At 45.3% G+C, this 144,179-nt stretch overlaps 3 protein-coding genes and 1 pseudogene across 6 annotated transcripts; 2 read left to right on the top strand and 2 right to left on the bottom strand.

Annotated features, from left to right (window-relative positions):
• Positions 1 to 2,829: 2,829 nt before the first annotated feature.
• LOC136124750 (large ribosomal subunit protein eL37 pseudogene) lies at positions 2,830 to 3,178 on the top strand (annotated as a pseudogene). The gene has a single exon (XR_010655973.1). The product of XR_010655973.1 is annotated as a large ribosomal subunit protein eL37 pseudogene (transcript).
• A 40,364-nt stretch (positions 3,179 to 43,542) lies between these two features.
• Positions 43,543 to 70,950, top strand: TEX48 (testis expressed 48). The gene is given in 5 exon segments (XM_065879942.1): positions 43,543 to 43,620; positions 44,616 to 44,683; positions 66,917 to 67,032; positions 69,320 to 69,448; positions 70,847 to 70,950. Coding segments are annotated over 5 exon segments (495 nt in total).
• Positions 70,951 to 86,112: 15,162 nt separating this feature from the next.
• TMEM268 (transmembrane protein 268) lies at positions 86,113 to 109,858 on the bottom strand. 3 transcript variants are annotated; one of them, XM_065879337.1, is made up of 9 exons: positions 109,735 to 109,858; positions 106,306 to 106,492; positions 101,129 to 101,238; positions 98,231 to 98,338; positions 97,024 to 97,173; positions 92,326 to 92,436; positions 91,444 to 91,524; positions 90,039 to 90,224; positions 86,113 to 87,282 (listed from the first exon to the last, which is right to left on the bottom strand). In XM_065879337.1, exons 2-9 carry the CDS (start codon positions 106,412 to 106,414, stop codon positions 87,103 to 87,105), a joined length of 1,035 nt encoding a protein of 344 aa, XP_065735409.1. In that variant the 5' UTR covers positions 106,415 to 106,492; positions 109,735 to 109,858; the 3' UTR covers positions 86,113 to 87,102. The 3 variants fall into 3 exon arrangements, with proteins under 3 accessions (XP_065735409.1, XP_065735408.1, XP_065735407.1); XM_065879336.1 differs by lacking the exon at positions 109,735 to 109,858 and having other exon boundaries at positions 86,113 to 86,935; positions 87,064 to 87,282; positions 106,306 to 106,487; XM_065879335.1 differs by lacking the exon at positions 109,735 to 109,858 and having other exon boundaries at positions 87,103 to 87,282; positions 98,231 to 98,341; positions 106,306 to 106,414.
• Positions 109,859 to 117,584: 7,726 nt separating this feature from the next.
• ATP6V1G1 (ATPase H+ transporting V1 subunit G1) lies at positions 117,585 to 123,429 on the bottom strand. The gene is made up of 3 exons (XM_065879431.1): positions 123,348 to 123,429; positions 119,696 to 119,796; positions 117,585 to 117,758 (listed from the first exon to the last, which is right to left on the bottom strand). Exons 1-3 carry the CDS (start codon positions 123,427 to 123,429, stop codon positions 117,585 to 117,587), a joined length of 357 nt encoding a protein of 118 aa, XP_065735503.1.
• Positions 123,430 to 144,179: the final 20,750 nt, after the last annotated feature.

Below are 144,179 nucleotides of genomic sequence, written 5' to 3'. Positions count from 1 at the left end.
AGGTCAGAGCCAGGGCCAGATCCCAGACCCTAATGACCATCCAGAGCAGAGGTCATCCTCTCTGACATGAAACACAGAAACCCTCAGTGGTCAGTGTCCACATGACCTTGAACCCTCGGCACAGCTCAGCTATGCTGTCAGCAAGTAGTGCTTTAGCTGAACTCTGACCAAGATTGGGTAATTTCCCCACCCAGTTATGCTGTCAAAAAGTTTTACTTCTTTTTAAAACCTACCATGTCAATGTTTTGATTTCAATACAAACAAACCAAGCTCTAACTATGGCAACTTCTTAGAAACTTAGAAAATATTCTCAAGCATGACTGGATAATTCTAAGAGAAAAGAACCGCAGAATGTTTGACTTCTCCATGAACTAGAGAAACCCTTTTTTTCAGACACCAATCTCTCCCACAGGTGATTGTCTATGAAGATAGAAGAGTCCAGAGGAACTGAATGCAAATCACCTTCACATCAATGCAACTGCCAACCTGAGTTTGACTTATGTAAGACGCCACATTCTAATGGTGCCCAATTAGCCATCATAACAAATGCTAAAAGTGGGTCGTGTTGGGTCTTTGCAATGGAGAGAAAATTTCCCATTCAAGACAATTCTTAGAAGTCTTATTTTTAGCCTCTAAATCCCTTTGGAATCTGAACCGGCCACAGGGAAGACTTCATTCAAGGTAGGGCTCAAATAAGCCACCTGAGTTCTGTCCCCAGAGAGAGCAGGTGGGACTTTGAGTGAGTTACCCTCCCCCCAGCTCTCTCATGGGTAGCAGGGAGCCATCCAGTAGGTCCTGCCAGCCTTGCAGGGTTACTGAGAGGATCTAGTAGACTTCATACCAGATCACACATTTTAATCCCCCACTCAGGAAGAGCCTGACTATTCGTACCATGTCTAGACAGGATCCTGAAGCTTAGCCTGATTCAATCCTCTATTTATTATTTTTACTCAACAATAACAATATCTGGTATTGAGTGACTACAGTAACGCTATTCTAAGAGGTTCTCATGGCTTAACCCAACTTCCACGAAAACTCTGTACAGAAGGCACTATTAATTATCCCCATTTTCGAGATAGAAAAATTGAGGCTCACAGAGGTTAAGTAACTCATCCAAGATCAAACAGCTAATAAGTGAAAGAGTCAGAATTTGAAGCCAACTCCACCTGACTTTGTAGTCCATTCTCTTAAATCCAACCCCACTCGGAAGATTATCTTTACCATCCATTAGCTAAATCCTAGTAGGGAGTGGGACTTCAATCCAGAACTGAAGGTCAAAATCACAAAAGGTTCTGTTTCAGTCTGAGCCCAGTGTCCTCCCAAAGACACCTCTAAACTGAATTTTCATGCTCATTCTAAGCATTTTTGTCCTTCCTTCTAGCAATATAAGTATATATCTATAATAACAGCCAGATAGGAAGTGACACCACGTTGGGATCCCATTAGGTGTTTCCTCCTTCTGAAGGCAATATGAAATTTTTAAGAAGAATAAAGACTTTGGAGTCAGACAGGCCTGGATTTCAGACCCAACTCTGCCATCTCTGCTACCTGCTTGTCCTTGGAGATTTACAGCGGTCCCCCCTTATCCATGGCAGATACGTTCCAAGACCCCAGTGGATGCCTGAAACCACTGATAGTACTGAACCTTTTTTCTGTTCATGTCTTCCACCCACAAATTTAATGCCTTTTCCATCTTGACTAAGTACTTATCACACACTGTGGCCATAACTTCTGCAGTCTGAGGTGCTACAGCAAAACTAGCACAAATTTCTTTTTCCTTCCTCACAATTTCACAGGTAAGATTCTGTCTTACCATAGATCTTAGCAATTTCAGCATCTGATTTTTTTTTCTCTGTTAAGTCAGGAACTTTCTCCTTTTCACCTTTCGGAAGCACTTTACGGTTTCTCTTTGGCAGATCCAAACTGCCAGCATTACGCCTCTTGTGCTTTGAGCCATTATTAAGTAAAATAAAAGTTCCTTGAACACAAGCACTGTGATACCATGACAGTCAATCTCATAACCAAGAGGTGCTACTAACTGATTAACAGACGGGAATGAAAATGGCTGGACAAAGCGATGAGTCACATCCTGGGCAGATTCACATCCTGGGCAGGTCAAGGCAGACAGCTCGAGTTTTTATCACACTGAAGTCTAAAACTTATGAATTGTTTATTTCTGGAATTTTCCATTTAACATTTTTGGATCATGGTTGACCATGGGTAACTGAAACCGTTGAAAGCAAAACCACAGATAAAGTGGGGATTGCTGTATTCCCTCTGGGCCTCATTCTCATCTTGGAAAATGTGGATAATAATATCAACATTATACTGTTGTTACGAGAATTAGTTCAAACCCATCCATGAATACCTAGCAGTGTCTGGCAGGCACACAGTAAGCATACAAAACATAGTGGCAATTAGAAGACAATCAGCCTGCATTCAGAGACTTATTTTCTTCCTATGTCAACCCCAGTAGCAAGAGGTGATGGTGGGCATCTGGGTAGGAGGATGCACACCTGTGACCTGCAGCATCACGCAGTGAGATGTGCACTGGCTTTAGACTGATTCCCAGTTCTGCGACGTTAAACAGATTGCTTAATTTTGCTGAGACTCAGTTTTCTTCCCTACAAACAGAGGCAATAAATTCTCCTTATAGTTTATGTATCTTCATGATACTTACCATCCAGTCAGGAAACCAGGGTACAGACATAAAAATAAAAGGAAGATTAGAGCATCTCAAATTAAAAATGTGAAAAGTCCTTCAATGATGTAAGCTACTGAGTTAAATATTCTGAACTACCTTTATTTATTTTAAGAAATGAGGGTCTCGGCGGCAGAAGCGAGATGACGAAGGGAACGTCCTCGTTTGGAAAGCGTCGGAATAAGACGCACACGTTGTGCCGCCGCTGTGGCTCTAAGGCCTACCACCTTCAGAAGTCGACCTGTGGTAAATGTGGCTACCCTGCCAAGTGGAAGAGGAAGTATAACTGGAGTGCTAAAGCTAAAAGACGAAATACCACCGGGACTGGTCGAATGAGGCACCTAAAAATTGTATACCGCAGATTCAGGCATGGATTCCGTGAAGGAACAACACCCAAACCCAAGAGGGCAGCTGTTGCAGCATCCAGTTCATCTTAAGGATTTCAATTATTAGTCACGCAATAAATGTTCTGGTTTTGAAAAACTGAAAAAAAAAAAAAAAAAAAGAAATGAGATATTTATAAGAAATACTAATAATACAATAAAATATCAGCCCTCTGGATGTCCTAAAACTGGGGCATTATAGTTAAGATATTTAGATTGTTTCAGACAAAAGAAATCCATTTCTCTAATTTTAATCAAATCGAGTAGAATTATTTTCAAGCATATCTTACATTTCTACACATTCTTTAAACTTTTTTAATTGTAAAAGCATCAGAAATACACAAGAGCGATTCTTGCAATGTACAAAAAGAGGCGTGCACAAGAATGTTCAAAACAATATTGTTTATAACAGAAAACTGTAAAGAATTCAAATGTCTACCAACTGAGAATGATTAAATTTATAGAGCATCGATACAATAAAAAAAACTATATAGCAAGACAAAATGAAATTAAAGCTATAAGCAGCATGGATGAATCCTCAAAGCATAGTATTGAATGAAAAGAACCAACTCATGGAACAATGCACGTAAGCGTTATACCACTTTTATAAAATTCAAAGCAAGCAATCCTAAATTAGATAATGTTTAGGGATACATAGAGAAGTAGTGAAGACATATTTTTTTTAAAAAATTTTTTTTTATTTTATAGTAGTGATTACTGCTGAGAAATATGTGAAGGAATAGGATTAGGAAGCAATATATGGACCAATTCAAGTTTTGGAAAAGTTCCCTGCTGGGTGGTAGGGTCACCTATTTGAATATGATTTTTCTTAATTTACTATATTTAGAGCTCTAATTATAGATACACATATGTATAATACTATATATAACAATGTTACATAATAACACTTTTAAACCCCATGCTATTCAATATTGGGCCAGAAATCTGATTCCCTTGCTCCTGATCCTGTACTGTTAATGTCTTAGGAAATTTTTCTTATGTCTATTCTATGAGTAGACTGTACTTCTCAGTTACTTATTAAAAAAGATGTCCACTAAGGATCTGAGAGTAAGGCTGTAAACTTAATTACAGGAAGAAAGCAATCCACAAAGGCAACTCTGTATCCATCCCTCAAAGGTCAAGTGATAGAGGGTGGAGAATGGAATAGCACTGGATATCAGGGATGACATATCAATACTCAGAAGGAGGATATGAGTTAACACCTATTCCAGGGCTATCAGGACTAGTTTATTTCCACAGGCCACGACTGGACAGAACTGCATTCCCAAAGAGTTCAGTGCACTCTCCTGTGCTATAAGCAGGTCAAAGTCACTGAATTCGTTTGCCCAGGCTGCCATTAAAAAAAAAAAAAGTACTACAAAAGCATCATTGACTGGGTGCTTAAACAACATAAATTTATTTTCTTAAAATTCTGGAGCCTAAAAGTAAAAAAAAAGGTGTTGGCAGCATTGTTTCTTCTAAAGGCCTTTCTGCTTGGCTTGGAGATTGCTCTCTTCACCCTGTGTCTTTACATGGTCTTCCTCTGTATGTTTGTGTCCTAATCTCCTCTTTATAAGGAAACAAGTCCTATTGGATTAGGGTCCACTTCAATGACCTCAATTAACCTTAATTACCTCTTTAAATGTCCTATCTCCAAATACAGTCACATTCTGAAGTAGTGAGAATTAGGACTTCCATATATGAATTTGGCGGGCGGGGGGGGGGGACACAGTTCAGCTCATAACAGTCACCAGGGGTTCTTTGGAAAATGACGGGCTTGATTATATTTCAAATTAGCCCAGTGTTATCCAAGAAAACTTTGCATAATGATGGAAATGTTTTTCTCTCTGCACTATCCAAAAAGGTAGCCCTCTGTAGCTTGCTACTGAGCACTTGAAATGTGGCTAGTGTAACTGAGGAACTAAATATATTTTTTATTAATTTTAATCAATACTAATTTTAGTTTTACTTGTCACATGTGACTAGTGGCTACCATTTTGGACATCATCAGGATTAGACAGACCACGAGCACAGGGGAGGCATACACCTGACAGACTGGGAAAGATCAGAATATCAGATTAGAAGGACTTTTTAGAGAACCTTCAGGCAACCCACCCACTGCCCAGAGATCTGTACCCCAGAGAGAAAGAACATTTGGTCCAGGGTCCTAGAGAAGTATGAGAATCCTCATGGCAGATTTATCTGTTGTTCTTTCTTTCCTTCATTCAAATTCTTCTTTGACATCCTCAGAGAATTAGTTCCAGACACTTGTTCTATGTTCCCTTACCAATAACTAGCAGCCCTTATGTCATCCTGCAAAACACCATCTCCCTCTCATCTCAAGGCCTTCATACTTCCTACTCCTTCTGCTGGAGGCTTGTCCCCCAAGATCTTTGTTCAATGACCCTTCTTGCCAACCAGGCCTCAAATCAAGTGTCACCTTCCTTGATTGCCCTGTCCAGATTAGCAGCCCCCTCAATCCTGTTGCCCAGTTTTATTTCTATCATGATACTTTACTCTATATTATATCATCTTGTTTATTGATTTTTTTTTGTTTATTGCCCATTTCCTGCTCTCCACCCCTACTGTACTGTGAGCTTCATAAGAGCAAGAACCTTGTCTGTCTTGCTTGCTGCTTTTATCCCCAGTTCCTAGGGATAGATCCTCAATAAATAACCCATGAAGGATGGAAGATGGATGGATAGATGAATGTCTGTCCTCCTAAGGAGAAGGCCCCTGCCATGCTTTAAGTCTTATGAAGCAATAAAGACCTCCAATATCCATGCTCTCACCTTCCGCCCCCTAGAAAGCCAGCCAATAGGATGGCCTTGGGCCTCAGCCAACGGGATTGGGGAGACCATACTGCACCCAGGAAATCCAAGAAGCCATTCATAGGGTAACTGATTACTTGTATAGAGCCCTACTGCTTGCTCACCCTCACGGACTCATTCCAGCAAGACAGCACCATCATAAAAGTTCCCCTCCCTGGAGTGTAGAGGGGGTGACCATGAGTGGGTAAAAGTCACAAACCTGTATAGGGGGCCCAACCTGGCACCAGGCCCAAGAAGTATAAAACTGTTCCTGCCTGCTGATAAAATAATTCCACTGTGAGAGTGTTCCCAAGAAAATATTCCCAATATGAGGAGGGGTTGGTGAGGAGGGACACAACATACGATAATGTAGAGTTGAAAACATCTCAAACACACAGCAACAAGAGAACAGCCAAGCAGACCATGTGGTCCATTATACAGGTGCACAATCCCTTACTCCAAACCCTTACAGCTTGATATATTTTGGAAATCAAATATTTCAAATTTTAGAAAAGCTATACATTGCTTCTATTCTTTTTTCTTTTGAATTTTTGAATTTTATTTTATTTTTTTATATAGCAGGTTCTTATTAGTTATCCATTTTATACGTATTAGTGTATATCTGTCAATCCCAAGCTTCTACTCTATTGTATATCACACCCAGCAAAGTCTGGGGCAGCCCACACTCAAACACACTAACACTGCAGCAAAACAGATGCATAGTCACCCTGGGTGGGATAAATAAAGAATACAAAGAGCCTCAGATCAATTCAGGTGAAGTTAGGAAAAAGAATTTTCCCAGCAGAAGAGCTTCTGGTTTATGGAGCATCATAGATTTCAGAACTGCAGACAAGAGATAAGGACCTACTCTATTAACAAGAACACAACAGACTTTCAGGCTAGTCTGTTGAGACTATCAAGAGACAGGCCCACGTTATGTGGTGATACTGAAAAACTTATTTAGGAAAAGAAAAATAGATTAGTCAATAAAATGTGTTCCACCAACCTGTAAACTACGTGCTAACAAGGACTGGGAGAGGATGGGGGTCACAGGAAGGTCAGCCCATGAAGCTATAAGTACATGATTGAAAGGAAAAGCAAGGGCAGGGGCAGTGAGAGCAAGAGAGGGTAGGAAAGAGAAAACAGTGTCATCCAAACTGCGCCTTCTTCCTGACCTTCCTCCCTACTCAGGGCTCACCTAGCATGGAGAAGTGGCAACAAAGTAACAGGACCCTATACAGCAGAAGAGAAAGAGGTCCAGGGCACATCTATATGACATGCATTACAAATCACCTGCAAAGATTTTTAGTGGGACCCCTGCTGATCACCAAAGAAATGTTCTCACCAGGGCCCAAACTCATTGTCTGTGGCTCAATCCCTACTGCAGTGAAAACCCCAGGGACTCCATTCACAAGGTCAGAAGCCCTGTTGGGCAAATCACCTGCTATTTTTTCTGGTGCAGACAGAATGGGTAGAAACAAACGATGCTGAGAAAACTGCTCTGATCTGGAATTTGTAAAACAAGAGCATTCATCCTGGGTCAGCTTTTCAAAACATTGTTTCAAAATGCATGGTCTCCCATCTATTTCTCTTCAGCCTCTCTTTTTCTCAAGAAAGTGAAATTCCACAAGCTCTTTTATTTTTCCTGTTGTGATAAGAACACTTAGCATGAGATCTATCCTCTTAACAAAATTTTAAGTGTGCAATATGGTATTTTTAACTATGGGTACAATGCTGTACAGCAGATCTCTAGAATTTATTCATCTTGCGTAAGTGAACCGTATACCCAATGAACAGCTCATGTATTCCTTTCCCCAGCCCCGGCAACCTCCTTTCTACTCTACTTCAACGGTTGACTATTTTAGGTACTTCATATAAGTGGAATCATGCAATATGTAATCTTCTATGACTGGCTTATTTCACTTAGCATACAGTCCTCCAACCACGTTATCACATACGGCAGGATTTCTCTGTTTTTTAAGGTTTTATTCCATTGTGTGTATGCACCACATTTTCTTTATTCATTCATCGATGAACACAGAGGTTATTTCCTTATCTTGGTCATTGTGAATAAAGCTGCAATAAACATGAGAGTACAGATATTTCTTTGAGATCCTGATTTCAATTCCTTTGGATATATACCCAGAAGTGTAACTGGTAAATCATGTGATAGCTCTATTTTTAATTTTTTAAGGAACTTCCATACTGTTTTCTATAATGGTCGTACCGGTTTACATTCCCACCAACAGTGAACAAGAATTCCAACTTTTCCATATTCTTGCCAACACTTGTCCTTCGTTTTTTTGACAAGCACCATCCTAACAGGTATGAGGTGATATCTCATTGTGGTATTGATTTGCATTTCCCTGATAACTAGTGATGTTGAGCACCTTTTCATATACCCTTTGATCATTTGTATGTCTTCTTTGAAGAAATGTCTATTCTAGTCCTTTGCCCATTTTTAAATTGTGTGTCTTTTTGCTATTGAGTTACAGGAGTTCCTTACATATTCTGGATATTAACCCCTTGTCCGATATAGGCTTTGCAAATATTTTCTCCCATTACATGGGTTGCCTTTCCACTCTGTTCAGTGTTTCCTCTGAAGTGCAGAGGTTTTTTTGTTTGATGTAATCCCACTGTTTATTTTTGCTTTTGCTGCCTATGCTTTTAGTGTCACATTAAGGAAATCGTTGCCAAGACAAATGTCAAAAGATTTTCCCTTATTTGTTCCTTTTAGAAGTTTTACAGTTCCAGGTCTTACATTTAAGACTTTAATCCATTTTGAGTTGATTTTTGTTACACAAATAAATAAATGACATCCTGTGTTCAGGGATCAGAACACAACATTGTTCCTGTCCATTCTATCCAAAGCAATCTATATAAATTCAACACTATCCCCAGCAAAACCCCAATGGCATGTTTCACATTAAAAGAAAAAACGATCCTAAAATTCATATGGGACCCAAAAAACACTGTGAATAGCCAAAGCAATCTTGAGAAAGAAGAACAAAGCTGGAGGCATCATACTGCCTGATTTCAAAATATATTCCAAAGCTACAGTAATTAAAACAGTATGGTACTGGCACAAGCCCTTTTGTTAGAAATCATCCTGCTAACAGCCAGGAATTGAACAAGAAGGCTATTCCTGACAAGGAAGGGAACTTTGGAGCTTGAATAACACCATCCGGGTACTACTTTCTGCTGCATCGTCCCCCAGTGCTCCTTGGTAATCCATGAAGATGCTCCAAAGATCCCTAAGATTGAGACAAGAAGGTGCTGGGACTAACCTGCTGAAGAGGTCTGATCTTCAAATGCCTACTTGGACACAAAAGCAGAGAGGAATGACAGCCCTGTGGTTACACGCAGGAGCAATGGAGCCAGCAGGCCTGGATGCAAATTCTGGCTCCTCCTAAGAAGCTGTGTGATCTTTAGCAAGCTGCTTAGCCTATATGTGCCTTAGTTTCCCATAAGTTGAAGGGATAATGATAGCATCTACATTATAGAGTTGTATGAAGATTAAAGAAGAAAGTCCACCAACTGTGATAAGCACAGTGATCAGCACATAGTAAGGGTCTGAGAGAAGCTAGTTTTCACTGGCAATGTGCCAGTACCTGACGACTGACTGTGTGTTGCCATCTTAACTAACGCTTATGCCCAGTTCCTCCCAGCTGGGTCCTTTTCTTTGATTTCAAGTTTCTCAAACACAGGGAACATCTGCCATGTTACAACAACCCTCAGATTTGGGGATCCTTGGCCCAAACTGACACTCAAACAAGAGAAGTGACTGGCCCCAAATCACACAGTTTCTCAGGCAAGACAAGGATTTGAACCAGGTTTTCTGACTCCAATAAACAGTGTTGTTTTTTTTTTTAACATCTTTATTGGAGTATAATTGCTTTACAATGGTGTGTTACTTTCTGCTGTATAACAAAGTGAATCAGCTATACATATAACAGTGTTCTTTTCATAGAACAATTATCCCATTAAAAAATCTTTTTGGTGGAGAATCTATGTCCTTGGAAGGAAAGTTTTTTAGAAATACACAATAGATAGCTGAAGTCAAGATTGACAAGTGAGGTGGATCTGTGCGTAGACTACATAGAAATTTGACCTTGAAATAGAGAAACGGGTTTTGGGATCTTGGGCAAGACCTGTTGCTAAACTGGGCCTCAGTTTCCTCATCTGTTAAGTGGGTTTGTTGGACAACATGACCTTAAAGGGACCTTCAGGAAAGGTTTGAATAATGGAAACCCCAGTGGCATTATGCTTGTTGCTGGATATATGAGTTTAGCTAAGTTTTGTTTAAATTATAGTTAACTTTATTGTATAGGTGCTTCTGAAACAACAAAGACGATCACTTCATTTTACAGAGAAAAAGAATAGTACCCAGAGAGGTATTAAATCTCTTTGAGGAAAAACAACCTTTGACCATCTCCTGCCTCATCCCCGGAGATACTCTCTGAATTTGTTTGTTCGGAGACATAATCGGTAACATCTAAAATTAGCACCCAAGCTTCTTCCCTCTCCCACTTCATCATCTCTGAGAGGTTCCACAGATTGGAGAATTGCTTATAATGATGATGGAATAACTCATTTTAAAAATCGCAAACTGAGAAAACAAGTTTACTGCCTTATATTTGAATGGTTTGGGCCTGAAAGGAAGACTGTGTCTTCCACCAAACAAAGGGGAAAAAAGCAATTATCTGAGACGAAAACCCCCAGCCCACCACTGTGCCTTTAAAAGATGGAATTCATTGATCAGAGTCAAAGTTCCAGGTCTAGATGGAGAAAAATAAGGTCCCTGCATCATTAATTTCAATAGAATCTAAAATAATGGGATGCAGCCAGGCAAAAATACAGAGAAATCTAATGTTCCCTTTTCCCTAAGTCACCTGCTCTCAGAGTGCAACGGGGCAGAAGACACACTCACACTTAACAGCTGCCCAGAAACAGTTTTCAAAGCCTCTGGGCTTTCTTCTCTTTTTTTTTTTTTTCTTCTCTTTTGATTATGATATATTTCAAACATTCAAAAAAATTCAGAGAACCATACAATAAATACTCACATACTAACCCAGATTTCATAAAGTTTGACATTTTGCCATATACACTTCAGGCATTCTAAGGCAATAACATGTTACAGATAAAATTGAAACTTGCTTCCCTCCCATCCCCTTTCCTCCATCCCCAAGATAACCACTATCCTGATACTGGTATATACAGTTCCATGCAGATTTTTTTATACACACTACATATGTGTTGTTCTGTATGCTTTTTCTTATTATGATAAAACACTGAGAATAAAATTTACCATTTTAATCAAGAGTACAATCTAATGTCATTTAGCATACTCAGTGTTGTACAACCATCACCGCTATCCAATTCCACAATGTTTTCATCACCCCAGAAGGAACCCTGTGGCTTTTAAGCAATCACTTCCTCTTCTCCCCAGCCCCTAACAAACACTCATCTTATTTACATCTCTACAGATTTGCCTATGCTAGACATTCCCTACAGATGGAATCATACAATATATGGTCTTTTGAGTCTGACTTCTCTCACTTTGCATGATGTTTTCAAGGTTCATCTCTATTGTTCCATGTATCAGTACTTCATTCTTTTTATGGGCAAATAATATTCCATTTTGTGCATATGCCATAATTGTTTCTCCACTTATCTCTCGATGGGCATTTAGACTGCTTCTACTTTGTGGCTATTATGGATAATGGTGCTAAGAATATTCATATGCAAGTTTTTGTGTCAACAATTGTTTTCAATTCTCTTGGGTAGACGCCTAGGAGTGAAATTGCATATGGTAACTCTGTTTAACATTTTGAGGAATTGCCTGTTTCCAAAACTCTACGTGTTTGTATGTTGGTATCATCCTGCATCTACTTTCTTCACTCACCGTTACGTTTTGGAGAATCTTTGGCTGCGGTTCACTTATTTTAATGGTGGTATAGATGCCACTGCAGGAACAAACCACTGTTCCTTTGCCATTACCCTCCTGCTGGATATTTATGCTGTTCCTGGTTACCATAAATAACACTGCCACGAAGGGAGTTTCAAAGGTTTCAGTCTATAGATCCATTCTGTAGAGCAAGAGACTCTCACAGACCACTCATTGTATCTATTCTTAGTTGACAGCCCCCCAAATCTCCCAGAGTGACGCTTCTGGGATGTGGGTGGAGAATCAGCGTGAGCAAGCTGAAGGGATGCATCAGAACATGCCCCCCAAATAGCCTAAAGCTCTCAGACCAAGGGTGGTCAGTGTATTACTAGTCCCTGTTATTGGCTTCCCTCCCTGGAAGAGGATTACCCATCCCACTCATTGCTCTGTGGTCTGCAGTGCATCCTTGAAGGATAGTGGTACACTCCCCACCCCCCCGCCCCCGCCCCAGAAATGAGGCTTGGCCATGTCATTGGTGTGGCCTCGGGATGTGAGCAGTAATGATGTAAGTAACATAGAAGAGGGAGCTTTGGGAACCATTCCCCGCCTCTTCCTTCCACCACAGCAATGACACATCACAGATGAGGGCTGCTTCCTCAGCCTGGACCCCAAATGAAGAAAGCAACTTGCCCACAAGGACCTACAACATGAGCAAAACAAACGTTTATTGTTGCAAGCCTCTGAGATGTTGGTGCTCTTCGTCACTGCAGAATAACTCAGCAAAAGCTAATGCAAAGGGCCTTCTTTATTCTCATCATGACTGAATTGTCTGCAATTTTTATCTAAAGGTCCACCTACCTAATTTTTAAACCCTTTTAGGCATCATTCCAACTAAAATGCGTTTACCAGGTTTGGACCCCACCCATTACCCAACCCAGAGCCTGGGATTGAAAAACACAGGAAAAAAATAATAGCAAGTATTCATGAGAATCTGCTCTGGGCCAGGCACATTCTTGCAGGCAGCATATCATTTGTCCTTGTGTAGCCAAACAAGGTAAACCTTGCCATTATCCCCATTTAACTGATGAGGAAATGGATGCTTCAAGGTGTTAAGTAACTGTCCTCAGGTGACACCTGATCTAGCAGAGACAGCTGGGGGAACTGAACCCAAGGACTCTCACTCCTCTGGTCCTTTTGAGACACAGAGCCTGCTTCCATGAGCTCACTGACATGTGATGGAGAAAACATCCTCCTGTCACACCACAGCTGTTTGTTTGTGCCAGGGACTTGGTGAAGATAAACCAGGCAGACAGCCCCAGCTCCTACCCTGCGGGAGGTGACAACATAGGAAAACAAATTTTTAATACTAATTTCATTCCATGAATATGAAATATCCAAAATAGGTAAATCCATAGATACAGAAAACAGATCAGTGGTTGCCAGGGGCTGACGGTAGGGAGAATGTGGAGTGACTGCTTAAAGTGTGCGGAGTTTCCTTTTGAGATGATGAAAATGTCTGGAACTAGACAGCAGTGATGGTTGAGCAATATCGTGAACGTACTAAATGTCACTAATGGTAAATGTGATGTGTATTTCACCTCAATAAAAATAAAACTAACTGTACAAGTGTGTATCATTGCAGTAAGTGCTGTAGAGAAAGTGTTCAGGGAGCTATCCGGCCACAGGACAGGGAGGCTTGCCTTAGTCTGGGGATCAGGGATGCTTCTCAGAGGAACCCCCATTACGACCCCACAGTCACGAGTGCCTCAGTGGAGACTCGGCAGAGGTCAAGGCCCCGCAGAGCGTGCCCTCGTGAGTGCTGTGAACCTCCCTCACAGCAGTGACCACAATGCACAGTGATAGACCCATCAGATGGAGGCCTTGTTAATGACTCTTCTGCCCACTGGAAAGCAGGCTTATCCATTCATTCAGTCACCAGGTATATTTTGAGCACAGAGGCCATGCAGACACCGTGGTGAAAACAACGACAGAGTCCCTGCCTTTGGTGGGGCTTAGCACCAAGAGGGGAAGGGACGATGAGCAAGTCAATCCGTGTAAGCAGAGACGGTGATGGGGAATAAGCAAAGCAAACAAATGAGGCCACGAGAGAAAGAAGAGGGAGCCATTATGTATGTGGCAAAGGGCTGGAATCAGCTTCCCTGGGAACAAAGATGTGAAGGAATAGGAACCAGCTGTGCACAGAGCAGGGAGAAGAGGCTCCAGGCACAGAGAACAGCAGGGACAAACGTTTGGAGGCTGAAGAGTGTTTGACACATTAGGGTGGACAGGAGGCTACCGAGGATGGACCACAGGAGAGGAAGCACATCAGCATGGTGGGTGTCTGTCTTTTCCCTGCTGGGAACCGAGCATCTGGCACAGTGCCTAGCAGGCAGTGTGCTCATACTGGGAGGGATGGGGGTTGAGAAGCTGCTCCTGGGAACCATAAGATCTGGGTTCTAGTCCCAGCTCTCTGCCCACTTGCAGTATGACCTCAGGCAAATCCCTGCACCTCTTTGGACCTCAGTTTCGTCATCTGTAAAAGGGTGGGTGAGGGCCCCATGATCCAGCAGAGGTTGCCACCTCTCTGATTCTGCTTCTATGTTCACATGGCCTCTGCCAACAACCTATGCACAAGCCATGGTTTCCTGAAAAAGGGAGGATGGGAGCAGAGAGGAGAAACAGAAGCCCTCGCTACCCACTATGAAGTGAGCTCCCCAACCCCCCTCAGCCCCGTTCCTGCTGGAGGAGGTCAGTAAGCCAGCAAGGTGCATCCTCTGTCCCTCCCTGGGCCCCCAACCCTCCTCCTCGGCCAGACTCACAGACTCCAGAATTGGAAGAGGGGACTACAGGGGGAATGTGCACCTCCTTCCCTGCCGTTCCCAGGGAAGGAGGCGCATATTTTGCCAGACATCTTGCCTGATAGAAACTTCTTTCACTGAGTTGAAATCTGCTTCTTGGAGAGTCTACCCTCAGCCTTTATTCTACTCCAGAGAACCCTCCATTTCTCCAGAAGAAAGCACAGAACCTGGGATCACAAACTTGTATCTGCGACAGACCTTGGAACCTTGAACGACCTGTTTCTCCATGCCATGTAAAGTGAAGATGATGTTGTTATGATGAGGAGGAGGACTTTAGATAGTGCCTGTTGGAAGTTTACTGTATACCAGACAATGTTCTAAGCACTTTGCTTAGAAATAATTCACTTTATTATCAAAACCAACACCATACGATAGGTACTATTATCCCCCATTATACAGAGTAGGGGACTGAGGTTCAGAGATGCTAAGTAACCAGCCCAAGGTCACACATCAAGGATGTGATAAAAACTAGACAGAATAATAGTGTCTGTTTCTCCAAGTCATTGCTAGAACTAAATGAGGTTAACATAGCTAAACTTACCGAGCCCTCACTGTGCTAAGCGCTCGTGGTATGCAGAATAATGGCCCTTCAAAGATGTCCTTGATCCCTAGAACCTGTGCCTATATCATCTTACATGGCAAAAGGGACTTTGCAGATGTGTTTAAGGTAAGGACCTTGAGGTGGGAAAATTATCCTGGACTATCTGGGTCTAAACTGTATTATCAGTCTACTCACATGGGTCCCTGAAAGCCAAGAATATTTCCCAGCTGAAGTCAGAGGAAGATGTGACCACAGAATAGGTGATCAGTAAATGGAATCTCCCCTCCCCGCTTTCCTTATAACAATCTTTTGAGTTTCACCTTTAATGCTTTGTCATCTCCACTGGAAATCACTTCTTGGAAGCCTCACCAGCAGCCCAGGCCCACCCACAGAGACTCTAAAGTCATTGGTCTGGGGTGCAGCCAGAACACTGACATTTTATAAAACTGCCCAGATATTCTAACGGTCAGCCAAGTTTGCGAACCAAAGGTCTGCAGCGATATCATCCAAGACACACATTGTTGACTTTCATTCCAGTCCTGAATAGATGCACAGAAATCAGACACAGACAAAGACTTCCTCCAAATGCATTCATGAGCAAAAAGGCTTTGTGACAAGTCCTCTCTCTCTCCCTCTCTCTCTCCCTCTCTCTCTCTCTCTCTCTCTCTCTCTCTCTTTCCCCCAGCCTTAGACAGTACCTCTTGGAGTCAGCAATTCTCAATTATAAGTGTCAAATTACTGAAGCCATGTCCCTAGTAAGCAACAGGACCGTGCACTTCTACTGTCACAGCATCTTCCCTATGAGGCTCCTTACCCTTTCCTTCCACACCTGTTACCCCATTGCTGGCTCAAGGCACCCATGTTTCCATTTTACAGGCCAAAATACCTGGACTCAGAGTGACAAATGCTTTAGAAAAAAGCACAAGTGATGCTAGAAATCAGGTCTCAACTCCAAAGCCTGACTTGTTCAGTCCACTGATGTCTCTAGATCAAGCTCCTTACCTCTCTGAGCCTCAGTCTGTCTCAAACAGAAGCTGTTGGCAGTACCTCAAGGTTAGAAGAGAGCAAATGCACACCAAGAGCCTGCAGGTAAGTAGGACCAGCACTTGGCTTTGCTGCTCCACCCGAAGCCTAGCTCTACACGGAGGGGGCTCTTCCCCAGATGAAGCACGAGAGCAGCTCTGCAGAGCAACAAAAAGATGTGTATGGTTTTACTGCAGTTGGTTCCCAAACTTTAACGTGAGTCAGAATCCCCTGGAGGGCTCGTTAAAGCGCAGATTGCCGGGTCCACCCACAGGTTTTCTGATTCAACAGATCCAGGGCGGGGCCAGAGAATCTGCATTTCTGACAATTCCTGAGTGATGGGGCTGCTGGTTCTCTTCTAGGGACCACACTTTATTGAAGGCCCTTTGAGGACGTCAAGGAGGGAGTCTGACAGCTCCTCTCACAAAACTTCCTTAAACCCCTCCTTCAACATTTCTCCTCTCTGCCGAGTTTTCTCCTTTGTGAACCTGCTCAAATCTCTGCCCTTTCCCACTCATTCTCACTGTGCTCAAATCCTAGAACTTGAGAGTCACACTCTTTTCCCTTCCCCAGCCCCTCAAGTAGAGAAGCCTGGCCCTGGAGGCTTCCACCTTGCTCCTCTCCACACCCCAACAAGCAATGCCAACCAAGGGTGCTCCTTGCAAAACAGACGAGGGATAACCAGGGCCAGCAGTGTTACTTTCATCAGTTTTGTCCTCACATACAATATCACCTTTAAGTCAATTAAAATGTGTGACGCACATATTGTGTGTCAGACACTCACTGTGGATCCAATAGTGGACAGGAGGGCCCACTCCTGCCCTTGGTGAACTCACAGTACAATGGGGTAGGGGAAGGCGCAGGTAGAGACCACTACAAGGAAGGAGCAACTGCAATGTTGTGGCCATTTCTATGGTAGGATCTGTGGGAGCCCAGAAGCCAGGATCAAATCAGGGTGGGATTCTCAGGGGAGGTGATATTTAAGTTGACACCTGAAAGATGAGTAGGAGTTGATCAGACAAAGAGGCAGGAGGAGAAGTTTCCAAGCAAAGGGAGATACACGTACAAAGGCCTAGAAGCAAGAGAGAGGGATAGAATATTCAAGTTACCAAATCCACCCAAGAAGGAAGAGATGAGCCATCTGTGTGGAAGAGAAGAATGTGTGTGTGAAGAGCTTGATTTCCAAAGCCCCAGGGAGGATGATCTGCAGTCAGTGGACTGGGTTCTGTTCGGGGGACGATAATAAACCTACCAGGGTCAATGGCGTCAAGAAAAGGGAAGGACAAGGGGGACAGGTTGGCACAGACATCAAGACCACCCTCGATGGATATGTGCCCCCTCCTCACCCCACCAGGGACAGGGGCCAGTGGCGGCTTTAGACACACAGACCTGCCAGTCCTCCCAGCAGCCCCAGGAGGGGGCTCTGTGAGCAAAACCTTCTATGCTTCCTGGAAGAGGAGACTGAGGTACCAGGAGGTTACACAACCCGTCCTAGGTCACACCACATACAAGTGATGGAGGTGAGATGTGAATCTACGCAGGCTAGCCCAGGGCTGTGTTCTCGCAGCCACTGTGCCTTATTGGCTCAAGAGAAGAAAAACACAGGCACGCTTTCTCCCTCTCCTTGCTCCAATGCCAGCATTACCAGGAAACTTCTGAAAGCATGACCATGGGGAACAGAACACCCCTCCAAGCCCCCAGAGCAGTCCAGACCACATGGGGCCGTCTTCTCATTGGAACGGACCCCTTGGCATCGGGGCGGGTACCATATGCGCATCATTCTGTCTGAGTTGGCTGGTGTCACTCCGAGTTCTGAAGCCAGGCAAAACTAGGCTCACATTCTACTTCTAGTCCGTATGAGCTGCGTTCTCCTGGGCAAGTCAGGGAACCTTCTTCATGAGCTTCCACGTCCCCATGTGTAAAGTGAAGAGATACCACGCTCACCCCAGGGGGCTGCCGTGGAAAGGAAGCAAGACAGTGTGCATACAGCACCGGGCATGTGCCCAGCACAGAGCCAGAGCCCAGCCACGGGCAGCTGGGTGGTTTTCATTCTCAGTGGGCTGACCCAGGGGTGTCTGAATGCACAGAGCTGAGGGCCGCCAGTCCCCATCACGGAGACGTACCAGGATAACTGCCACTTTGTGGGCACCAGGCGGGTTGTCTTCCGTCTCTCAGGCAACCACATGAGGCCTATTCCCCTCTCACTCCTGCGTCCTTCAGGCTCCCCATTTCCCATAATGCCTGTGAGAACTTCATAAGATCAGTTGTATTAGTTTGCCAGGGCTGCCATAACAAAGTACCACAGACTGGGTTGGCTTAAACAACAGAAATGTGTTTCCTTACAGTTCCGGAGGCCACAAGTCCAAGATCAAGATTTGCTAAGTTGGTTTCTTCTGAGGCCTCTCTCCTTGGCTTGCAGATGGTGTTCTTCTCCTGTGTCTTCACGTGGTCTTCTCTCTGTGTATGTCTAAGTCATAATGTCCTCTTTTTACAAAAATACCAGTCATACTGAATTACAGTCCACCCTGATGACCTCATTTAAATTAATTATCTCTTTAAAGACCCTATTTTCAAATACAGTCATAGTCTGAGGTACTGGGGGTTAGGACTTTAACACATGAATTTCAGTGGGGGCACAATTCAGCCCAGAGCATCAGTTATATAATGCATCTGGGGCAGGCTTAGCAGACAGGAAGCACTCAGTAAGTGGTACCAAAGGTGAGGGTGATGATGGAGATAATGACTCTCTCCAGATCGGAAACTACTGCAACGTGATGACAAGCCATCAGTGGCCATCGGGAAGTCCCTTTAGGTCAGTGGGAAGGCCTGGATTTAGAAGGCCATGAACCTGATGAATTCACACATCCACTGACTTTGGAGTCAGAGCCATGTGGGTTTAGACCCTCACGGTAACACTCATCAGCTGGAGACTCTGAGCAAACCCACTTAGGTGAGCCTCAACTTCCCTCACATATCCAGGTAACAACTGCCGAGGACTTAGCAGTGAGAGGTGCCCAGTGCGTGCTCTTTCCTCCATCTGTGAGCAGGAAGACCAGGTTTCAAGTGGCAGTTGGGCCACCTACCAGTGATGACCTTAGGCAAGCCGCTCCCGGGGGGCTCAGACTCTGCAGCTCTTGCCTGCAAATGGCAATCCCAACTTCACGGGTTGTCATAAGGTAGGAATGAATCAAGGTATGTGAAAGCGCTTTGTCACCTGCAGAGCATCCTGTACAGGTGAACCGTCAGCCCCCTTTTAAGACGCAAATCTTCAAAGGTCTTCGTGAGAGGATGCTCACACCCACACACCCGATTCCAAGAAAAACACAAGAGGTGGGTACCGTGTGGTTTCATCCTTCATGACTCACAGAGGCCACTCCTGCCGGGTATTTAAATTCTGTGGCTAGAGGAGCTGTGCTTTTTGACTATTCAACTGAGTTTACTAACCACTCCCTAAGGCTGCAACCCACACCCACTCTTCTCTGGTCCACAGGGAGGGAGTGGAAGGCCAGCGTGACATGGAAATTTATTCCAAGGCTGTGAGATTCTTTCTGGGGGGCAGGTGCTAAACATGTAAACAGGGAAGTCAGGAGGGGGCATGAATTTTCTGGTCAGTAGGAGAGGAGAGGATTCCCATCCCCAACAGCAGGAGATTCAAGTAGAAAAGTCCAGGAGGTAGCAGGAGATGCTATGTGGGAGTGAGGAAAGAAATAATAAACGGAGATGTTACCTACGGTGAGGCTAGAATTGCAGATATGAGAGCCAAAGAATAGAAGAGAGAAAAGAAAAGAAGAAAGAGAGGGAACAGGAGAAAAGGAGGGGAAAGAGAGTGAGTAAAGGGCAAAGCTTCAAAGAATGCCAACATTTAGGATCTTAGGAAGAAAAGGAGCTAAAGGGTTAGACAAATGAAGCCATCAGAGGTAAGGAAAAGGGCAGATCCATGAAGGATTGGGAGGTGTCCTAGCGCAGAACAAAAGACCATAGACTGGGAATCTTAAACAACAGAATTTTTTTTCTCACAGTTCTAGAAGCTGGAAGTCTGAGATCAGGATGCCAACATGGCTGGGTTCTGCTGAGGACTCTCTCCTTGGCTTGCAGACAGCCACCTTCTAGCTGTGTCCCCACGTGGTACAGAAAGAGAGCTAGTTCTCTGTATTTCTTCTTATAGGGACACTAAGCCTATTGGATCAGGGCCCCACCCTTACGACTTCATTTAACCTTAAGTACTTCCCTAAAGGTCCTTTCCCCAAATACAGTCACACTGGGGGTTAGGGCTTCAACATGTGAATTTGAGGGGAGCTGGTATACCATTCAGTCCATAGTAAGAGGGCAGAGGGGACATGAAAGAGGGAAGACAGCAGCCCAGTTGGGGGACAGGGGGATCTCCTGGCCTCACACTGGGCCTAGAAAACACACTGCCCAGAGTTTCCATCTGGTAGCAAGAACCCTGTGTCCAGACCTGCCTCTGCCCCACTGGAGGTGGATTGGACAACCCCCTTCCCCTGTCTGGACTCAATTTCCCTATGTCTACAGCACTGGAGGGGATGCTATTCTCCAAGATCCCCTGGGTACTGTCAGGTTCTCAATGCAGAGGGTGGATGCCCCTGGGACTCAAAGAAGAGTCAGATATTTTTCAATAGGTCCATTCAAGGCAAAAAGAAGAGATGGGAGGTAACACAAAGTCAGAGGATTGAGACCTTCCCTTAAGAGCAAGGGATCCTGACTGAGCTGGCACAGAAGCAACACTAGAAGTTGCCTCCAGCAGGCTTTGTGTTTTAAGAAAAGACAAAGGGAGCTGCGTGTCCCTCACCCACCCAACTCCATCTCACTCTAAAACAAGAACTTGAGTAGTGTTTAACTTTAGATTAAATTTGAGAGCCATTATCTTAAAAGAGCTGACTCCCACTTCTTTGCCTGTTTAACTGGGGAAAGCTGTTTCACGATGTGACTCTGTGGGTCTCAGATTGTCCCTCATCCAGCAGGGTCTGTCTCGGAGCCCATGACTATAGGCCCAGGCCATGGAAGGGCTCCCAGCAATAAGAGAGACAGGGTAGGAAGAGCTGAAGTTGGGAGAAGCATGAAGGGCAGGAGGAGCCCAGAGTGTTATTTAATTGAGTCTGGGGGTTGGCAAGGGAGAGGTCTGGGAGGCTTCCTGGAGGAGGTGACTTCTGAGATGGGAACTAGAGGAGGAGTTCCACAGGTAAGGATATGGGGGAAAGAGCAGCATTCTAAGCAAAACCCTTGGAGTGAGATCAAATCAAATGCATTCCAACCAGGTTTAGGAAGCAAGATGGGACAGGCTGGTAGAGCCAGAACACGAAGATCCTAGAAGGCTGTGGTAAAGAGTAGGCTCCTTCCTGAGGGCAATGGAAAGCCAGTGAAGGATCTGAGCAGGAGAGTGACTTGATCCGACTTGGTTTGTTCATCCCTTTGTCTGTTTTGAGGAAGCAGAATTGAACCTTGGATAAAGAAAATATGCTCATGGTGTTCATCATCCACCTTGACAAGTGCCCTTCTTCTTTTTCTCCCTTTGATTTACTTTTTGTTGAGGCAGTGGAATTTTACAGTTCAGTTTCCCCAAGCCTTCAAGGCACACATAAAATGAGGTTACAACAGTTGTTTTATAGAACAGAATGAAGAGCAAAAATTACCTATCTCATTTTATAAAGCTATTATAACCCCGATGCTTAAACCTGATAGGGATGGTGCCATAAAATAAAATGTAAGACAAATTTAAATATGGCCACAGTATTTTTTAAATCTTATATAAAATGCTGTCAATTTGAATTCAGCAAGCAATGTGTAAAATACATCATGCTCAAGTATTACAAGAATATTCCTTCAGACAATCCGTTAATGCACTATACTTGTTATGGACTGACTTGTGTCCCCCTAAATTTATATGTTCAAGTCCTGACTCCTAGTATCTCAGAATGTGACTGTATTTAGAGATAGGGTCTTTAAAGAGATAATTCGGTTAAAATGAGGTCATTAGGGTGGGCCTTAATCCAACAGGACTGGTGTCTTTATTAAGAAGAGGAAATTTGGACACAGGTACAGAGGGAAGAGGCTGTGAAGACACAGGGAGAAGATGGCCATCTATAAGCCAAAAAGAGAGGCCTCAGGAGAAACTAACCCTACTGACACCTTGAACTTGGACTTCTGGCCTCCAGAGCTGTGAGAAAATAAATTCCTGTTGTTTAAGACACCCAAACAGTGGTATTTTGTTATGGCAGTGCTAGCAAACTAATACAATACCACAGAAAAAGAATAAAATAGAAAATCCATATAAACATATCAGTAAAGGTAATAAAAGCAGTTGCTAAAATTAACCCTTTTTAAAAAAAGTTTTTGAAAGGTAACATACCTAGAGAAAAGCATATAAATCATAAGTGTCAGTCAATGAATTTTTACCAACTAAATATACCTGTGTAATCAGCACCTGGACCAGGAAACAAGCATCCCAGAGTCTTCCTCACGTCCCCTTCAAGACCAATAGGCCTGGGACTTCCCTGGCAGTCCAGTGGTTAAGACTCTGTGCTTCCACTGCAGGGGACATGGGTTCGATCCCTGGTGGGGGAACTAAGATCTCACATGCCGTGCAGCGTGGCCAAAAAATAATAACAAATAAATAACTTAAAAAAAAAAAGACCAATAGGCCTGTTATGATCTGAACTGTCCTCTCCCCACCACAAATTCATATGTCTAAGCCTTATCCTCCAATGTTATTGTATTTGGAAATGGGACCTTGAAGAAGGTAATTAATGTTAAATAAGGTCATAAAGTGGGGCCCTAATCCCACAGAACCGGTGTCCTTGTAAGAAGAGGAAGAGACAGCAGGGAGGCATGCAGAAAGAGAAAAGGACATGTGAGGACACAGCCAGAGGCAGCCATGTGCAAGCCAAGGAAAGAGGCCTCAGGAGAAACAAACCTGCCAAACACCTTGATCTTAAACGTCCAGCCTCCAGACCTGTGGGAAAATAAACTTCTGTTGTTTAATCCACCCTGTCTGTGGTGTTTTATTATGGCAGCCTAAGCAGACTAATACAACACTTCTCTCCTGGTTTTATTCCTTTTTATTCCCAACACGAATGATATATATCAAACTCCTTAAAATAATTACCTACCAGGCCTTGAGGAGGAGGGTAACAAAAAGAATAGCGTCTGGCACACAGTATCATAGTACTGAGTTGAACAAAGCTAGACAGAGAACAAATTTAGGTAAATTTAAAACACAGATGTGCGTGTTCTGGTAAAATCTGTATGTGCGCTTGTTTTAATTTTATCTAAGTGGCACATGCAAAAACATCATTCAAAGCTGTGTGCCAGACACAGTTCTACTTTATTTCATTTAATTCTTACAATTGTTTAAAATCTATCCACGATGCCGTACATATATCCAGTCTTCGGATTCTGACTGATGCATCGTATTTTATCATGTGCCTATATCATATTTTATTCTTCTGTTTCCCCAGTGTACCCTAAGGACCTCCCAATCACCTTGCTACCAAAAGCAATGCTGTGATGAACATGTTTGAATATGTTTCCTTAGGGACCTATGTAGAAAGCCTTGGATGCTCATCAGATACTGGGGGGTCCATCGGTATGGATACACTATCTTGACTAAATTCTGCCTGATAACTCTCTAAAGTCACTACATCAGTCTACACCCCCACCAGTGGTGTGCACGTGTCTCTGCTTCCCCAGATCTCTGTGAATGCTTGGCATTATCCAATTTTCTCATTTTTGCCAGTCTAGTGAGTGTAAATGTTCACTGTTGTGTTAACTCGTACCTCCCATTATTAATGAGTTTGAGCAGCTCTTCATATATTCATGAGCCATCTTGGTTTCTATTGTTGTGGAGTGCTTATTTGTACACTTTGTCCAATTTTCCACTGGGTTTCCTTTTTCTTAACGAGTTATAGGACTTCTTGTATATTCCAGGTTTTAGATGTGGCATCTGCATGTGATATCTGTCTATAGGAGAGTTTCTCAACCCCAGCACTACCGATATTTTGTCCTGATAATCCTTCCCTGAGGGGCTGTCCTATGCATTGGAGCATGTTTAACAGCATCCCTGGCCTCTACCCACTAGATGCCAGTAGTGCCTCCAGGCCAGTTGTGACAACCAAAAGTGTCTCCAGATACTGCCAATGTCCTGGGATGGGGGGCCATATCACCCCCAGTTGAGAACCACTGGTCTACAGGTTATCCCTCCCACCGGGTTATGGTTATCTAATCCCATTGATTAGAAGTCCATAATTTTGATTAAAAATAAATTAATTTTGATAGTATACTTTGTCTTGGGGGTTTTCTTTGAGAAGACTTCCTCATGCCTAGGTTATAAAAATGTCCCCTACATTTTCTTCAATCAATCAGTTTTATTGCTTAAGCTTTGAGTTTTTACTTTATCTGGAGTCCACTTTTGTGTTCTGGGTAAAGTAGGAATCCAGTTCTCTTCTGATATATGTAATCGGCCAGCTTTCCAAAGCCATCTGCAAGTCAGTGGGACCTTTCCCATTGATCTATGGTGCCATGTTTATCATATATCAAGTTCCCATGTATGTGTGGTCTGTCTCTGAGCTCTCTGTCCTCTTCCATTGGTTTATTAACCTATCCTTCCATGAGAACCACACAATTCTTCTATTACCATGACTTTTTAATGTGTTTTAATATCTAGAAGATACGTCCCTCCTCTTTTTAAAAGTTGCCTCAGCTATTTGAAGACCTTTATACTTATCCATTTCAGAATAAGTTTGTTAAGTTTCTCAACATATCTATCTGGAATTCTGATTGCAATTGTATCAGATTTACAAATTAATTTGAAGATAGTGGACATGTGTACAATGTTATATTATTCCATCATGAATGGAGAATATCTCTCCATTTATTTAAAACTTCATTTTACATCCTTTAATTGAATTTAAATTTTTCTTCCATAGATGACTTGTTTATTCCTTGATAAAATAACTCCTAGGTATAGTTTTTGTAACTATGGTGAGTGGCATCATATTTTCTCTTACGTATTTTGTGGTTGGTGTTTGCTGGTGTGGAAACGTGCTATTGGTTTTTAGTAGTCGGTCTTGTGTTTGGCAATCTTGCTGAATCCTCTTATTAGTTTTAAAAGAGGGTTTGCTGATTCAGTTGGCTTTCTTTGTCGATGATCATAACTCGTGTGAATAATGGTAGCTTTACCTTTTCCCTTCAGTCTTCACACCTCTGTATTAGTTGGCTGGGGAAGCTACAACGAAGTGCCATAGACTAAATAGCTTAGGCAGCAGAAATTTATTTTCTCACCATTCTAGAGGCTAGAAGTCCAAAGTCAGGTGTCAGGAGGATTGGTTTCTTCTGAGGCTCTCTTCTTGGCTTGCACATGGCCATCTTCTCCCTGTCTTTACATGGTCTTTCCTCTGTACATGTCTGTGTCCCATTCTCCTCTTCTTACAAGGCCACCAGTCCTATTGGATTAGGGCCCACCCTAATGACCCTATTTTAACTTCATTATATTTTTAAAGACTCTATCTCCAAATACAGTCACAGTCTGAGGTTCTGCGGGTTAGGACTTTAACTTCTCATTTCTTACTGTTGGTATTGGCTGCAAGGATAACCCAAGGTGCCCCCATAGCTTTCTGTGTCACAGGTGAGTTGTGCCAGGCAGGCACTGGTGCCCTGAGGTAATGAGTGGGAGAGGGGAAAGAGCAGAAGTCACATCTGTCCCCTGGTGAGGCTCCCCATCCCCGTCTGCCTCTGGCTCATGTTCCCTCCACATGCCAAGTCAGGATGTCCTCCCCAGAGTTTTCCCACAGATTTCATGCCAGTTCTTCAGTGCCTCCATGCTTCACTCTCCTTCCATAATGTTCCCAGAGTTCAGGTTTTGGTGGCAGGGGGTAGGGCAGGAGGGCCAGCAGGAGTGGAGTGAACCATCCAGCCCGAAATCCCCATGGTCTGATTGGGCTTTAGAAAGGTCTCTCTGGCTTCAGTGTAGAAACTGAATTAGAAGTGGGCAATATTGGAGCTCAAGAAACTAGATAAGGGGCTACTGCAATAAATGAGCTGTTGACTCCTAGACAGAGGTAGCGGTGGTGGGAAAGGAGAAACAGATGGTGTTTACAGGAGTTGGTAATTCTTTACACGCTGGATAGAAAGCAAGAAAGAAGTCATGAAGGATTCCTAGGCTGCTGGCTTGGGCAACTGGGTGGATGGTGGTAGCTTTCACGGTATAGCACAAGACAGTTTGGGATTGGGGGAAGGACTCAATGAGATTGACATGCCAACAAGACATCCAAACTGAGATGTTTAACAGGCAGTTGGAGTTATAGAGCTGGCAGTCAGGAGAGAAATATGGACTGGATGACCTTGGAAGTCATCAGCCCATGAATGGTCATTGAAGCTGTTGGAGTAGATGAGCATAGGTGAACTTCCAGGGATGGTGTGAGGAGGGAGAAATATAGAGGGCCTGGGGCCTATCCCTGAGGATTACAACATTTAAGGTCTGGTCTGAAAAAGAAGAGACAGCAAGAGGCTGAGAAGAAGTTGTCAGTGAAATACACACTGTTGTCCCCTTGGCAGCCAAGGAAAGAGTGTGTGTTAAGAAACGTGGCCAGGTGAGAAATCAAGTCAGATGAGGCCTGAAAGGTGTCCCTGGATTTAGGGGCATGGAAGTCATCAGTGACCTCTGCCCTCAACAGAGGAGGTTGTCATTCTCACCATAGTGATAATAATAAATGGTCTCATTAACAATGATATCACCTTAGAACTATATGGCATTTTATATTTTTGCAAGCAGTTTATATTCTACAACCTTCTTTTGTTTTATGGAAACTGTGACCCATAATATAATTTGTGAAGGAACTAGGGAAGATTTTTCTGGAGAAGAAAAGACTTGGGGTGTGGACAGATGTTTTGAACATGCTGGGAGTCTTGAATTCACAAAAAGCTGTCAAGAGTCTGCTGTGGGGAAGCAGGACCCAACTCACATGTTTGCAAAGTCAGAACTGTTTAACAAAAGAATGCGCTGCTCCAAAGCTGAAAAGACCCCCACCCTCACCCCACCCATTCCAGCCTCTCAAGCCCTTTCAAGTCCATGGTCTCATTTTGCCCTCATAGCAATTCTCTGCAGAGAGGTGATTCTCCCTGTGTTTACACATGGGGAACCTGAGGTTCAGAGAGGTTAAGGAATATGAAAAAGATCACACAGCAAGAATGTGGATGGAATGGGGCCTAGGCCGGGTCCTCTCGTTCCAAGAGCAGTGTCCTGGCCATGCCAGAGTTAAGTAGCCTCTTAACAGGGAAGCCCAGGAAAGAGCTACTGCCTTTGGGAAGGAGGAGGGTATGTCGGGGGTAGGGGCCCCTACTAGAAGTGGTTGCTTCCAGCTAAGCAATCAATGACTATGATTGTCTGCATTACATGGGGTAATGCATTCTTGACAGAAGAGGAAACTAAAACACAGAGGCTAAGAGACCCATGCCGAAAAATGAAGACGTGCCTCCTGTTAATGCCAATACATGAAAGGCTGTGCTTCTAGAGGCCTCAGCAGGAGAATTCCAACCTCACAGCGTGGCTGTAGCCATGGTTACCGATCGTTTATCTAGATCAGTGTGCTCGGGGCTGGTGGGAGTCTTTGCCCCCACTGCCCTGCTGCAGGGACAGCCTTGGTGATGACTGGGTCCTTGCAGGGGACCAGCAGTGGCCCAAGCTCACACTCCAGGTCAGGGCTCTTTGGTTCATACTCACCTGCTCAGCTCTTCTCCTGGGGATGTTACCATATCAGGGAATAAGGATGCCAAGGACTACGAGAAACAAGTTTTGAGCAGTGACGCCATGTAACTATCACAGAAGCAAGGGCAGCCATGGACTGATTCAGCTCTTGAGCAGAACTCATCCCTTATGCCTAAGAAAATCCCTAAGATTCCTATCCATTTTGGGGGGTATCATAGAATCTCAAGGGGGTGATAGAGAACATTTTGTTAATCGGGGCAGGGAGAGCTCCTACGATTAATTTGAAAGAAATTATAAACAATCCAGGTATCCATCAACAAGAGAATGAACAAATAAATTATAGTATAGCCACACAGTGTAATACTATACGACAGCAAAAACTGGATGAACAAGGGTATTCACATGTAGCATGTCGGGTGAAGAAAGCACATTGCAGAAAAGCACGTGCACTATGACATAATTCAATGTAATTTAAAAGTCTGCAAAGCAATGCTACACATTGTTTAGGTATACATGCTGGTGCAATAAAAGTATAAGAGAAATGATTGGGACCGATAAAGACTTCATTCAAGGAATTGGTTACCATTTGGGTGAAGAGATGGTGGGGAACATGCAATAGGAAAGGGATACCCAGGAGTTTCTACACGATTGGAAATATTTGTTTCTTAGGATAGGTCGAGTACACCCGTCTTACAAGATTCTTTAGGCCTTTTCGCTCTTAAAATATATTGCCTAATAATTTTTTGTGGCTATGTTCACACTCAAAGCTGGTAACATAAACCATAGCATTCATATGCATTCATGAATCTGTCTCCCCTGCTGAGATGTGAGGACACACCCTCTTGAAGCCAGAACCACATGCCTAAGCTGCTCCCAAATTTTTGACCCACTAGGTTTGTGGGTAATTGTTACACACAAGCAGAAAACTATCACGAGGAATCACTGTGTATTCCTGAGCAAAGCAGGAACACTATGAAAGTGGTATTTTACCAGGCTATCTTGTGGCCTCCAAAGACCAAATAGCTAAATTTATTTTTGATCTGCAAACCCCCAGGTGGTTAGCACAAACCCGGAAGAGCCTGCAGCCCCAGAATTCGTGGGCGGAGCAGGCGGCATGTTAGTAATTTCAGTAGGGCCTCAGACCATTCTTAATCAACTCTGAACTTTTTCCAATCAAATCTACTTGCCTCAACAAAACACCCCCTGAGGACAAAAAGTAGACCTTCAGACTTCTCTGCAAACCTCCAGAGCTCAGCTAAGCATAGAGCAGGGGCAGCTGATTTATGATGCTTCAGAGGTGATGAGGAAAACCTCCCCAACCTGGCCGGGAGATGCTGTGCAGCCATAAGGGACAGAGTGGCAAAGAATGGAACCAGACCCCTACCCTTGCAGCTCTCCTTGCAGCCTGGTAAGACAATGTTCCAGGTTTCATGTCCTGTTTGCCATCCTAGACCCATTCCAGTTAGCACAGAGGTGAGGGTGGGATAGTGATGGGTGAAAAGATGCTCATGAAATAACCATAAAGGGAAAAGAAAAAGCATTTGGCAAAGAAAAGGGAGCCATCTTTTTCCCTGGGCTGCAGTTTCTAAAGCTGATCCAAAAAGAAATCTCTATTGTCAGGGTGGAAAAATGGGCTTTTCCCTAAAATGAGCTCTTAAAATTGTCCAAGAATTGAGCCCTCAGTGAGAGGGAGAGGGATGAGGTTGGCGACGGAAACAGATATGGTCACCTGGGTGGAAACTGTGTCATCATCCCAATGTGCTTGTGACAGTGAAGACTTTGTGCTGGATTAGAAGTAGTCGCCTCAAAGCTAAATTCCACTTCCCCATTTCTTGGAGGTGGACTAGAGAAGAATAATGGGCAAAGGTCATACTACAAGAAGAAAAAAGGATCTCCCTGCAAAAAACAGGGGAAAAAAAAAAAAGGTTTGAGAGAGTTGTTGTTGTTTGGGTATTTCTATAAAATTAAATGAAGTAGTTTAACATAGTTCAAAATTTGAAAAACAAAGGAGATAATTTTATACAGAACCCACAGGCCTCAGATTTGTCCCTTGGAAGCTTTCCAAGGATCTCTCTCACTTGCAGATGGAAAAGCTGTGGTCCAAAAAAGGGAAGGCGAGGAGCCACGGCCATACAAAGATTACTGGCCGAGCTTAGAGCAGGACCCAGGAACCCAGGAAGGGGGCGACACTCATGAAGTGCTTGCGCCTTCCCAGTTCAGATGGAGAATGAATGTGAGCGTGCAGAGCTGGGCATCTGTTAGCTATTACTGCCATTAATCCTCATGGGGACCGCCTGCCCAGGTCATGCAAGTTGCTAGTAAGGTAACAAGGACTAGAAGTCAGGAGCTCACTGACCCAGCCGAGCGCGTACACAGGAGCGGCACCTGGGTCTCTGGGCATTGCGTTTTCTCCTGCCTGGGCCCAGCATGGACTTCTCCAGCAGCTGGGCCTGGGGAAAAATGAGATTAGAAATATGGCAGGGAGTGCTACTTGAAAAAGAAGGGGTCCAGGACTGAATGAAAAGACAGACAAAGGCAGCAGGCGGAGCGTCTTAATTCCAGAGAGACCTAGGTGTAAATCCCAGCTCTGCCCCTTCCAGCTGTATGATCTCGGGTGAGTCATGGCACACCTCTCAGCCTCCATTTCCTCCTTTTTGAAACGGACGTCATACGCATGCAGCTTGCAGTGAGCTCAAGGTATCTAAGAGGGGCTTAATAAGTGTTATTAACCCCTGAATCCTGAGCTAGAAAAGAAAAAGGGAAGAGACACCCACATAGGCACACACTTCACCTGCCCAAACTGACAAGACTTGCTGCTGCTTTTAGATCACTCTCTTAGCTGCCTTCGTGCAGACCCATCTGGTGATCGAGGCCAGGATACACCTTCCATCTCCATCACCAAACCTGCGTTAAGGTCACTCACAAGATGCGCACCCTGGCTCTCCAGTGGGCCAGATAAAATACCAATGGGTTTTGGAACCAAGATACCCTATACCCTCCCTTCTGCCTCTTTTAAACCTTCCCTGGCTATGCCAATGATGGCGTAGAAGACAGCTGGCAAGAGCATGGTTCTGGAGTCAGGCAGAGATGCGTTCAAATCCTGCCTCTGCTTCTATTTGGCTGAGTAAACTTGAACAAATACCCACCTCTCTAAGTCTTGGTTTCCTCATTTGTAAAACTCCAACGATAATAAATACCTATTTTGCAGGGTTGTCATGAATTAATGTAATGAATTTAATGAGGAAATTAATTAATTAATGTAACAAATTTAATGAGGAAATTATTAAATTAATGTAATGGATTTAATAATAATATTTATTTAAAATAAAATATATAATATGTATAGTATAAAATATACTATTATATATAGTATATTATAGCATACTATAATATATATAGTATAACAATACATTATAATACATTATAATATAATATGATTAATGTGATGAATTTAATAAATTAATATAATGGATTTCATAATAAATAATAAATGATATTATTATAAATATTATAATAATATATATTATATGGTATAATAATATATTATACACATAGTATATTATAGTATACTATATATTGGTATAATAAACAATATAATATTATAGTATAATAATATAATAAATAAATAAATATAATGAATTTAATAAATTAATTTGATGAATTTAATGAGGAAAAGTAATTAAACCATGATCAGTCAATATTTGCAGTGGTTGGGTACACCCTGAAATCAGAGTAGGCTGCCCTCCCCAGAGGAGGTGGGTAGATGTGGTGAGTCCTAGAAATTCTACCTCTGCTGTGTAGTAGTTGTGTGAGTCTAGGTAAGTCACTTAACCTCCCTGAGCCTCTGCTTCCTCTTAAAGACAACAAACTTCATGCTTTCCAGACCTCAGAAAGTGTCTGTAAAATTCGACTAACATATTGGAAATAAAAGTGGTTAGAAAACTCTGTAGCATGACTCCATAAAAGGATAATAATTATTCAGATATGACTGGACATCTGTAATTCTAAAATGTTTCCATCCCATAATTATCTCGAACGCAAGCAGAAAAGGTGAGAATTAGCAGTGGGAGAGGTAAGATAAAAATCAAAGGATTCTGAAACCTCTTATGGCACAAACATCAAAATTTCATCTTAACTGGCTTTTCATGGCTATGATTATTTTATTTGGGGTTGAGATTTTTGGGTGTTTGTTTCCTGAGAACACTGTCTTTTTTCTTTCCTCTAAAGTTACTAAACAGTATAAATACGCCAGTTAAGAGCTTTAATAAGGACAATCACCCATGCGAATTTTCAGGAGCCAAAATAAAATTCTATGAGATGACAAAAAAATAGGCCAGTCTAAAGCAATACTAGCCATTCCCACGAATGAAATGAGGAATCCACAGAGCCACTTAAGTGTCAATTCCAGAAGTTGATGGTCTTTCCAGACCTTGAAAAATGGTTAGGAGCAAAAAAACTGCATCACCCAGACCTGGGACTGGATCCCAGTGCTGCAGCCTAAAATGCTCGTGACCCAGAGTCACCTCATCCATAAACAGGGATAATAATACGTGTCTCAGAGGGTTGTTTTGAGGTTTAAATGGATAAACTATGTAAAGAGCTTATCCAAGTGCCTGGCACAGTAAGTGTTCAACAAATGGTAGTTTTTAAAGAAAGCTCCCCTTGAACCTTTGGGGCCTTATTGTACTTTTCTGTTTGCAACTGATTTTCCATAAAATATCTGCTTTTGCCCTCTCAACAACCCAAGGAAGTCTGTAGATCAGGATTCATTAGCACCATCTTACTGTTGAGAAAACAGAGAGAAGTGAAGTGACTTGCTCGTGGTCACCCTGGAGACGAACGGAAGTGAAGACTGGGCTTCTTCGAAGCCCTGCACTAAAGGCCTGGTTTCCCAGACCTCAGAGTAAGAGGCTAAGGGTAGCAGTCCCCATACAAAGTCCTTACCAGGGGGGAATTCAAGACCTCAGTGCCTCCAGGGGGAGCAAATGTGACCCCGTTTCCCTACCCCAACTCCTCCACCTCCCACCTTGCCCCCCACACACACAGCCTGGTGCCAGAGCTGCCCAGCTGACCACAGTCGGAGCTGCTGACACCTGCCCCGGATGGGCACGCCTGGCTGTGGCTAGAAGGCCAGAACGTTCTGTTCTGCCCCACAGTTTCCAGTATCTGACGTACATGCCTGCTGCTCACCTGCTGAGGGAAATCTCTCTCCACGGACCACGTCAGCAGGTTTACCGTAAAGCCATCCTCCAGTAACTTCCAGCCTCAGTCCCTGATTAGTCATGCCCCCTCCCATTTTCCTTTTGATACAGAATGGAAAGACCCCAGAAATGAAGGAAACCACTGTTGAGCCTCACAAGGCCTTGGACTTAACACATCCTGAATCATCTAGTCTACCAGGATCCCAGACATCTAGACCCTGAGAGTTGGAAAAACACTCAGAGACCATCTAATCCAGGGTAGGGTGAACTTTTTCTGTAAAGGGCCAAGTTGTATATTTGTTACACTTAGTGGGTCACATCCAATCTCTGTTGCATATCCTTCTTTATTTTTTAAAAGCCTTTTTTTTTTTTTTGGCCACACCGTGCAGCATGTGGGATCTTAGTTCCCCAACCAGGGATTGAACCCGCGCCCACTGAACTGGAACCTCAGAGTCTTAACCACTGGACAGCCAGGGAAGTCCCTAAAAGCCATTTAAGAATGGAAAAACTATTCGTAGCTCAGGGGTTGTACACAAACAGACCTGTGGCAGAATTTGGCCTGAAGACCATGGTCCATGGGTCTCTAATTCATTTAACCCTCGCATTGCACAGAGTTTAAGTACATTTGTCTGAGGTCACTCAGCCATCAGGACTGTCCCTCATACTCAGATCTGACTCATGGGCCACTCTGCCTCCAGAATTAAGAATACTTTATTTTATTCTATTTCTTCAAAAATCTGGTTCTTAACCAAAACGCCTGATTGATTGTATTGTCAACATTCAATAGTGAAAATGCTATATATGAATGCAATAGAACAAAAATTGTTATTTAAAATCAAAACTAGCTGTGGTTGTTGGTGCCTTCCAAAGACAGATGAAATCATTTTCATCAGTGAAGGTACATCTATACAGTGGCCTCTATCTGACACAGCTGATAGGGACAGAGAAAGGAATAGACGGACATTCCAAGGCCTTTCCTTGTTTCTCTTGCCCTAGTGAAAAGGCAGGAGGCGGGGGGAGGGAGGATGAAGAAGACTGCCATGGCTTTGCAGCATCTTTGATTGTGCAAAGAGACACCCCTCCCCAGGCCACCTGGTCTGTAGTGTCAGCCTAAATTGCTCTACTTAGTAAAAGGAGGGGAATCAGGTGGCCTAAGAGGTGGGGCTCCTAATAATGGGAACACAGAGGGGAGAAACCGGATGGCAGAGCAACATGACAGTGTGACACAGACAGATTGGTAAGATCGGGAACTCCCAACGTTAGTGTTAAGTGATTTGCATTAATAAGATCTAAGGCCCCTTAAGTCCCTGGAACCTACCTCTACTAGAGTGTGACTTCTGTGGACATTTGTATTGCTGGGGGTTTTTTGTGCAAATTGAAGAAGAGGTGCTGGGGAAAGCGGGGTAGACCAGGTCAACACACACAGAGACAACCCAAGGACTTAGAACACACTGGGCAGAGAGAGGATCTCAGAGCAGACATGACCAGGAAAAGATAAGTCTCTCTCCATCACAGAACTGCCTGCCCAAAATCCTTCTCTCTTCTTCTTGCTATCAGAAACTTCCCTGGCAGCTAGGAGGGGCCCTGTGACATCATCAGTAAGACACTGATAGAAGTCTTGTAGGAATTCTACAAAAGCCTTCCCTTCTCAATAAAAAGGAACAAGCATGGTAGCACCATCATGTTCTACCTTTCTTCTTTCTCTGCTGTCTATTCCACACCTGAACAGCAGGAGACACCTTGCTGCTCTCCAACAGAACCTTCTGCACTGATGGAAGTGCTCTACACCTGTACTGGCCCAAAGCAGTGGCAACTAGCCACTTGAAATGTTTTTAATTTTTATTAATTTTAATTTACCTAAATTTAAATAGCCACATGTGGCAGAAGCTACTTATTGGACAGCTAGGACTAGAGAATCATAGAATCTCTGACCCTGACATTGAGCCATCCATCTCCAAACTCCTTGTTAATCAAGAGAAATCCCTAATTTGTAGGTTACTGTATATTGAGTTTTCTGGTACCTGCGGCCAGCTGCATTTTAACTGATACTCCCAGGGAGAGAGACTAGGAGAGCCCCAGGGTCCCCACTCCCTAGGAGATAACATTCAAGCTATCAACCCCATTTTATTTGCATCTCAAAGAACAGTAGTCAGCTAACATCAGGGCAGAGGAATATCCCAAGAATAAGGAAAGCGTGGAACAGAGTCCTCCCCTGCCTCACTCAGATCCTCTCTTTGACCAAAGACACAAATGTCGAAGACAGCCAAGGCTGCGGGGAGCTGGCAGCCTAGGATCAAAGTGAAGTGTAGACATAGAGGTCTGAGGACTGCCACGTCCTGACTTGGGTTCTTTCCCTGCCACACTCACCTTGAGTCACTTCCTCTCTCTGAAGTTCATGTCTCACATGTGTGAAGTGGGGGGATAATCAAACTCTTCCAGCCTAGCTCAAGGGGTTATTGTAGGGTTCAACTCAGAGTGGAGGAACATACATTTTGTCAATAGGAAAATGCTGGTGAGGAAATCCTGGAAAAGGTCATTCCTAGAAATACTGGAGGCCTCAGAAAATCCTGTCACCTGGTCTGAGAAGCAGAAGCACCTAATATCCTGGTCTGGTCGGCTATTCAGGCCCAGATTTCATCTCTACGTGGCAGAGAATTCCACCAGCCTTGCTAAGGACCAGATGCAGGGAGAGGAGTGGACTGGAAATCGGGAGCCCAATTCTCATAAACAAACATAAGGCAGGCACAAGGCATTGATCCCTCGAGTGGCCATCTCAGTTGGTACCTGACATGACTGCAGATAAGTACCCTCAGACATGCACAGCCTAATCTAATCCTCTCACTTCCCCATGGGAGGTATTTCTATCCCCCTAATCATGATGGGTCAAGTCTAAACACAGAAGTAGGTATTAGGTTAGCAAGGCTTCAAGCGTAGCTTTGAAGTAGGAAGCTGTGAAGAATGGGCCCCTTTCCAGGGACCAGAGTTTTGAGGGAAATAGTCTGAACCAGAAAAGCAGCCTCTAGGCTAGAAGTATAGACAAAGGGTTATATACCCCCACCTGCAACCCTTTACCCACCAACTACGCCAAACCGATTTATGTTGCAGTTACTATACACTGTTCAAGGAGAGTTTATTTGAAAGGATATAATCATGACCCTCACAGAAATATAAAATAAACACATATCAAGGATTTTATTTAGCTCGCTAATCAGTGAAGGAACTAGTAAGATGTCACAATTGGTTCAAAGAATCACATATACACAAACAACAAGAAATGTTGAAATGAACCTACAAATAGATGCACAAGTGGCTTATTCCACAGCGGGTGTGCTAAACCAGCTGTACTTGCATTGGAAAAAAAATCATGAACACAAACCATTTGCGCTGCTCTCAGTTATCTATGACTTACAGAGTTCTGAAATTGCTCAAAGGCAATGAAAGGCACAGCGGCCCAACAGAAACACCTAGTTTTCCACTGCAGACACGAGGAATCTTTTCAGTCCGCTTCACAGTCATTCACCATCTTCCCTGCCACATCTAGGTAGGTACCTCTGTCATCCTAACTACTAGATCCACAGCTGTCTGTGGGGTCACTCCTTGAAATGGATGCCAACATCCCAGGAAGTTATCCAGCCTGTTCTGGAGCTAAGGAGAACTGAGGGAAGTGGAATGGAATATATGGAATATAGGAATATAGGATTCTTGAGCTCAAGGAGGTCTAATGCTAATGACTGTGTTTTACAGAAGCAGAAACTGAAACTCAGAGAGAAAAGGGCTTTTCCTAAAGACACAGAACAGAACGGAATGACACCCTATCCTCCACAGCACACACTTGTTAAGGCAGAGGGGCTGAAAAAGGAGGTGCCACAGGGCTATTCATTCCCCCATGGAGGAGCTCTTTTCCTCCCTGAGTCACACCTGCAAAGCAGGAGCACCTCCCGCCCTGTGCTGTGGGTTGTGAGGTTTACCTAGGAAAAACTGCCTCACAGCAAGTGCTCCAGAGAAATCATTTTCCTTCACCGTCCTGAGTGACCCCATGACCCCAGGGCAGTCCCAGGGGTCATTCTGCTTTCATTCCCTCAGAGATGAGTCAGGAGCTCCTTTCTGGCCCAGACTCAATTAGACTGGAACAGCCTCAGGCCACAGCTGCACTTCCTGTGCCAAGTTGCCCCTTTTATAACAAATTTTGAGGAAAACACACCAAAAAAGAGGAGAATTCAAAAGTAATTAAGTCTAAAAGTTGCCCCCACAAGGAGGGGCTCTGGAGCAGGGCCCAGAAAGCGGATGGTAGAGACACAGCCAAGCAGCAGTGGGAAGAGGGGAGCCAGAGCCCCAGGGAACCGTGCCCTCAGCACGGGGAACCCGCAAACAGACACGCTGAGTTCGTTTCCCAGCAGGGCAAAGTCGGTGTGACCTTCAAACAGCCCACAGGGCAGGGCTCTGCGCGTCTTCTGGGTCCTGATATGACTGAGCATCCGTCACATAACTGTGTGGTGAGCAATCTGGCCTCAGTCCTCTGCCACACTCTCAATTTCAGGGCATCCCTAATTTCTCTCTGCAGAGAGATTCAGAAGAGGCCCCAGGCTAGAAAGTGGTGGGATTTTGTTTTGTTTTTCCAACATGCACACTCACACCAGCATGCAACGGGGCCTTTCACCTTCTCTGGGAGCAAAGGTTGCAAAAGCATCCAAGTCAGGGAGGAAGGGACCCTCAAAGCTTCTGGGACCCAGTCCTCTGCCTTCTACCAGGTCAACTGAAAAAGCCACTGCAGGGAGAATCCTGGCTCTTCCAGGACTGATCAAGAAGCCCTTGGATGAAAGCCCTTCCCATTTCTCTGACACTTTGGAGTTTACAGGTCACTTTCTTGTCCCAGTTATTGCAGAAAATTTGACCTCACACTACCAGATGAGAAAAATGGGATTCTGAAAGCCCAGATGAGATGACTGGGGCCATACAGCTGAGTCAGGACTAAAACCCACTACTTCCATCATAGATATCAATGAGCATTGGGGAAACTGAGGTCAGAGGAGGGAAAACAATTTGCCTAAAGTCACACAGGAGGTCACCCACAGGGCTGGGGGCAGAACCTTGTCCCTCATAGGTCAAAGCTCTTTTCATTCCACTGCCTTGCCTCTCTCCTTGGAGATCTCTCGGGACAGACACTATCTTTGGCACCATGGACATTTCCCTTTAGGAAAAGATGGCAAATCGTTTTCTTGTCAGGTGGGTGGATCGGCGATGGCTGCGTGGAGCTCACTGTTACAAGAACGATGGTTCGCGTGAACTCAGCAGCAGAGAGCACACTTGTTCATCAGCGTCTGTCACGAGTGCTGCAGGTAGACTGGTCACTCTCCATTTCCTATTTGTCTGGATTCTACTCTCACTCCCTTTCTCCTATGCTGTAGGCAGAAGATGAAGGTGACAGAAACAGTCATATCTAGAACCCTGAGAATGAAAATAAGACAAATGGACAAAAAACTCACGAGAGCTGCCATCTTTACAAGAATTCTGATCTTTTTTGGAAAAGCCAAAGTTCACAGGTTAAGTGTGGACTCAGCTGGGACGTGGTGCGGCCAGCCCAGGAGTACAATGACTAGAGATGCCGTGCGGTGGGAAACAGCTCACCTGAAAACCAATACCTCCCTGCTTATCGTTGTGATTTTCAATGTAGAGCTCGCATTTGAAACCACTGCTTGCTGTCTCATGTGATAGGCTCTGACGGGCAGTGTAACACGGGCTCTCGTTCTAATTCCATTTTAAGTACTCTGGGAGGTGAACGGCTGTCTCTCTGAGGTTCTCCCCAGTGCCTCCCACTAAGTGAATTAAACATATGCCTCTGTAGTAGGCTGAATTACTAGTCCCAGTTCTCTGCCCTGTCATTACTATTAGAACTACATATCCTTTTTGCTTTGTCACTTGTCATTCCCTCTGAGTAGAAGAAATAAAGTATATATCCAAGCCCATTAACACTGGACTCGGTCATAAGGCTTGTTTTAGCCAGTGGGACGTGGGTGGAAGTGACAAAGTGCCAGTTCTAACAACGGCCTTAAGAGGCACCACACGCTTCTGCTCACCTCTCCTGTACTCCTGCTATTTGCCATGTTAAAAGCTTCCCCCAAGCAGCTTCTGCCCCTTCAGTTCAGGTCCTAAAATGAAGACATGTGAGGCAGACCTGCACTGACCTCCATCCTAGAGCCAAGCCCTGCTGATCCAAGCTAAGCCCAACAGAGACACGTGAACTGACCAGCAAATCTGTGAGTAAGAAAAATACACGTTATCATAAGTCACCGATATGGGGGTGGGTAGGTGGGATTATTTGTTATGCAGTATTACCAAGCAAAAAACATTGACTAATACAGACACAGAGACTATTATTTAGGTTATTCCATCCAAAACATAATCTCTGAAGTCAATCAATATTTTCATATCATGTAATAACAGGCAAATGGACAAATATTTTTATTTATATAGATTTTAAACTGACACCATGGCATCCAGTTTGTACATTAGTCCCTTATGAATTTGGATAAGATATGTCTACTCCCAAGGCTAATCACTACTCAGGGATTCAGGGGTTCAATCCAGGGCCAAAAAGCAGAGATAAGAAGAAAGTACTAACATACAGAGAACAAAAAAATATACTGCAGAAGTCCACTCTGTAAGGTCGGATCTTAACAAACGGCACCGCGAAACAGAGGAAGGCTTTTAGTGAGCTTTATTAGGGAGCGCTCCTGGGCGAGGTTCACTGGTCTGAGAGAAAGAGGCCAGAGAAGTCGCACCCGGGCGAGGGCTGGGCAAGATTTTATAGGGGAAGAAGGGAAAGGGGTGTGGTGAATCTGGGAGGGCGCAGGGTATTCCTTATTTGGTGGTCTTTTCGGGTATCCTGGGGGACCGTTGGTCCCGCCCCTCGAAAGGTGGGAAGTCTGGGCTGGGTTCAAAGTCCCCAGGTCAGTTCCTGGAACTGGGTGGTCCGGAATGTCTCCAGGGCAGTTTCTGGAACTGGGTGGTCCGGAGAGTTTCGGTCTGATGCAACCTGTGAATCTGATTGTGCTCCCCTGCCTTGGGCCAGTTGGCCTTACATCCCGACATCTTTGGTGTAATGGGGCGGCGTTCTGATCTCTGGCTACTTCATGCTGAATGGGGGCGTCGAAAGGGGAGTCAGGCAACCAGAGGTCCGAGGCTTAGGGGAGACCAGTGGGGGGTTCTGTAGGAAGCAAGGTGTAAGGGCCAAGGAGCATTTGGTTTGTGGCCACCCGAGAGACTTCCTCCATGCGCCTGCGAAGGAACCTAAGAAAACAGGGAGCAAACGTGAGCAAGATACAGATGAGAATTACGGGGCCTAAGATTGGTGTTAGCCAGGTATAGAGGGTGGATCGCCACCAATCGGGAATTGGGGAGGCGGACTGTTGGTGTTTGCGTTGGAGTCCTTCTCTTAAGCGATGGAGGGCTTTTACATTGTCTTCGAGGAGTCCTGTTTCATTGATGTAATAGCAGCATTCCTCCTGTAGGAAGAGGCAGGTACCTCCTTTGTCGGCCGTCAGGAGATCCAGGGCTCATCGATTTTGGAGGGCAACTCGGGCTACTGAGGTGATCTGGTGCTGGAGAGAGGAGATGGAGCCAGCGGAGGCTTCAATGGCTAGCTGGAGTTTATGTTCTAAGTCGCGGGATGTTGAAACACTATGTGTTAGAGTCCCCCCCCCCCCCCCCCCGCCCCGCCGAGGCCTGCAGCGACCAGGGAGGAGGCGAGAGGGATGCCTGCGACCAGAGGAAGAAAGATAGCTCTTTTTCGTTAGGTAAAGGGCGGCATGATTAGCGAGGAAAATTCGGCTTGGCTGTACAGTGTGAGTTGTGGGACGAGAGTAACGGATACGTGGGAAGGGGGAGGAAGAACTGGTCTCTTTTGTGAGGGAACCATTGCACCACAAAAACATGCCTGGTGGTGCTTCAACTGATGTGTTTACCGTGAGGGATGAGTTGCAAAGAAACACAGTATCAGCTAGATTTGGGCGGCTGCCGTAACAGATGGTGAGATTTTTTGAATCAAGGAGACAGGAGGGAAGCCGGGTTCAGGCGAGGGGAGAGATCAAGAGAAATAGCTGGGTTTTCAATGAACAGCAGGTGGAACTCCTGGATGCGGGAGGGGTCCAGGAGGGAGAGAGACTTGTGGCCTAGGAGGTCGGCCAGCCAGTGGGAGGAATACACGGTTAGTGGGTGGGCCAGAGTCAGTTTGAGTGTTTGTTTGGTCCGAAGGCATGGTTGCCATCCCCGAATGGTTGGCTCTAGCTGTTTGGAGAGGTAAGCCACGGGGCAGTAGGAAGGCCCTACAGGCTGGGCAAGGAGTCCAGTGGCTATTCCAGCCCGTTCATCCACAAAAAGGTGAAAAGGTCGGTTTGGGTTCGGCAGAGAAAGGGGAGGAGAAGATATCAGAGCGTTACGAAGGGTGAGAAAGGCCTGTCGAACGGCGGAAGGAGAGGTGAGGGGTCCTTGAGGGGTTTCTTTAGCGGCTAGATATAAGGGTTTAGCGAGGAGAGCAAAGTTAGGGATCCAGTGTCGGGAAAATCCTATAAAGGCCCAAAAAGGAGAGAATTTGTTCCGCTGTTTCCGGAGGCTGGAGTTCACGGATAATCCGGGTACGGTCGGCTGTTAGACCTTTTGTGGTAGCGGTAAGGTGTAGCCCCAGGTAGGTTACAGAAGATACAGATAACTGAGCCTTGGCTGGGGAGACCCGATAACCGCGAGAGCCAAGGTAATTGAGGAGATCCGCAGTATGTTGTCTTGAGAGGCTGAGAGATGGGCTACAAAGGAGGAGGTCATCTACATATTGAAGGAGTGTGCTGGGGGTAAGGGAGCAGGAAGTGAGGTCCCGTGCCAGCGCCTGACCAAAGAGGTGAGGACTGTCGCGGAAGCCCTGGGGAAGAACTGTCCAGGTGAGCTGACTGGAAGTATGAGTATCCGGATCCGTCCAGGTAAAGGCGAAGAGGAAATAGGAGTCGGGATGTAGGGGGATAGTGAAAAAGGCATCTTTGAGATCCAGAACCGTAAAGTGCGTTGTGGATGGGGGGATTGGGAGAGCAAGGTGTATGGGTTTGGTACTACTGGGTGGAGAGGAATTATGGCCTTATTGATTATTCGGAGGTCCTGGACCAGGCGATAATCCCCAGAGGCCTTGCGGACAGGCAGGATGGGGGTGTTGCAGGGAGAGTCAGTGGGGATAAGGAGTCCCTGGTTTAGGAGTCTGGTGATAATAGGTTGTAGGCCCCTAAGGTGAGTCTCAGAGATGGGAAATTGGAGCCTTGATGGAAATTTGGAGGGGTCTTTTAGGCGTTTGAGAACGGGGGAATGTTGTGTTGCTATTATGGGCTTAGAAGTATCCCAGACTTGGAGATTGATTGGGTTCGGTGTGATTGGAAGAGGGGGATAGGAGGGGGAGTGTTCTAGAGACAGGCTGAGAAGAGGAAGCAGGAGTAGGGAGGAGGGGACCCTGGGGTCAAGTCTAACCAGCTGGAGGGAGGCCCCTAAGTGGAAAAGGACATCTCGGCCTAGCAAGGGAACTGGGCAGGATGGTATGACTAAGAAGGAATGAGTAAAAGGGAGTCCTTAGATATGACATGGGAGTGGACCGGTCTGGAGTGGGAAGGATGGTTTGCCATCAATACCCATGACCGAGATCTGGGAAGGAGAAACTGGCCCGGAATAGGTAGGCAGGACCTAATAGGTAGCCCCCGTGTCCACCAGAAATGAGATGGACTTACCCGCTACCGGTAGTGTTACCCTGGGCTCGGCAAGGGTGGTGGGGGGTCTTCGAGTCCAGGCGCCGTCAGTCATCAGCCAATCCCAGCAGCTCGAGTGGTAATGCCATTGGGTCGGCCTGCCCCCCCGCGTGGAGACGCTGAGGGAGGGCCAGTCACTCTTCCAGTGGCCCGTTAGCCGGCAGCTGGGCCAGGGCTTAGAAGGAGGTCGGGGATTGGGACATTGGCGAGCCCAGTGGCCTTCTTTTCCGCATTTGAAGCAGGCCCCCGGCGGGGTTGCCTTTTGCGGACCCTGTGGATGCTGTGATCCATGGGAGATGGCCGGCCTTAGGGTGGCTACAAGAGCTTGGGTTTGGAGGGCTACCTTCTGGTGCATCCGAGCCTGTCGGCTGGATTCTGCCAAATCCTCACGACCATTATAGACTTTAAAGGCCATTTTTACCAGATCTCGAATAGGGGTTTGAGGGCCGTCTTCTGCCCGTTTTAATTTCTTTCCGATGTCCAGGGCTGATTGGGTGATAAAATGGGTGGCTAGGACTGCTGCCCCTGCCGGGGTGTCGGGATCCAGCCGGGTGTAGAGAGTTAAGGCCTCTGTAAGGCGATTGAGAAAGATAGCTGGATTTTCGTTAGGTTCTTGGGTTATCTCTTTTAGTTTTTCAAAATTGACCACCCTATGAGTGGCAGCCTGCATGCCAGCCAGGAGGCACTGGATCATGAGGTCGCGTTTACGACGGCCATCTTGGCCATCCTGGTAAGTCCAGCCTGGATCGGTGCCAGGTACGTCAGTCGCTCCGACAGGCATGGAGTTGTCAGTAAGGTGAACCTGATCTGCATGGTTTCGGGCAGCAGTTTGAATTCTTTCCCTTTCGTCAGGGGTTAAGGTAGAGGACAGAACCACAAAGATATCGTGCCAGGTTAGATCGTAAGCTTGAGATAGGTAGCGAAATTCTTTGATGTAGTGGGAGGAGTCGGCAGAGAAGGAGCCTAATCGTTTTTCAATTTGAGGGAGGTCCTGGAGAGAGAGAAAGGGGCATGGACTCTGACCAGTCCTTCCGCTCCTGCTACCTCCCTCAGAGGGCAGAGGAGATTTGCATCTTGGGAGTCGTGAGAGCGTGTATGTGCACTGATTGGCGAAGCAAGGGGCGTGGGAGGAGAAACCGTTGAGGGAGGCGGGGGAGCGGTTGGAGGGGCCAGGGAGGGTTCGGGAGGAGGAGGGACCGCTTCAGTGTAGGGTGGAGGTTAGAGAGGAATTCTGAAGCGGGGAGTGGTAAAAGATTCGGGAGGGTCGGTTAGTGGGGAGGAATCCAAGGGGATTGAGGTTTTGGATGGAGGATTTGAGAGGTAAAACAATTGACGCAAAGGGAGGGGCGGGAGCGCAAATACCAGAAGGCCTGAACATTGGGGACCTCGGACCATTTGCCCGTCCTGCAGCAGTAATTATCTAGATCACGGAGGATGTTAAAGTCGAAAGTCCCTTCAGGATTGATTGTCTAGAGGATACTGTGGCCAGGCCACAGTGGTATAGAAAATAAGCCGTCGGCAACGGAGATCTTGGGAAAAACCGAGGGCTGTAAAATTGGCTAGGAGGCACCCCAGGGGCGTCTTAGGATCTGGTTTCGATTGTGAGGTTCCCATGACCCCCAGTCTGTCCCTGAGTGAATGGAGAGGGAGAGAGGCGTCCCTGGTCTCAAGTCTCCAATTCACAGCAGGTCAGAGAGTGGTCAGGCAATTGGAACGTCTCCACAGTTGCCCGAGGCCTGGGAAGAGGACGGAGGAATGTCTGACACGGCCGCGATTAAGGACAAGGGAGTCCGGTGGGCAGAGACTCTGGGAGTCGGAGGGAACAAGGGACGGGGACTTACCCCATTTTCTGCCGGATCGGGTGTATGAGCAGAGGTTCCCTGGTTGTCTCCTGGGGGAGGGGAGGAGCGGCCCGCACCGTAACCCGCGGGGCTTGGTACCCCTCCCGGATTTCGGCACCAAATGTAAGGTCGGATCTCAACAAACGGCACCGCGAAACAGAGGAAAGCTTCAAGTGAGCTTTATTAGGGAGCGCTCCTGGGCGAGGTTCACTGGTCCGAGAGAAAGGGGCCAGAGAAGCCGCACCCGGGCGAGCGTTGGGCAAGATTTTATAGGGGAAGAAGGGAAAGGGGTGTGGTGAATCTGGGAGGGCGCAGGGTATTCCTTATTTGGTGGTCTTTTCGGGTATCCTGGGGGGCCCTTGGTCCTGCCCCTCGAAAGGTGGGAAGTCTGGGCTGGGTTCAAAGTCCCCAGGTCAGTTCCTGGAACTGGGTGGTCCGGAATGTCTCCAGGGCAGTTTCTGGAACTGGGTGGTCCGGAGAGTTTCGGTCTGATGCAACCTGTGAATCTGATTGTGTTCCCCTGCCTCGGGCCAGTTGGCCTTACACACTCGTTGCCAAGATGTCATAAACAATGAACAGTTTGGGGAATTTTGTTTCCTTACTACCACCTCATGTCCCTGGGAGTATTTAAGAACAGAAGTTCTCAGATATCAAGCATAGGTCACATTGATAAAAGAGGTGAGGAAGAGTTCAAGCTTCTTCTTCAATAGCAGAGCCCTTTGTTTGAACACAATCTTACAGGTATCCACAATTTATGAAATTGTTAAGACTGGAGGTGCTCTTTTTAAAGCCTATGCAAGACGTCAGGGCCCTTTCTGTTCAGCTTTTCCTTAACCCCCCCGGGGTGGTCTTTACATGGCAATCAGTTTTGGCAGGGGGGAAAACTGAGGTCAGAGAAGGGAAAATGACTACAGACTCCAGTGAGAAAGCCATGGGACTTTAGGGTCTCTGAAGACTCACTCCAAACTCCAGAACCCTGGATGCCTTCCAGGCCAATAGTCTGGAGGTGGTTCTTTTCATCCTATTTGGAACAACACAAAATCTAAAGAAGCAGCTATGAATCTTGATACCAGAGGCACACCCAATCCTGGCCACTGTCAGCAAGGGAGATGGGGACTGTTGCTTCTCTCTAAAGAATTAAGACTCCAGCTGCAAGGTTTTGACTCAAGGAATCAGCAGATGAATCTCAAGATCACCTCCTGTATTAGAAGCCATCATTCTGCACACAGGCGTCATTGTCCACATGCATCAAAGCGGCAGGAACAGAAGCCCTTCTAAGATCTGTCTGACGTCTGACAGAGGGAGATTTGAGACACTCCCGGGAGCCCTTCCATCCCACAGCTCTCAGTGCCTCGCGCTGATGCTCTCAATCTCATGCCTATCCTGAATTCATAACGAAATCACAAACCATGCACCAGCAAAAAGAAGGCATCTTTTCTATATTTCAGTACAAGCCACGGAGGAAAGGGATAAAAAGGACTGAGACAGAATGAGACAGGCCCTGGCTCTAGTTAACAAACTTCTGGGGTTTAAGCTGAGTATGCTCGAGTAATAAGCAAATGAAATAGCTATTTCTCCACTTTCCTCGGGGGCAACATTATATGACATTGCTTGCTCTCTTCTGAAAGCAGATATAGAAATATGTTTTGAATTAGTGCATCTCGGAACTGGCAAGTCACTATTTAAAGGGACACAAGCTGTGTAGGATGGAAGAACAAGATCTCGTGCATCGTACAGGGAACCAGCACGAGGATCCAGTATTCCCTGTGGCCCTCTGAGACTCACACAGGCAAGTCTCTTTCCTCTTCCAGGCCACAGGATTCCCGGGAATTTAAAGGTGGGGAAAGATCAAAAAGAGGATCAGAAAGACCTGTCTCAGGCCTGCAGAATTCAATCCCTTGGAAGGTGGCCTACTTTGGTGCTCCTGACCTTGACTCTGAAAAGCCTGCAGGATCTGCAGTTGCCAAGGAATTGGATCTAATTTTCCTTTCATTTAAGCTGAGAAAGCAAACAAAGCATTTACTTTGTGTTGAAGATTCTGGAGAATTGCCAGGATCACTTTCATTTCTACAACAGAAGGAAAATGAAGAGAATTGTTCATCCTAACACCATCAGAACCAATTGAGGTTTTTTTTTCCCATCTTTGAGGGAAAACATGATTAGACTTACCAGTAAATCTCTTGCATCAACAATTATGAAATTTAGAATCATTGTTAATGTTCACATTAATAATGTTTAATTTTCATACTAGCCATCATTTTATGATATAAACATTTAAGCATTATTTTGAAAGCATTTGAAACAACAAATGAAAAAGAATCTTCAATATATATAACTGAAAACTAAGCTACCAAATTTATTAGCACTAGAGAATTTTCATCTTCTTAAAAAATACTATTTCCAGGGCTTCCCTGGTGGTGTAGTGGTTGAGAATCTGCCTGCTAATGCAGGGGACACGGGTTCGAGCCCTGGTCTGGGAGGACCCCACATGCCGCGGAGCAACTGGGCCCGTGAGCCACAACTACTGAGCCTGTGCGTCTGGAGCCTGTGCTCCGCAACAAGAGAGGCCGCGAAAGTGGGAGGCCCACGCACCGCGATGAAGAGTGGCCCCCGCTTGCCGCAACTAGAGAAAGCCCTCGCACAGAAACGAAGACCCAACACAGCCAAAATTAAAATAAATTAATTAATAAACTCCTACCCCCAACATCTAAAAAATAGTAATAATAATATTATTTCCAGGAGCTCAAACAACCATAAAGACTGGGAGAAAAATGTATTCTTTAAAACTTCTTTTTTCTTTTAAGCCTTTTCTCTTGCTGAGAAGTACTATAGTGCTCAGAAGTTGCCTAAGAGAAGCTTGTATATATGGTGTTTCTTCCTGACTTGACAGAGGCAGGACTGAAACTGAGGCCCCTTGCTTCCCAGTTCAGTTCTCAGGCCACGACACAACAGTCTTCATGTTATGAATTAGTTCTCTCTGAAAAGGCTTCTCATCTCCAAAATAGACTCTTCCCAACCACTCGGTAAAGCTTGCGAAGCCTTTCATAATTACTCACTCAGAAGCAAAGATTCCCCAGCACAGAAGCAAGTCACAACATAAATACCCCATAGCCTGGGTCTGTGCCAAAGCTGCAGACCCCATGTGCCATGGGCAGTCCCCGAGCCCAAAGCTGCTCACCCCAGAGAGCATTAGAGGCTTAGGAAACCACCCTCTAGTGCCTCTTTTCCCGTGTATTGGACACAGTGACTAGAACTTCCTACCCTTGTCTGCCTTTTTTTCTCTCCCTCTTTCCATCTATCCCTCCATCCATTCAGTCATCCATCTGTAGTAGACTGGATCCATTAAGGCCCCAGTTCTCATCCCGCCCTGTACCAATGCCTTTGCCATGTCACAGTTAAGTGACCTCCCACTCTTATCTCTGGGTCCAGCCATGGCACTTGCTTTGGCCAATGGGGGTGTTAGCAGATATGACACAAGCAGAGGCAAGAAAAATTACCTGCATGTTTCTACTCATCATTTGTGGCCTCTTCCATTGGCATAGGCTAGCTTGGTAGGATATAACAGGCATGTGAAGCAGAGTCAAGTCACCCCAGTTGCCCAAGCCATGGCCACACTAGATCATCCAGTAGCCAGCCAATCTCCCAGACGTGTGGTCAGGCCCAGCCAAGTTCAGCAGAGCTGCCTAGCTGACCAGCCCAGACACATGAGCGATAAATAGGCATTGTCATAAGCCACCAAGGTTTTGTGGTTATTTGTTACTCAGCGTTATTTTGGCAATAAATTACTGTCATAAGATCCAACAACATTTACCAGTGTCTTCTATATCCTATGCTGAGTTCTGAGCCACAAGGAAAATTTAGTCATGGTCCTACCTCCTAGGGATCCCAATCTGCTGAAAGAGACACACGAACATCTTTTTCTTTATCTATGAGGATATTACCTCACCATCCCCCCGCAGAACTCCCAAGACCTAATTTCTATCTTCTTAACAACAAGAAAACTTAACTGGAGGCAGAATGAGGTAGTGGAGTATCAGTAAAGATAAGATCCAGAAGCAAATGAAATTTTTAAAAAAATAATTCAATCACATAAAAAGGCCAGGGATGGGCATTTCAGAGCTGCTATCACGTTCTGTGAAGTCAGGCACCCAGGATTCTGCTATCTGGATGTTCCCCCATCCTCAACACATGGCTTCCACCTCATAATCCAAGACAGCTGCTCAAGCTCCAGCCTTCACTTCCATATTACAACCAGTAAGATGGAGGAAGGACCAAGTAATATTTCCAGAAGACGCATAGGATACTACCACTTATTTGTCATTGGCCAGAACTTAGTCTCTTGACTACCTCTACTGCAAAGAAGACTGGAAAATAAATCGTTTTCCAGAGAGTTATATGCTCAGCCACAAATTGGAGGTTCTATTAATAAGGGAGAAGTAGAAGATGGAAATTGGGAAACAACTAGTAGTTTCTGCTGCAAGTCCAAACAGGTTTTGGATCAAACAGACCTAGATCCACATCATAGCTCAACCAGGACCTCAACTTACAAACTTGGGAAAATTCTTTCCTTCTTCAGGCCTCAGTGTTCCTACCTATACAATGGGGGCAAAGGAGAGAGTTGGTCTGCATGGCCTCTTAATCTCCTTCTGGCTCTTCCCTTTCCAGAATCATAGAATGAAGATTCTGAGTGGGTTAGCCTTCCATCAGAGATATACCTATTTATGAACCCAGGTGACATCTCCTCTTTAGTCTGAAAGCATTTAGTGAATAAAAGGAAAAATGCCAAATATAAACCTGTGTTGGATAGAGATCTACCTGAGCTCTCTCATTGCTACTTTTTGAGTTGCATAGAAGTGGCTGTCTCGGGAGCCCAGGAGGTCCTAAGGTTGATCTTAGCTACAACCCTAGTAGTGGTCAGAGAACAAAGATCAATTTACACCGCTCAACTCCCGCTCCTGACCCAGTGCAAGGAAGCTATGCGATCCAAAAAGATCTGTGAAGGGAGCAGTCAGATATTCAAAATCCAGCCAGGCGACATTTATGTGACCCTGTTTGGAGCGGGAATAGAGAACAAACATATTTTAATTTACCACCATCAAATTATATAGCCCATATGTGCACTTTATAAAGAGGAAATAAACCTTTGCTCAGAGTCTAATTAAATTCTTCTACAAGTCTTATAAAACCTTACAATTCTGTGATGAAAGAAACTACTTACTCCCTTCTAGGTTAGGATAATATTACGAGGCTTTCAAATCTTAAGAGTAAAAGTCTCTTCCATCTGATAGACATAAGAATCTCTTCTTCCAAAATAAGCCTAGGCCTATGGCTTTGTCTTTATCTACTTTGGAATCATTGTCATTGGATTTGCAGTCAAAATTGTTCTACTTTTATAAATCAGACTCATTTAGTTTACAACTCAGAAATCCTCTTCCTTTAAAATTTAAATATCTCTCTACTTGGAAGAAAAAAATTCAAAATGGCACCAAAGCCCAGGGCCAGGCGGAACGCTCCATCTGCCATGAAATTCATGGCTGCCTGAATTTTGTATGAAATGTATGAGTAACAAGAAAACAGCAACATTAGGTATTGAGTGTTTCCTCTGTACCTATTACTTTGAGTTCAATGTCTCAACAAATCCTTAAAAATTCCTGAGAGTTAGGTGTTCTGACCCCATTTAGAGGCATGAACACTGAAGCTCAGAGAAACCACATAACATATACAAGGTCATATTTCATCCTAGGTAGTTTCTCCCAAACAAAGCCCTTAGTACACTGCCTGGCACAGAGTTTCCACTCATGTTACTATTGTGCTAACTCCCCATAAAATGACTCTTGCCTATATTTAGGCAAGGTGGCCCCAGGGATCCTCTAACCCACAGCATCTAGCTGACTTCCATGGGAGAAGTCCATAAGTTCTCCTGTAGAACTCCGGCATCCCTGCCAAAGTCAAAGGATTTGTGTTATTGTACTAGTTTTTGAGAATGTTGGATTTCACGTTTTAGGGCTTTTTAAAACAATCTTAAGAAATAATCTCTTCCGTATGCCTGGGGAGTTGGCAAATTGTCTTGAAATCAGTTATAAGGCTAAGTGGAGAATCACCACGAAAAGGGTGGGACTCCAAATTGGTAGTTTCCAATCTTTCTTTACAAAGAGCAACCTCTAATTTATCCAGTTGAAGAGATGACTGATGGAGTTCAGGTGGCTGGATGTTAGAAATGGAAGACTTTCTGTACGTTGCACATGGATGTATTATCAATTCTAATGGTGCATCTTTGCCCATCAGTAGACCAGAGAAAATATTGGAAGAACGTATGTGGATACACCAGTAGATAAATCCAAATCCACTGATTTGTAAACCATGAATCTCTCTTTCTCAACTCATCTGTTAAATGTTTTTCTCTGTAAGACTTTGTCCTTTGTCTTGTAACATACTTCTTCTCTATCCCCCTATAGCTTGACACTGTGTATGTTTTCCTATATCCCCTCTGTTTACTTCTTTCAAGCATCGAGGCAACAATAAATATAGATTCTTACTCAAATCCAATTAAAGTATATTTATGTACCCTCCTCCACATGTATATGGCACTCTGCTGGGATTTGTAATATAAAGAGACATAATAAACAATATTGCTGTTCAAAGGTCAGGGAAAAAAAGGTGAGGTGTCAAGCTTCCCCCTTTATCGTTCAGTCAAGTTACACTATCCCCCTCTGGGTCAGGTAATATGATGGTGCCTTGTGAGCACAAAAGCTTACCAAGAGAGCACAGAGAGGTGGGTGGCTATATAAAGACAGCCTGGTGAGACACTGGGGAAGGCAAAGATGTTCTTCCAAAATACACACATGGTGCAGTCCAACAAGCAATTTCATAGATGCCCGTTCTTCTTGCCCTGGGAGAGGTGGGAATTATGGGTCCCATTTTAGAGATAAGCAAATGGGACTCAAAGAAGGGAAGTGATTTGCCGTGAATGGGAAAGGCAGAAGTCTGAATCCACATAGGGTAAGTAATTTTTTAGACCATGGACCTAGCAGATGACTTGGTGTAAGGGGAAAACATCCTTGAATGAATAGGGAAAGACCACAGTTTAACTCTGGATTACATGCTACCCTACACTGCCCATGGCTCCTTCTTTTCTTTCCACTGTTTCAAAAGAGGAGGGAGAAAAAACAAAATTCAGCACCAAGAGGGAGTTCCTGAGAAAGAGCCTACACTGTAGCATTGTCCTGTGGGCTGTGCTCAGGTGAGAGGGACTTGTAAAGGGACATGCCTTGCCTCTTTGGAAGCCAAGCCATTTTAGTTGCTGCCCAAGAAGTCCCAGAATGAAGCCCTCTGGTTCTGCTCCACAGCAAATAGTGTCACTGTGAAGTTTCACTGTAATAAAGAGATGATTCAGTAATTACTCAGAGAAGCCACAGCATTTCAGAGATGTTCTCCTGGACCACAGCATGTACGGTGATGCGAGCTTCGTCTTCCTGCCGCAGCCTTTGCATTTAGTGTCAGATCTGAGTAATAAGTGACATATTAAATGACTGGTGACAATGTTTACCCTTCCTTCCTCCCCACCGCCATCACACTCAAAAGTCAGCCAACATGACAAGATTTCAATACCAAAACCTTCACCGAGAACAGTGAAACTTTGATTCTCTCTGTTTTCCCACAAGTCTCAAATAGATACTGGAAAGTTTCTTTTCTTTGTCTCCAGTGTAATCGAAAAATATGTTTTTATTTAGAAGCAATCCAAAAGTCAAGCCTATTTTTAGAATGTGAGATTTCAGAGGAGTATTTTTCCAAAAGGTTCTTAAGTATCAATTATGTAAGAGCCACAAAAGGGTTTTATTTGCTACCATCACCCTGGGGCTTTGAAGGGAGTCTAGGGGTTAAGATTCCTGGAAATTGAGAAGCCTACATTTTTTGAAAGAATAAACCCAATTTTCAGCTCAAAAAGTACGGGCAAGAGATGAGTTTACAACTAAAATGATGCCCTGGGACTTCCCTAGTGGCGCAGTGGTTAAGAATCTGCCTGGCAATGCAGGGGACACAGGTTCGAGCCCTGGTCCGGGAAGATCCCATATGCCACGGAGCAACTAAGCCCGTGTGCCACAACTACTGAGCCTGCGCTCTCAAGCCCGCGAGCCACAACTACTGAGCCCAACCGCCGGAACTACTGAATCCCGCACGCCTAGAGCCTGTGGTCCGCAACAAGAGAAGCCACCTCAATGAGAAGCCCGCACACCACAACTAAGAGTGGCCCCCACTCACTGCAACTAGAGAAAGCCTGCGCGCAGCAACTAAGACCCAACACAGCCAATAATAAATAAATAAAATGATGCCCTTCCACAAGCTGCTTAGAAGAGAAACATAAATCTCTCTTAATATTTATTATATAGGTCATAGACATGATGTTGTATATCCAATCAGTATTTCCTAAACTGCATTTATTCATATAACATTGTTGGATCTGCCTAGTATCTCTACTATTATTCCCTTAATATTTTTCTTTAAACCATCTCATTATTTTACACTAAAACAAATGTACCACAAATGGAAAAGGTCAACATAAAAAAACAGAATGAAAACAAAATAATGTGCTGAAATCCTGGTATGATGCTGTCACCTGCAAAGACTCTGAGCCTGCAGGGCTATTTTCTTTTTGTTATCAAGGGAGATTGTCGACTTTCTGGAGGCATTACAGAGTGGGTAACACCTAGCAGAGACTTCTCCCCTTATGTAATTGAAAAGACTCAAAAGGGAGTTGCTCTCTCATATGATTCAATGCTATATAGTGTCATGTCCATGTTTGACCTTAAATCATTGCACTTCCCACTGGGGGACTGCGTCCCACACTTTGGGAAAATATGAATGCCTGTGCCTAGCAAACGTCCCAAGGCCTCTAACTGTCTGTGAGTTGAATGGGGGTTGGCTGATCTAAGCAGGACTTAGCTTGACTGCTTGCCTGGAGTGACTCTGATCTATGTCTCTCATTCTTCTTCTGGGACTAATGGGCTAATGGGGACATAGTCTGTCAGGGCAGAGGCAGAAGAGCAAGAGCCGAAGTGGCAACATGCTAGGAATTCTAATCTCAAAACTCTAATACTGTCCCTTTTGCCCACAAACCATTGACCAAAGCAAGTCACTTAGTCAAATCCAAAATCAAACACAGGGAAATACACTCTGCTTATGATGATGCCATGGAGAACGTACGACCATTGGCCGGGGTAAAGAATTGGGGCCAACAGTGCCATCTACCACACTCATTTGACCTTTCTGGAAACCTTCATTTGACTCTCTCTTACAATATCAAATGCAACATTCTCAGAAGTAAATTTTAGTTCTTACATTTATGGTCAACTGATTCTTGACAACAGTGCCAAGATCAAGACAATTCAATGCGGAAAGAATAGTCTTTTAAACAAATGGTGCTGGGACCACTAGACATCCACATGCAAAACAATGAAGTTGGGACTCCTACTTTAATACTAACTCAAAATGGACCAAAAACCTACATGTAAGAGTTAAAACTATAAAATCTTAGAAGAAAATATGGTAGTAAATCTTCATGACCTTGGGTTAGGTGGTTGATTTGTTAGATATGACATCAAAAACACAAGCAACAAAAGAAAAAATGTTAAGTGAACTTCATCAAAATTAAAAACTTTTGTGCTTCAAAGGACACCAGCAAGAACGTGAAAAGACACATTGAGAATGCAAGAAAAACAGAATGCGAGAAATATTTGCAAACCATATATCTGATAACGGTCTAATATCCAGAATACATAAAGAACTCTTAAAATTCAACCATAAAAAGACAGTCCAATTTTTAAATGGGCAAAGGAGCTTAACAGACATTTCTCCAATCAAGGTATACAAATGGCCAATAAATACATGCAAAGATGCTCAATATCATTAGTCATTAGGAAAATACAGATCTAAACCACAATGAGATACTATTCACACTCACTAAGATGGTTAAAGTAAAAAAGACAGACAATAACAAGTGTTGTTGAGGATATAAAGCAAATGAAACCCTCATACATTGCTGAGGGTAGTGCCACCTTGGAAACAGTCCGGCAATTTCTGAAAAGTTAAAATTGAGCTACTATCTGACTCAGCAAATTCATTTCCAGGTATATATACCCAAGATAAAAGAAAACACATGTCCATAAGAAAACTGGGACACAAATATTCATAGCAGTATTTTTTGAGCCAAGAAGTGAAGAGAACCTAAATATCCATCAATAGATGAACAAAATGTGGTCTATCCATACAATGGAATATTATTTGGCAACACAAAGGAATGAAGAACTGATATATGGTACAACCTGGAGGCACCTTGAAAAAGTAAATCATATTGTATGATTTAATTTATATGAAATGTCCAGAAGAGGCAAATCCATAGAGACAGAAAGCAGATTAGTGGTTGCCAGGGGCTGGAAGGAAGGGGGAATGGAGAGTGACTGCTAATGGACATGGAGTTTCCTTTTGGGGTGATGCAAATATTCAGGAATTAAACAGTGTTGCACAATTCTATGAATATACTAAAAACTACTGACGTGTACACCTTAGAAGTATAAATTTTATGGCATATAAGTTATATTTCAATAAGCTATCATTTTAAAAACTGAATTTTCAAAACAATCCAGTTAGAAAGTGGGCAAAAGACATGAAGAGACGTTTCACCAAAGAGGATGTATGAGTGACTAATAAGCATGTAAAAAGATGTTCAGAGCTTCCCTGGTGGCGCAGTGGTTGAGAATCTGCCTGCAATGCAGGGGACACGGGTTCGAGCCCTGGTCTGGGAGGATCCCACATGCCGCGGAGCAACTAGGCCCGTGAGCCACAACTACTGAGCCTGCGCGTCTGGAGCCTGTGCTCCGCAACAAGCGAGGCTACAACAGTGAGAGGCCCGCGCACCGCGATGAAGAGTGGCCCCCGCTCACCGCAACTAGAGAAAGCCCTCGCACTGAAACAAAGACCCAACACAGCAAAAATAAATTAATTAATAAACTCCTACCCCCAACATCTTTAAAAAAAAAAAGATGTTCAACACTAGTAGCTATTAGGAAAATGCACATTAAAATCACAATGAGATACCAACACACACCTATTAGAATGACTAAAATAAAAAACAGTGAAAAAAACACTGGAGAAGAGGAGAGTTGCTGGTGGAAATCTAAAATGGCACAGTCCCTCTGGAAAATAACCTGGTCAACAGCACAGCCCATTCACAATTCCCGAGAAATAAAAATAGAATCTGGGTAATAAAATAAAGTCTAACCTTTTTTTTCTTTTTCTTTGTGTCCCGTCTAGCTTCACTTTCTCACAGGACACCATGGGCAGAGAAATCCACCCGGCACTTCAGACCAGAGTTCCTAGTGCGAAAGGGCTTCGCCCGACACTGCAACTCGGGTCCGTGCAGAAGCGCGGCACGACACTGCAATTCAAGATGGCTGCAGCAGGCCGCGGGCAGAGAGGCTGCACCCGGCACTGTGATCTGCAGCGTGAGTAGCGTAACTGCGCGAGACCCAGGAGAACTCCGGCCCCGCCCCCCGCTGAAGAGACCCCCCCCCCACTACAAAGCAGCCCCGCCCTGATGGCCTGGGGACGGGGAGCGGGAGCTGGCACCTCTGCGTTCTTTGATCAAAGAATAAAACTGGGGCTTCCCTGGTGGCGCAGTGGTTGGGAGTCCGCCGGCCGATGCTGGGGACGCGGGTTAGTGCCCCGGTCCGGGAGGATCCCTCATGCCGCGGAGCGGCTGGGCCCGTGAGCCATGGCCGCTGAGCCTGCGCGTCTGGAGCCTGTGCTCCACAGCGGGAGAGGCCGCAGCGGTGAGAGGCCCGCCTACCGCAAAAAAAAAAAAAAAAAGAATAAAACTTTCCTTTGCTTCTGAACCCAGGTCAGTCTAGTTATATTGGCGCGAGCGACACTAGGCAGGAAGACCCCTGTTGGGGACCAACTTGGAAGGGCTGGTAACAATTTGGCATTTTCTTTTAGAACTAAAAATGGGTTTACCATACAATCTAGAAATTGTACTCTTGGGCATTTACCCCACAGAAGTGAAAACTTATCTTCACCCAGAAACTAGTACATGAATGTTCAGAGTAGCTTTATTTATTTTTCCATAAATTTATTTATTTCATCTTTGGCTGCTTTGGGTCTTTGTTGCTGCGCACTGGTTTTTCTCTAGCTGCAGAGAGCGAGGGCTACTCTTCATTGGGGTGCACGGGCTTCTCACTGCGGTGGCTTCTCTTGTTGTGGAGCACGGGCTCTAGGCGCGCGGGGTTCAGTAGCTGTGGCTCGCGGGCTCTAGAGCACAGGTTCAGTAGTTGTGGTGCACGGGCTTAGCTGCTCCGTGGCATGTGGGATCTTCCCAGACCAGGGCTCAAACCTGTGTCCCCTGCATTGGCAGGCGGATTCTTAACTACTGTGCCACCAGGGAAGCCCGCAGAGTAGCTTTCTTTGTAATGGCCAAAAACTAGAAACCATTCAAATATCTTTCACTGGATGACTGGTTAAACAAACTGTGGTACATGCATACTGTGGATTATGAGTCAGCAATGAAAAGGAATAAACTATTGATACATGCTAGAACTTGGATTAATCTCAAGGAAATTATGCTGAGTGAAAAAAAAAACTCAAAATGAGGGGCTTCGGAGTGGCCCCACATGCCTCGGAGTGGCTGGGCCCGTGAGCCATGGCCGCTGAGCCTGCGTGTCCGGAGCCTGTGCTCCGCAATGGGAGAGGCCACAACAGTGAGAGGCCCGCGTACCTCAAAAAAAGAAAAAAAAACTCAAAAAGATACATTTTTTTGAGTTTTTTGAAAAAAAACTCAAAAAGATACAAAAAGATACATGTTTCCATTTGTGAACATTCATGAAATGCCATAATTATAGAAATGGGAAACAGATGAGTGGCTTCCAGGAGTTAGAGATGGTGGGGAAAGGGGGTGGTGTGGCTATAATGAAGTAGCACATAAGGAACTTTGTGGTGATGGTAGTTAAGTGTCTTGGTTATGGTGGCAGTTACATGAAGCCACGTGTGATAAAACTGCGTGCAGCTACACACATACACACATATGAGTACGTACGAAACTGGTGAATGGTCGAATGAGCTTAGTGGATTGCACCAATGTTAATTTTCCGGTTGTGATATCATTAGTGATACAAGACGCTAACATTGGGGGAGACTGGGTAAAGGATTCATAGAAACTCTGCACTTGAAGTTGAGACACAGATGTAGAGAACAAACATGGACACAAAGGGGAGAAAGCTGCGGGGGGCGGGGGTGTGTTTGTGTGATGAATTGGGCGATTGGGATTGACATGTATACACTGATGTGTATAAAACTGATGACTAATAAGAACCTGCTGTATAAAAATATTAAAAAAATTTAAAAAAACCACATTTCTTTGCAACTTCCTGTGAATTTGTAATTATTTCAAAATAAAGTTGTTTCAAAAAACAAAATACCTAAATTTATCCTTATCCAAAATGTACTCTTCCTGAATTCTCTAATTTCACATCCACAGGTATGAAAGCATCAGCCCAGACTCACCCTTCACTCTCAGTATCAAATAATAATAGTAACAGGCCACATTTATTGAATGCTTCTCTACCAGGTACTACAGTCAGCCCTCCACATCCGAGGGCTTCACATCCACAGATTCGACCAACCACAACAGAAAATACTCGGAGAAAAAAAAAATTCCAGAAAGTTCTAAAAAGCAAAATTTGAATTTGCACCTCTCCAGCAACTATTTACATGGCATTTACATTGTATTAGGTATTATAAGTAATCTAGAGATGATTTAAAGTATACAGGAGGATGTGCTTAGGTTACATGCAAATACTACACCATTTTATATAAACGACTTGAGCATCCTCAGATTTGGTATCCTTGGGGGTCCAATTCCCCCAGCAGATACTGAGGGACAACTATACACTTATGACATTCCATGGCTGGTCTAATGTATTCCTCACATCAACGCTATTATAATTCCCATTTTAAAGGTAAGGAAACTGAGGATTAGAGGGGTAAATGACCTTGGCCAACGTCATACAGCAAGTTACCACAGCAGGTTTCTCATGCAGGCAGCCCAACTCCAGAGCCCATACACTCTGGAATCACCAGATTCAAAATCCACCCACTTACCTTAGGCCAGTGCCTTAGTTCATTATTCTCTACCTGGACCAGGGATTAGTGCAGGAACCTGCTAACTAGACTCCTACCCCAGATCTAAGCTTGAATGGTAAACCACCCCAAACAGAAGACAATCTCCCAATTTCCCCACGCAAAGATTTCTTTTTAAGTATTTTGGCCAACCTGAATATATAAGTGTTTTGTGCTATAGGTGAAACGACCAAACATCTATTTACAAGGATTCAATACAGGATGTGTGTATACAATGGCATACTATATATTATAAAATATATTAATTTAGAAATACCGCTATCCTCATTCTCCCATCTTCTGAAACAATTTCATTCAAATGCTTCTCACATACCTCTAACATCAGTATCTTTACAATTTTCATCTAACACAGGTTTCCAGAGTATATTTTCATTTCTAAGTTATTTGAAAAATAGTCCTATTGAATCCATATATAATACTGTCCCTGAAAAGCTAAAAAATACATTTATACAGCATCAAGAAAAGTTAGGTTTTTAAAATTTGTTCTGTAGGTCAGTAGTTTTCAATGCTGGCTGCAAGTTAAAAATCATACTGTATTATAAACTTCAAAGTTGCTAAGAGGCTACATCTTAATTGTTCTCAACACAAAAAAGAAATAATTATGTGATGCAATAAAGGTGTTAGCTAACACTACTATTGCATAATAATCATACTGCAATATATAAATGTATCATACCAACACACTGTACATCTCAAACTTATACAACGTTATATGTCAATTATATCTCAATTTTTTAAAAGTGTGATGGGGGAAAATCATCTGGGGAGCTTTCCAAAACTACCAATGCCCAGAAATAGTGATTTTACTGACCTATAGAGTGGGCACTGAGCGTGGCTTTTCTTTTGTGGTACGCGGGCCTCACACAGTGTGGCTCTCCCGTCGCGGAGCACAGGCTCCGGACGCGCAGGCTCAGCGGCCATGGCTCACGGGCCCAGCTGCTCCGCGGCACGTGGGATCTTCCCGGACCGGGGCACGAACCCGTGTCCCCTGCATCGGCAGGCGGACTCTCAACCACTGCGCCACCAGGGAAGCCCAGAGTGTGGCATTTTTAAATGTTCCTCCCTAAGGGCAGCCTTTGCAGAGAATCACTGCTTGTGTGTGTAATTAGCCATCTCCACAATGTAACTTAGTAGTTCTCAGTCTTGATTACGTGTAAGAATCACCTGGAAAGCTTTGTCAAACTCCTGATGCCCAGGCTTCACCCACTGCTATCCCCAAGGATTCTAATTTATCTGGAGTGAGGCCTGAGGGTATTCCTATGTTTTAAAAAACATCTCAGATGAATCTCACTTGCAGCCAGAATTGAGAACCTTCAATATTACCACTTAGGAGTACTTCTTTACAACTGAGGTTTAAAAGACTGTTTTAACCACTATCGAATACTTAGTATGGCTTAGGTCACACAGATGAATTGCTCTGTAACCATGGTAACAGATAATCACCAGAACTTGTTTAAACACATTTCATCTGTTAATAAACTTTTATCTTGATGACATTCTCCTGAAAGTAACCACCTGAACCCCCAATCGACCCCTCCAACGGAACATCCAAAACTGTGCTGAAGTTTTGCTGGCTTCTGTTCCTTTTGTATCAGGTGACCTGTAGAAGCATCCAAAGATAGCACTGATTGAGAACATTTTAACCTAATTTGGCTTCCCCAAATAGAAATTGGTTGTCCTAAATAAAGGAACTGAGCGTTCCCCAAAGGTGAGAGATTTTGTCAGGACTCAATTTTCCAGAAAGACAGATTGGGAAGAGAATGCCACTTTATATTTGCACATATCATTAATAACAACCATTTCTTGAATGTTTACTATACCTAGGCACCGTGTTAAATGTTTACCTGACCTCATTTAATCCTAAAAATATCATTTAAAATTAAATAATTATTCCCACTTTTTAAAAATAAATTTATTTATTTTTAATTTCGGCTGCGTTGGGTCTTCGTTGCTGCGTGCAGGCTTTCTCTAGTTGCAGCGAGTGGGGGCTCCTCTTGTTGCGGAGCACAGGCTCTAGGCGCGCGTGGGCTTTAGTTGTGGCATGTGGGCTCAGTAGCTGTGGCTCATGGGCTGCAGAGCGCAGGCTCCATAGCTGTAGCGCCCGAGCTTAGCTGCTCCGCAGCATGTGGGATCTTCCCGGACCAGGGGTTGAACCCGTGTCCCCTGCATTGGCAGGTGGATTCTTAACCACTGTGCTACCAGGGAAGTCCCATTATTCCCACTTTAAAGAGGAAGAAACCAAGACATGACGTCTATTTGCCTAAGGTTACCACCCTGCTGGCTACAGAATGTGGACCAAGGTCTTCTGCATCCAGTGCTATACCGCCCCCTTCTGGCCCAGCCATCCTCAAGATGCTTCCACCAGAGGCACCAGGACTTCCATTCCAGTGCCCCAAAGGACAGCATGGCATTGTGGACAGAGGGAAGGACCACTAGAGAGAGGATCAGCAGACATCCTCCCTCCTCCCTGCATTTGCGGTCAGTCCAAACCCCTCTGCCCCCAACATTATGTGGTTCCCAGGCCCTGTGACATCACAGATAGTTCCATCTCTGCTCTGCCAGCTGCAGGTGAGTGAGGCTCAAAAGTTAGACCTGAGAGCAGGAGGGATATTGTTTCATACTTAAAGGGACAATGTCTCCATCACTCCTGGGCACCTTTTCACTTTGCTCCAGGAAGCAGACACCATCCCTCTTACCATGACCCCACTGTTTCTCTCTCTGGATCCCAGTCTCCCCACCTGTGCCGAATGACCCCTAAGGGCTCCTCCAGCTCTGGAAGTCTTCCTGTTTGACCTCATTGATCTTTCTTGCTCTGGTCGAAGTTCTGTGGGGTCACTGGAGACCTGAAGTTCACAGCCCACTGGGGGTGACCCAAGGGCCCTGTTCTTTGGCTCCTGCTTCCACCTAGAGGAGGGCGCTGGTAGTGCAAGAAACACCACACCCACCCTGCCCTAACCAAAATCGACTCCACATTTTCATCAGCATTAGCATTTACATTTATTGAGCCTTTACAATGTGCCAGACAGCTGTGCTAAGTACTTTCCATCATTATTTATGTGAGGATTATTTAATCCTCACAACCACATTCTAGGGTAGATACTATTATCATTCCCATTTTACAGATAAGAAAACAAAAGTCCAGGAAAGTTAAATTTCATAGCTAATAAATTGTAAATCCTTAGGAATTATACCCCAAAGAACGTGCTTGTAATTGCTACAGTGTTAAGATCCTTTCCATTTCTGAAAGGGTTCAAAAGTTCAAAACTCTTGGCTACCAACATTTAGAGGAGAAAGTGGTTCTACTCCCCTCTGTTTCTTGGGAAATTGCTGGGGAGTAAAGATATGAAAAGCATCAGTGCTAGATTCAGATAAACTTATATTTGAAAATATCTGCTGAGCTGCTATTACAGAATGATCTCCAAGATGCTGCGTACGTATAAGCTGCTTTAGCAGAAGAGACCTCCACTCAACGTGTGGAACAAAAACTGAATTTATTTCTCATTAAACAAGAGAGAACTATGCTCTGGTGACAAAGTCTCTGAACAAAGCTAGTGGCTAATATTTAAGGGGTTTGTGGAGGCACTGAGTTCGTGGACAGGTGGTATTTCAGAGGTGAGAGTGCTTAGGAGTGGTAGACCATAGGCCATGAAGTACTGTCTGTGGATGTTACTTTCAGCAGAATGGTCATCAAGAGAAAAGTTCATTAACAGAGTAAACGGGTTTAAACAGGTGCTGGTGATTATCTGTTACCATGGTTACAGAGCGATCAGTCTTCGCTTAGGAGTGTGGGAACTCCTTTTTTATTCTCAGTCTCCCCCTTTTGGCCCTCCCTCAAAGCCTCAGGAGAGACCCTCAGGGATTGTCAGGTCTTCACCACTGTTGTCCACTTTCCTTGAAGACACAGTTACAGTTTTCCACTTACAGAGATCTGATGTTCAGTTTGAGCATCAGCCAGCCTGATGTCTTCTTGTTTCTGTCTTTCAATCATCTGTGGAGCCAGAAGTTGAAACAGTTGCCGCATAAAAGTATTCCACTCTCTGGACAACAGCCAATGAATGACTGAGACAAACAATAATAATTAAAAGTACTTTTAAGAGAGTGTGGAAGGCAGTCTAGAATCATAACTATTTCTCAGGCATGACGGAAGAAGATAAATTTCAAATGATACACTGTGTCTACCTCAAATAGCTAGGTTGCCTTTTCTTTGGGCTTAGATATAGATTAACCTCACCTGTAGTATTAATCAAGGTACAGCATGAAGTGAAAGCAATGGTGCATAATCCCCTTGATTAGCCAAAATAAAATCCAAAGTTATTCTATTATCCATTATTACCTAAGAATTTTCAATTGGTCAGTTGTGCCCTAGGATGTGGGCTGTGTTGTGTACTATGTCAGTCAAGGTGAAGGAAAATGAGCCCTTTGTGTTGTCCACCTCCTTTGGAGGGCTCACTGTTCTCAGAAGTCTGGGATATTGATAACCCCATGAAGGATTTTTTTCCCTTCCAACACTGTGTAAGAAACATTGTCCACTGAGGGTGCCCGGGAGTTGCACATTTGGAAAGGCACACAGTCATCACAAAGAACAGTAGGTCTTAGTCCCAGTTGGCATTGAAGAGTCTGATTTCCCAGTAAGAAATAAACCATGTCAACAATCAAGCAGTATTACTGTCCACCTTTATCAATTTTCCTTGGGAGTTTAGAGGAAGAACAGGAGAGTGCTGAGTGCTAAGGTCTCCTTAGAGTGGTATCACTGGACAGATTTGGACAGTTGTCCTTTGGCCATTATGGAACATGAGTTCTTCCAATGGTCTTTCTGTTCAAAGTATATATATATATATATATATATACACACACACACACACACACACACACACACACACACGTCCTCATCCACAGGCTCCGTATTCTTTAAGAACAGAGGAACTTTTGGTCCAAGAGGGCTTAAAGTTATCTTGATTTCTAATTAATTTTTAGGACTATTTGAAAATAATCGGGAGATCAAAGTGGACATTTCTCATTCCAATTTATTGTGTCTAACTTCACTATTTCAGGTCTGAGTCCTCTGCAAGAAAAGAAGAAAAGGTTCCCTTAAGCTGTTGGTCTACCCCAGAACGTCCTGAAGTTTATTCAGTCTCCTACTGATTCATCTCGATTTTGTTTTCAATTCTGAATCTTCACCCAATCTACCCTTAAGAAAAAGATTTTACCTTTTGGAATAACTTTTGAAATAATTTTATGTGGTGCATTTTCTGTGTTTCTTAACTTCTCAAGCCCTTAATTTTTTGGAATTATGCATAGATGGGTTATTTAAATCTTCTGGTCTTTTCCATCCTGCTGCTTTTAAACATTTTGCTCCATTGTTGAAGGTTAACAATTAAGTTAACTAATTGATACAAATGTGGTAGTCTAGGGCAATAAGTAACAATAACAGAATCCTGAACTAGACAGCAACTTTCTGTTGTTACAAAATTTGAGATGATTTAAAATATTTCTCCTCAATTCAGCTCTCACCCAGGTTTTAAATTCAACCTCTCTGGATCCACCTTCTGGTACAGGAGTTTTAGGGGAATATTGTGCAATGTTTTGTTCTCTTTTCTAGAGAAATGCCCCATGAAGAAAGTTTATTTAGGTAGTTAGGGAAAGGAACAAGAGAAGTTTAAGTGGGTGGTAGAGATAAAGCTAGGTGGAGAGAGGGAGACATGCAATGCAAGTAGGTTTCAGGTTTGAGTAGTAGTAAGATTTTTTTTTCTTCTTTCTGGAGCGAGAGCATATCAATCAAAGAAGCCCTCTACTGACTGTTTGGTGTTTTTGTCTTCTCTCTCTTCTACCGCCCCTCTTAAATCTATTATTATTTTTTTTAATCTATTATTTTTGACACTGAAAGTTTGCCATAATGGCCATTGTAATTTTAAGTCATCTAGCAAAATTTTGCCATTAATTAAGATAAGCACATCAGAGTACATTCAGTGAAAGTATATATACAAAGCAAGAGTTTTTCCAGGGAAGAGGAAGCAACTTTAATGCAGCTGACACCATGACAAACAGGAAAGAATACACTACAGTTAGCCAAAACTTTGTACTATGCATGACATCTTGAATTCCTTGGCCAAGGAGAACCTAAAAGGCTTCATATGATCAATGTCCTAGAAATCACTAACTCCAAAATATAGGCTGAGAAAAGTGACTTTTCATTGCTTTACCAAGACAGACATGTGCTCATGAAGGTTTGGAGAGACCCAAGGCAAAATTTTAGCAATTTCCTTTTTACAAGCTGATCACCAATCTAACAGACCTCCAACCATTAGTTCCCAGGGCTGCCTGGTGGTGGAGGTAGGTCAGACTTATGTTTTCATTTCTTCCTTATGAAGCACTTCCTTCTACACTCAACATACATAAGGCAATCTAGAACAACACAAAAGCCCATGAAGCAAGAGTTTATATAAGTAGATGAAGACTGAAACTATAGCAAGCAGAAGAATCAGCGTATGAATGGCAAGGATATTTGCTAAATGGTGCATCTCCAAAACAAAAGATCTAATTGCCTTATATTAATTTCTATTTGCTTATAAATCCTAAGAAAATAGATTCATTAAAGAGAGCTCAGAGAAATATGTCACAGGTCAAATTATGATGAAAAACTCACTTGACAGCAGATCCAAAGGACTATTGGAGATTGAAGCTAAATGGGCCCAGAAAGTGCCCCTCTTGGTCCAAGGATCCCACACAATGGGGACATGGTATGTGTCTAGTCTGCTGGCTGTGTCTAGCCACAGTATATAAATTGTGCTATATTGAATAGCTTATGTGCAGGAAGTTAGAAATTTTGTATTAATTATTAAGAAGTCAAGGGTAAAAGAAACAGTAAGATCAGTTCGAAATCTACTGCCATAATTCAGGCAAGAGCTGATGGTGGCTTGGATGGTATGAGAGTAGAGAAAATGAAAGCAAATGCCCATGAGTGAGACAACTCACTCAGTGAGTTGGGTATTGTGAGAAGAATTTCCTACGAGGGGGTTTGCCACAGAAAGGGAAGGGAGAACAGGAAGCATTCAGAGATCTGGAAAAGGTGATACACAGTGAAAGGAGTTTGGGATGAAAACAAGGCCTTGTAATTCTGGACCACCCAAACTAGGAAGATCCTTGAAGACATCATCTAACCTAAGTTCCTCTTATTACTGATGAGAAGCCTGAGACACTGAGATAAGCATGGACTTACTCAAAGCCATACAGCAAGTTGGTGGCAGAACCAGGACCTACATCTATAAGACTGTGCTTCATCACCATGTTCTCATGGGACCTGGACCAGCTAGAATAGTTGGGAGCCAATGAGCTACATGAAGGGAAGGGAAAGGAAATACAATGACCACTGACTGGGCACTTTGTGTACCCATCACCACAGGGGTCACTTTTCGTATGTTTAAACCTTTACTTTTTGCAAAGTAGGCACTGCTTTTCCCATTTTCCACATGATAAAAGTGAGGCTCGAGAAGGTTAAGGAACCTACCCCTGGAAACGGGGTAGAAAACAGATCTGGTTAAAAGCCAAGCATGTTTACGCGGATTTCCGCATGGGCTGGGATTCTGCTGTAGTGGGATCCTACCTGGAGTGTGAGCACAGGTGAAGGACTGGCACTTTTCATGCATAGTCTTATGTTTATTTAGGAAACAGCCCTGCCCAGGGAACTGGGCTCAAATTCAAGATCGGTTGATTCAATAAGGCACCCCTGCAAGCAAAGCTGGAAGAATAGAGGCTTCAACTCCTTTCCATGGGTAAGAAAATTTTGTATAAAATAGGAATAGTGACCTTACGAGAGAGCAACCTAGGCTGAAGGGCTTGGGCCTGCTGGCCGTGGGGAGCTACAAGAGATCTGGGAGAGGGAAGTGTTATTATACCTTGGGAGAGGCTGACCCTGTAGGACCCCCATCACAGTAAATTTCCAACGGGGCATCTGGAATTCAGGCCCCAGAACCCAAGGCCCCATTCCTTTCTTTCATACAGCAGCCCCCACCGAAACCTGGCCTCGAAGATCTTCTGTATATGCTGCAAATGCTGTGAGGAAGCCAATGCCACAGATGACTCCAAGATCCCCAAACCCAAGAGCTTCAGCCATCAAAGCATGGTAGGCACCAGGCAAAAACACCCTGCCTGGCCTCTTGAGACCTCATTTTGCTCACCCCCTTTCCTGCTGAGATACCCTCAGATTTCCTTCAGCTTTTGATTGAATAATTCCAACCTAAAATGAGGTGAAGATTGGGTGGTTAAGTACCCAAATCAATAAACAATAGGGCTTCCCTGGTGGTGCAGTGGTTGAGAGTCCACCTGCCGATGCAGGGGACACAGGTTCGTGCCCCGGTCTGGGAAGATCCCACATGCCGCGAAGCGGCTGGGCCCGTGAGCCATGGCTGCTGAGCCTGCGCGTCCGGAGCCTGTGCTCCGCAACGGGAGAGGCCACAACAGTGAGAGGCCTGCGTACCTCTCAAAAAAAAAAAAAAAATTAATAAATAAACAATAGAGCTTAAAAATCTTGAAACTTAAAGTGTGATTCACGAAGCAGGAACATTGGCATCACCTGGGAGCTTGTTAAAGCTGCACTTTCAGACCCTACTCCAGTCCTACTGAGTCAGAACCTATGTTTTAACATGACCCACAGGGAAACCTGAACATACATCATAGTCTGAGAATCACTTGTCTAAAGACTATAAAGATAGCAGTTAAACTCTGCCTTTGGGGCTGGGGTTAGATCCAATCAGCTCTGCCACAGAATTGGGCAAGTCACTTACCCTTTCACTCTGAGCTTCAGTGTCCCTACCTGTAAAATGGGGATATCCATACTGTATTATTACTTTTCAGGATCACTGGGAGGATTAAATGAGGGAATATATAGAAGCACCAAGCACAGGGCTTGCACTAGGTAGGCATTCAACAAAGGTCAACAAATGGAAACTATGGTATATAGGTACTGGCCAGGATAGGATAGGCTCTGCTGCTAAAACAAATATGCCTTTAAATCTCAATCATTTAAATGAAACGAAAGTGTATTTCTTGCTCATGCAAAGTCTATTACACATCTATTTTCATCTTTAGTCAGAGCATCTGGAACACACAGTTTCCAAGGGCACCATGTATAACAGGAAAGAGAGAGAGAGAGAGAAGGCATCCTGACCTTCAGTTTGTAATTACATCCTTCTTGATGATCCAGGAAAAAAGGTCATAGTGGAGAAGACTGGGGGTCAAAATCAGCAATTTCAGACAGAGAAAAAAAAAAGCATTATTGTCAAGATCAGGCAAAGCTAGGACTGATAAACACGCAGTTGGGCGGTGAGTGGTGGGGTCAGGGAGGCTGGTCAGGCAGCTGGCACAGTCCTACTGAGAGACAGGACAGTTCAGTGGCAGGAAAAAAATTCTCATGGCATATTTTGCCAGCAATCCATAGCAGGGGCCTTTAAAATACTTCCCCTGAAAATAATTTCACGATAAAAACCAAGAAACTTAAAAATGTCAGTCCCTTTGTCCAAGATGATAATAATGATAATTACTGAGCCCCAATTACATGCAAGGCACTGTCGAGGCCCAAGGGACCCAGCTGTGATAGATAAGTCCCCTACTGTTTCAGAGCTTACACACTAGAAAAGTGATCTTATTTAATCTCTGTAATAACTCTAAGAAGTGGACCTGATTATCCAGAGTGGATATATCATTTTGCAGGTCTGAAAACACAGACAGAGAGAGGTGAAGCAATTTGTTCAAGGTATGCGGCTAGAAAAGGACAGTCGTTTATTACAGAATACAGCTTAGTCTGTTGACAAGATTGTATGTTATTCTTTTAAGAATCTAGGAGTATGTCAAAACAAAGCCTTCTATACAACAGTGGTCATCACAATGGTATTTACGGTAGTGAAATTTGAAAGCAGTCTAAACACCCAACAATAGAACATTGGTTAAATAAATCCTGAATTATCCATAAAATTCTTAAAATTTAGTGACGTGAGAAAAATGTTTGTGATACGTAAAAAGTGAAATGCATGCATAATATACAGGATGTGATGGACTATGTAGAAATGTACATATAGGCAAACCCTGGAGCTGTGATCATATCTGAGGGGAGGGGTGTTTGGGGCTTTTTTTCCTACTTCATATTCTTCAATATTTCCTAGCTTTTCTATAATGGGTATGCATTATATTTATAAACAGGAAAACAGTAAACTTTATATTTTAAAAAGAATACATATTTTGAATCCAGTGCCTGCTTATGAGGCAGAGAACTCCGAAGACTAGAGGACGCAGACTCAGGTACTCCCCACCCCACGATAATCACCACTGGTCCATGTGCCCTGCTCCAGTTGGCAAAACGCCTTCACCTCTGAGCCTCCCCACATGACCACGTGGAATTACCACTGCCAGGTCTGCAGAAGGATGAGCTTGATGGACAAAATCTCAAGCAAGATAATGAAGCGTCCCATGTGATTTGGGGAAACTCCCTGCTCCATCCAGAAAAGAGAACATCCTATTTCAGCAGCAGTGAGTTTGAGGGTGAGTTCCAAATTGGGGTCCTAACACTGACCAGGAACCTCTGGGGGAGGGGGCCTTGTCCTAATGATCAAACCCCAATTTGATATTGAGCTAAGTGGGGTGACAGGACTGCTCCCTTCAGGAAGCTGCAGTCACATTCTAGGACACACTGGACAGAGTCCAGGGGTCTAAGACCTGGCTGCAGAACCTTCTGAGCTGGGAATTACAGGAGGAACAGGAGGTCTGGGAAGAAAGAACACATATCCATACTTTCCTTCTAAGCCCTTGTGGCACTGTCTTATATGTGTATTGCATGTGATTGTTTGCTTCATGTCTGCTTCGGCCACCAGACGATAAGTTCCAGGAGGGCAGGGCCTACATCACTTTTGTTCCTCCAAACTCAACCAGGTACATGGCAAATAAACATGCCAGAAAATGCTTGTGGATTGAGCGTAGTCCAGTGGGGGGAGAAATGCCTCTGGTTCCTGGAGTGTAGCCACATCCAGAAAGAAGGAATGCAGCCCCATTGATGGGCACCCATACTGTACCCAGGTGATCTCACATAGCTCACAACCACCCTATTAGGCTGGCTGTTAAGAGGTAAGCGTCATCCAGCCCAGTCACCTCAGAATTCTCGTAACAGCTAAACCCTCCTGGCAAACAAAATTTCAAAGTCCAATTTCTATAAAAAATCTAAGGAGTCCTGCTCTACTTGAATTGGGGGTGAGGGTCTGGGAGCCCCCCTAGCTCCCCTCCCCCCCACAGGGCTCCATGGAGCATAGTTTAAAAATCCCCCTCTCGATGGACTTGAGGACACGGGGAGGGGGAAGGGTAAGCTGGGACTAAGTGAGAGAGTGGCATGGACATACATACACTACCAAACATAAAATAGATAGCTAGTGGGAAGCAGCCACATAGCACAGGGAGATCAGCTCGGTGCTTTGTGACCACCTAGAGGGATGGGATAGGGAGGGCGGGAGGGAGATGTAAGAGGGAGGAGATATGGGGATATATGTATAGCTGATTCACTTTGTTATACAGCAGAAACTAACACAACACTGTACAGCAATTATACTCCAATAAAGATGTTAAAAAAAAAATAAACCCACCTCTCACTGTGTAGAGAAGGCTTTGGCCCACAGTGGGAAGGGACTTTCCAAAGGCCCAGCAGAGAGTAATGTTAACGTCAGAACCATTATGGGCCCAATTCTTCTATTTTCCAGGCCACTGCACTTTGCAAGACACCCTGCTGTCATTGAATGCTCCAATGGGGTACCAATGCGTCCCAGGCCAGGATCCACGTGGCTCACACAGTATTCCAGAAACTGACAATGACCAGGGATGGCGGCGACCAGAACAGTCCACCCAGGCCCAGAGCAAAGCCTTCACTCAGTGTGATTTTTCCCTTTCTTCTTTCAGATGTGAATTCACATGTTTCCAAAAGAGGATTTCACAAGAGAAACCTAAGCCGCTACTCCCAGGATCACTGGCCGTAACAGCCATGCCTCACTGGGAAACCCTGAACATTCTAGACGGCAGCCCCCTCGCAGGTCTCGGAGGCTGCACAGCTGCTGGAGGGTCTCCGGCAGGAAGGGGGCGGTGAACAGGGGCCATGAAGACTGATTCGGAAACTCCCCAGAGGAGGAGAAGACGTCTGAGCTATCCCTGTGCCTCCAGCATGAGTCACTTCGGCTCCCGGAGAAGCCACTGCAGAGGAGCTGCCTCCAATTATAGTCTTTGCTGACGTCACAGGACTGTATCCCTCCTCTTTTCCCCTCCCTCTTACCGGTACATTCAGTTTATAGAGGAATTCATCCATGTTTCTTACATGCTTGTATGGCTTTATTTTTTACATCTAGATCCCTGCTCCATTTGGCATTTATTATTATATATATATTAGGTATGGATCTATATCTTTTTTCCAAATGGTTATATAGTCATTCCAGCACATTATTTAAAAGACCATCTTTGGCCCAGTCATTTGAGATGGCTCCTTTATCATCATGTATGAAAATTTCATATGCATTTTGGTTTCTTTCTGAAATTTCTATTTTATTCCACTGGTAAGTCTGTCCATCTGCCGATGTCACCTTGTCTTATTCCTGGATTTTTTAAAATTATAAATATTTGTTTCAATTTGTCTAGCTCCATTAAAAAATATTGATATTTTGGGGGAATTCCCTGGTGGCCCAGTGGTTAGGACTCTGTGCTTCCAAAGCAGGGGGCACAGGTTCACTCCTCATCAGGGAACTAAGATCCCGCATGTTGTGCGGTGTGGCCAAAAAAAAAAAAAGAAAAAAAATTGATATTTTCATTGTGACTGTGCTAAATTTTAAAATTAACTTAGGAAAAATTATAAATTAACATAGGAAGAACTGACGCCTCTATAATGTTGATTCCTCCCACCCACTTACAAATGGCTTTTCATTGTTCAAACCTACTTTTTCTGTCTTTCAGGGCTATTTTTAAATGTTCTACACAGGACTTTGCAAATTTTGCAAATTCATTCCTAAGTATTTTATCTTTTTGTTGCTATTGTAAGTGGGGTTTTCCTCTATCATTATTGCTATAACTAGTCATTGCTTGTGTATTTAATACTATTGAGTTCACTATGTTAATCTTATGTTTTGCTTCCCTTCTGAATTATGTTATTGTTTGAGCCAGGCTTGTCACTGATTCTCCATGGCTTATCAGGAATACTGTTATACCATCTGCAAGTAGAGACACTTTAGCTTCTTCCTTTTCTAATTCTTATGTCTCTGACTTATCTTGCCTAATTGCAATGGTTAATACCACCAGCACAAAGTTAAATACTGGAGAAAGTGGACATCTGTGCTTTGTTCCTAATTGTAAAGCAAATACCTCTAGTGTTTGCCTATTAAGTAAGAAGAAGCTCATTTTAGGACAAAAGTATAGAGGTAGAGATAGAAATATCATGTTAAGATAATATCCATCAATTTCCTTTTCTTTCTTCTATCATGTATGGAGAAAAATCATTTAATCTCTCTCCTCACATTGAATCAAATTTCTACTTCACAAATAAATTCCACCTGATCATGATGTATTATTTTTATAGTATGGAATTGGAGTCTGTTCACTAATACTTACTTGGTGTTCTGTACCAATATTGATAGATAATATTGCTCTGTAATTTTCTTTTGTGTATTCTTTCAGACTTAGTTATTAATATTACATACTTGCTTCATAAAAAGAAACTGAAAGCTTTCTATCATTGTATATGCTCTAGAGTCATTTATGTAGAATTGGAACTACCTGTAGTTTGAAAAATTATAGGATTTCCCTGTGAAACCATCTGGGCCTGTTTTCTTTTAGGAGGAGGGTTAGTTCCTTGATAAATTTATGTATTTCTTCTATAGAAATTTATAGTTATTTCACCTCTAATGCAGTCATCCTGAAAACTGTATTTTCCAAGAAAATTATCCACTTCATGTAGTTTTTCAAATGTATTTGCATAAAGATATATAATATACTCTCAAGATTTTAAAAATTTCTTTTGTTTCAATGATTACATTCCCTTTATCCTTTCTTTTTAAAACTTCTTTTATTAGAGTATAGTCGATTTACAATATTACATTAGTTTCAGGTGTACAAGAATCTTAAAAATTTGTGCTTTCTTGCTTTTTCCTGATTCGGTTATATAGTATTTCTATTTTGTTAATTTTTTTTTCAAAAAAAAGATTTTGGTTCACTAATTAGATTAATACTAATTACTTCAGTAATTTGTTTTTAATCCTTAGTACTTCCTTTTCTTGCACATTCTTTTGATTACTTTGTTGTTCTTTTTCTAGCTTTTTGAATTGGATATTTATTCCATTCTTTTATTTTCTTGATACAAGTGTTTAAGGACTGTTGTAGGCAGAATAATGGCCCCCCAAAAATGTCTTTGTCCCATTCCCTGGAACTTATAAATATGCTACCTTACATTGCAAGAGAGGATTAAGGATGTAGTCATACTTAAGGTTCTAGTCAGCTGACCTTGAAATGGAGAGATAATCTCAATTATCTTGGTGGGCCCCATCTCATCACATGGGGAGAATCTCTGCATCCCAGCTCTGGGGCTGGTTTCTGCCATGACAGTACAGAGGCCAAGACACAAGGAGGGGAAGTAGCAGCAGCAGGTAATACACCAGCATTGCCTCCCTAGTAGAGAAGGAACTACATTGGGACAACCCATTTTTAAAGCAATCTGAACCTTTAAAAAGTCCCAGTCTCTGATCCACCTCCCTTTGCCAGTTACTAGCTGTGTCACCTTAGCCAAGATACTTAATACACTCTGTCCCTCAGTTTCTTTGTCTGTAAAATGGGTACAGCAATGGTATCTACCTGTGGCAGAGCAAACTACTGGCCAGTACTTCACCCTTCTTAGCCATGTCTTCTTGGGTGGAGTGTACTCTCCTCCCCCTTGACTTTGGGCTTCATCATATGACTTGCTTTAACCAATGGAAACTTAGTTGATGGGACACCAGTGGAGGCTTAGAAATGTGTTTTCACAGTGGGGCTTGCTGTCTCATGCCTCTAGAACCCCCTTGAGAAGAACATACCCCAGCTAGCCTACTATTCCAAGGATAAGAGATACTTGAGGTGGAACTACCCCCGCCAGCCTGATGAGCATGGCAGACAGCACGGCATCATGGACAGAGGAAAGGACCATGGGAGAGAGGGTCAGTAAACCTCCTCCTTCCTCTCTACCTGTGGGGTCCATTCTATCCCCACATTCCCTGGTCCCCAGGCCCTGTGACATCACAGCCCCATCTCTGCTCTGCCAGCTGCAGGTAAGTGAGGCTCAAAAGTTAGACCTGAGACTAGGAGGGATTATTTTTTTTTTGTACTTAAAGGGACAATGTCTCCATCACTCCTGGGCACCTTTTCACGTTGCTCCAGGAAGCAGACACCATCCCTCTTACCATGACCCCACTGTTTCTCTGGGTCCCAGTCTCCCCACCTGTGCCGAATGACCCCTAAGGGCTCCTCCAGCTCTGGAAGTCTTCCTGTTTGACCTCATTGATCTTTCTTGCTCTGGTCGAAGTTCTGTGGGGTCACTGGAGACCTGAAGTTCACAGCCCACTGGGGGTGACCCAAGGGCCCTGTTCTTTGGCTCCTGCTTCCACCTAGAGGAGGGCGCTGGTAGTGCAAGAAACACCACACCCACCCTGCCCCAGCCAGCATCTCTCCTGCAATACGGGTGCGCCCGACATTGTGTTAAGCGCTTCACATCTTCATGTCACCCAAGTCCTCACAGTAATATTCTCGGGTAGATTTTACAGATAGGAAAACAAGTTCAAGGAGGTTAAATTGCTCTAAACTACACAGCAAGGTGCAACAAGAATTCACTCCCGAGTCCATCTAAGTAAAAAATGCGTAAGAGATGGCTTCGCGGAGGAAGTGACGCCTGAGTTGAGTCTTCAAGGCTGATGGGTGAAGGGAATGCGGAGAGAACATGGAGGTGGAAGGCACAGCTTGTGCAAAGGCACAGTGGTAGCACAATGAGGGCACGTTTGGGGCGCTGCCAGCAGCTCCTATGGCCAGAGTAGCGAGTGAAGCCGGGAGCAAATGAGGCTGGCAAAGTTGGTGGGGCCAGATCACAAGGTAGGTTTTGAGCAGCAGAATGGGAGCCGCTGAGGGTTGGAGGCAGAGGAGTGACTTGATGCGGTTTACACTGGAAGCAGATCTTCTGGCTGCAGGTGAACCAGGAAGGCCAGTGGGGAAGCTGTGGTTGTGGTGGTCCAGGACGGAGGGGCGTGGTGAGGGCAGTGGGATGCAAGGGGCAGGCGGTGGAGGAGTTACTCATGCTATGTGAATCACGAATCAAGGAGATATTCGATTCAAGAATCAAAATGCCTCAGTGAATAGTTGAATATGGAAAGAAGGGAAGTGGGGCAGCAGGAAGCAAAGGGGGTTCCCCATTTCCAGCCCCTAACACAAAGTGAAGAGTGGGACCTAACCCCAAAATAGGAAACATGAGAGGAGAAAAACTAGGTTTGCACTGAATAGGGTGAGGAAGGCAGGTAGCCCCACCAGCAAGCAGCCAGAAGCAAACCTATAAAAGCATCAGTCAGCTCGGCACGTGGACGAGACAAGCAGCGTCCTAGCAGTTGTGAGGTTCCGGGAGCAAAAATGATTCACCTCACCCCCTGCTGCTCCCTGGTGACAGCATCGCCTTGCACCCACGACCAAAGTTTAACCAAAGGTTCATTCAACCATTCCACAAATGTTTACTGCTCTACACCCCTGACGGGGGATCCAGCGGTGAATGACGAACACCCCCCTGCCTTCCTGCGATTGACTATTGGGAAGACAGGGCCATGCAGATAAATTCTAGGATATGTTAGAACGTGCCAAGGGCTACCTTTAAGCAGAGGCTTGAAGGAGGGAGGGAATGAGTCTTGTGGATCTCTAGGCAAGACCATTCCATGCCAAAGGTGGAGCTCATGCAAAGGCAGTCGTGTTAGAATACTGAGTGCAGCTAGAATGAAGTGAAGGGAGGGCGGGAGGAGAGCCCAGAGGAGGAGGGGGCAAAGGTAGCAGTGAGATTGCGAATTTTTCAGGGAAGTCCCAAAGGAGGGCTTCAGCTTTTATTCTGCCTAATATGGGAAGCCACTGGGAGACTCAGAGCAGAGGTGCGACATGATCCTGTAAGAGGGCTCTGCTGTGTTGACACTAATGGAGATCAGGCTGGAAGAAGCAGGGAGGCCATTGCAATAATCCAGGTGAGAGATGGTGGTGGCTGGGAGGGGTGGGAAGCCAGTGCCCACCGGTGAGGCCACGGAGTGAGGCCAGTGTGACATTAGTGAATACAGTCGCCGTGATGGAAATTCCCAGGGTGGGGCTTTGGCCACAGGGAAGGGGGAGTGAGAGCAGGAGATGGCCAGGGACCTGGAAGAGAGAAAGGACTCTGGGACTAAGACAAGGACTTACAACCTGTGTCATCAGAGCTGGAAGGATCCTTGGAGAGATCGTGCATCCCAACTGCCTCCTGTTACAGATGGGATCTTAGGCCCAGAGCTACAAAGCAAGTTAGTGGCAGAAGCAGGAGTTGAACCAGCAAGGCTGAGCTGCATTACCATGCTGCCATGGAACCAGGACCCAGTGGAAATAGATAAAAAGGAGGGAAAGGAACGAGCACTGAGCCAGCACTTGTATGCACCTGCCATCCCAGTGGTCACTGTGCATAGTGAATCGCTTATTCTTCTAAGGTGGGTACTACTGTTCCCATTTTGCAGGTAGGAAAGTGAGGCTCAAAGACGTTACAGAATCAGCCCAAGAGCACACACCCAGAAAGCAGAAGACAGATCTGACTCCTAAGCATGGGCTCGTCTGTGGGCACTGCCATGTGAGCTGGGCTTCCACTGCCACAGCACCTGGAAGAAAAGAGACTGGCTTTTTCTGGTCACAGTATTACGCTCATTTAGGAAACAGCCCCGTCCAGAGAACCGTATCAGACCCCAAGATCTGCTGATTCAACAAGGCGGCCCTGCGGTAAAGACTGGCAGAGTAGAGGTTCCAGTCCTTTCCATGGTTAAGAGAACTTTGGACAAAAGAGGACCTGGACCTGCCAGAGCTACAGAAGGTTTGGGAGAGAGGAGGGGTGTGATACCTTGGGAGAGGCTGGCCTAGAATGAGCCACTGGTTAAATAACAATGGGCCTCTGGGATTGGGGCTACAGACACCCCAGTGCCCTTTCCTCTTCCCACAGCCCACCAAAACATGGCGTCAAAGATCTTCTGTTGCTGCTACACCGGCGAGGGGGCTTCTGCCACTGTTGGCTCCTACAATCCAAGTACCTGCCAACAGCATTATCCACGGACCTTCAGTGCGTTCCACATGTGGGTGTGTGGTGGTTTGGCAAAAACACCTGAGTTATTTCTCTGGACCTCTGACTCCCCGGCCACCTTCTGCTCTGGGACACCTCAGATTTCCTTCAAGCCTTTTGGGGTGTGGAAAGGGAGTTTTTACCCAAACCTGTAACAGCACAGCCTAAAAACTATATTAGTTATTAGATATTAAAGATGACTGGCTTAGTCCTACATACCAGTTTGAGTTCAGCCTCAGCCACTTACTGTGCATGTCCCTGAACCTCTCTCTGAGCTTTAGCATCTTCTCTGCAAAATGGGGATCATGACAATACACTACTTACTTTTCAGGTTGTTGGGAGGATGAAATGAGGCAGCGTATATAAGTGCCTAGACTCTGGTCCTACCCAGGCACTCAACAGATGGTAACTGTGTATGTGTCAGCAGTCAGGACCAGCTAGGCTATGCTGAGGTAACAAGTAAATTCTAAGATCTCAATTCCTTAACCCACTTTGGGGTTATCTGTAAAGTATTTTTTTAAAGTCACTAATAATATGAGCCATCCCTGAGTGGAGTATGACCAAGACCATTTATTCACGTATAATTCAAAGCCTTTACCCAGGGTAAATATTTTCCTTCACTCTTTCAGATCTGAATGCAGATCCTCACAGAAATAGTATGCAAAAGAGACACCCACACCATCGCCCCGACATTTTGGCGTTGAAGGCATGTACTCTTGGGAGACCCTGAGCCCTCTAGACGGCAGCCCCCTCGCAGGTCTCCGAGGCTGCATGGCTGCTGGAGGGTCTCCAGCAGGAAGGGGACGGTGAACGGGGGCCATGAAGACTGATTTGGAAACTCCCCAGAGGAGGAGAAGATGTCTGAGCCATCCCTGTGCCTCCAGCAAGAGTCACTTCAGCTCCCGGAGAAGCCACTGCGGAGGAGCTGCCTCCAATCAAAGTCCTTAGTTGCATCTTAGGCCTGGGTCCCTCCTCTATTCCCCTCTCCCAGCCCTACTTCTGAGATTCCCTTGAATATAGAACAATTAGAATTAGGCATCTCTTATTAAGAAATGAGGTCTGATTCTAAAACACTTTCAGTCACTCCTTACCAACCTAATGAAGTACTTAGGAGAGGCTGGTCAGCAATGGGCAGCTATAAATGGATGCTGTAATAACTGTCTAGAGCTTGAGGGCACAATACTGCTCGCCTACTGTGGGACTCAATTTGATGCTCAGGGTCATAGTGGACAGTGGGGCAGGTAGTGCACAACTCTGCAACAAGCAGCCCTATAGTGATGCAATGCACAGCCCATGCAGTTGTAGAAAGCTGTCTATGCTAAAACGCAGAGCATGCAAACGTAACTTGCCAGACACCCCAAGTGGCTTCGACTTTAGCCAGGGAGCCAGGCACAGAAGCATATCACTTCACCTTATAGACAACTTGGGGATTTGGGGAAGCCTTCCTGGAAGAGATGGTGCTTGAGTTTTTTGAAAGTTGAAAGGGAATTAGCCAAGCAAAGAGGAGAGGGGAATGGTATTCCAGAAGGAGGGAACAGAATAAGCAAATTTGGAAAACAGAGACACAAGCTGGCAGGAGTATAAAGTAGCAAACTTCGATGCTTGGAAAGACGAAAGTGAAAACCTAAGCCAGGGTGTTGGGAGAGGTGAGGGGGACAGAGCTTTAAGACCCTCGCATCCAGAAGAAGAAAGTTGGACTCTATCCAGAAGGTAATCGGGAGCCAGGGAAGGTAATGTTTAGGCAACAAAGTGACATAGCCATATTTCTGGTTTTTGCAATATGAACATGGTGAGTTTGTTAAGACAACACATTAGCACTCCCTGTGTCTGCCCCCAGCACTGAAGAGGAGAATAAAGGAAGATGATGTCTTATACCACAATATTATAGATTGAGATTCATACCTACAATGGAAAGCCCATCCTGGCTGCAATTTGAAGGATGTACAATTTGAAGAAGTGTGAGCAATAACGATAACAGCAGTGTATAAATCTGGTATATTTCTCTTCTCAATGCTTTATAAATATCAATTCACTTAGCATAATAACCCAACAAGGATAGTACTGTTACTACTCTGGTTTTACAAATTAGGAAACTGAGACACAGAGAACTTAAACAAGTCTCTGAAGATTACACTAATAGTAAATGGCAGAGCTGAGACTTGAACCCAAGACACCTGATTCCAGAATTGATACTCTTAACCAACCAGTTATGCTGCCCTTCACAATGATGGTAGAATGACATTCAGTGATTGCTTTTGGCTCCAAATTGACAGTTCATTGCCTGTTCTTCAAAACTGGCGTTGGGCCCTTTAAATCTTTTTCCCTTGGCAGCTAGTGCAATGTTAGACTTCGTCAGTAGGGGGTGCTGGAGATACTGGAAGAGGAAGGGCCTTCCTTCTGTTCTGGGGAGCTCACTTAGCAGGGAGCAGCACATGTAGCTCCTTGGGTCCCTGGCTCTGGCAGTTCACGTGGCTTCTCCAGCACCCAGATCCTGCTGTATATGGTGGTCGGCAGCACTTAGCAGCCAGCAGCTTCTCCCGGTGACTTAGCCCCAACAAATGGGGTAGTGCCTCCATCTCTCTGTGATATCTTTCCCTAGCACCTTAGAGGGCAGATTTCTAGAACATTCTGTCAACATGGCATCTCAGCGACTTCTCTGCGTCCAATGGGCCACAGCCATGTCGTTCCCAAGGTCCATATCTCAGCTGGAGATGGGTGCGGGGGCTCTTCCTTGGGGCCTCTATCTCAGCCCTGTGGTGGTGGCTATGCCTTAGACCTGTTATTTCTATATTCTTTACAGGATCTTACTTCTTATTCACCAATCCATTATTTCAACCCCCTGTTAAAGTTAATAATTCTTTATATTAAACTTGTTATATTCGAATTACTGTGTGCTTTCTGTCTTCTGATTGGCCCCTAACTGATACAGACATCCAAAAAGAGGCTGCCTAGGCAATCAGGACAGTGATATAGGTATGAACTAGGTCAGCATCCCTAAGATGGAGACGAGAGCCCCAAGTTACAAAATATATCTCAGGTAAAGCTGGCCAATTCGAACTCGGAACCATACAGGGAAGAAGATTCTGCAAAATGAAGTTCTTCACATCTTTTGTAATGCAGAGAACTGCAAAGGGGGTGGTAGTGAGGCCAAGTTCACCACACACAGGAGACTGTTTCATCTTGCGCTATGTCAAGCTAAATGAGTCTATGGGACATCCAGGTGGCCACATCCAGAAGGAGGTTAGAAATATGTGGCAGGTAAAGTTAAAAGAACAATGGCTGAAAGGAAACAAGGGAATCTCCAGAAAACCCTATGTTCCTTATGTCTTGGAACTGTTTCCTGCAACAGATTCAGCAGGTGCTTTGCACATAAAAGATGCTCCTTAAATGTCACCTCCTGCATTTAGAAGCCACTTCACAGAAAGATGGGGGGAGGCTCACATCCTATGAACTTGTCAAAGGGCTCTTGGCCTCAGGGTGATATCTTTCTTTAGAGGATTTTCAAATAATAACAATAAAAATAATAATGGAAGCCACAGCTGGACCTTACCTCTGACTATGGCAAACTAGCTGGTATCAGACCAATCCTCCTACTGAGAGCAGTTTAAAAGGCTGTAGTTTCTTTTTCTTAAATCTGTCCAAATATGTCACAGAGCTACCAATGCAGTGAGGATTTGAGGGGCCAAGATCCTCAAGAGAAAGAAAGTGCAGAGAGATGAAATGGACATCAAGGTCTTCTGACCTCCTCAAGGCACTTGCCAACTCCTAAAAAGAGTCTAAAAGGCTGAAAAACTGGGCAGAGCTTTCAGTAGACTCACAGCTTAGAGGCTGAGGGCTCACCCTGGAGGAAGAGGATTGGCTGTTAAAAGTTTTTAAAAGTACGTTTCCAGTTAAAATCTCTGAAGAGCTAGAACCTGCAAATCAGTGCTAACCAGAAATATACTAAGTCTTACTAGGACTAAAACCCAGAGTCAAACTAACCCAACTTTACTTTTCTCAGAAGCAAAAGTAAATCCTTTCTGAAGGAATATCCAGAGTCTTGTACATCTCTTCAATGTTTCATTTTTTTAAAAGTGTCTAGCATTCAATAAAAAATTACCAGGAATACCGGAAGATAGGACCAACTGACCAAAAACGCAAAAGGAACATACTTACAGAAGAGCCAGATACTGGAGTCAGCAGATGTGGACTTTAAAATATTGAAGAAAACAGATGACAAGATGGATAATTTCATCTGAGAACTGTACACTATTTTTTAAAAATCAGTTAAAAATTACAGGACTGAAAAAAAAAATTACAGGACTGAATATTACAATAGCTTAAATTAAGAACTCAAGTCAAAGGATTAACAACTGAGTAAACATAACTGAGGGTAAGAGTAATGAAGTGGAAGATAAGTCAGTAAAAAATATTCAGACTGAATCATGAAGAACCAAAAGAATAGAAAACACAGAGAGTCTTAGAGATACAGTGACAAGGTCTTAACACACATATCCTTAGAGTCCCAGAAGGAGATGAGAAAAAAGAGGGCAGAAGCTATGATGAAAAATACTGTATCACAGATTCAAGATGTGCTACGAATCCCAAACAGGATAAATTATAAAAAAAGTTATACCTAGGCACATCAAAATACAATTACTGAAACACAAAGCAAAGAGAAAATTTTAAGAACAGCAACAAGACTGATAATTGACTTCACAAATAATGAAAGCCAATGACATCTTCCAAAGGTTGAAAAGAACCCAAAAAACCTGTAGTACTCTAGAATTCTTGACTTACCAAAAACTTCTTTCAAAAATAAAAACACAATAGAGACCTCTCAGCAAACAAAAACTCAACCTGTTACTAGAAGATCTGTACTGGAAGGAAGATACTAAAGGTACTTCTAAATATAAATACTATACTAAAGAAAAATTCCAAAGGTAGTTTCAGGAGTAGGTGAATAATTCTAGACAAATGTGCGGAAATGCAGGAAGGGATAAAGAGTAATAACAAAGCAATAAATGAAGAATAATAAAAAGTAAACATGTGGATAAACCTAAATGAACACTGACTATACAAAGCATTAATAATAATGTCTGTTGTGGTTTAAAATATAGCAAGAATTGACATCCATGATAACAAGACCACCCCAGACAGAAAGGTGAAAGAGTTCTAAGGTCTTTGGATTGTCCAGAAAGTGATAGAAGGATCCTCTTATAATAGAATTGAATAAGTGCAGGATGCATGTTGTAATCTAGGGTAACCACTAAGAGAAAAGAATACATACCTCACAAGCTACTAGAAGAGAAATTATACAAATCACAAAAACTTAATGCAAAAGAAGGCAAAAATAGTACAGAAAAAAGAACACAGAAGGGGAGGACCAATAGTAAGTAAACAGTAAGATGGAACATTTAAGCCCAAAACTATCTAATATATCAGGAAACACACTGGACATAGCATAGTAAATACTCCAGTTAAACAACGGACTGAATTTTTTAATCCCACACTTTCACAAGAGGAGCACCCTAAATACAAGGATGCAGATAAGTTGAAGGTAAAAGGATGAACAGATATACTATGTAATCACCAATCAAAAGAAAGCTAATGTATCAGACAAAGTAGATTTTAAGGCAAAAATCTACTAAAGAGGGATATTTCATAAAGATAAAAGGGTCAAACCATCAGGCAGTTCTAATAATTCTAAATTTGTATGCATGGAATAACAGAGCAAAACTTGTCAGAAGTGAATTAAAATACACGTTCACACAAAAACTTGTACACAGTTGTTCATAGCAGCATTATTCATAATAGCCAAAAAGTAGATTTGATGAATAACCCAGCCGGATGAATGGATAGACAAAATCTGCTCTATCCATGCAATGGAATATTATCCAACCATTAAAAAGGGATAAAGTATTGATACATGCTACAATATGGATGATTCTTGAAAACTTTATGTTATGTGAAAAAGCCAGACATAAAAGGCCACAAACTGCATGATTCCATTTGTGAAATGTCCAGAATGGGAAAATCCAGAGAGATAAAGTAGACCAGTGATTGTCAGGGGCTGGGGACAGGGAGTAACAGGGTGACTACAGATGGGTAGGGGGATTCTGTGGGGCGAAGATGTGATGAAAATGTTCTAGAATTAAATAGTGGTGATGTTTGTGCAATCTTGTGAATATACTAAAAACCACTGAATTTTATACTTTAAAATGGTGGATTTTATGGTATGTTAATTACATCTCAATTTTTTAAACTGTGTAATTAAAAAAAAAAACTTTGTCAAAAGTAAAAGGAGAAACAGAAAATCTACAATCCTAGCTGGAGAGTTTCCTCCCTTGGTCACTGATAGAACCAACCAACCAAAATCAGTAAGGATATAGATTTGAATAAGGTAAGTAAAAACTCACACGAATAGACACAGGTAGAAAACAGTATGCAGCAGCTGCAGAAAAGTCAGCATCGGATGATGGAGCCCTTACTATGGACCACACTATGAACCAGGCCTTGTGCTTTGCATGCGTCACCTCAGTTCATCTCCCTATTATCACATGCCCCCTTAATAGATGAGGAAGAACAGAGAGGGTGAGCATCTGGCCCAACGTCCAACCAGCTTGTGCTTAACTTCCCTGCTAGGGAAGCAGAATCTTCCCTAGATTAAAGAATAAAGAGTAGAATCTTTATTCACATAAATACACCCCATGGTGCTGGAGTAACTGACGTCTGACGCGGAATGAATAAACATTAACTGTTAATGAACTACATCATCCACAAAAGCATAAGTCGGGCACCTACAGCATTTAAGACATAGTGAGAGATTAAAAAAAATAATAATAGCAACAATTTCTTGAGCGCTTACTCAAGTTTGCAACTCACAGTTGCAAGCACTTTACATTTTGTATACCATTTAATCTTCACAATCACCTGCCACGTAGGCACACTTACCCCATTCCACACTTGAGGACTGAGACCCAAGGATGGGAAGGACGCGGCTCCTAGGTGGCAGCCCTTGGCTTTGAATACCTGTGACTCTAGAATCCAAGCCCTCCGCTCCCACTTCACGACATGGCACCACCTTCACCAGCTCCATGCCTGCCATCAACACAGAGCTTTGAAACGGTGCACATGTTCCTTCGTGGAATCTCATCTTCACAGCAACCCTGTGAAGCAGGCAAGACAGAGATCACAGAATTTTCTAAAAGAGGAAACTGAGGCTCAAATGCGAAGAAATGTACCTCATGGGCACACCTGAATGCCCTACCCACTGGGTGACACCACCAGAAACTCTAAAGAGAGGAAAAGGCAGGAAACAACACATCGAGGGTCCTTTAAGGAGGCTGTCAAATGGAGAAACTGCTGTTTGGTCAAAACACACACATTTTTATTCTCTGTTATTATACTTACCAGGGTTTTATGGTTGGATGATAAATATGGGCTACTATTGATCACATTCACAGCCCACACTTCCGCTGTGGCAGGTGAGAAAGACAACGATCGCCTTCATGAATAATTCTCATTGAGCAAAGCGGGCCGCAGCATTTGTCGGCTGACGAGAAATGCCTAAAAGAGCCATTTCCGAGGGCTGGTCTATGTACATGATTTCTCTTCTCCGGCCCAGAGAAAGTGAACAGTCAGATTCATCTCTTACATGGTAAGTCACCCACATAATCACATTTCATGTTCACCAGATTCATTTATAGAGTGAACTGACATTCAGAGAGGTTAACCTAGCCAAGGTCACACTGCTAAGAAGTAGCAGATCTGAAATGAGAATACAGCTCTCCTGCTGGCCAGGCCAGTGTTCCATCCAAAGGGGTATCAGGTCTGGGACACCTCACCTGTGTGGGTCTATAGAACCTTTCTGCATGTAGATAAAGGCATAACAGAGAGAAAGGCCAAGGGTTAAAATGGAACAGAAAAAGATGGAAATTCCCAGATCTTTGGCTTTGAAAGGGCCATTAAGAATCATCCAATCTACCCACTATACAGATGTGTAGACTGAGGACCAGCCTAAAGTTACATAGCTAAAAGTGGCAGTTCAGGACCAGAACCCCAGTCTGTGACAACTTCATCATTCAACTGAGTACAGAGAGTAATTTGCAAAAGCTACTATAGAGATGACAAAGCACTCAGTCCACAGGATTTTTTTCCTTAGCAAGTCCAGGTCATGCACAAAACGTACAAGGTGCAGTCTTTGTCCTTGAGGAGCTTATAGTCTAGCTAGAAGAATAGGTATATGCACAGGAAAAAAGAATCAATAACATAAAACATGAGTAAAAGCAGCAACTACATCAAGAATTTAAAGGCCGCAGAGTCAGGAATTCCCTGGCGGTCCAGTGGTTAGGACTCGGTGTTTTCACTCGGTGGCCTGGGTTCAATCCAAGGTCGGGGAACTACGATCCCGCAAGCCACGTGGCGTGGGAAACAAAACAAACAAAAAAAAAGGTGAGATGATTTGGATTCATGGATTAAGAGGTAATTTTTAAAAAATAAAAATAAAAAAATAAAGGAGGCAGAGAGTGGCAGGTCTGGCTATGTTGAAAGGCTTCCTGAAGGAGGGGTAAGGAAAGCTGAGCATTAAAGCATGCATAGGAGGGGGAGGGGCAAGATAGGGGGAGGGGGATAAGAGGTACAAACTGCCATGTATAAAATAAATAAGCTACAAAGATATATTGTACAACACAGGGAATACAGTCAATATTTTATAATAACTGTAAGTGGAGTATAACATTTAAAAATGGTGAATCACTATGTTGTACACCTGAACCTTGTATATATCTTACGTCAACCATACCCCAATTAAAAAAAAATTTTTTTTTACAAAAGCATGCATAGGAATCCAGCACATACAAAGGAACAGGTATGTCAGTCCAGGAAAAGAGTTTCAACCTACGAAGGATTTTTACGGGCGATGAAGCCAAAATTGCAGATGAAGGCCAGGCCTTAGGAGCTGGGAAGCCTTTAAATGCCAGGCTAGGGCTTTTGGATTTGGGCCTAGGGAACAACGGGTCTTCAAACTTGTTCAGAAGCTGAGCACCTGGCAGCCTCTGAGCTCTTCCTGGAATTCCACAAGTGACAGATCACGCTTCACTCCAGGACAGTGTTAGTGTTAAGGAACACATGGCCATTCTCCGTCTGCAGTATGAAACCATCCCACAAGCAAGCATGCTGTGAACAAAATATGTCCTCCAATCAGACAGGATCAGTCTCTTCCAAATATTCCCATTAGCAGTTACAGGCCGTTTGTTTCCTACTCCTCAAGGCCTGTGTGCTAGCATACAAGCCCAAGTGCCATCTTTTTTCAGAAAATGTAGGGAAAAAACAACTTAAAAATGGACAACATTCTGAGAATTTACTTCTTCACTTCAGATTGGGAAGAGGCTTCTTATAATCTAAGGGGCCCAAGGCGATGCCACAAAGAGCAGTGTCCTCCCTGAGTCTCCATCTGACAAGAAGGGGGTGGGGACAGAAGCATCACCTGAGACCAAGTTTTGGACACACATTCAGTCCAGTCTGGTCATCTTCACATTCCCTGGGCTCTCCAGTCAATGAAAGGGGTGTGCGGGTGGCCCTTTCATCCATGCCCACAGTTCTAAGCAACACAGAAAGTACCTCAGAGTGGGGCCATCGGCTTCTGCAAAGGCCAGGAGTCAGTGTGAGATGTTGACAAGCCATCCTTGTGCAGGGTCCTGGAGTGAGCGCGATATTCACAGTGCTGACATGACTGACAGCCTCAGAGTGCCCCCAGATGCTGCTCTCCTCCCCTAGGGCTCACCGTCGGCCACCTTGGGCTCCTGAGGCCTCCCAGACTTCTCACCTTCAGCCTTGGAAGAAGATGAGTACCTTCGCCCCTAGGTCACCTGGCCAGGAATGGGCAGCACCCTGTACCCAGGATGTGGGCTTCTATGAGCTGGCAGGGGCATGGAATCCTTGGAGAGTCTGTGTGTCGTGTGCCCAATGCCTGGGGGAGCTGAGAGGTCACCAGGAGCCGGATGTAGTAGCCACCAAACACTGCCAGCAGCTGCTGGGCCATTTCCTGGAAGAGGTAGGGAAGCAGAGTGAGGGCCATAGAAAAGTATCTAAAGCATGAGGGGTACGCCAAGTGGTCCTTGCACCCCTGGACCAGCAGTAATGCCCACTAGGAAGAACCCGGCAAGGCCCTCACCCAGGACAACTGCAAGATGCCTGAATCTGGTCTGGAACTCCAGCTCTCAGGCTCTGTGGAGCTCCTGCAGCCTCAGTTTCCACATCTCTGAGGTGGTAACCTAACTGCTAATAGGTGATAATAACATGCACAAAAAAGCTAGGGAGCTTCAAAGCACTAGAGGAATTACCATTGGTTTATACCAGCCCATCGTGCACACACACACACACACACACACACACACACACACACACATTTCTCCAGTTTCAAGTGTCTGTGATTTTGTAAAGTACATGACATCAAGGTAACGCACTTGAAGAAAATCACCAGTAAATGGAGGCATGGTTGGGGGAATACCCCTCTGACGGCAGGATTCTTCAAGTCATACACAGCAGTACCTGCTGGATTTCTTCAGACAGTACTCCTATATTAAAAGTGCTTATCAAAACTGGATTTAGCACAGAAAGACAAATACGGTATGATTCCGCTTATATGAGGCACCGAGAGCAATAAATTCATAGAGACAGAAAGTAGAATGGTGGTTTTCAGGGGCTGGGTAAGGTAAAAGAATTTGTATTTAATGGGTATGTTGTTTCAATTTGGGAAGATGAAAAAGTTCTGGAGGAGGGTATAGTGATGGTTGCACAACGATGTGAATGCGCTTACTGCTACTGAATCGTACACTTAAAAACAGTTAAGGCGGTGCATTTTATACTATGTATATGTTACTGCAGTGAAAAAAATTAAAAAGTGAAAAAGAGGAAAAAAGTTTTTTAATTGTATTTAACGCATGCTCTTAACGCATCTGGTCTCTAAAGTTCCATCCACCTGTCTGGCAGTTGGGATTCCAGCAAAGATGCTCCAGTTTCTTTTGTGTGGCACGGAAGTCTTTCACAGTACTTGTGTCCAGTCTGAATGTAATGAAGTAAAGTGTGGGTTACACCCAGCCTGTTCACGTCAATACAGTTAGGGATCAAGAATAGGCTTTTAAGTCAAAAGGGCCAAATGGGAATGTCAGCTCAGCCACCCTGGGATGGACCCTGAGCGAAGTCACTTCACCTTGCTTAGCCCACTTCCTCATCAGTAAAAGACAGAAAATCACAGCACCTTTCTGGTTAAGCTGGAGTGAGGACTAAAGGCACTAATGGATAGAAAGCCCAATACCTAATTCGCAATAAATGGCATCAATATCACTACCATTATCGTTATTCAAAAAGCAGAAATTCCACCTAGCTCTGTAGGATCCGTGTTTCCTTGGAGTTATCCTTTGTGCTAGAAAAATGTTGAAAACGTCAAACAGCCTACCACTTACTAACTCAGATTGGTCTTCCCGCCCATTTATTCTAAAATTGATAACATAAGAAACAAAGAACTGTGACAAGAGATTGGCCTCCTGAGAATCATAGGACTGGTTTCTGCCTTGGACTTGGCCACATTCTCCCTTGTTCTGCGACCTTGGGTGAGTCAGCTGACCTCTTGGAAGCTTATTTCACCCATCAAGGAAGAAGGGAAAATAATCTATACTTCAGAGGATATGCTAAAGAATTTTATGCATGATAAAAACCTGTGAAAATGAAAGAGGTCATTATAACTATTTCTCCGCCTCTTGCACACACTGGGTTCCTCCTGAAATATGACAGTCTGGCCCAGGTTGAGACTTGGGCATTGCTTGTATTTTCCTTTGCTATTTTATAAGGGCAGCTACTTTAAAAACATGTGCACACACACTGAGACTTGATATTCATGACAGGAAATTGTAGTACTATTGGTTTGAACGAATTTGAAAAAATAATTTAAAAGACCCATCATAGTTAATGAGCTATTTCACATAAACCCAGACATGCATGCACAAGAAAGAACGTGATCTCATCAATCTTTTCAGCTCTTTGAAGAGATTAACATTTTCTCTCATAATGGTCCTATTTGCAGGTCCCCCCACTCCTCATCCATACAAAAGGGAAAGTCTGGGCTGGTTTGGACCTTTAATCCCCAAATCTATTGGCTAAAAAGAAAATGCAAGTGCTCTCCTATATCACACCCTGCCGCCGGTCGCCCCTCACTGCATGTGTCCCAGACAGTGGGCCTGTCCTCGTGGTGAGAAGAGGGTTGCACAAGCCGCAAACCACATTACCAGACTTCTGGTCTACTAGCTCTTGACCATACCCAACAGACAGCTTGGGTGGCAGGACCCAACAGAACTCCGGAGCAGGAGGAAAGAATTCAACAGAGATGCATACAAGATTTAAATATCCAACTGCAATTTAAGGAGATGGATGGAGAGATGATAGATTGATTGATAGATTTAAAAATGATCCAAATATTCACCAACATGTTCATGGTTAGGTAGGCTATGATCCATCAATATGCAACTACATATCCAATAGAACTACACAAAAGAATACCAAGATATTTTTTAAATGGGGTGCAGGGGCACCCAATAAGTATAAAATGATTCCTCTAAGCTATCTTTTAAAGTGCTGGGGTAAGGAAAAGAATATTGAAAACTAGTAGGCTAGAAGATGTGTATGGTCCCTACCAACCCAGTAAAGGCATGTCCCCAGGAATCTAGAACTTGAGAGCCCCACACGGACTCTATGCAAACACCTGGTGGGGGAGGAGGGGACCTGACTGGCCCAGGTGCTTGTTACCTCCGGCTCAGCCTCAGGAATAAGCTGGCGAAGCTCGGTCTGCATGAGTGGCCTCTCCGAGGGATGAGGACTGCTGGGCAGGAGAGGAGCTTCCTCCAGCAGGTTCTCCGGCCCCTCGGCCGCCGTGGGGCTCACCCCAGTCTCCATGACAACACACAGCTGGCTCAATCTGCTTCTCAGCAAGGACTGCAAAGGAAACAGAGAGGGGCTCAGTGGTGTCCTAAGTTAGGCGGATGGAGGATGCCGGGTGGTTCCCTGAGCCGCAGACCCACATCGGACGGATAGACCGTCTACAGACTCAGATGCTGACCTCAGGAGACTCTGGAGAGATCAGATAATTCCTGCAAAAGTATGGTCAGAAGCACTTTTCCTTCCATGCTCTCATCTGCTCCTCAAAGCAGCCTGGGACGTGGGAATCTTTACCCATATGTTGCAGATGAGCAAACTGGAGCTCAAAGGAATTGCCCAAAGCCACACAGGAACCAATGGGTCCAGATCAGGGCTAAGCCACAATCCTGACTTCAACACCAACTACAGCACTTGTGGGGGCCCGAAAATGGATCCCGGGGAAGAAGCACAGGGCTCGAGGAGAGGCGAGCTGGGCTCCAAACTTAGCATCACCAACCAGCTATGCGGCTTCTCAGAGCCTCAGTCTCCTCCTCTGTGGAACTGGAGCAAACTCTCCCCGTTCCTTCTCAAAACATTCAGGATTTCAAACAAGTGAAAGTCATCTAAATATACGGTATTTTCCTCTGCCAGAATCTTTATTATTGTTGTTGTTATAAATGAAATATATTCTCACTGTTATTTATTATTATTATTATTATAGATAAAATTTATATTCACTGTAGAAAATGTGGAAAATGCAACTAGTTAAAAAGGAAAAGAGGACTTCCCTGGTGGCACAGTGGTTAAGAATCCGCCTGCCAATGCAGGGGACATGGGTTCGAGCCCTGGTCCGGGAAGATCCCACATGCTGCGGAGCAACTAAGCCCGTGTGCCACAACTACTGAACCTGCGCGCTAGAGCCCGCAAGCCACAACTACTGAGCCCACGCACCACAACTACTGAAGTCCAAGCGCCTAGAGCCCGTGCTCTGCAACAAGAGAAGCCACCGCAATGAGAAGCCCGCGTACTGCAGTGAAGAGTAGCCCCCGCTCGCCGCAACAAAGACCCAACGCAGCCAAAAATTAAATATAAATAAATAATTCTATTTTTAAAAAATTCTTTAAAAAGGAAGAGAAAAACAGCCATAATTCCCTAGGCAAAAACAACCATGATTCCACAGAGGTATTCTTACTTCCAAGTAACTTTTCCTTAGACATTTGTTCCAACGCTGAGGTAATGCAATCTATACAATCTAGCCTCCTGGTTTATTTTTTGTTTTTCACTTAAGGTATCTCACCTCTTGGCTCGTCTTCATTTCTCGAACATGGTCGGACAAAAACTGCACACAGGTCTCCAGGTCGAAGTAGACAAACCAGAGCTGGGGAGAGAAGCAGCCATGACTGCTGATGCCAAAACCCACCAGACCTCGAACTCTCCATCTCTGAGACGGGCCTCACCTCCTGCCTCCTCGCTGGAGACTTGCCCTTCTGGGGATGACCAGATTCATCCCAGTCTCCGGCGTGAGCATGCCATTCTGCTCTCTCCCACAGTCCCCCCCGCACGACGGGGTCTGGTAGACAAGTGGCTTCGTGTGCAGATTTGGAAAATGTCAAACCCTGTGCCTGCTGGGGGCCCACCTGTACCCCACACCCTGGGCCCCTCACCAGCTAAGAATGCGGACGTGGTGCTGAGATTTATCAATCCTCCCAGGCAGAGCCCAGCCAGGCTCAGGCACCCTGGGCCTCAACCAGCCCAGCTGTGTCCCAGACCCACTGTGTGACCTCTTTCTAGTCACTTCAGATCTCCCCATTGCCTTGGGGCCAAGAAAACAACCATGCCAGGAGGACAAGGCCCTCAGCGTCTGACCTGCCTCCCCAGGGACCTTGTCTGGGTACTGAGGGCTCGAAACAGAGGAGGCCCCATCTCTTTGCTGAATAAATGTTCAATGAGGAATGTGGCTTGGATGGTCTCCGAGCTTCCCTTCCAGCCCCGCCTCGTGGAGGTTCTAGGCTGCTGGTTACCACCCAGAGAGGAGTCTCCAGAAAGAAACACTGGAGCAGAGAGGAAGGAGGGGCTGCCGACGCCATCTCCGTTAGCAGACTCCGGGGGACACTGCACAGACTGGGAGAGCCCAGCCCCGAAGTGGGTTCACTGGAGAGGTCACTCCGAGACACAGTACCTGAATCACACTCTGGCAGCCTTCCACCGTGTCTGTCACCCCCAACAGCACCCGGTGTCTCAGGAGGGCTCCGTTGGCAGCCGCCAGCCTCAGATCCGTGTTGGCGTTGGCCTGTAAGACAAACGCCAGCCCCATGGCCCAACCTCCATGCTGCCGGAGAGCTCTTGGGCCTGAGCAATAACCACACACTGTCCCTCCCCGAGACACCACGGAACAATCCTGGTCTCCGAGACACATCCATTGTCTCCCCTATAAAACAGACTGTGGCATTGTTGGGACAATAAATTCAACAGTGTCAGAGAGCTTCGGGTGAAGCCCAGCTCTGCTACTTCCCGGCGGTGTGGCCCTGGACAAATGTGTCCCTTCTGAGTCTTGCTTTCTTCAGTTGTTGAAGAAGGATAAACAGCATCTCCGGCCCTTAGGAACATGGTGAGATTGAACTGAGATTGTGTGTGTGACGCACTTAACCCGGTGCCTGGGACACAGTCGGGGGCCACACATAACTGAGGGAGGAGGCGGTTGGAGACCTTTGAGCATCGATTGTGGGAATAAAGCACCTACTTTCCATACTACCTAACCCAGTGACTGGCCCTCGGAGGGGGGCTCTGGGAATCCATCTCCTTCTTTTCCCACCAGAACCAACTGACGCCATGGATGACACAGTAGGTGCCAAGCAGATTGGGCAGGAGAGGACAGGAAGGGTGACAGGACCCAAACCTCTAGAAGACCCTACAAGGACTTTCAGATGCAATTAGAAGGCAACCCAATCGAGGACAATGGTCCCCAAAACAGGAAGGACCCCTGTAGGGAGCTTCTGAATGTGTGAGAAGGCCCTTACGGTTGTCACAGGCACAGGACAGGCAATGCTGGCATTTAGGGACGAGGACCGGGGATGCTAAACACATGCCTTCCACTGTAGGCCACGTCCCATGACAGAGAATCTCGCACGTGGAAGAACTGTCCCCCAGCCTACCTGAACCCTAAATGTCCCACTGGACACGAGCACATGTGAAAAACTCTCTTCATAATTCTCTGACTGGCCAACCTAATTCCATTTTACATATAAACCTAAAGTGTTTTGTGAATAGGTTTTAAAATACATTGAATTTTCCAGGAATGCCACTAAAGGCACACCTTGTTTATTGCATTTCGCCTTATTGCGCTTTACAGATACTGCCTTTTTTTTTTTTTTTTTTTTACAAACAATGTTTGTGAAAGTCCTGAGTCGAGCGGGTCTATTGGCGCCATTTTTCCACGAGCGTTATTTTTTTTTTTTTTTTTTTTTGCGGTACGTGGGCTTCTCACTGCTGTGGCCTCTCCCGTTGCGGAGCACAGGCTCCGGACGCGCAGGCTCAGCGGCCATGGCTCACGGGCCCAGCCGCTCCGCGGCATGTGGGATCCTCCCAGACCGGGGCACGAACCCGTGTTCCCTGCATCGGCAGGCGGACTCTCAACCACTGCGCCACCAGGGAAGCCCCACGAGCGTTATTTTTTAACTAAGGTATGTGCACTGCTTTTTTTTAGACATAGTGCTTTTACACACTTAATAGACTACAGTATAGTGTAAACATAACTTTTATATGCACTGGAAAGCCAAAAAATTCATGTGACTCTCTTTATTGTGATATCCGCTTTGTAGCAGTGGTCTGGAACCAAACCCACAGTATCTCCAAAGTCTGCCTGTATTATAAAAATCAAGGGGTGATTATATTTTGTTTTGCCTAGAACTTTAGCAAGGGTGCTCACCCTTTCAGAAACCCCTATCACCGAGATTTCAGGTCCTGACTCCATCTCTTAACTACCTATATAACCCTGGGCAAATTAGTCACCATCTCTGCCTTCACACCCTCACGTCCAAATTGGAGATAACACCCCCTAATAATAAGGGCTAGAATAAGGATGAAATGAGTTAATCCACGTAGGACACCTGGAAGAATGAACACTCGATATATGTCACCTAGTAATATCTTTATGATGACGATACTGAACTGAAGACACCATGTTTTCCACGGTACCATGTTGGCCACAAACGAATATTTTTAGGAATTTTCAACATACCCTAGTGATGTGTTTTACTCTCTAGGGGATAAAAGACAGAGTCTTGCCTGCCTTCATAAGCCTTCTGATCTTGAAAAAGGCTAATAATGACCCAAACAAGGGGAAAACAAGGCAGTGTGTACAAATGCTGAGGCTCTCAAGGATGCTATGTGATGCGGGTAGGACACAAACAGTAAGAGTGACAATGGTCAGGAAGGGGGATCTGCATGGTCCTGAGAGATGAGGGATCCGAGGATAAAGAAGTCCTTGAGCTGAGGCTCAGAGGAAGACCTGAGCAAGGCTGTGTGACCACAGACTAGTTACTTAACCTCTCTGAGCTTTGCTTTCACCACTAGTGAAGAGTAAATAATCATAACAGTTGATACATAGTGAGCATTTATGTAACACCAAGTAAGATTATAAGCACGTTGCATGTATTAAGTCATTTAGTTCTCCCAACAATCCTAGGAGGGAGCTAAAATTATTATCCCATTGTACAGATGAGAAAACTAAGGCCCTGAGAGGTTAAATAATAAATCACCCCAGGTTGCAGGGCTAGCAAGTGGCAGAGGTACCCTGCCTCCTTGTGAGGCTGTCGTTGGGCATGGATATCAGGCCCCAAACACAGAACACATAATAAGTGCTCATTAAACGACGGTCATATGAGAAAGTAAGGATCCTGGAGGGGATCAACAAACAGTGATGACAGAAGGGCCATTATGTACCTGGGGCCTCCACGCTGCCCTTACGCGTAAAGATCCAGGGTCTTGTTTGTCTCTGTGCCCTGTGCCTAGCACATCTTCTAGGCACTTGCGGAGGCTTCATAAATGCCAGCTGAATAAGGAAGAAAGGGAGGAAGGAGGCAGAGAGCCACGGCAGGCATTCCCTGAACTGCCTCCCTGAAGCACCTGCCAGGTGCCAGATATTTTGCTTGCTCCTGATAACGCAGGGCACTTTGCTTCTTCCCCCTCCCCAAGAGAAGGTTCTTGCTGCAGAAGCAGCCAGCTCCACTGATTTTTTTATAGGCCAAACACAGGGGCCATGAGAGCTTCACAGAGCCCAAGGGCAGCATTATTCTGTCAGCCTCATCGCAAAGCCCAACAAAGATCCTTTCAGAATGATTAAGCCATGAAGTTCCTATTTGTCCCTGTGAGCATAGGCACTAAATGGAATTCATACCCCCAAACCCTGACCACATTTCCCAATGTCGCGCCCTCTCCTCCTGAGTGAGGCAAGAGTGGAGTGTTTGCTAAAGATCTCAAAGCCCAGCTCTGTGCCAGGTGCTGGGGGAGCTTCTGAAGCAGCTGGAAAGACAGTGGAGGGGTGGTTGCCAGAATAAGGGTCCCCCAAGGATGTGTAAATCCTACTTCCCAGAACCTGTGAATTTATGTTACTTGGCACAGAAAAATTAAGAGTGTAGATGGAATTAATGTTGCTAATTAGTTAGCCTTAAAATGGGAAGATTGTCCCAGATTATTTAGACAGCCCAATGTAATCACAGGGGGCCTTGAAAGTAGAAGAGGGAGACAGAAGACTCAGAGTCAAGAATGCGAGAAGGACTCAACCCACCACTGCTGGCTTTGAAGATGGAGGAAGGGGCCATGAGCCAAGGAACGCAGGTGGCCTCCAGGAGCTGGAAAAGACAAGGAAACAGATGCCCCCCCTAGAGGCTCCAGAAAGGAGGCAGCCCAGCCCTGTCAAACTTTTAAACTACAGAACTGTAACACAACACATTTCTGTTGTTTTAAGCCACTACATTTATGGTTATCTGTTACAGCCACAGAACACCAATACAGTTGGGTATTGACTGAGAAGATGGTTTGGAATCTGAGCGTCCTGGCCTTGAATTTGAGCTCTGCCATTTATTAGCAGCATGACCTTGGACTACTTCTTGGGCCTTTCGGAGCCTCGGATTCCTCACCTGCAAAATGAACGTAAAAGCCTCTACCCAGAGATTTACTGGGGGGTTTAATGAGTTAATGCATGTAAAGCATTTAGTAGATGACCTACCACATATGAAGTGCTCAACAGTAACAAAAGACAGATGTTGAAGAAGCAGAAGACAATTAGCAAACCATACATTAAGCCAGGGGGTATCGATCTCCTTTGTGAATGAGATCAGGAATCAGAGGGTTCAGTCTTTGAAGCTCCACTCTGCCACTCAGAGTGGGATTGGGACAAGTTACCTAAACTCCCTGATCACCCAACCCATTCTCTGCCTCAGAGGTCGTTACTGGGGTTAAATGAGATACAACTGTCAACCAAGCACCAGGTAGAGTCCATCCACCTCTCCCCAGGTACCCCATGCTGTGAGGTGGGTCCAGGAAATACCCTCGCTCACAGGGCCGTGGCAAGCACCCAGGCAGAGGAGGTGCATGGAAGGGCTCAGTCGCCTCAAAGTGCCATCCTCCCCACTCCCAGACTCTCTCAAAACACAGCCTGCTTCCAGAAAAACAACCCACAGGCATTAGAGAGAAAAACAGAAAGGATTTAGCCACATGTGTGATTTGATTTCTTTTAGTCACTGGGCACATGGGCCAGGGTGAATTTTCATGGTTGGGGAAATTCATTGAAGCAGGTAAAAGAAAAATCTGACTTGGGATTATCCTGTCCACACAGCCTTTCTGGAGGGAGCGTGGCTGGAGTCCCCGGATGTCTTACCTTCCTCTGGTGTCTCTCGAAAATGAGCACAAGAGTCAGGGTCAGGCTCATGGCAGCCAGGGTCACGAGCAGCACACCCACCCAGTGGTTCCCCAGGGCGAACATCTGGCTGGTGGAGTAGATGTTGGCCCATACCACCACGTAGAACACCTGCAAGAAGCCAGAGAAAGGGCACGGTCAGGAACACCAGTCCTCAAACGAAGCAGCTCCATTCCAAGGGACACCCTCTGGCCACTTCTGATGCCCTCCATGGATGCGCGAGCTCACAAGGCCAGTCAGAGGCTGATGGGGACGGGAGATTGGGGTGGTCTGTGAGAATGGGCCCTTGTTCCTTGTTCAAAAGCAAAGGGAGAGGCAAGGGGTTAGAATAGCTACTCCAAATCCTTGCTTACTCTGAATTCAAATAAAACAGAAAAGGGCAGGGGGCTTGGGAGTGAGATAAATTTGAATCAGAAAGCCCACGTTGATCCTTCAACAGCTAGGTGGCCTTAGACAAGTTGTAACAACTCTCTGGGCCTCAGTTTCCTCATCCGTAAAATGGGGATAATAATACCTACTTCACAGTGTTGTTATAAGGGTGAATAAGATAACCTATGTAACAGCCTAGCACTTCTTAGGAAATCAGTAACTGCCAGTGGCCATCCCTTCCGCTCCCAGAAGCAGGACATGGGAGTCAAGAGTGCTTTTTGACCATTTATACATACAGAGGAGTGGCAGGTCACAGCGGTTAAGAGCACATATGCAGAAACCAGAATGCCCGGGTTCCAACACTGGCTGTGCCATATTCTGTATGCCTGTGTGTGTTTACGTATATATATAGGTGTATACATATGTTTATATGTATACACACACACATATATGACTAGAGCTGAAATAGACCAATCTGTTGAACAGATGGGGAAACCAAGTCCCAGAGAGGAGGAAAGTCTTGACAAAGCCAGACACTGAGTCCAGAGCCTCAGTGGTGGGTCTACAGATTCCCAATCCCCCAGCTCTGCCCTTAATAAACCCTGCCTCCCATCCTCTGCATGGAGAGCTGGTTACAACTCTCCCCCATGAATTTCCTCTTATACCAAACCCAGGTCCGGGTGTACTGCTCTCTCCCAGGCAGCCCAGCCACCAGCCCCCAAACCCGTGACCCACACCAACAGGCTCCAGCACACTGTGCCGAATTCAGCAGTGCCTCAGAGGCCTCCGTCTCTCTTACCACAGCAAAGGCCAGCCGCATAGGCCTCGAGTTGTAGATGATATATCTTCTCACTTGGGGCTCCAAGAGGGCACTCTCAGCCAGGCTCCTGTACTGCTCAGCCGGGACCTGCTTGGCCACCCAAGGGAAAGAGACCCGTCAGCCACGGAGAACCACATCCCACTCCTTCCCACCAGCAGGGGTGTTTTGGCCAGTTCACGTGGCTATCACGTGGAAGGGGGATGAGGTGCATTCCTGGCTGCTCCCAAAGGCAGAATGGGGAGCATGGAGCACGGCGTGGCAATCACAGGGTGCAGCATCCAGCTCAGAGAAGGACAGGCACCACTGGGGAGGTGGGACAGCTCGAGATCCAGGAGGACGTCCAGGAGAGGGATCCCTGTAGCCCAAGGCTCAGCACCTCACAGCAGACCCAGGATAGCCGAATGCTTAAGGTGCAGGGCATGGAGTCAGCCAGCCCCGGGTCTCCAAACCTTGGCCCTGCCCCTCATGTGCTGTGTGACCTGGAGCAAGTAACCCCACTTCTCCTCAGTTTCCTCCTCTTTAAAATGAGGATAGGGACTTTCCTGGTGGCGCAGTGGTTGGGAGTCCACCTGCCAGTGCAGGGGACCCGTGTTCACGCCCTGGTCCGGGAGGATCCCACATGCCGCAGAGCAGCTAAGCCTGCGCGCCACAACTACTGAGCCTGCGCTCTAGAACCCGTGCTCTGCAACAAAAAGAAGCCACCACAATGAGAAGCTCCCGCACCACAACGAAGAGGAGTCCCTGCTTGCCGCAGCTAGAGAAAGCCCGGGCACAGCAACGAAAACCCAATACAGCCATAAATAAATAAATAAATAAAATTTTTAAAATAAATAAATAAAATAAAATGAGGATAATCAAAGTACCCCTTGTAGAGGTGATAGGCATATTAAATAAGATAATACATATACAATATTTACAATAAATACAATAAATATACATATGGTATGTAGACACATATTATCTGGACATCTTTGGGGGCCTCTGTTCTCTTACTTAGATAGATATGTGTGCCTAAGTGTATGTGTACACAAGCCCGGTGCTGGTTCCGTAGTGAACACTTGATACACAAGTGTTATTCTCAAACCGTACCATCAATAACTATCAATACAGTCCAAGATACTGAAAATTCACATCTTCCTGCCCAAACAAAAAATGTCATAGAGCAAAGGTCCTATGAGAATGGACTGCTTAAGAACACAGAACTTAATCATTAGAGATATTTAGGAACATGGTAGAACAAGATGTAAACTGTTCATCAGTTAAGGAAACCCAATCTGAAGACAACTGTTTAAGAAAAATGTCCTTTTGTACAAAGGCTGAAAGGAAGCGTGAGAAGTAAAACCAGCTCATGTGCTGATGTGGGGCTAGTACTGTCAACTTGGAAAGTTTCCCTTTAATGGTGATAAAATGTTGTTTTAAACCATAATGCAAGGAGTAAACTCTCGAGTCTTCAGGGTAAAATTAGCAATGTAGCTTCCTCAGCCATAAATAATCCTCCCTGGGCAGTGAAGATGAAGGCCTAATCATGCTGGAGGATTTGAGAAGGGCAAGAACCACACCTGTGGGAACTTAATAGCAATACCACAATTTATTGAACATTTACTATGTGCCAGGGCCAGCGCAAGTGTTCCTCGAGCACTACTTCTCTTAATCCATACAAAAACCCTGTGTAATAGGTATTAATATTAACCTCATTTTACAGATGATGAGACTGTGGCTCAGAGAGGTTAAGTCACCTGCCTAAAGTCACCCAGGCAGTAAGCAGCTGAGCTGGATCTGCATCCAGATCTATGAACCCCCGTGAAGCCTATGCCTCGAATCACTATGCTTGAAGGTACTGCATTATCATCTAATGAATTCACACACCCTTCCCTTTGCAGAAGCAGTTCCTTCTCCTAAAATGCCCTTCCTCCTGTCCACCCAGCAAACTCTTTTTCCTTCAAGAGCCCAGATCAAGTATCTGCTCCTCTGCAAAGCTTTTGTTAGAATGAATAAAGGAAAGCTCATTTATACTGGAGTTGGGAAGGCCAGAAGGAGGTGCTCTCATGCCCTACCACTCATTGTCATCTGCAGACTCCAAACACGAAGAGAATCACCTTGCATCTCCAACAGGAAGAAGGTCGGTTTCTGCCTTTTACTACCTCAGCAGGAGGAAGATTTTCTCCTCGCCTGGCAACAGCCCAGCCAACCAGAGGCTGTCACAACTCAGCCAATGAAAAGCCACTACACTTCGAACCCCAGTTTCCCCCACTGGCCTCCTTGTTTATAAGAGCCCCTCCCAACTTCTCTTTTACCTCTATAAAAGAACAGTCCTTTCCTTTGTTCCTCCAGACTTGCCCAGTTTTTACTATAGCATGCCTGTCCCGAATTGCAACTTTCTGCTATTACCGAATAAACCCATTTTGCCAGTATAATAACGGGCTGCTTTAGTTTTAAGGCGGACACTTTCATAACCACTGCTCCCTGAGCTGAGTTTATCATTTTCTCCTGTGAATGTCTTCAATGTCTTGTGCATCCCTCTACTGCAGCATTTATACCATACTGTTCTGCTTTACCTGACGCATGTCTATCTCACCCACTGGGCTCTGTGAGCAGTGTGACACCAGGCACGGGGACCTAGCCACCTCTGTAGTACTCAGTGACCGCCTAAGTGGCCAGCACAGGGTGGACACCCCAAAACACACATCTGTTAAGTAAATTAATTGGAAGGAGAGGACATCTTCCTTATATTCCCTACCATGTTGAGCACAGGGTAGGTGTTTAATAAAAATGTTGTGAATAATTGGATGATAGAATAGATAGACGGACAGACAGGTGGATGGATGGATGGATGGATGGAAGAAAAAGTACTAAGGACTCCATAAAGTCAGCGCTCACCTGAATGCCCCAGGTCTGCAGTTGTTCTTCGGCGGCTCCCAGATCGAAGGAGATGGGTGCACAGGTATTGTCAATCCGGAGAACTGTGAGGACCTGGCCGTTGTGGAGCTCTGAAAGCAGACCAGGAGCTTCATCAGGCTGAGCACTAAGGACTTCGGGTGAGCCCAGACCTTGATGGCATCACCTCCTCCAGCCTTGAGTACATTCTCATGGCAAGGAGGGACTTGCCATCCTCCAACTCCTACGGGAGAAGGACTGGACTTGACTGGAAAGCTCCCAGGAGACAGAACTGAGGCCGGAGGCTTTTAGGACATTATTTGAGACCATAAAAGGAAGAACTTCTCAAGAATGTGAGCTCTGTCCACACAAAGTCTGGGAGGTAGTGGGCTCCCCCTCACAAGGGATATTTAAACAGAGATTGAACAACTAATTACACTGAGGAGATGATCCAGCAGACATTTATTCGAGGATGGCAAAGGAAGTGCAACCAAACAACTTACATCCCTGGTGGGCTCAGAGTCTGAGTAAGAGGTAACAATGTGGTAGGCACAACAGTGAACCCCCAAGGATGTCCCCACCCTAACCCCCAGAACCTGTGAATACGGTATCTTACATGGCAAAGGAGAATGGGGGTTGCAGGTGAACTTAATGGTATTAATCAGCTGGCCTGAAATAGGGAGATTATCCTAGATTATCTGGGTGGGCCCACTGTAATCACAAGGATCCTCAAAAGTGGAAGAGAGGGAATTCCCTGGCGGTCCAGTGGTTAGGACTCCACGCTTTCACTGCTGAGGGCACAGGTTCGATCCCTGGTTACGGAACTAAGATCCCGCATGCCACTCAGCACAGCAAAAAAAAAAGAAGTGGAAGAGGGAGGCAGCAGAAGAGCCAGGAGGGATGTGACTACGGAAGAAAGGTACAGAGAGATGGAACATTACTGGCTTTAAAATGGCAGAAGGGGACTTCCCTGGTGGTCCAATAGTTAAGAATCCGCCTTCCAATGCAGGGGACGCGGGTTCGATCCCTGGTCGGGGAACTAAGATCCCACATGCCGCGGGGCAGCTAAGCCCAAGTGCTCTAGAGCCCGCGCGCCATGACTAGAGAGAAGCCCGTGTGCCGCCCGCACGCCGCAACTAAAACACGACGCAGCCAAGTAAATAAATAAATATAAAATTTAAAAAAAAAATGGCAGAAGGCTTCAGCAGCCATGGACTGTGGGTGGCCTTTAGATGCTGGAAAAGAAAAGGAAACAGATTCTCCGCTGGAGCTTCCTAAAGGAATGCAGCCTTGCTGACCAGGGTGTCAGGCTGTGAGCGGACAGTCTGGCCAGTGTCAGACTTCTAACCTACAGAACTGTAAGAGAAGAACTGCATTTGCTAAGCCACTGTTAGTGGCACCTGTTACAACAGTCACAGAAAACTAATCCGCTGACTTACGGGCAAGCCCTCCCCAGTGTCTCTGCACTCGCTCAACATTTTAGAAGCATATATTGAGTGAAGTCATAACTCAAAAACACACATCATCTCAGGCTTGTCACAATGGCTATCAAATTTATTCGAGGATGCCCTGCAGGGCTGCAATGAAGCCAGACCAGGAGACCCGAGGGAGGCCAGCTACAGTGAAATCCCCTCGGGTCCAGGGAGGAAGGGCAACAGAAAGAAGCCAAACCAACTTCCGTTCTGAGTAGAGAAACTCTGAACAAAAGGACCGAGATCTCCTTCCATCACGTACAAGGCCCAGGGAGCCAGCAGAGAGCAGCCAGGGCAGCTGCTGCAGGGTAGTCCAGCCCTGAGATTCTAGGATCCCAGCGTTCAGCCACGCAGGGCTGGGAGCTGAATATTTCAGCACGTTTTCTGTAGCTGTTGCTCAGAAAAGGAGGCAGGGCTGAAGGGATTAAACCATGAACATGTTACCTGCTGGCTCAGGGCCCAGCTCGGGGTTAATCCCTGAGTCTTAAAGCAAAATGACTAGCTCTACCTTCCTGGGAATCCCTGGCCCACCCAAACGCTCCTCTAACCCCTCACCCCGTCCATCCCTGGGCCCTGCCACCTGGGCCAACAAAATCTCTCCCAGCTCCGTGCACCCCTTGGTATCTTCACCACAACCCTAGGCCAGGCTCCCTTCACCTCTCCCTGTACCTGCCGTAGTCTCCTAACTGGTTTCTCCAACCTGCTCTTCCTCTTATGATGCATTCACACAGCAGCCAGAGCACAGATCAGATTAATACAAATTCTCTGAGTAAAACTTTCAAGAGCCTCCCAGTCCTCTGGCAAAAACCAACCTCCTTACCAAGCTCCCTCGGCCCTTTGAAGAACTAGCCTCCTGCCAAGCTCACCTTGAAGCCTCAGCCTCACTCTGTGTCTTGCCACCCCAGCCTCCTTAGCCCCTCGGACATGTAGTGTTCTCTCCCACCCCAGGGCCTTTGTGCATGCTCTTCCGGCTCTCTCCCTAGAACACATCCACCCAGCCTCACTCCATTATATCCAAGTCATCATTTGTGTTCCAGCTCATTAATCCCTTGCCCAGGAAGTCTTCCCTGACATTCTAAACTCATAGCAGATCAAATCTGTCTGATAAACCTGCCCATAACTACATGCTCTCCTCCTTTATGCTTATCAAAGATGAGCACATGTGTATGCAATTACTTGATTAAAGTCCACTGTCTCCATCAGACTATATACTCCCACATTGGTTTTGCACATCACTGAATCCCCTGAGCTGGGTTCAGTGCCAGGTGTACAGTAGGCACTAAATAAATGCTTCTTGTATAAATGAGGTGGGGAAAGCACAAGCTAGATGCTTTGGGGTTCAAATGGTAACTCAGCCTCTCTCTAACAGAGCACCTTGAAGAAACAATTTAATCCCTGGCCATCCCCTTAGAGGATGACTATATCCACCGCGGAGGATTTTGCAAATAATTAAGATGATGAAAATTAAGCGCTTGGTGCAAAATGGGTACTGAATGACTGGCTGCTACTGTTGTCATAATTTAAAAGCCAGCTTGTCAAAGCTCCTACGTTACCATAAAGGCACACCAGTTTAGCTGTGTTGGTTTTTACCTTCCCACACCTTGTTCCAGAAAGGATTTAAGGTAGCTTCATAAAATAAAATATGAAAAGATAAAATTAGATTTAAAAATAAGTAAATGAGGGAAAACAGACAAAAAGAAGATCAAGACCAAAATAAAATAGAACAATAAAATGCGATAAGAATAGCTTCCAGGGGCTGATCCCATCCTATGCACCAGGCATGGGATTAGGCTCACAGTCGTGATTCCATTTAATCCTCCAAGACTCCTAGAAAGTGGAAAACCATTACAATGGAAAAGGAAACTGAACCTCGGAAAGGAGAACCAGCTTGCCTGGTGGTACCAGGGGAAATGAAAGTAAGAAGAGAAGAAGTGAAGAGAAAGGGTAGCATACAAAATGCAGGCAGTCGTGCTGTGCGGAGCCTCAGACCCGCCCTCCACTGCACAGCACAGAGCAGAAAACACACACTGAGCTGGATCCCAGGCATGGAGGTTGTGAACCACTCCCCTAGCCTGGCTCTTTGCACTATGAGGACAGCGTTTGCCTGAGCAATGTGAGGACTTTTCATAGTGTCTCTGTTTCCCTTTCAAACCATGAGTTCCTGGATTCTTGGTAATAATCTCTCTCATCTGCTCCTCAACGTGAGAACTGCAAGTCCTCCACTTAGAAATACTTGTTTTTACATCTAGGCTAAGAAAAAGGATCTAAAAAGCTACCAAAGAAGCGTGTGTGTGTGTGTGTGTACAGGGAGCTATAGGGGCAAGAACTGGCTTGCCAAAAACCAGTAGAGCTATATCTTCAAAGAGCTGAAGGTAAATTACTCCATTCCATTTCATTCTACTGGTGTGTGTGTATGTGAACTGCTTTCCTAATAACAGTAGTCATAAAAGGAACCCTTGTTTTTAAGTTTTAAATCATCTAAGAAACAAGCCACAATGCAAAATGCCATCTCCCCTTGCCTATGCCCAGCCACTCATTCATTCATTCATTCATTCATTCATTCATTCAACAAAATACTTATTGAGCATCTACTATGAGCAAAGGGCTTCCCTGGTGGTGCAGTGGTTAAAAATCTGCCTGCCAATGCAGGGGACATGGGTTCGAGCCCTGGTCTGGGAAGATCCCACATGCCGCGGAGCAACTAAGCCCGTGCGCTGCAACTACTGAGCCGGCGCTCCAGAACCCGTAAGCCACAACTCCTGAAGACCGGGTGCCGAAAGCCCGTGCTCTGCAACAAGAGAAGCCACTGCAATGAGAAGGCCGCGCACTGCAACAAAGAGTAGCCTCCGCTCACCGCAACTAGAGAAAGCCTGCACACAGCAACAAAGACCCAATGCAGTGAAAAATAAATAAATAAAATAAATAATAATAAAATTTTAAAAATAATAATACTATGGGCCAAGCCATGTGCTAAGTACTATAGACACAGTGATGAACAAAGCAAAACAGGGACCCTGCACTCGTGGAGCTTACATTCTAGTGAGGAAACTGGACATTCAACTTTATTACACAGGTAATTATTTAATTACAGACTGGTAATTGCTATAGGGAGAAACAGGAATATATCAGAGGGTCCCAGCTTAGGCTGGGCCATCAGGAGAGGATTCACCATGGAAGGGATATCTGAACTTAGCTCTGAAGGATGGATGGAAATTAAGCAGGGAAAGGGAGGCAGGGAAAGGGCATAACACACAGCAGGGACAGCAGGTGCAAAGGTCCTGGGGCAGGGCAGCATGGCAGGAACAGAGAACAGGGGCAGCAAGAGCCATTTAGGCAGGCCTGGCAAGCTGGAGAATGATAGATCTTCATGCTAAGCCTAATGGGAAACACTGAAACAGAAAGCGATTTGGTTGGCTGTGCATTTTTAAAAATCTCTCTGAAACACCATGCAGAAAACAGAAGAGACAAGGAGGAAAGGTGCTAGGAAGCTACAGCAGGGATCCTGGCAGAGGGCAATCTAAGGAGCTCGTGACAGAGAGAAGAGGTAGAAATGACAGAAAGTGGCCTGGAAACACATCCCCGAATGCCCACCCTTATCTAAAGACACTTTTGTGCCCCTCCGCTCCCCTCCCCTCAATCATACTATGTGAGTCCAGTTCAGCATCCTGGGGGGATAGGGGAGGAAGGAATTAAGGGTCATGATCCTACCTTGCCCCCAGCCAGGAGGGCTCCCGCCAGGCAGGGCGCTCCACCCAGGGGAGGAGGTGGGCAAGGGGCCGGCCGCCCCGCCGGGGTCCATCTGCGGTTCACACGCCATAGCAGAGCCAGCAGGATTTCTGCTTCCCCTTCTCAGAGCTGTGGTGCATCCTGGAGCAGCCAGCTCAGCTTCGCCTGCCTTCAGAAAACGACATCACGAGAAAGAAGTTCAGGCCTGGTCCTGGGCAGGCCAGGCTCCTCAGGCTCTCAAGGCCAAAGCCATCACCAGACCAGTGAGAGCCACCAGAGTCTTCCCTTGGACTGTGAACTTGCTGATATGCTGAGGAATGTTCTCAGAGGGAGTGAGGGGCAAGGGCGAAAACCCTTCAAGGTCTTGCCTGAGACTTCCTCTGCTCTGGGATCTTCTCCAGCTCAGACACGTCGAGGGACCCACAGAGAACTCACGAGCTGACCAGGCCCCACCCCCAGGCATCTGGGATTTCCCTTCCTGAGTACAGGAGAGGTATATTCCTCATGGGGAGCCATGTTTATACAAAGCAGCAAAATGTTATGAAAAGAAAAGAGCAAGGACTTTAGCACCAAAAGACCTAGATTTGAACCTTCACTCAGCCCTCACATGCTCTGGGACATTCACTGCCAGGTACTTGACTCCCTGAGCCGTTCTGACCTGATCTGTAAAATGGGTTCAGGGAGGCCTATCTGGCATAGCTGCTGTGGGGGTAACACAAGGAAACATAAGTATGGCATCCAGTACCCTGCTCATCATAAGGCCCATTTCCTCACAGGTTTTTCCCATTTAACAGGGTCAAAGATGTGACATGACCTGCCCAAGGTGGGATGGCTGGGAGCTGTGGAGACAGGAGATGGACCAGGCTATCCAGCTGCAGAATACAAGCCCCTCGTGCCCATGCCCCTGAACCTCAGCACCCAGCTCTGGCTATCGCTGAGCCTCCTCCTTAAACCACCTTAAAAAAGACTGGGTCGGGCTTCCCTGGTGGCGCAGTGGTTGAGAGTCTGCCTGCCGATGCAGGGGACGCGGGTTTGTGCCCAGTCTGGGAAGATCCCACATGCCGCGGAGCGGCTGGGCCCGTGAGCCATGGCCGCTGAGCCTGCGCGTCCGGAGCCTGTGCTCCGCAACGGGAGAGGCCACAACAGTGAGAGGCCCGCGTACCACAAAAAAAAAAAAAAAAAAAAAAATACTGGGTAGAGGGAGACTGCATTTCCCAGGTGTGATCTAGTAACAAGCTCCAGTTGGCATCTGAACTGCCAAGCTGTGGGATGGCAGGGACCACCTCCCCTTACCTAGCCCAAGCCTGGCGCACAGCAGGCACTCCCAAATATCACTGAGTACCGGTCAGTCATATCACCCCTTACTTCCTCCTTCTTATCTTGTATCCCCCAAGAGGCATGAAAGCAACAACAGCCCAAGGATGTCTGCCCTGCACTTGGCAATAACTGAGGCCCTTTGCTGCCTCACCTGATTATATCCTAGGCCCAGGAGACAAACAGAATCCTTGGATCCATTTTCCAGACCAGGAACCCAGGGACATCATAGCTAGGAACCTGCTGCCCGGAGAAGCTGTACTGGAATCTCAGAAAGGTCCTTGAACCCACCCTCCCTCCTCCAGGCAGGAGGGACCACCCACAAGCTGGGGCTGCACAGACATCCTTCCAGACTGCATGGAAGGTTCATTAGTTGCAAAACCCCACAACTAGACATTGTCTTTGGGAAGAAGAAATCCCAGCACCCCAGTGGGCCCAATTAGCCTCCACAAAGTCCCAACCAGGAGAATTCATTCACCTGAAGGCCATTTAGCGTAATGGATAAAAGCAACCTGCACAGTCCTGCCACTTCCCACGTGTACGACCTGGAGCAAGTGACTTGTATCTGCCTCAGTTTCTACACATGTAAATGGGAATAATGTAACGAGGCTGTTGTGAGGTTTAAAGAATTCATACCTGAATCACTCGAGAGCAGCATGGGGCAAAAAGGAATATAGCAATCATTATTTTTACTCCGCAGACACTCCCTAAGAACCTTCTAGTGCCAGGCCCTGTGCTTTCTAAACTATAAAACCAGAAATAAAATCTTAAGTCCCTGTTCAGCCCTCCCTGCTGGGTACCACCATCTGGTGGGAAAGAGAGACTCAGAGAAAGAGAAATAACAAACAGACAATGACCAAAGAAGGCAGTCAGAGGGAGCCGGCAGCGCCTTGGAATGAGGGAAGAGTGTTTCAGGAGGCTTCTTGGAGCAGGGAAAGAGGCTCCTGGCTCGGCAAAGGTAGAGCAAGAGAAGGGGCTACCGAGTAGGGAGAGGTACAAACCAGAGGCCAGGATGGGCCCAATCAGGGCAGCCTCTGCACTCACCCTGCAGCCCCTCATCCAACCTGGAGGCTGCAGAGGGCACGAGGGCTGTTGGCAAGACTGGCCAAGGGCAGGTGCTGACCCATCACCCATCAGTGTGTCCTGACCTGCCACCCCACTCAGCCCTGCACTAGCCCTAGGGGACAAGGGAGGGAGGGAGAGGCACCAGGGGTGGAGTCAGAGCCAGGGAGCGAGCGCAGCCCTGAGGTTCCTGTAACTAACGGGTCATCCACTTCCCAGCTTCCTTAACTCCCACTGCTGATTCCACTTAACCAGACCTTCCAGTTATCCATCTTTTTGAGCTGAGTGGCAAGCCTCTGCAAAGGAAGATATCCTAAAAGTCCCGCTGAGCAAAGGTCTCCATTTCTGCAGACACTGAGTGCCCAGCTTCCCCAGGAGGCCCTGTGCCTCACTGAGGGGTGTGCATGTGTGCCTTCGTGTGTGCTGGGGGAGAAGGGGACTCCTACAGTTTTCACAAGTCAGGTTTTGTTTTGTTAAACTGGAAAGTCCCAACAAGGGACCACAGAGGGTCTGTCACAGTAGTTTTGCGGTGGAAAAGCCTTGAGAGGCAATGGCTCCAAGCTCTCCACTTTCCACATGAGAAAATTAAGACCCAGAAACGAAAGTGAACTCTCCAAGGTCAAGGAGCCAGGTGGGGGATGGAGCCACAACGGAACCGAGCTCATTCGGGCAAGGGATGCTCCGCCGCATCTGGCCTTGGCCTTGGGCAGCTGAGTCTAGCTTCAGGTTCTGCCCTCAAGTCTCCTCCCGGGTCTGCTGCCTCTGGGCCTCCCTCACCCTGAAATCACTCCCACTGTCCCAAGCCCACCGGCTCCCAGGAGCCGCCCGAGAGCAGCTCCCAGTTACGACAGAGGGAAATGGGGCCCAAAGGCGCAGGAAGAAAGCGGACGCGGCCCGCGGCGCCCACCCCAGACCAAGATACGCGAGCCCAGCGGCAGCACGGGACCCGCGCGGCTCAAATCTGGGCTCGCGGCCGCCCGCGCCCGGGCCCGCGCGCGAACACAGGGGGCGCGCCCCGGGCCCGCGCACACTCACCCGTCCGCGCCGCCGTCGCCGCCCTCACCGCCGCCCGGGGGTCCCGGGGTCGCCGAAGGTCGGGCGGCGCCGCCGCCCCACAACGCCGCAGCCTCGCGGCACCTCTGCCCGCGCTCCGCCCGCCGCCCGCGCCACGCGCCGCCCTCCCGGGTCCCGCCCCCGGGCCGGGGCGGCCCCGCGCGGTCACCCCACCGGGAGGAGCCGCCCGCCAGGCTCGCCTCGGGGCCCAGAGGGAAGCCGGCTCCCGGACCCGCTTCGGAACCGAGCTGGGAGCTGCCTTTCATAAGCCGGGCTCCCTCCCGGGACGCCGGGAAGCGCCTCGGCGCTCGCCGACCACGCGCGTCGCTTCTGAGGCGCGGGGGCGGGGGGGGGGGTCTCCACGTCCCGGACGGAAAGAGTTCCAACCCCCCTCGGAGCCTCGGTCTCCCCGTCGTGAGAGCAGCGGCTTGCCTCTGAGGTCCAGCCCATGTCTGACAGTCACGGGACCCGGTGGATGAAGAAATATTTGGACCAGAAATTTCTTAGGGACTTGTTTTTTAATGAAAAGTTATATGTGCACTGTGTTAACAGCATCGGTTTAGGGATCAGGCTCCCTGAGCTCTAAGCCAGGTGTCTCCGATTTTTTAGGTCATCTTCGCTATAGTGTTTAACCTCTCTGTGCCTTAGTTTTCTGTAAACAACAGGTGATACTGTTTCATGGGATTGTGTAAAGCTCTAATCAGATAATCGGTGTGAAGTGTACACAACTGCAGGACACATGATGGCCGCTCACTAGACGTTGGCTGCCACCCCCAGCACCATCACTCGAGACTTCAGGGGTGTCTACAGTGACAACTAACCCCTTCCCTGAGAAAAGCACTAACCTTGCGTACATTTCCATAGAAACGTATGGACAGATGTGTACACTGTGCATTTACACAAAAGGGAACCTGTTCTGTTCTGTTGGACACCCTGCTTTTTCATTCAGCAAAGTTCCTTGGCATTCACCTCATGCCAGAACACTCCCCTCTGTCTGGTTTCTTTTTAAGGGGTGCGCACTCACCTCCATGTATCGTAATAGGAAGGCTCTTTCTTTCCTTTGCCTCTCTCCGCTCGTGGACATGTAAGGGGAATTCCCACTCTTGCTCACAGGCCTTGCTGGAATGGTCACAGCCACAGTGCCGGGTACATGCCACAGGCTGCCTATCTACAAGTAGTCTTGCCGAGTCAGAATATGGGTGCAATTTTAATTTCAGCAGATACAGCTGTCTTCATGCTCTGCCAGAGGCCGAGGTGGAGTGCTTGGGGACATGAGCAGGGCAGTGATTGAGCAACAAGCACCTGATGCTGCCCAGGCAGCATCCGCATTCATCAGACAAGTGAGCACCCAGGGAGCAGGCTACTAAAAATTAGTTTATTCATTTATTCATCAAAAGATCGACACCGAGGGCCTGCCGAGTGCCAGCCATTGTTCTGGGTACCACTGAGCAAGACACACAAGATCTCTATTTAGTTTGCCTAATTTCCCAAAACACAATCTGGGGGCATGGGAGCAAGATTCATGGGCTGTTGGAGTTCTCCTACCTGCTGACTGGATGTTGAAAGGGATCCTGGGACAGGTGTGTGAACTGGTCACCATCTAAATTCTGCCTCCCGGGCTTCCCTGGTGGCGCAGTGGTTGAGAGTCCGCCTGCTAGTGCAGGGGACACGGGTTCAAGCCCTGGTCTGGGAGGATCCCACATGCCGCGGAGCAACTAGGCCCGTGAGCCACAGCTGCTGAGCCTGCGTGTCTGGAGCCTGTGCTCCGCAACGAGAGAGGCCGCGAAAGTGGGAGGCCCGCGCAACGCGATGAAGAGTGGCCCCCCTTGCCACACCTGGAGAGGGCCCTCGCACAGAAACGAAGACCCAACACAGCAAAAATAAATAAATTAAAATAGGTTTAATTTTTTTTTTAATAATAAATAAATAAATCCTGCCTCCCCAGCAAGGCCTACCTCCTACATGAAGCCAGATGTCATACTCCTGCCCCTTCTGCTGAGCTACCTTCACTCTGCATTCTCACTGCCTGTCTCTCTAGCTTGAACATTGACACATCAGCCTCCTTTGCTAAGGAGGCAGAAGACGTGGCCCTTTGGAACTGGCTGACCAGGCTCCACCACTCACTGGCATGTGAACTTGCACAGGCCAGTTCCCCTCTCTGAGTTTCAATTCCCTCATTTATAAAAGGATAAGAATATCTGCTGAACTGAGAGATTTTAAGAATTAAATGAGATGATGAAGTGCTTAGCAGAAAGTGCGGAGTAAAAGTGAACTGCAGGCTTCTCACTGTGGTGGGCTCTCTTGTTGCGGAGCATGGGCTCTAGGCGCACGGGCTTCAGTGGTTGTGGCACGAGGGCTCAGTAGTTGTGGCTCGCAAGAAGCCCGTGCACCACAGCGAAGGGCAGCCCCCGCTCGCCACAACTAGAGAAAGCCCTTGTGCAGCAATGAAGACCCAATGCAGCCATAAATAAATTTTTAAAAAAGAAAAAAGTGAACTGCATTTCTGGGCAATTCTTTTGCATCTCCGAAAATACAGTAAATGGCAAGGCCTAGCACTATGGCGTGAGGGAATGGGGGCTCCATGGAGAATGGAGAAAGATGAATGAAATCTGATAAAAGGTGAGTAATACCTAGTAAAGTCCACTGGAAAGCAGTCTTCAGTGGCGCTATCTTGATGGATTCACAAGGCTCTCTGTGGTAGGCCCAAGCCCCTCCCCACCCCCCAGCCTATCCTGTACTCATCTTTACCCACTGTCCCCCAACCTCTGAAAACCCTAAGCTCCAAGAGCACAGACCATCTCTCGTTCCTCCTACACCTGTGCTCTCTCTCACTTCCAGTTCTCAGTGGTTGCCATCCTTCTCCCTCTGGAATGTAACCCTCAAACCTCATCCTCACCTCGTTGCCCAGATAACTGACACATTCTCAGGTCTCAGCTGAAAGGGCCCTTCTTCTAGGAGCCCTCTCCTGTCCTGAGCCCAGGCCAGTCCCCCATTCTTATAGTTACTCTTCCTTAACCTATGGCCACACCTAGCACTCGCTACGGTCAATGTTCAGTGTCCCCTTTCCCAAGAGGAGAATAAACCTTTGGGGCACAGGGCTGTTTCTGCCCATGCTCAGAGCTGGCCCCCAGCTATTGTTACACACATCTGAATTAGAGAATGAATGGCTATGAATGAAATTATCAGGGCCTCAACTACAGACAAATCCAAATAACCACAAACCCCAGCCAAAGCCACCCTTACTCAGCATTTAGCCCCTTCGTCCTGTCATGTTTGCAAGGGTTACAGGCCCATGTCTGAGGGTTAGCTGCCAACTAGCTGGCAACCTTGGTGAAGCAAGAGGGAAAGAACTTCTTCCTGGCCTGGAAGAATCTTCAAGTGTGGCAGCAGACAGGACAGGAGAGAGCCTCAGAACCATGGGATGAGTAAGTGAAAAGGCAAAGATCAAAAATTAGATCTTGTTTTTTGGAACCTGCCTGCCAGTTGTAGAGTCACTGACTTTCTCTTTTAGAAACACACTGCTCGAAACACTGCCATAGAACACACTGAACTAAATCATACAGCAACCCAGGCTGGGAAGTCAGGCAGACCTGGGTTCAAATCTAGGCTTGGCCACTAATTAGAGCCATCTTAAAGAGTATTTCCAAAAGCACGCCCCACAGTACGTTCCATTGCTCCTGGCTCCATTACATTGATTCGAAATCCTGGGAGTCACATCACACAGTGAGTACTCCCCTGTAAGATACGCACGGGAGAGCTTGGGCCTAGACACACCACTGTCCTTGGCAGGAATGTGCAGGGAGTTAGACAAGTCACATGCTATTTGTCAGGAAACTGGGTCAAAACCAGAAGAAATACTTTGGTTTTTTAAAATTTTTATTTATTTTTGGCTTCACTGTGCAGCTTGTGGAATCTTAGATCCCCAACCTGGGATCGATCCCGGGGCCCCTACAGTGGAAGCTCGGAGTCCTAACCACTAGACCGCCAGGGAAGTCCCTGGTCAAAGTTTTTAGCGGTCTGGATAGAAGATCAAACCAGCCACAATATTCCCTAAAACCAAAGCCTAATCCAGGGCAAGGCCTTAACTCTGTATAATTGTGAAGGCTGAGAGAGGTGAGGAAGCTGCAGAGAAAAGGCTGAAGCTAGTGGAGATTGGTTCATGAGGTTTAAGGAAGGAAGCCATCTCCATGATTCAGTAATTGTTGACATAAAAGCTGCAGCAAGTTACTCAGAAGATCCAGCTAAGATAATGAATGAAGGTGGCTACACTAAACAACAGGTTTTCAATGCAGACAAGTCTTATGTTGGAAGAAGACGCCATCTAGGACTTTCATAGCTAGAGAGGAGTCAGTGCCTGGCTTCAAAGGACAGTCTCTTTTATTAGGGGCTAATGCAGCTGGTGACTTGAAGTTGAAGCCAATGTTCACTGACCACTCTGAAAATCCTAGGGCCCTTAAGAACTGGGCTACATCTACTCTGCCTGTGCTCTATAAATAGAACAACAAAGCCTAGATGACAGCACATTTGTCTACAACATGGTTTACCGAACATTTGAAACCCACTGTTGAGACCCACTACTTGGGGAAAAAAGATGCCTTTCAAAATATTCTTGCTCGTAACAATGCACGTGGTCACTAGCTGGCATGGAGAAAGCTACTGTTTGCAATTAAAACAGAGATTTTTTACTCACCAAATAACCACAGGATCTGCCTCATCTCTTAGCCTCCCTTGCAGTCAGGTTGGCTCACGTGATGCACGAGGGTCAGTGAGCTGAGAACAAGTGTCATTTATTTCAGGACGTAAGCATAGAAGAGCTGGTGCACGCTTGCCAACTTTTTCTTCCCTTGCCTCTGGAATCATGGGAACCATGTGCTAAAATGGTAGAACCACAAAGTGGAGGTGATCTGAATCACTGCATCACCACATGGAGAACAGCTGCCTTGGTCACCCAACATGTATCAAACATCGTAAGAAATCTTTGTTGTAAAGCCACTGAGACTTCAGAGTATATCCTATACCAACAAATAAGAGCTATTATTAGACATGTAATCAAGGATGATTAGGGTGAGAAAAGGAGAACCAAATTTTGGAAAATTAGGACACAATTTTTGAGTACCTAGAATGTTCCAGGGATCGTGTGGTACTTTCAGTAATTTTGTTGTTGCTTTAACAGTAGTTGTCAACTGGGTGGTTTTGATCCCCAGGGGACATTTGACCACGTCTGGGGACATTTTTGGTTGTCACAACTGACAGGGTACTACTGGCATCCAGTGGGTAGAAGTCAAGGACACTGCTGACCGTGGTCTGGATACACTTAGCCATACCAGGAGTAAAGTCCTAACAAAACCAGGTATAGTTTGGGACATATTAGGATTGAGATGCTTACCAGATAACTGAATGAAAATATCAAATAAACAATCTGAGAATTCTAGAGTTCAGGACAGTTGGAGATACAAATTTGGGTCTTCAATATAGATGGTATCAAAGCCATGAAATGTAGATGGTCTCAAATGGGGACGTAGAGACACACAAGAACAAAACCACAGGAAAAGATGCGGAGGAACCAGCAAGAGACTGGAGAGGCAAGGCAGCACACGGCTGCAGAAGGGAGGCTAAGAAAGTGTCTCAAGAAGGCATAGCCAACCCTGTCCAATGATACTGAAGGTCAAGCAGGCAGAGGACTGGACCCCAACTAGGTCATCATTGCTGACCCTGACGAGCAAGCAGTTTCAATGGCATGGCAAGCCTGACTGGAGTGCCTGAACAGTACAAAATGGAAGAGCTCGTATAGAAAATTCTTATGAGGAATTCTGCGAGAGGGAACAGCAACTAGAGACGGAAGTGGCCTGAGATCCACCCATCCTCAGTCACATAAAAGATACAATTTTTTAAAAGGCCCTCTAATTCCCCCACAGTTTCAGCACAATGTTCTTTCAATTGTTTCTACGTACCAGAAATTATCTTGCAGCGGAAGACTTTCAGCTTCTAGGGGGTCAGAGGGCATTTTTTTTTAATATAAATTTATTTTTGGCTGTGTTGGGTCCTCGTTGCTGCGTGGGCTTTCTCTAGTTGCGGCAAGCAGGGGCTACTCTTCTTTGCAGTGCGTGGGCTTCTCGTTGTGGTGGCTTTGCTTGCTGCAGAGCATGGGCTCCAGGAGCGTGGGCTTCAGTAGTTGTAGCTGGCAGGCTCTAGAGCGCAGGCTCAGTAGTTCCGCGGCACGTGGGATCTTCCCAGACCAGGGCTCGAACCTGTCCCCTGCATTGGCAAGCGGATTCTTAACCACTGTGCCACCAGGGAAGTCCAGAGGGCATTTAATTCTTAAGTGCTAGAGTGAAGTTACTATAGGTACTGCACTCAGCATTTAGCCCACCAGGAAGGAAACACGCTTGATAACCTGTCCAAGGCTGCCCCAGGACAGGGTGCTCTAGAGAAAAGGCAAACTTCAGATCTACTAGTTGCTTGCTGTTTTGTGTGTGTGTGTGGTTTTTTTTTAATTTTTTGGCTGCGATGAGTCTTCATTAGGGCGAGCAGGCTCCAGGGCACACAGGCTCAGCAGCTGCGGAGCAATGGCTGAGTTGCTCCGTGGCATGTAGGATCTTAGTTCCCTGACCAGGGATCGAACCCTTGTCCCTTGCATTGGAAGGTGGATTTTTTTTTTTTTTTTTTGCAGTATGCGGGCCTCTCACTGTTGTGGCCTCTCCCGTTGCGGAGCACAGGCTCCGGACGCGCAGGCCCAGAGGCCATGGCTCACAGGCCCAGCCGCTCTGCAGCATGTGGGATCCTCCTGGACCGGGGCACGAACCCGTGTCCCCTGCATTGGCAGGCGGACTCTCAACCACTGCGCCACCAGGGAAGCCCTGGAAGGTGGATTCTTAACCACTGGACCACCAGGGAAGTCCCCTGCTTGCTGTTTTTCAAAACAGTTGTTGGGTGAAATCATCCAAGGAAGTGATTTCCTTCCTGCTAAGATATGCACCATGAATATTTTCTAAGTATGTACGAGAATGTGTGTGATACATGTGCTAATTTAATTTCCTTAGTGAAATTCTGCAGAACATCTGGGTCAAAGTACATTTTGCATTATCAAAGAGGATGAAGCAGAGGGGAAAAATATGCATGACAGAGTCTTGACTTTTAAATGATTATTCGTACAGTATCAGTACACCAAGTAGTGACATGCAACAAGTTCTTGAATTCTATCATCTAGTAATTTTAAATAAGAGAAACCAAAAGCAGCCCAATACTAGTACCCACTGTTCTAACTCTTAGCCGGAAAGGACTATTTTAAGGCTGGCTGTTCACATAGGTTACACGTAACTATTTACTACTTTTTCATAGATAAAGCCCCTGACCTTCAAGAAAGAGGGGAAAAAAAAAAAAATTTAATCCCTTTCTTTCTTAAGAAAATTGTTTTTTTTTAAAACTATATCTAAGGTCATAGGAAGGAACCTTCATGATCTAACTTTTGAACAAGTAGAGTTGCAACATAAAGCTATGACATAAAATTAAAAGAAAAAAAACTATATCTAAGAAAGAAAAAGTCAGTGTTCATAATATGCCACTCGAGCAAAAAGGCATAGGAAAACAGACAACATATACCCATTAAGTTTCTAAGAAATGTGAGGTAAAAAGATAAAATCTTTGGATAGGCCATAAGTTTGTACAAAGAAGCTATGATTGCTATTCTGCAAAAAGTGAAGGGACCTATTATATAATATACAGAAATAATTTAATGCCTTTTCACAAGAATATAACCCAAGCCTTGTTAAAGCCTCATATTCTATGAAGGCATCTAAAATGCCAATCCACGGCACAGCGCTTTTGCTCTTCCCCTATCCATTTATGCGGTAATTCTCATGGATTTCTGGCCGGATGTCACAGACAAAGGCCAAGAGGTTATCCAGGACTTCATCCCTGTTCTGCCGGAAGTAGGTCTGAAGGATGGTCATCTTCTCCTGGGTGTCCTTCTCCACTTCAGTGCTGCAACTGCCGTGGGATCCCAGAGCCTGGAGTCGGGGAGCAATGACAGAGGGAACGTCAGGACGATGCTCCGGCTGGACAGGAACAACATTTAATAAGCAACGTTCTGACTTTTGAAGAAACCCAGTCTCATAATGAATATAAGTAATCAGCAGCATGACTGAAGAGCATGAGAGAAGTCAGGGTTCCACAGTCACATCCCTCTACAGCCTCACGTGCAGCCTTAACCAGAGACTGGAATGAACCTAAAGACCTAACACCTGAGGCCTGGTGGTTAGTAATATGTCTCCTTGTGTGGTTCTAAAGGGAGTAGATACATGGTGTTTTAAAAAAAAAAAAAAAAAAAAAAAAAAGCTCTTAAAAAATAACAAACACAAGGGCAACACAATTTAGAAGGAATATAGAGTTTCACCATTACTGGTTAATGTTTTAGCTCTTAAGTTCAACAGTGGTTTCACCAGTATTAAGAATACGTGACATCTGTTCTTTCAAGTAGAAATATTCTACAAGAATACACAAGAAACTGTTAACAGTGGTTATCTCTAAAGAGGACTGTGGGTCTGGGTGAGAGGGAAACTATCCCTTCATTGTTGCCCTGTTTTATTGCTTGAAATTTTTAGTGCATGGATGTCTCACCTCTTCAGTTTCCATTTACAACTTAACACACACACTGATGGACAGATTTTCTTTCACTGTCCACTGTCTTCTCATTGTTAACTGTTATGCCTACTTTATTAGAATGTGATTTATCAGGTTCTTAAGGTATCACTTTTTTGTGCCTGAATCTTTTCATCACCTAAACTGCTATCGCCTCATTATGAAGGTTTAGAACTATATCCCTTCACATTTGTGTAACACATCAGTTTACAGAGCATTCTCTCATATGATCTGTTACCTATTCCTCCATAACCTATGAGAAGACTATCACTCCCCTTTCTACAGTTGAGGAAACCAGGGCTCAAAGAGGTCCAAGTGGGGCTTCCCTGGTGGCGCAGTGGTTGAGAGTCTGCCTGCTGATGCAGGGGACACGGGTTCGTGCCCTGGTCCAGGAAGATCCCACATGCCGCGGAGCGGCTGGGCCCGTGAGCCATGGCCGCTAAGCCTGCGCGTCCGGAGCCTGTGCTCCGCAACGGGAGAGGCCACAACAGTGAGAGGCCTGCGTACCGCAAAAAAACCCCAAAAAACCTTAGCCTTTACCTGGGCTTCCAAGCATATAGGTCAATAAATTCCATTTTGCTTAAACCAGTTTGAACTGTTTTCTGCTGCCTGTATCCAAGAGTCCTGATAGAGGTTCTTTTCTCTACGAAGCCTCCTCCATCCTTTCCCTTTTCCAGAATTTTCCCTACTTTCTCTGTACTTTCTGTATCTGTTTTTGTACTATTATTATATGCATCTTACACATCTTACACATTGTGGTCTAGCCTATACTACTGATAAGTGACTAAAGTGGGGCTCCATGTGATTTATGTTTATGACCATTACAGCCCTCTTCAGTTGTTGGTTTGCATTTTATTACTAAGTGTCCCTGACCACCAGACACTTTATTACTAAGTGTCCCTGACCACCAGGCTGTACGCTAAACTCCATGAGGGCCATGTCTATTTCTGTTCACAGCTGATCCTCTAGCATCTGGCACACATTAACTGTTCGAAAGATATTTAATAATATCTATATTCAATATATACATTAAATAACTTATCTATAAGTTATCTATATTTAATATCTAATTATATCTATTAATAACTCAATAATTTAACTGAATAAATGAAGACTAGGATTCAAATGTTAGTTAAAAATTAATCACCTTCAGAGATTCAGCCTAAGCATCCAGTAACCAAATTTTCACATTTCTACCAGAATCAGAATCTCTGAGCTACGCTGGATATTTTGAGAGCCTAAGGGGAAGAGGAGGAGAAGGAAGCCTCAGGAAACTAAGGCAGTAATGAAAATAAACTGAGCTCACCGCAGCTTCCTTGGCCTTGAATTCCTTCTCCCTCTGCAGGCGGTACTGTTCAATTTCAGCCTGGGCTTCTTCTTTGGCCTGCTTCAGTCTCCGGTTCTTTCCTGTTTTCAAAGGAAGTGGTTAAGAGACAAGCAGAAGAGGAAGCAGAGACTGAGATGGTAAATTCCAATAAACAAGCACAAAGTTTAAAGATACAGTCTCAAGAGACATGGATGGGGAAGAGGGAGAGAGAGAATTCAGAGCTAACTAATAGTACAAGCTCCTGCCTCCTGTACTTAACTAGACTGTACTTCAGAAGCAAGTGACTAGATAAAAAGGACCGCCTTCTATACCTACAGTAGACCGCAAAAATGATGCAAAAAATTTTGGAATGTGTCAGAATACTCTCTCAATCTCAACTACTAAGAACCAACATAAAATGGGTGACATGAGCCATCTGGGGAATTCTCTCTCTTCCTGAGAAGTAAACACCTAAGTATGCTGCTGATTACAATTGGAGCTCGGCTTAGAAGCTTAGCAGGGAGGCTAATACACTCCCAAGGGACATCAACCTAAACTGTAACTAATGAAACAGATGATGTAATATTGGAAACTAAAACCCATGCCTGTGCACAAGGAAATAAGTAAAAGTGGTTCTGGGAAGGAATTCTGAATGGGGAGCACTGGACATAAGACTGCACAAGCATCTAAGAAGTGAGGAGACACAGGGGCTCTGGTTTTTAGAAGAGCATAGTTTAACATAAAGCTGGAAAAAGTCTCTAGGTTCTATCAGAGGCTTTATGAAAACAGACCACAAGATCAACCAACAAGTTTCCCTGTTCACCAAACTTCTAAGACACCCAAATGTGATGGTGGGGGAGGGGGGCAGGTCCTAGACAATCAATTGAGGATTTATTTAATTCAGAGTAAAAGACATCCTGCATCTAAAAGCAAGCTGTTATAATTCATTGTATAGCAACTGCCGAAATCCCAGTCAGCCCATGTAGGTGAATGAAACTGAATTTAACCTTCCACCTCCTGATTAACAACAGGATTTTGAACTGGTGATGACCCCATGACATCAATCCTCCATGAGGCTAGTCTAAAACAATCAATAGGTGTCTAAGCCCCACAAGGACTATTTCTCCAAGTATATATTTACTCCAGTACTATTTAGTGCCTACTATTTAAGGTCTGCCGGAGCCAACTTCTATCCCAATGCCCCACATGCTGTCCTCCTCCTCTGCTATATATTCAAAGCCATATTCCAAAGTCAAGGTTCTTTTCCAAACCAACAAATTTTAACAGCCTGAACATTATGCAGTAGCTCCACATAATTTCACAATACCACTGTCCTGATCACTCCCAACAACTATGGCTCCCTGAATTAATTACTTAGTAAACCATTCTCCGCCTGTCAGCAAACACCTTCAAAGTTCAATTTTCATTGGCTTCTCTGAAAACCTGAAAATATCTGAGGAGGAAATCATTTCTTTTAAATCTTGTTGTTTGTGGGCCTTACATGTGGAGGCCAGCGTTTTGTTTCACTCCCAATGACAAACCACATACACATTTTTAAAACGTTTATGGTCCAAGCAACGATTTCATGAAAAACTGGGGTTGGACCGTTTTACCACATCATGTACTGCCTCTTCCCCATTCCTAGCTGGGTGTGTCAACCATAATTACAGATCAAGAAAGAGAGTAACTTCTTCAAATTATAGGTCTTCTCGATACTTCTGTTCCTAACCACCGCAAATTCTGAGATGTATATTAGCCATAAACTCACTCCTTTAAAACAAATTCTTTCAGTCACTATGTAATAGCTACCTGAGATATACAAGTCTGTGCACCAAGCCTGATGGGATAAAGGAAGATGTATAATATGACGCCTACCTCCAAGGCACTCAGAATCATTCTTACCATATGCCCGGTACCTGTCCTTGCACTTCCCCCAAATATTCTCACATGCTTCCCAACAGATACAACTTCCACTGCTGAGCTATCACAGGACAAACTCTGAGAAGTCATTCTGGAAATACTGCGTCAAGGTCATGATCAGAAATACTCCATGAGGGACACAGAACTTCCCAGTCACCAGAGCAAGAATAGAAGACTTGTTCCCATCTCCAGCTCCCTCAAAGAAAGCTTTTCCAATGAAATACAGAGTATCACAACCCCTAATTGAAAAAGTAAAAGAGCCATGCTTGAAATCTACTTGGGTATGGGATAAGAATATAAATCCTATTCTGGGGGAAAGCACACCAAGAAATTACTAAGATTAATCGTTTTTGGTATTTTACCCCAGCTATGTTGTTTCCCAGGGTATGGTCATACCATTTTTCTCTGAGCCTCATTTTTCCCATCTGTCAAATAGGAATAGAAACATCTATCTCACCAGATGGGAAACTGAAGATATAAAAGTTAAATCAGACATAGTCCCTATTCTCCAGGAGCTTAGTCTAGTGACTGAGCCATATAAAGAAACAGCTTACTGCACAGTGATGACAGGAATAGGTACTTGGGGAGGACTCCTAGCCTAGTCTGAGGGGAAAAGATGAAGTCAGGGAAGGCTTCCTGGAAGAACTACTGCCTAAATTTTGATATCTGAAGAAGCCTAAGTGTTAGAGGATGAAGAGTAACTAGGAAAAGGCTCTTCCAATCAGGAACCAGCTGTGCAAAGGCTTGCAGGGGAAATCAACCAGGGCGCCTTTGAGCAATCACTATGTCTGGAGCGAGTACCTAAAAAGGGAGATTAGAGAAGAAAGCCACAGCCTGATGCAAAAGCACCTCCTACACCCTCTTAAGGAATTTAGGCTTCGTTGTGCAAGCACTAAACGTCTGTTGACTACAGGGGCGGTGGGGAAGTCATATCCGCAATTGAGAGGTATGACTGACTGCAGTGAGGAGAACCAAATGGAAAAGAGGAGGAAGCCTCCCACTCACCAATCTAGATTCGATCTACCTGCTAAGTTCTTGAGCAACCTCACACTTCTCAACTCTAGCCCTCCTCGCACCTGCAATTAATCTACCCCAAATTTGCTTCCTTCACTGGGGCTTTGAATACCGCAATAAAGACCACAGATGTCCCAGATACCGTGTTTGGCACGTATTAACAGCACTGAAAAAACAAGTGTAAGGAATTAACGAATTAGGCTACTACGGGAGCCTCAGAGAACTTGATGCCCTGGACTAATGATGCTGGCTGCAGGGATGGAGAAAAAGTGAACAAATAAACCTTGGCAACTGACTAAACATGGCGAACGAGGGAGGGTCTGAGACCTGGCAAAAAGGACTGTTTCCAGACTGAGCGAAAGTGTAGATGGTGGCTCCCTATAGTGAGACGGAGGACCCCAAAGGAATAAGTGCGAAGGGGGAGAACAACGCGTTCCGTTTGGATAATCCACGTTACACACCCCCGAGACGACCCTAAGAAGGACGTCCACTTTGTCTCCACGCCCTATCTACTAGCCTACATCGCAGCTCTCAGGCGACCTACAAGACTTCCAAAGCCTCGGATCCAGAGAGCAGCGAGTGCGATTGTAACCAACCCCCCCACCCCGCCCCCGGCCCCGTCAGCAGTTTTTCGGGCCTCACCCACCTACCACCTCCCGCGGCCTGCCCGCAACTCTTGGACTCGCGCCACGCCTGGCCGCCCCAACCCCAAACTCACGCTTGCGGGCCTCGGACACCTTCTCGGCGGCCCGCTTCTCGGCCTGGAGCAGCTGCTGGATACCCTGCGACTGACTGGCCATAGCTGCGGCGGCGTTTCCGAGACGCCACAGACAGGCCTAAATTGGCTCTATCGCCCCCTGGGGTCAGCTGACCCAGCTGCTCAAGATCTGCGCCTGCGCCCGCCGCCCCGCGCACCATCACGTGACCTCCGCAACGCCGCGTCAGCTGACTTCACTTGGCGTCTTGTGACTCGGAGGGGAAGAGGTAAGGTGAGGCGGGGCGAGGCGGGGCGGGACGGGACGGAGGCGGGAGACCAGAGCGCCTTGACTACGCCTGCGTAGGACCTGCTGTTGCTGTCTTCCTTGCTCACACGCAGCTCAAGGCCCTTTCAAGGTCTGTCTTTTCTCTGGTTCCATCTTTGTGGCCGCTCTGCGACGTCGTTATTGCAGTAATCCCTCCCTTTACAGTAAGCTCACATCGAGATCCAGAGAGGAGGGGCCAAGTCAAATCACTTTCCCCTATTTTGCCCACTGTGTACTCCCGCCCCTGTTTGGAATTTTCTTTGGCACTCGGAATATATTTGGGGACAGGCTAAATTCTTGCCAGGCTCTTGGGTTGGAATCTGAATTGGGAATAGGGAGACTTGGGGTGAAGTCTGCCACTAATCTGTGTGATTTGAGGAAGGGTGTTTTCCCTTTCTTAACCGAAGTTCAGGAAAGGATTAGTGTTTTCCATAAATATTTGATGAATGCCTGCTGCGACCGGAGACCGCTGTTGGTACTGAGGATACAGCAGAGAGCGAGACCAACAAGGTTCCTGGTGGAGCACGCAGTTTATGGGCAAAACCAGATTAAACTAAAGGGAAAATTACAAACTGTGGTAAAGTAATGAAGGAAAAACGCAGGTTGCTCTACGAAGGAATAAGGAAGAGGGGGTGTGGAGGTGACTGTGAAGACTCTCCCAAAGAAGTGGTATTTAAAATGATATCAGAATAATGAGAAGTTAGCCAGGAAAGGATAGTGGGAGACAGTGGGGGTGGAGCGTGATTAGGGGAAAAGGACATGCATATGTGGATTTGGGGGGAGCAACATGGCACAGAGAAGTCTCCCACCGCAAATAGGGAGGTAGGAAGCCAGTGGTTGAGTTTACAATATGACAAGCAGTGTCCTAAACGCTTGACAACTCCTTATGGTAACTTAGAAGTAGTGTTATTAACCCCATTTTGTAGCTGACCAAACTGCATCTCACAGAGGTTAAGTAACTTGCCTGAAGTCAAATCCCTGTTAACTGTGAGATAAGGTGTATGGATCTAGCCAGGGCTGCAGAGTGGAATATCTGACCCATTGTGCTCTTCTCTGAGAATCTTGTGGGCTGCGGAAAGGACCAGATGATCTAGAATTCACCAAGCACGACGAGCATAGAATGATGCCAGAACTTTTAGGTAGAAGTATCTCTGTACTTCAGAAGGTGCTGGATTCCTGCCTCAGGACATTTTCATTTGATGAGGTTAGGAGTGGGGTTGAAAGGAAGCTAAAATCAGAAACTCCTTTCCCGATTCAAGAACTGTTGCTTGACTGATCTCTGGAACTTTTAATTCCAGCCGATGATTTCCTGGGAAAATTTGTCATTTTTGGCATTTCAAGAAAACATAATTCATTCAGTCAGTCAACGGAGGACAGTACACACTTCTAAGGGTGTGATGAGGATCAAAAGAGCTGGGTATCACCTCCTAGAGAAATGGAAATAAAAACAAGAATAAACAAATGGGACCTAATGAAACTTAAAAGCTTTTGCACAGCAAAGGAAACAAGATGAAAAGACAACCCTCAGAATGGGAGAAAATATTTGCAAATGAAGCAACTGACAAAGGATTCATCTCCAAAATATACAAGCAGCTCATGCAGCTCAATATCAAAAAACAAACAACCCAATCCAAAAATGGGCAGAAGACCTAAATAGACATTTCTCCAAAGAAGACATACAGACTGCCAACAAACACATGAAAAGATGCTCAACATCACTAATCATTAGAGAAATGCAAATCATAACTACAATGAGATATCACCTCACACCAGTCAGAATGGCCACCATCAAAAAATCTACAAACAGTAAATGCTAGAGAGGGTGTGGAGAAAAGGGAACCCTCTTGCACTGTTGGTGGGAATGTAAACTGATACAGCCACTATGGAGAACAGTATGGAGGTTCCTTAAAAAACTAAAAATAGAACTACCATATGATCCAGCAATCCCACACCTGGGCATATACCCTGAGAAAACCATAATTCAAAAAGAGTCATGTACCACAATGTTCATTGCAGCTCTATTTACAATAGCCAGGACATGGAAGCAACCTAAGTGTCCATCGACAGATGAATGGATAAAGAAGATGTGGTATATATATATATATATATATATATATATATATATATATATATATACAATGGAATACTACTCAACCATAAGAAGGAATGAAATTTTGCCACTGGCAACAGCATGGATGGATTTGGAGAGTACTGTGCTTAATGAAATAAGTCAGACGGAAAAAGACAAATACTCTATGGTATTACTTGTATGTGGAATTTTAAAAAATAGAACGGATTAGTGAATATAACAAAAAAGAAACAGACTCACAGATATAGAGAACAAACTAGTGGTTACCATTGGGGGGGAGGGGCAAGGTAGGGGTAGGGGATTAAGAGCCACAAACTACTATGTATAAAATAAGTTACAAAGATATATTGTACAACATAATAGGGAACATAGCTAATATTTTATAATAACTGTAAATCGAGTATAACCTTTAAAAATTGTGACTCAATGTGTTGTATACCTGAAACATATAATATTGTACATCAACTCTACCTCCATTAAAAAATTAAAATTAAATATAAATATGGGACTTCCCTGGTGGTCTAGTGGTTAAGACTCCATGCTCCCAATGCAGGGGGCAGGGGTTCAATCCCTGATGGGGGAACTAAGATCCCACATGCCACATAGCAGGTCCAAAAAAAAAAATTAAATAAGGGATAATAGTAACCCCAAAGTGGTAACGACTCAAGTGCGTATCATCTGATGAGTGGATAAACAGAATGTGTCATATCTTTACAATGGATACTAGATGTTCATAAAAAGGAATGAAGTACTGGTACATGCTGCAGAATGATTGGACCTTGATAACACGATGTGAAAGAATCCAGGCACAAAAGACCACATACTGTACAGTTCCATTTATGTGAAATGTTCACAATAGACAAATCTATAGAGACAGAAAGTAGGTTGTGGTGTCGGGAAGGAAGAAAATTTCCCCGACCCTTCTAGGTTCTTCTGGCTGGTCTAAGAAATTGACATGAGACAGATTTACAGGAGAAAGTCAAACAAAGCTTGATACATGTATGCATGGAGGGACCCAGGAAAACAGTAACTCACCAAAATGGCTGAAATCTTCACCTTAAATACCATCTTCAGCTGAAGACAAAAGAGGATATTTGGGGCAGGGGTTTGGGATTTCCAAGGGGAGGAAGGCAATTGACATAAGATGGAAAAGCAAATGCTTGGTGAATAAATGTTTGCTGGGCCACGTAGGGTCAATGGGACTCACAGTGGACTCTGGTCTCTAAGAGTTTCCCCCAACACACTTAGCCCACATTCTTTGCAGATAACTCTGGTGATAGCTCTACTCCTGTAACAGGTCCTCTATCTAAATTCTTCAGGCAGTTAAGGGGAAGGTCAAAGTTTCTTCCTGAGTCTTTTTTGGGCCTTGATTATTTTCAGTTCAAAATAATCTGCATGCTAAAGAGACATTTTGGGGCGGCAAATTTTGCTCTCCTACATTCCCATTCTTGACCCTTCTTTTAAGAAGTTTCACGGTCCAGAAGCTGAATTGGTAGATTGTTCCATCTCATTAAGCCCATTCCTTTAGTCCTGACACTAGGTCAGTCCAGTTAAATTCATTTCACGAAGCAGTGATGCAAGTGGGCTCTCAAAGTTAGGTCTGTAAAGTGTAAGCAATCAGGTATTTAATAAGCATTTCTATGGAGACAAAAGAAAAACAAAGGTTAACGATTGGAGCAAATTATAAACCCAGTGTCTAAGTCCTGAGAGCTGCCAGTCAAGAAGATTTCTAAATGTCAGCATCTAAGCATCTTTTGCAGTTTAAAATGTCTCTGATGATACCATCGGGTATTCAGGTAAACTTTCTGAGTGGACCACAGAGCAACAGGCACAAAGATTGTCTAAACATGAACTGATGGATATGAATATAATTTTATGACTTTTTGTCTGAAATATTACTGTTTTTTTTCCAGACATAAGGGAACTTTTCCTCGTATGCCAACTATGCCTTACAGCAATTTGGTAAATTATACCTTTGTAAGCAGAATTGAAACATTTATCTTTTTCTCCCTTCCTAATCCCTCTAGAATCTGGAAACTCTTAGGGAATATTCTTATTTTCAGGCAATATCATTATTTGCATAAGTTCCCTAAGAATCTGTTCTCCTTATAACAGGGCACAATTGGAAACATTGGTTATATTACCAGGGCTTTGACTGGAATGTCATATTTGAGAGAGATGGGCACAGACTCAGATATGACTAGATAGCTTATTGGCAAGAGTCTCTTGACTTTCCTCTCAGCTTCTTTTCATTCTCTTGCTAATAAATCGAATGTTTTTACTAGCATCTGTAAGACTCATGAGAGGAAGCTGACACACCAATCAGACTCCATAAGGCTTCCCAAACTGTTGTTGGAATGCTTAAGGTTAGCTGTTATATTGTGTCCACCTTTTAATCTGCTCTTTTCACAGGTACCAATAAAACAGCTGTTTATGATGAGAGCTCTCTAAAAAGTTTACCAATTTAGAAGTTTTTTCAATTTAAAGGATCCATCTTCTGGCCATTGACAAGTAGGGTCTTAATAGCGACTCAAACCAATAAGACGCAAGAGGCGTCTGCACAAGAGACTGCAAAGGATATGGCCCTTGCAAGGTCCAGAAAGGTCCAAAAACAGTCTTAAAAAGTGAAGACCTTGCGGACTTCCCTGGTAGCGCAGTGGATAAGACTCCACGCTCCCAATACAGGGGCCCCGGGTTCCATCCCTGGTCAGGGAAGTAGATCCCACATGCATGCTGCACCTAAGAATTCGCCTGCCACAACTGAGGAGGCCACATGCTGCAACTAAGACCTGGTGCAACCAAATAAATAAATAATTTTTTTTAAGTGAAGAACTTTATTGCATCAATAATAAAGCAACAAAGGTTGACATGACGAAGGCCTCTTATGGACTGGGACCCCTTATGACAAACTCCCCTGAGAGGTGGCACAGCTGGACAAAGGGACCGCTAGGAATCCCAGTCTATTTGACTGGCTGCCAAATGCACACCAGTGTGTGCACCTTCCGGATGGCAGAGACCAGAGAGACTATTCCAATGGGTTCATAAGCCAAATTCTCAAGACATAGAGCAAGACAAAAGGAAAACCTAATCAGACCAATGGTTTTCCTCCTTATAGCAAAGGACACAAAGACAGAAACAAAGAGAAACAGAGATCATCTCTGGGAAGAAAAGGATCAACAAACCAAGAGTACTCAATCGAATTGCAAACCAAGAGTTGCTGAGTCCAAGGAGCTAGCCCTACAAATGTTTCTTCCTGCTAATCCAATTTTAGAAAAGAGGAAAACTCTTACCATTCTCATTTCCAACAAATCCTGCAGGCAGAGATCCAGGAGACTGACTGACATGGTAAGGATTCTCACCTTCTGTCAGGTTTTGTCAGCTGTCCCAGGGTCTCTTAACTGCAGCAGTTTTGGGGTGAATTGTGTCCAGTTGTTAACGCAAGTTCATGTGCCCAATGCACAGAGAGGCCAAACAAACTGAAACGTTGGAGTTTGGAGCAGAGAAAGGTTTATTGAAAGCCCACAAAAGGAGACGTGGTGGCTCATGCCCTGAAAAACCTCCAGCTCCCCGAAGGGTTTCAGCAAAGCATTTTTAAAGGCCAGGAGGCAGGGTGGGGGGATTCACAGGGTACGTGATCAGCTTGTGCACAGTTCTCTGGTTGCCTGATGGTGAGGCAGCAGGGTGATGTCACAGGGGTTAATATTGTCAAACCTTAGGCTCCAGGAGGCCTGGGGCTTCCATTTGGTGGTGGTGGGGAGGGGTTCACCACTGCAAAACAACTCAGGAAATGTGCATCAAGCACTGTTATCTAGGTACTTCAGAGAGGAGCTGAAGCAGAGGACATGGGGGACTGCTTGTCCCAGGAAGGCCCCATAGGGTCCTGCTCGGTTACACAGTCACTAAAGCTACATCCTATCCTCATCGCGAGCTGTTATGGAGGAAGAAGATTTCCTCTACCCTTCTAGGTTCTTCTGGCTCGTCTAAGAATTAAATTTGACACGAAACAAATTAACAGGAGAAGATCAAGCAAAACCTAAGAATGTGTATACATGGAGAGACCCAGGAAAACTGAGTAACTCACCAAAATGGCTGAAACCTTCACCTTAAATACCATCTTCAGCTGAAACAAAAGAGGATAGTGGGGGCAGGGGTTTGGGACTTCAGAGAGGGAGGAAGGCAACTGACACGGAGATGGAAAAGCAAATGCTTGGTGAATAAATGTTTGCTGGGCCACGCTGAGTCAGTGGGACACAGAGTGGACTCTGGTCTCTGAAGAGTTTCCCCCAACACACTTAGCCCATATTCTTTGCAGACAACTCTGGTGATAGCTCTACTCCTGTAACAGGTCCTCTATCTAAATTCTTCAGGCAGTTAGGTGGAAGGTCAAAGTTTTTCCTGAGTCTTTTGGGCCTTGATTATTTTCAGTTCAAAATAATCTGCATGCTAAAGAGACACTTTGGGACGGCAGGTTTTGCTGCCCTACAGTTGCTAAGGGGCTGGGGGAAGAGGGAATGAAGAGTGACTGCGGGCTGGTATGGGGGTTTGGGGGATGATGGAAATGTTCTGGAATTAGATGGGGTGATGGCTGCACACTCTTGTCAATATACTTAAAACGCCAAATTGTACATTTTAAAAGGGCGCATGGTACAGTATGTGAATTATGTTGCAATAAAGCTGTTGCGAAAAGAAAGACGTGGATGTGAAGATTTGCACAGTTTCTAGTCCACAGTAAGTGCCACGAAATGGAAGCTGTTGTCTTTTGCTGGCTAGGGAGTAACTGTTTGATTTACAAATCCAGCTCTCCACTTAACAAAAGCCTTCACATCAGGGTTTCTCTAACAGCCAGCTTCCTTGAAGCATATAAATATCTACAAATTCCAGAATTTTTTTTCCTCGCAGCATTTCAAAAGTTTATTGTGTAAAGAGAGAAACTCTAGACAATCTGTCCTCTGAAATATTCAGACTGGTTTGGGTTTTCTGATTATCTGAGTGGGTGTTTGTTGTCAGAACTTGGGTACCCTGGGGAGATGTCCCTCAAATAACTAGGAAATGAGGGTCAAGCAATTGCCTCCAAGGGAAGCCTTCAAGTCTTGAGCCAACAGGTCAGAACAAAGATTAGCAAAGTCATCTGAAGGGTACAGAGTTCATTCCAGACCTTGTTTCCCTGATGAGGGAATGTATTAGCAAGTCTAGGAAAAGAATGTGCCCATTCTGAGGTGGGGCTGTTCAGACACAAGCCTGAAACAGGTGAAGGAGCATCAACAATCTTTCCTGGCCCCAGGTCAACAAGGACTAAGGGAAGCAGGGTCTCTCATTGCTTTGGACTAAGGAAACTGGGCTAAGGAAACTGAACAAGGTTCGAATCCCAACCCTGTCATTTACTTGCTGGGTGACCTTCAGCAAAATTCTTAAACCTCTGTGAGCCTCAGGTTTTCATATGAAGTTAATAATAGTATAATAGGGTTATAATGAGGATTAAATTAGTTAATACATGTAATTAGTTTAGAATGTATTCACTACTCATAAGAACATAGCTATCTGTTCTGATTGTACATGGAAGCATGGAAGATAGAGTTAATTTTTACTTTTTACATATTCTAGAAGACATTCAAATGAAGATAAGTAGTTTCAAATGGTTGCTAACCTTCTGTTGGTTGAGGGGTCTTCAGGGATTTGTAACAAAGGACCTGATCTGTCAAGGAGTGGGTAACCAGCCAAGCTTCAGGCGTTTATACTGCATGGGGCTGAGGGCAGGGGGCGTGGAGAGCTTTTGAGGCAGAGAACACAACTTGAGCAAGAAGAGCTCTGAGGCAAGAGAGAACATGGAATATTCCAGAAAGAGCAGTGAGGCTGGAGTGCACAGAGGGAGGGGTAGAGGGTCTGAGACGAGGCCAGATCAGGTGGGCCCTGGAGGCCTTGCTAAGGACTTGGACCTTTATCTTAAAAGCAATGGGATGCCAGCAGAGTAGAGACAGGGATGCATCTGTCTTCTGAAGAGATTGCGCTTGATGCATCTGTATGTATGTGTATGAGTAGTTTTTGTTTTTGAATTAAATGAGGCTTAATATGTAATCAAATTAATTTTTATCCATTCTTCATGATATCGACAAGAAATAATCAATAGCCGATCTTGGAAAGAAACAGATGTACGGTCGGATCTTAACAAACGGCACCGCGAAACAGAGGAAAGCTTCAAGGCAGCTTTATTAGGGAGCGCCCGTCCCGGGCGAGGTTCACTGGTCCGAGAGAAAGGGGCCAGAGAAGTTGCACCCGGGCGAGGGTTGGGCAAGATTTTATAGGGGAAGAAGGGAAAGGGGTGTGGTGAATCTGGGAGGGCGCAGGGTATTCCTTATTTGGTGGTCTTTTGGGGTATCCTGGGGAACAGTTAGTCCCGCCCCTCGAAAGGCGGTAAGGCTGGGCTGGGTTCAAAGTCCCCAGGTCAGTTCCTGGAACTGGGTGGTCCGGAGAGTTTCGGTCTGATGCAACCTGTGAATCTGATTGTGTTCCCCTGCCTCGGGCCAGTTGGCCTTACAATAGAAAATTTTATTCAAGCCAACCTGAGAATTATAACCTAGGAGACAGTCTTTCAGAAAGCCCTGAGGACTGTTCCACCAGTTAGAGGTCAAAACACAGTTATAGGACTTCCCTGTGGTCCAGTGGTTAAGACTCTGCGCTTCCATTGCAGGGGGCACGGGTTCGATCTCTGATCGGGTAACTAAGATCCCATGTGCCGAGTGATGCAGCCAAAAAATTTTTAAATAATAATAAATTAAAAAAAAACACAGTTATATACGTTTTTGAGAAAAGGGGTTATACATTAAATGACATTTACACAATCCACATCTGCATGTACAAAGCGAGTAGTGGGTCATTGTGACCCTTTACAAGATTAAGAAGTAAGATTATTTCCGAAGAAGTTATGGAGTAGTGGGTCATCATGACCCTTTATAAGATCAAGAAGGAAGGTGTCTTCGAAGAAGGTCTGGTTAATGCACATAAACAGTATACGCTAAAGGGGAGGGAGGAGGCCAAACAGGCAGAGAAATATTTTATGCTTAAGTTTTTCTTGTCTTGCCATAAAATATGAATTTTATTTCGTCAGTGAGATTGACAATGTTCAATTTTATCTGAGTCCTGTGCTCCTGGAAAACAGCAACAAACCCCCTTAACCTTTGTTTTCCAAAATCCCCCACACTTTTGTGTTTCTGGAAATAACTTACCTGAAAGAACCACTCTTCCCCAAATAATTTAGAAAAGACTCCCTGTCACCTGTTGTCACTACTCTTACAAACTCACATATGACTCCCTTGTTTATCTGTGGCAAGACCAGACACAGATGACCCTTCTTTGTCTCCTGAGTGATTAAGATTAGAATGGTTTATCCCTCTGAAACTAGCCAGACACAAAGATAAACACTTCCTAATCGGCTGATTGAGGCTTCTTCTGATTGCAGAACAATTCCAACTCTACATCCCCCCACCTTGTAACTCATCTACTCCTTCCTATAAAAGTCTAAGATAAAGCCACTCTGACAAGACCCTTTGATCTTCACATTTAGATGGCCCCTCCTGTTGCAACAGCCTGAATAAAATCACCCCCTTAATTCTCCTGTGCGTTTTGTCTTTGACAATCCCTTTCAGACAAATACATTCATAAGCCAGAACTCCTTGGTGTGGAAACTATGATCTTGGCACTTACGTGCCATGTAGCAGGATGGATTCAATCCAATTGAACACGTCATTCATTGAGCATCTTCTATGTGCGAAGCACTTTGTGAGACACCGGACTGTGGGATGAATAAACCTGCCAGGAGCAAAATATGATTACCTTCTAGGTAAATTATCATCATCACAACTTTCATCGAGCTTGTACAACAACCTTTTGAAAAAGATATCCCCATGTAGATATTATTGTCTCTGTTGTCTTAGCCTCGCTTTTCTCTTCTGTAAAATGAAAAGAGTAGTGCCTACGCTACAGGGATTTGAGAGGAATTAGTGAGTTAATGCATGAAATGTTAGCCTGTTATTATTACAGACTATGTTGGAAAAACAGTTTGGTCTTCTCAATGCAGTGAGAGGTCGTTGTCTACGAAAACAATCTAGATCACGCTCAGTGTCTGCCACTCTCTTAGGTCACTCATGAACCAAGTGGCCAGAGGCAGATCCCTGCAAAAAGGTCACCTCTCTTTTGCTCCTGTGACCCCTGCCGCCCTGGTGTAGCAGAAACTGTCACTGTCACACCCAATTCCCTGTGGCCTTTTAATGAGCTCCAGCCCACTGCCAACTGCCAGTATCTGCTTCTCTCAGCCTGAAGGCTCTTTTTGGTTTTTTTTCTCCCCAGAATCGAGGAAGGTTGTTGTTCCCAGGTACAGATCCAGCTGAAAGTGACCAGGGGCACTCTCCAAGGAGCAGTCCTCAACCAGTGACACTAGGGAGTTGGTGTTAAGTATCTCTGTTCCCTCAACTCTTGGGTGGGAAAATTCTGAGACATATGTTTTGTGCTAGGTTTTCTCCAGGGAATTAACGCTACTCTCTACTGGCTTAATAGCGCACTGCCCCTTTCTTGGGTCACTTCTGCACTTCCTGCACCTTCCACATAAACACTTGTGCTCAAGTCCATGATTCAGGGTCTGCTTCCCAGAGAAGCCACACGTACCACCAGGCTCAACTGATTAGACAAAGATTGAGCCTTAATCCAAGACAGCCCCCCATGGTGGGCCAGAACTGCACTCTGTGAATGGTTATGATTAAACAAAGCAACCTGATTCTTTTTCTCAGGGAGCAGAGAAGAAAGAAACTAAAGTGAGAAAAAGGAAAAAGCAACAGATGAGTTGGATCCTGGCACCCCCATTGATGTGCTTCCCCGGGCATGTGTATGCCTCTGTGCAGTTTTGTTTTGTTTTGGCCCCACCGCATGGCTTGCAGGATCTCAGTTCCCTGACCAGGGATTGAACCTGGGCCATGGCAGTGAAAGCCCAAAATCCTAACCATAAGGCAACCAGGGAACTCCTTCCGTGCAGTTTTATAACAGCTTCCACCACTGAGTCAACCTAAGCACAGTCTTAAAAAGTCCAACTCACAGAGGCTTCAGGATCAGACTTGAGTTCAGATCAGTTCCGGGTGGTGTCTTCAGCAAATACAGCTTAGCGCTTCTGAGCCTCAGTTTCCCCAGTTCTAAGCGGGAAAAGACTAACCACCTCATAGGAATTTGTAAGGATTAAATAAAGGAATATGTGCTAGACAACCTGGGACATAGTGTGTGATCAGTAAATGTAGCTCGGTCCCTCACCTGAGATCATCTACAGGTACTAGCATCTACAAAAAGTTCCTGTCTTTTGGTCACCATGGCGAGCCTAGGCAACCTCATAAATTTCCTCTAATGAAGCTGAGATATTTTCGTTTTTCCCGGCTGTGCTTGTCTGTGTCTTGCATAGATTAAAAACTCCCAGAGGAGTCATTTTAGAGTATGTGGTCTGACCATTTACAACCCACATCATTTACTGTGATACGGGCAAAAATCATCAAACAGGAAAAATCGAAAAGGTTCAATTCAGTCTTCCCTGAGCCCAAAGTTGCCTCTATATTTTTGGTGGCTTAGGGAACATCTAGAGGGTAAGACTGAGAACAATTGTTGGTTGGCTTTGGAAGGAAGAGCAGCCTTCAGCCAGTTGGTGTAATTTGAGAGAACACCAAGTAAGACGCCCTGCTCCACTGACTTTTATCCTACCTTCCCTTCAGGTTTGTAATTCATTTCGATTCCTCCTGAGTACCTGATCACACCAGGTCCTGAGCTAAACCTGAGGGTCTCAGATAAGAATCTGGCCCAGGACCTACCCTGAGGAGCTCACCGTCAGCAACATCATTTTCCTCCTTTGTGAAATGAAAGCATTGGAAGAAGTGATTTTTAAATCCATTCTTACGTTGAAATTGTATGATTTTTAAGAACACGAGGTCAATTCTAGGAGGAAGCCCTGTGAAGAAAGGCTTTGCTTGGAGATAAAGATAAGGATTGGAGATGATTGAAATGTTGTAGATTTTTGCAAAGGCTCCAAAGTGTTACCAAAACACGAACCCAGCATCCCTCTTTCCATGAGTCTAAAAGGACCATCACGTAACTGGGACCCTGTCACATGGATAAGCTGTGTCCACCTCTGAGATTCAGAATGTCTGGGCCAGACCTCTACAGCCAGTTCTGTTTTAATGCTTGTTTTGTAGATGTGAATTTGTCCCAATGCAATTGATACATCAGAAAATAACTTGGGTGTAATGCAAATTTTAATTTCATCCACAAGAAACACTAGATGAAAAAAGAAAACAGCACCCTTCTGACCCAACTTTGCAGTGGCAAATAAAAAAACAAATCTGGACCGAAGCAAGGAGAGACTTTATTTGAAGTGTTTATTGCAAGGAGGGGAAGGGGACAAGGTACAGTTGCAATGGGGAGAAACGTCCGCCATAGATCTGCACCTTTTCAAGGTTTAGGCCAGGAGGTTCTTTGATGGAGAGAAGTAATCAAAGCCAGAAAGAACCAGCTGTGGAGAGAAGGATGAGGGTCTGGTATGATGGACTGGACAGAGTAACTCAGAGAATGTCAGCCCACTCTCAGGAGGCCCCGGGAGGGGGCGGGGCGTGCTGGATGTTGCCTCAGGGTCACGGTGGGCCAAAGCTCAGGGGCCTGGGGGGAGGAGAGAGCCTTAAACCAAAGTTTGGCTGACAGGAATTTTGTTCCGATTGATCAGTGGGACAAAACAATTCAGCTACTTATTTACAAGGTGAAGAATGGGTATTTGCAAGCTGTGTGGTTGGCCTTGTCTTAGGTTAATAAGGGGGTCATCTAGAGTCTTATCTAAGTCACATGGGAAACGTGGGTTTTCTGGGTTTTGGGGGGTATTTTTTTGCCTGTTTCTGGAACACAAAAAGGTGAGAGGGTTTCTTTAGCCATCGCTGTTTCCCAGGATTACAGGACTCCAGTTAAATTCAGCATTGTCCCTGGGAATATGCAAACACGCCCACACGGGGGCACTTCAAACACCCGCACCTGCCTCCGTTCTCCACCTGTGTTACGGGCACACCTACCCCCATCTGGTGTCACAGCTGGCTCTCAGATTTCACATGACATTCTTCCAGAATTTCACCATGACTCACAAGCTGTAACCCCTCCCCAACTTGCACAAGCAAACTTCAGTTCTTTCTCAAGGAAAGGTGCCATATTTATCGCGGTAGTTTTGTATTTCTTAACCATTTAATATGTGTAAGACTACGGCACTATTTTTATTAGGTTCTTACCTTTTTTTTAAAATGCGTCGCTGAAAACATTTTCCAGGGTTGTGCCCTTAGCCCATTTTCCCCATAAGCCCCGTGGTCTGTAACTGCACGGTTTGGCACGGCACAGTGATTCTCAGCAGCACGTAATATAGTCATGTGATAGCAGAGCTGACTGTACTGGCTACAGGACGAGCAGCCTCTTTGGAGAGGAAGGACCTGGAGCGACGACCCCATACTAGTGCAGGATCGCTGGTCTCTGCGGTGTGTGTTCTGCAGGGTTGTGCTCCATGGCGCCGTGAAGGTGGTACCCAGCGGAGGTGGGGAGTGGGGCTGGGATCCACAGCTTGCTCTGCTTGCCAAGCTCTTGGCTCTGCTGGTTCGGAGGGAGCTCCTCTTCTTAACTTGCACAGGAAAGAGGAGGAAGAGTTTTTAGTTGCGTTTGGAATTGGAGTGAGTTAATTAAGTGAACAAGATTGTGTCTGAAACCCCAAAATGAGACTCTACTAATAACCTAAAGAAGTGCTTCCAGATCTTCTAGAAAAGGATGCTGTGTATTGAACACTCAAGGCCCAAGGCAACTGGCCAGGAGCTCTGACTGCCCAGGGCCCCACCCAGGCTGCTCTGAGGGCTCAAGGGATGCAACATCCCTACACCTTCAGACTCCAGGGTGCCATGCAGAGCTTTGACCAAAGTGAAGGTAAAATGAAAGGTTCTCACCAAAATGATATAATGGGACCATTACTCAATAGAAAAGAGGGGAGGGGTTGGGGGAAGGAGAAAAGATATGTGCCAGTTGAACCATCTACTGGAAAATTAAAGCTATTTCTGTATTAAGGTGACCACACATCCCAATGTACCCAGTACAGTCTTGGTGAACGTGCCCCCTTTATTCTCAGAAGGGTCCTGCTCACCCTATTTATTCTCCCAAAGTTGAGACGCCTTAATAAATATTTGGTGAAAAAGCCTGTGGTGTAATAAGAAATACATATTTGTTTTTTGTCCCCGGTTTCTGGCGATCCTAGATTCTAAAAGGATTCTAAAACGCCTGGAATTTTCTAAGTGATAGGAGTGTCTTTTGTTATTTGTAATGAACCCTTTCAACCATACCTGACTTTATGCTAATAAGGTGACCCTTGCTGAGCCCTTAGACAGCTTAGAATGGAGACTTGTCCCCAGAGGAACCAACCCTGTGATTATACGGTCAGAATTTTCAGCCTCACTTCATCTCTGGGGAGGTGAGAGGGGCTGCCAGTTGAGTTCAATCACCAATGGAAAATGATTTATCAATCAAGCCTACATAATAAAACTTCCGTTAAAACCCTAAACAGTGGGGTTTGGGGAGCTTCCCAGTTGATGAACATATCTATGTGCTGAGAGGGTGGCTCATCCCATCTCCATGGGGACAGAGGCTACTGCACTCTGGACACTTCAGGACCTCACTTATACACCTCTTCATCTGCCACTGGTCATTTCAATCTAATCCAATAAAAGAGAAAGAAGAAGCCATCTTTTTTGACCCAACCCAAGGCTACCACTTCAAGTCTTCCTTAATCCCCTCCTTCACCTCCAACTAGAGTAGATCACTTCCTTCTCTGAGCCCTGGTGTTTGACCAGGTTCATATGCCTGCTGGAGAGCCAGAAATGCTCGCTTGCATCACTTACGAATGTTTTTGGCTACAAGCAACAGGCTCATCCAGCAGTGACTTACATAAAGCAGACACTTACTATCTCACTTCATAAGAAGACTAGGAGTCCGAGGATCCAGTGAAATCCAGTCAGAGGTCCAATGAGAACCAGCCTCTTCTGACATTTTGGTTCCTCCTTCCTAAGCTGTTAGTTTTTTTCATTTTCACTCTTGTCGTCTCAGGGTCACAAGATGGTCATAGCCATTAGGCATAAATCCTCATACCAACCTCCCAAAGAAGAAAGAAAGGGCCTGAGCAATAACGTCTTCTCCTTCTGAAGCTCTGTCTTTTCTGTGGCTATTGAGGCCCCCAAGCAGATGTCCCCTTAAGTCACTTTGCTGGGGCCAGGAACACTCACAAAGAGGGATGGGATTGCCAGGCTGCCTTAGACAAACGGTAATTCTTCCTGGGGCTGGGAGAGGGAATCTCTGCCCTTACCACATCCTGGGGAGGGGGTGGAGGGTGGAGAATGGCTTTTGGGCTCTGAAGCGGCCCACGTTGACCATCCATTTCCCTTGGCAGTCAGCTTCTCAGTGCGTCTGCACCTCCAATACCCGGGCCCTTCTTGCAGATCACGCAGGAGGCAGCCCTTCTCTCTTCCCCCTCTCAGGAATGCTGAAAGTCCCCCAAGGAGCTGGAGAGCACTCAATAAATGTTTTATGAATAAATGACAACAAAAAAGAAGAAAAGGTTTGGTTTTATGAAGTGAAGCAGGAAGGGGGAGAATTTGGAAGAAATGTGTTTCATAGACTTAATGAACAATAGAACACATAGATTAGGAATTTGTTGCCGGGAGCCCATGACTGAGTGTCAGGGGGTTCCATGAACCCCTGAAACTGTACAGAGAGCATAAACGTGTATATGAATCTTGGGTATGGAGTGTCCTTGGTTTATGTCGCATCCTGAAAATTTCTGCAACCCCCAAGAGACCTAAAAGTCCCACCTTGAATGGCCTGAAATGACACTCTTCAATTACCAGAGGGCAAACCAGGAGCCAGCATCCTACGGTGAATTATAACCTAACTGATCAGAGCAGCCAGGGCGCCCAGTTCCTGGACGGCAGCCTTCTCCATCCCTTCTCTTTTTAGGAAGCCAGTGCAGAGCCGCCCTTACTCGGCCTCCCAGTACAGCCTGGAAAGCATCTCTCACACTGACTCACTAGCATCCTCCCCCGAACAACTGTCTGCAGGCTCCATCACTCACTCTTGCTGACACACTGCCCTGGAAAGAGCCGATTCTACGTGAGTGGCTGTGTGGGTATAGGGAACACTGCAGGGAGGGGATGAGGAACGGAGAAGGGGTGGAGGTAGAGGGGGTATCCACCATACAGAGTCACCCCAGCCTGGAAGAGGGAAGGGAAGTTTACTTATAGATGCTGGTGAGATACCTGTTAAAGTCTAAGCAGCCTCTGCAGAGCACAGAGCTTTCGCTTGGGAGTGGGGAATTGAGAGAAGTCCTTCTCCTCTTCCTCAGTGAGCAGCTTCTTCTCACTTATCAGGTTGGAGAGAAGCCTGCTGAGTCTGCTTTGGGAGGCTGAGTGTGCTAATCGGAGGATAGCACCCCAGCCATAATTCAGTGTGTGAGACCAGGCCCAGGAGAGCTTTCTCTGTTCAGCCTCCCTGGTGTGCACCCTGGTTAATGCCTGGACTTGCTGTGTGATCTTGGGAAACTCATTTGGCCTCTCTGGTTCTCGGTTAGAAGTTACAGGGTTGCACTACATCATCTGACTGCACAAAGGTTACTCCAGGAGGGTTCCAGTGAGGGGTCTTAAAGGCTGGGAGAAGAGGCCCCCAAAGAGGAAACAGAGGGACCCTGGCCTCTGGACATCTCATACCTATGATTCTCCAGCATGGCTGCCCTTTAGAATCGGAGAGCTTGGTAAATATGAGGATTGCTCCCATACCTACTGACTCAGAATCTTGCGGGGAATGGGGACTGGAACGGGGACTTTCAGAAAGCTCTCCAGGAAATCCTGAAGCAGCAGGTGTTGGAGATCCAGGATCTGAGCCAACCACAGTGCCGCTAGCCACTTCCTTCCCAGCTGCCCTGCTGCCTACATTGGAGATGCCAATTGCAGAAGGCAGTCCTCACTTCAAAGGGAAAGAAAAAGCCTTCTGAATCCAAGAATCTCTGAAAACAATGGGGTCCACATCTCAGTGGGTCCTCCGTGGGCAGTGAATCTCCGGCAGTCAGCCGCTTGGAGCACATCCTGCTCACACACATCTGTTGTGCTGTGTTGCCAGTCTCCTCTGAGAAGCATCATTTCCAGAGCCACAGGTCTACGAAGATCCTGAGTGGAAATATCACTGTCACTGAGGTGGTGACAGACACAATACCAAGAACACTGTACTGATTACCAGTGGAGAAAAACATTGAATGGGTTTCTGAACAACCTCGGAATGACTCAGCGTGCAGGAATTCATGAGAAAACGTGGCCCCGCTCCTCTCAGACGTGCCCTTGGCACCACTGGTTTCTGAAATTTGCATTCCTAGGCGGAAGATGGGGATGCAGAGAGCCAGCGGCTGAGATGGGGTGGGGAAGGGAAGGGTTCAGATGAGTGCCGGGTGGTGGTTGCCTAGGGAAAAAACGATAGGGCCTGGAATTGTTTGGTCACAATGACAGACTCTATGTGGTTTCAGAAAAAAGGAAATTTATGACCACGCCTGAAAGAGCCCTGAGCTATATCTGATTCAATGTCATAAGGAACCTTTCTCCAGCTTCTGGTTCTGCTTTCCTCTGCGGGACCTTTAGTGTTGGCTAGGCCCTCCCATTGTGGTGGCAGAGATGATCCCCAGTGGCTCCAGGCCACCAGCTTTGCCACTCCAGAGAAAGGATTCCTCTTTGTCTAGATGATCCAGCCAAAGTCTGAGGGTGGAATCTCATTTCCAGGTGTGTCATCTGAATTCCCAGAGCAAAGCAAAGCACAGTGGCCAGGCCTGGAGTCAAAAGGCGAGGTCAGCCCCACTCAAACCACATGAACTGACAGGATGGCAATGGCGTCTTAAGGGAAAATTAGGGTGCTGCTGTCGAAAGAAGGGGGGCCAGATGCTGAGAAGGCACTCAGGAACTCTTTCCGATCACCACAGCAGGTATGAAAAGTGTTTGCTTTGCCTATGCTGTGCTCACTTCTACCATCGATTTTCCTAGATGAGTATTTCTTTACCTGCTGGTTATATACTTTGGAGGAGCAGCTGTGACCCCTATCACCTTGACACTAGCAGCTCGAAGCTTACTATATAGTAGGTGCTTAATAAATCTGAGTGGAATGATGTAACTAGCACAGAAGTCAGATTAGAAAATCCTGAGTTTTTGCCTTGAGTCTGTCCCTAATTTGTATGTCAGCTCTGAATATTGCTTCTTCCGCTTGGGCCTCTTTCTAATATACTAGATGAGGGGTTGGCAAACTTTCTCTGTGGAGGGCCAGACAGTAAATATTTTAGGCTCTGTGAGCCATAGGGTCTCTGTCACCATCATTCAACTCCACCCCTGCAGCATGAAAGCAGACAGATAATATGTGAACACACGGGCATTGCTGTGTTTCAATAATGTTTGATTTACAAAAACAGGTAATGGCCCAAATGTGGCTGTCTAGTAGATGATTGTTCCCTTTAACTATTGCTATGTGACAGGCCACTCGGAAATATAGCAACTTAAAAGAACGGGAATCAGTTATTTTGCCCGTGAATCTGCAATTTGCGAGACTCTTCAGGTATGGTTTATCTCTGCTCCAGGCAGCTTCAGCTGGGGAAATTCAGCTGAGGTTGGAGGATCCGCTTTCAAGACTGTTCACTCACGTGGTGGACAAGTTGGTGCTGACTGTCAGCTGGGAATTCATCTGGGGCTGCCGGCCAGAGGCTTGATAACATTTTCCCCCCAGTTTTATTGAAATATAATTGACAAACAGCACTGTATAAGTTTAAGGCGTAAAGCATAATGACTGACTTATAGATATCATGAAATGATTGCAACAGCAAATTTAGTTAACGTCCATCATCTCATATAGACGTTTTCTTTTTAAAGAAAAGAAGATGGTACTTCTTCATGCGGGCTTTTGCATAGGGCTGCTTATGCTTCCCCACAGTATGGTAGCTGTGTTCTAACAGTAAGTACTCCAACAGATGAGAAGTGGAAGCTGTCAGTGTCTCGAGGTCTGAGTCGGGAAACTGGCACAGTGCAGCTTCTGTCACCTGCTGTTACTGGTCAAGCGGTCACAGAGTTCACAGAGTTCCCACCTCTCAATAAAAGGAATGTCAGAGAATTTGCAGCCATATGCAATTGATCACAATGACCTCTAAGGGCTGTGCTAGTTCAGAAGCACCATGGTATGAGACTCGACAAGCTGACCTTGGATTCCAGGAGCAACTGTCTGATTCCTTAAGCTGACTCTGTAAGAGAGCATCACCGTAACCCATACCTGAATCCCTCAGGTCCCTCAACATTTACAGTGCCCTGCAATCTCTCCATCCTTTCCATCCGCACCACCACCCGTCAGAGCCACCTGAAGGTTGCAATGGCCTCTTAACTAGTCTCTTGGTTCCCAGTCTATCCGTGTATGCTTCCAAAGTCATCCCCCTAAACCATCTCTCTAATGCTCCCTAATCAAAGTGGTCGGGGACTTCCCACTGCCAGATTGGCTCCACTTTCTTTTCCAGGCTTACTTCTGAATACTTCTTTCAAGCTGAAAAGTCATATCCTCTGCCTGAAATGTTTAATTCTCTCTTCCATCCCTCTTACAATGAAATGGGACCCAGCCATTTAGGGCCAGCCTCTAAAAGTCCCTTGGTGCTTTTCCTAATTCTTAGACTTTAATTGTGTGGTCTTTATTATATGGTGGGAAGCTTAGACCAACTTTGATCTTATCCTCTGTGCTTTTCTTATCCCTGTGCTATACGCAGGGACCATAACCTATTCCTCTCTGTGGCTTTGTATACAGAGGGTGCTTGGAAAGAGCCTGGTGAACGGAAGCCAACAGATCTCAACCTCTTGTCACCCCTCTTCCTGCCTCCTTGTCATGGGCAATCCCAGGAACCAGGGCTGCAACTTCCCTGGCTTTTGAGCCTTCCTCCTGTGCCTCTTATTCTGATTCCAGGTTATGAGTAATAGCAGCTAATCTTTCCAGGAAAGACTTATGCATGTAAAGGGGTCCAATATCAGCTTATCCCAGAGAAAACTGAAGAGTTACCTGCCTCATTAGAAACCAAGTTTCCTTTTGGCTTGGTTTGTTTCCCCAGCTAACTGGATTTTTGCTTCTAGTCTACGCCTTAACAATGAGGCCTAACTCTGACCTGGCCCCTTCCCAGCCCAGAACCCTTCACTTGGCAACCCGTGCTCCTCAGGATGACATTCAAGCTCCTCATCCTGAAGTCCTTCAGGACCTGGTCCTCCACGTACTTGTCCACCTTCGTTGCTGTCAAATCTCTCTCCTTGAATGAGTCTCCCCTTATTCCATTATATCGTGTGCTTTAGTCACTCTGAATTGTTTGGAGTCT

Source organism: Phocoena phocoena, chromosome 6, assembly GCF_963924675.1.
Source record: "Phocoena phocoena chromosome 6, mPhoPho1.1, whole genome shotgun sequence".
Taxonomy (NCBI): domain Eukaryota; kingdom Metazoa; phylum Chordata; class Mammalia; order Artiodactyla; family Phocoenidae; genus Phocoena; species Phocoena phocoena.
This window is presented reverse-complemented; position numbering and strand designations above follow the sequence as displayed.

Excerpts from the sequence above, each read along its gene's own strand:
- TMEM268 (XM_065879335.1), bottom strand. The coding sequence starts at position 106,414 with ATGGCGTGTGAACCGCAGATGGACCCCGGCGGGGCGGCCGGCCCCTTG. Across the intron at positions 101,239-106,305 it reads CCCTCCTGGCTGGGGGCAAG|AGCTCCACAACGGCCAGGTC; the intron begins GTAGGATCATGA and ends GTCTGCTTTCAG. Across the intron at positions 92,437-97,023 it reads TCGAGAGACACCAGAGGAAG|GCCAACGCCAACACGGATCT; the intron begins GTAAGACATCCG and ends TTTGTCTTACAG.
- ATP6V1G1 (XM_065879431.1), bottom strand. The coding sequence starts at position 123,429 with ATGGCCAGTCAGTCGCAGGGTATCCAGCAGCTGCTCCAGGCCGAGAAG. Across the intron at positions 119,797-123,347 it reads GGTGTCCGAGGCCCGCAAGC|GAAAGAACCGGAGACTGAAG; the intron begins GTGAGTTTGGGG and ends CTTTGAAAACAG. Across the intron at positions 117,759-119,695 it reads TCAAGGCCAAGGAAGCTGCG|GCTCTGGGATCCCACGGCAG; the intron begins GTGAGCTCAGTT and ends CCCCGACTCCAG.